Source organism: Misgurnus anguillicaudatus, chromosome 3, assembly GCF_027580225.2.
Source record: "Misgurnus anguillicaudatus chromosome 3, ASM2758022v2, whole genome shotgun sequence".
Taxonomy (NCBI): Eukaryota; Metazoa; Chordata; class Actinopteri; order Cypriniformes; family Cobitidae; genus Misgurnus; species Misgurnus anguillicaudatus.
The window spans coordinates 7,121,079-7,226,412 of NC_073339.2; the positions used below are offsets into that span (position 1 = coordinate 7,121,079).

At 37.7% G+C, this 105,334-nt stretch overlaps 7 protein-coding genes and 1 long non-coding RNA gene across 11 annotated transcripts; 5 read left to right on the top strand and 3 right to left on the bottom strand.

Moving 5' to 3' along the window:
• Positions 1-10,828: 10,828 nt before the first annotated feature.
• Positions 10,829-13,037, top strand: LOC129445488 (uncharacterized). Its single transcript, XM_055206691.2, has 5 exons — positions 10,829-10,929; positions 11,668-11,844; positions 11,976-12,671; positions 12,825-12,885; positions 12,980-13,037. Exons 2-5 carry the CDS (start codon positions 11,679-11,681, stop codon positions 13,020-13,022), a joined length of 966 nt encoding a protein of 321 aa, XP_055062666.2. The 5' UTR covers positions 10,829-10,929; positions 11,668-11,678; the 3' UTR covers positions 13,023-13,037.
• A 2,167-nt stretch (positions 13,038-15,204) lies between these two features.
• commd1 (copper metabolism (Murr1) domain containing 1) lies at positions 15,205-23,524 on the top strand. The gene is made up of 3 exons (XM_055204360.2): positions 15,205-15,422; positions 16,314-16,595; positions 22,561-23,524. The coding sequence occupies exons 1-3, from the start codon at positions 15,249-15,251 to the stop codon at positions 22,666-22,668; spliced, it is 564 nt and encodes a 187-aa protein (XP_055060335.1). The 5' UTR covers positions 15,205-15,248; the 3' UTR covers positions 22,669-23,524.
• LOC129444026 (uncharacterized) lies at positions 18,283-40,101 on the bottom strand. The gene is made up of 3 exons (XR_008644269.2): positions 39,920-40,101; positions 27,856-27,925; positions 18,283-19,930 (listed from the first exon to the last, which is right to left on the bottom strand). It is a non-coding gene; the product is annotated as an uncharacterized lncRNA (long non-coding RNA).
• b3gnt2a (UDP-GlcNAc:betaGal beta-1,3-N-acetylglucosaminyltransferase 2a) lies at positions 26,070-33,107 on the top strand. Of its 2 annotated transcripts, none has more exons than XM_055204359.2 (2): positions 26,070-26,360; positions 30,552-33,107. In XM_055204359.2, the coding sequence occupies exon 2, from the start codon at positions 30,572-30,574 to the stop codon at positions 31,787-31,789; it is 1,218 nt and encodes a 405-aa protein (XP_055060334.2). In that variant the 5' UTR covers positions 26,070-26,360; positions 30,552-30,571; the 3' UTR covers positions 31,790-33,107. The 2 variants fall into 2 exon arrangements, with proteins under 2 accessions (XP_055060334.2, XP_055060333.2); XM_055204358.2 differs by lacking the exon at positions 26,070-26,360 and adding an exon at positions 28,055-28,363.
• On the top strand, positions 34,685-39,677 carry LOC129444023 (uncharacterized). The gene is made up of 10 exons (XM_055204357.2): positions 34,685-34,903; positions 34,995-35,025; positions 35,445-35,861; positions 35,944-36,606; positions 36,756-36,815; positions 36,887-36,975; positions 37,057-37,115; positions 38,482-38,642; positions 38,726-38,878; positions 38,997-39,677. The coding sequence occupies exons 1-10, from the start codon at positions 34,793-34,795 to the stop codon at positions 39,356-39,358; spliced, it is 2,106 nt and encodes a 701-aa protein (XP_055060332.2). The 5' UTR covers positions 34,685-34,792; the 3' UTR covers positions 39,359-39,677.
• Positions 40,102-40,138: 37 nt separating the features above from the next.
• Positions 40,139-47,401, top strand: elmod2 (ELMO/CED-12 domain containing 2). Of its 3 annotated transcripts, none has more exons than XM_055204362.2 (9): positions 40,139-40,257; positions 40,789-40,936; positions 42,712-42,740; positions 42,888-42,985; positions 43,165-43,294; positions 43,433-43,566; positions 43,651-43,719; positions 43,900-44,033; positions 46,526-47,401. In XM_055204362.2, exons 1-9 carry the CDS (start codon positions 40,216-40,218, stop codon positions 46,681-46,683), a joined length of 942 nt encoding a protein of 313 aa, XP_055060337.2. In that variant the 5' UTR covers positions 40,139-40,215; the 3' UTR covers positions 46,684-47,401. The 3 variants fall into 3 exon arrangements, with proteins under 3 accessions (XP_055060337.2, XP_055060339.2, XP_073716527.1); XM_055204364.2 differs by lacking the exon at positions 40,139-40,257 and adding an exon at positions 40,345-40,368; XM_073860426.1 differs by lacking the exon at positions 40,139-40,257 and adding an exon at positions 40,455-40,479.
• Positions 47,402-48,649: 1,248 nt separating this feature from the next.
• ucp1 (uncoupling protein 1) lies at positions 48,650-54,716 on the bottom strand. Its single transcript, XM_055204365.2, has 7 exons — positions 54,560-54,716; positions 54,009-54,142; positions 52,536-52,743; positions 52,135-52,332; positions 51,473-51,574; positions 50,385-50,565; positions 48,650-49,244 (listed from the first exon to the last, which is right to left on the bottom strand). Exons 2-7 carry the CDS (start codon positions 54,132-54,134, stop codon positions 49,130-49,132), a joined length of 930 nt encoding a protein of 309 aa, XP_055060340.1. The 5' UTR covers positions 54,135-54,142; positions 54,560-54,716; the 3' UTR covers positions 48,650-49,129.
• A 4,615-nt stretch (positions 54,717-59,331) lies between these two features.
• On the bottom strand, positions 59,332-92,604 carry tbc1d9 (TBC1 domain family, member 9 (with GRAM domain)). The gene is made up of 21 exons (XM_055204366.2): positions 91,812-92,604; positions 84,257-84,367; positions 81,271-81,389; positions 80,908-81,136; positions 75,845-76,106; positions 75,556-75,763; positions 75,111-75,317; positions 74,714-74,887; positions 73,518-73,668; positions 72,002-72,216; positions 71,719-71,836; positions 71,318-71,603; positions 68,395-68,524; positions 68,203-68,301; positions 68,032-68,100; positions 67,676-67,916; positions 66,846-66,911; positions 66,325-66,411; positions 64,945-65,013; positions 61,972-62,072; positions 59,332-61,488 (listed from the first exon to the last, which is right to left on the bottom strand). The coding sequence occupies exons 1-21, from the start codon at positions 91,933-91,935 to the stop codon at positions 60,769-60,771; spliced, it is 3,786 nt and encodes a 1,261-aa protein (XP_055060341.2). The 5' UTR covers positions 91,936-92,604; the 3' UTR covers positions 59,332-60,768.
• Positions 92,605-105,334: the final 12,730 nt, after the last annotated feature.

Consider the following 105,334-nt stretch of genomic DNA (forward strand, 5'->3'; position numbering starts at 1 on the left):
ACTTACTGTTCAAAACAACATAAAGATGAAACTAAGCTAACAGAATCAGACAATAAATAAAAAACAACAACATAATGATTATAGATATATAGCATTTGTTGTTTTCTTACACATTTGACCTGCGTATATTGTTATGCAGGGGTCCAGTGAAGAATGGCCGGGTCAGGTGTTGCCTTAAACTTGCATGAGTTTAAAGAAACACAAGACACCAAAACACATCAACAAACACACATGCAAGTGCAACAGCTCAGTCCTCATCTTTAAACTCATCAATAACTCAAAATAATTCAAATCCATTCATGCATGTTTGGATCGTGTTTCTGTCTGATCATAGTTTACTGTGTGCAGTATTAGATGGTCTGTGTATTTGTTTGATGTATTTCGTTTTTTTCTCTGTCTGTCCAGTGCTCGGCGTCAGGGTCGAGACGTACAAGGACTGTATCCAGGTCAGCTTGCGAGAGTTCACACCTTCAGCTCACAGATGTACAGGTGAACAAAAGTGACACACACATTCACTTAACTATACACTATCAGAATTTTTTTAAAAAAAAATGGGGTCCCTGGTTAGTACCCTTACGGTACATTCACACAGGCCGTAAGCGTTAACGCTTCCCATTCACTTTTAATGGGTGACGTCATGTGTTGTCGAACTGAATTGTGGGTCCGTCAGCATATAACTTAGGCAGAGCCAGCCAATTAGGTTTATGGAAGACCGGAGCATGTGTTGCTGCCACTGTGATTGGTTGTTGGCCACGCTTCAGAAAAGCCTTTTGTCAAGCGTTAACGCTTTCGCCCTGTGTGAATGTACCGTTATAAAAATGACAACACTGTACCTAATAGAGTTCATAATAGCTACCTCATGTGTGCATTTTAGTACATCAAAGGTAGATATTGTTACCAAATGTACTGTATTGCTGTACATAAATGGTACATATCAGGACCTTTTCAAAGCGTACTGCCCCATTTTTAGGACTCAACAACATTTTTATAGCATTTTTATCAGTCAGTTCTCAATCTGTTTAGGGCTCTGTGGTTAACTCAGTGGACACAAGGGGCGCACTTAAGCACAGAGGTCGATATAATATACAGTATGTATAATAATAAATGTTTTTAACCAATCACATGTGCTCAAGTGCACAAAGGTGATGCTTTATGGACTGAGCATTGTAGGGTTTAAATCTACGTCATATTAAATAATAATACGAAAACATCTGTTCTTTCTGTCTTAGGTCGACACAAAGGTTTTTTGAGTCTAGTGCATCGAGTGCAGTTATTAGAGAAGTTTTGATATTCTTGCCCTGAAGGCTTCTGTTCAATCGGGCCGCTGGCCCCAGATCATTATAAAAGCCAGACAGCACTAGACCCCACACTTTTAAAATAAAGGCGATCATATTTGGGTTCCTGAGATAAGCACTCTGTCAAATGTATCTACAAGAACCATTTATTTCTTACTTTTTATAAAATAGACTTTATCTATTAAATATAATGATTATAAAGAAGTGTTTTGAATGACTGGCACAAAGCATAAAGGATCTGTTTTATTGAGGCCAGCTCAGTGTTTATGTTTATGTTTATGTTTATGTTTATTTTTTTTATTATAAATCACTACTAGAACAACAGAGCATTGACCAAAGTGCTGTACAATAATAAAATACTTAATTAAACGAAAACAGCAAATTATAATAAAAGAATAAAATGATGTACATCAAAACATTTACATGCAGACATTTAAAACAATACAAGCAAAAGAGGTGAGAGCTGTGCAGTAAAAGTAAACTTCAAAAGTAGTCGACAGATGCCGGTGGTCGTGGCCTTTAGCTTCCTTGTTAAACTCTCATACCAGACCAGAGGGGTTCGAATCTCGATTTTCTATACATATTTTATTTTAACAGTTAAAAGAATTAGCTTGATATATCAGCAATAAGCATGTGGTTCATAATTTATTTTCATATTTAAAAAACATCTCCCCTTTAATTTTTTCACAAATTGTGCAAATAGGTGAAAAAAAGTTTTGAAACTCTGAAAACTGAGGTTTGAAAGGACGAAACTTATTACATTACATTAGCACTACTTTGCAGACAATTTTTTCAGAGCTAAGTTTACAACACCCACTTTGCGGAGATACGCCCACAAAGTGTCACGACAGGGTAGGAGTGACAGGACGCAAACGCAAGGTTCCAAATAAATAACATTTAATAATAAAAACACGAGGGCTGACATGGTGACGACAGAAACTCAGGAACATTACAAAGGAAACAGACAGGGTATCAATGACAATAATCCGGCGACAGGTGTGAAACAGACAGCAGTATAAATACACAACACTTAAGGAACAGGTGTGATGAGGAATCATTCCGTATATTGTCCAGGTGACGTAATCGGAGACACAAACAAAACATGACACGGACTAGCCGTGACATAACCCTCCCCTCTACGAGTGGCTACCAGACACTCACATAAAACACAACAAAAACAAATCCTGGTAGCGAGAGTCCAAGGGAGGGGTGGAGGGCTTGGGGACCCTGGCGAAGCCGGCAGCCGCCGGGATGAGACCAACAGGACAGTTGGCCGGACTGCGCCAGGAGAACCGGAGCGATCGCTCCGAGAACCGAGGCAGACGAATTACCCCCCTCCTGGGAATCGCCGACGATCAGATGCCCCCGAGTCATCTCCCATCCCCTCACAGAAACGGAGACCCTCGCTCGGTAGCCACCCCGGGGAAATGATCGGGCGTGGTCCGTTCCGGATCCCCCTGCGAGCAGGATGGTGGTCCTCTGAGGGACCGTCGACGACGACTCAACCGTTGGGGGACCGCCTGGGCCGATCCTCCTCCCGCAGGCGCGAGCAATCGCTCACGGTGGTCCCCAAGAGACACTACTCCCCCTCGACGAAACTCCTGGGGGAGCCGCCCTCCGTGAACCTGCTGCGTCCAGTTTGGCAGGATTATTCTGTCACGACAGGGTAGGAGTGACAGGACGCAAACGCAAGGTTCCAAATAAATAACATTTAATAATAAAAACACGAGGGCTGACATGGTGACGACAGAAACTCAGGAACATTACACAGGAAACAGACAGGGTATCAATGACAATAATCCGGCGACAGGTGTGAAACAGACAGCAGTATAAATACACAACACTTAAGGAACAGGTGTGATGAGGAATCAGTCCGTAAATTGTCCAGGTGACGTAATCGGAGACACAAACAAAACATGACACGGACTAGCCGTGACACAAAGTTGCGAGCTTGCGACTCACGTGATTTGTTGCAGCGTTGTCACGCAGCTCTGCTCTGAAACTCTGAAACTCAGACTGAGCAAAAATGAAGCCTCGCAACCTCACAACTTAAAAAAAAGCGTGGAAGGAGGGCCTTCTGCTCTTGGCCAATGCTTTGCTGTCTGCTGACGTACAGTCCAATCACAAGTCGTATTTACTGGAAAGGTGGAATTGACCGACTTCTCCGCCAATGACGAAAGCGCACAGGATACGCAAACAGGATGCACGGCTCTCTGGCCACAAATCGGTCAATTAATGCCACTAAACAAACCAATAAACCCATTTTCTTCAATTTCTTTATTAAATAATTGTAAGATACTGGAGACAATAAAGACAGCCGGTGTAACTGCTTGACAACTGATTTACTGAAAACTGCACAACAGCTCAGCGGTTGCTGATGAGAACACCAAAACAACATTACAGACAATGTAACAGCGCACCCTAGCGGCAACACAATATATTACATCTCCCCTTCTTCAGCTTATTTGTGAAGGCACTGAGGACAGATAGCAGACTAAACAACTGAAAGTTTCTAAACTCAAATTAAAAAAATAGAATATTAAAGACATTAAACAAAGGCACCACGGTTGACATTATTCTCTAATTATTCAAGAACAATTTGAGATTATTACCACCTATCGACTACTATTAACAAACTGTTAGCACTATTGAATTATTGAACTAATGGCTAATTTTACTCCAAACAGGTAGCAGCTACAAATCCAGTCTTTCAGGGGGCTTAACAACTCTGCCGTGCTTAGTTACATAGGGCTGACAGGGCTGAGGTTGACCCACATCCAGGGGCACCTCAGCAGGAGATGCTGAAGTCCCGACCAGAGGAGGAATCAGTTCGTCTTGTTCTACAAGAGCATCAGGCAACTCCTCCCAAGGCTCATTTTGCATGATGTGACGGGACTGATTTGCTCTTGCAGTGCTTTTACGAAGGTGCTGACAGTTCCGGCGGAACTCCATGCCACCAGAGTTGACGATGTAAGACCTGGGTGTGCTGCTATGACGCTGGATGACAACTGCTGGAGACCATTTGACATGGCCGGGATAGGGCTGCATTCTGACTTCTTTGCCTGGAACCAGCGCGGGCCGAGTGCGCATCGTCCTGCCTTTGTCATAGTAGTACTTTTGCGAATCTTTGGACCTATTAAGCAGGTGTCTGATTTTCAAAGAATCGTAGGCCTTTGGGATAAGCAGTTGTTGAGCTGTAGGGAGTTTGTTTCTGGGCCTTCTGCCCATGAGCAGCTGCGCTGGGGACAACTCTACAGTCTCTAGGGGGGTTGTTCTGTAGTCCAACAATGCCAAATGTCCTCCAGTGGTTTGTGGTCATTATACACAGTGACTGATTTTCCAAAGATATAGTGGTGAAATTTTGTGCATGCATGGACGATAGAAAGCATCTCCTTTTCTGTTTGTGCATAGCGGGTTTCTGCGTCAGTCAGAGACCTGGAGGAGAATGCAACGGGGTGATTGTCTTGCAAAAGCACCGCACCTAATCCACTGCTGCTTGCATCACAGAAAATTCCCACTGGTTCTGATGGGTCAAAATATTTCAGTACGGGGGGGTGAGAACACAGTTCTTTGAGCCTTGCAAAGGCCCTTTTCTGAGCTGGTTGCCACGCAAACTCCACATTACTTTTCAGGAGCTGACGCAGTGGTGCATCTTTTTCGCTGAGATTTGGTATAAATTTTGACAAATAAGTCACAAATCCCAAGAAACGGCAAACCCCTTCCTTGTCAGCCGGTTCTGGCATGCCCCTGACTGCTTGGACCTTGGCTGGGTCAGGCTTCAGACCATCTGCGGTGAGTAAATGGCCAATGTATGGGACTTGGCTCTGCCTAATGTGCCACTTGTTGAAATTAAGCTTTAAGTTGTAGCTTGTTGCTCTCTCTATGACTTTGCGAAGGATTTCATCGTGCATCTTCACAGTGGGGGCCGCAATCAAGATGTCATCCATAATGGCCACTGCTCCCACAATGCCCTCTAGCATGCCATCCATGATCCGCTGATAAATCTCTGGAGCACATTTTATCCCAAATGGTAGCCTCAGCCACCTAAACCTACCAATGGGTGTGTTGAAGGTTGTAAGGAATGACGATTCTTCATCTAACTCAATCTGGAGGAAACCCGACTTGGCGTCAAGGACTGAGAATATACGTGCTCCAGGCACAGATGACACAACTTCTTCAACAGTGGGCATGGGGTAATGTTCTCTTTTAATTACCTTATTTAGATCGCTGGGGTCTATGCAAATTCTTAACTTGTCACCCCGAAAGACTGCCACCATTGAACTGACCCACTCCGTGGGCTGCTCGGCCTTTTTTATGTAGCCATTTTCTTCCATTTCGTACAGTTTTTTTACAATCTGTTCCTTGAGTGCAGCTGGCTGTCTGCGCACAGGGTGGACAACCCCTTTTGGATTGGGCTCTATTTTGATTGTGTACTTCCCTGGTAAAGTCCCTGTGGTGCGTATTAGCTCAGGAAAGTCACGAAGGCTTTGAGGAACAATATCTTGCTCGAGATTGCCCTCCACAGGCGAGTCGGCCTCAGCTTCTTCAGTGTTTTGTACAAAATTCAGCCTTGCTATCAAACCTAAAGCTTCAGCCGTGGCCCCACTGAGCACACTTTCCTGTGCAATATCCACACTTTCGAACTCTGCATCAGTGGCACACTGTTTATATTGCACTGACAAATCTACGGCAGCGACTGGCTTAAGCTTATGATTGGAGTAGGAGTGCAACAGCTTGTTAGAACGCTTTAATTCACCAGTGTGCACAAGTTGCTGATAGCTGTCAAGAGTCAGAGTGTTACACTTGGCTCAGTATCTATCTTGAACTGGACCTTCTGTGAAAGTATCATCAGATGTACGGACCATTTGTCCACAGGTAAAGCAGCTGCTGGAAGCACAACATCTGTTAGGCTGATGTTCAATATTTCATAGTCAGATATGGCTAGGAACTATACTCTCATTTCGGCGTAATAATCAAGGACTTTAAACACGGCTCAGAATCAAAGACTGACACTTTTCTGCATTTGCCTGCAAAGGTAGTAATTATGTTGCCATAATTATGTTAGCTTAAGAAAGCCAACAAACTGTTGTTTGTCTTAAATATATTTGATTATGTTGACTTAAGAAATTCAACAAACTTAATTAAAAAATTTTTACATTTTATTATGTTGGCTCATAAAAGCCAACAAACTATTGTTTGTCTTAATGTATTTTTATTCTGTTGTCTTAAGAAAGTCAACAAACTGTTGCTTGATAAACTTTTTTATTATGTTTGCTTAAGAAAGTCAACAAACTTAATATAATAATAATATAATATAATAAATAAAAGTTGATCCAGCTTTTCACTATTTACAGTGGATGAGACATTTTAAAGAAGCCATACCGCATAAATGCACATTTTCTGCATGTCATTATAGTGCACTGGATCAAACAAGCCTCCTTTACATTACATTATTATAAAAATGATGGATGTTCTAAAAATAACCCTAACCTAACCCTAAAAGTTGTTAAAAATTATGGCTATTACCACACCCTATATGAGGCTTACACTGTGTAAAAATTTGAATCAACTTTAAAAAATTACTTCAATTGGTGAAAGTGAAAAATTTAAGTTGAAAGTGTTTAAATAGCAATTGAAGTATTTTTTTTTTAAGTTTAACCAACTTTTACTTTTTACAGTGCAATTACTGTTTGTCTTTTAATAGTAAATAAATGAAATTATAAATAATATAACAATATTTAAACATAATCATTTTAAAACATAAATATGAAACAAATACATTTTCTTCAACGACGACAACACAGTTTATTGCATTGTTTGGTAGTCATGGTAATAAATAAACAGGTTAAGTGAGTTGATGATGTTCTGAGATCATGACGTCTATGTCTTTACTTATGTATATAAACCCCTCGCTTGTCTGTTCAACACACAGCAGACGCTGGAAACAATCAGCAAATCCAAGCAAGAGAGAAGACTTTAGATCTATATCAACTGGTAAAGTCACTTTTCATCTCTTGTACCTCATGTAAAATGCTTGCATTTCATAAACATGTTTTAATGTTGTGTCATGACAAAAATTTAAAAAGAGCTTGTTAATGACCACCGAAATTTCTTGTATGTGTGAACTATGAGTTTTCTGGATTGATTTATTGTGTTTCCTCTACTGATCTCATATCAGAGAGAGATGGAGAGAGTTCACTCAATAAAGATGTTGGCAATTTTGGCTCTGGTTCTGCTGGGGTCGAGTGTGAATAAAGGATGGGTTCTGGATAAATGTCAACTGAACGCTCAGATGGAAGAAGTTTATGGATCAGATGCAGCTGAAAAGACGATCGATGGTGTGCCTGGAGTTACAGTCGGGGACGTTGTTGCCAAACGTAAGTGTCTGCTGCAGAACTGTATACTGGTATAAATGTGAGTGAAGCTTCCCAGTCCAAATGTCTTTCTGTCTTTCTTTCAGTTTGGAGTGACCTGAATGATCACTAAACTAAAAGCACAACAGATTCCCAACAGATAGATGTTTACACTATTTAAGAACCACAGGAAAAAAAGAAAAAGAAAGATATATAATCTCTCTGGCATTGTAAATTTTGTCTTTCACAGCTCTGACTGATGATGACCTCGGCGATGACATTCGCTGTCTGAAGATCGTAAAGAAGTTTGCGAGCATTCTGTAAGCTTGAGCAAATGCTCTTCTTTACACCTGCAAAAGAATGCTTTCATTTTGACCAACACGTGTTTATACTGCAACTTTGTTTCTCAATTTGAAGTCACTTTGAATAATAGATGTGTATGAAGTTTTGTTGTGTCACTGCATCATCAGCTGGGCTTTTTCATAAAACCAATCGCAGACTGTCTAGAGAAATGCTAAGAAAAAGATTTGTTTCTCTGGACTCCAATACTATAATAATACTATATTGTTTACAGCATAAAAGATGCTCCAAATCCTCCTATTATAGGGTAAGTGAACAATGAAAATATCACCATTATAAATCTATTAATATTTATTGAAATATTAAAATACAAATATAGATGAAATGGTTCAATCTTAAAAAGCTTTGAGTTCAATCTTCCTTGCGCTCGTCTGTGTACAGTCTTAAAAATATTCAAACTTTTTAGTTTATTTTGAAGACTGTATTTTAAGTCAGATGAATGTTTTTTCTATTTAATCTGTAAATGTGGTAAATGAGATATTGACTTTTGTTTTGTGTCCTGTAGGATGCACTTCTTGCAAAGGAATAAGTGTAGCACAGTGGTTGCCTCGGATTACTTTGCTGACTGGCAGTGACTGCCCCTAAACTGTTCAGCGCCCTAAAATAGATGTTACAAATCTGACATTTATGCGCAATAAACTCAGCATATAAATCAGCTCTTATAGGCTTGTTCAGTTCTTTCATTTTTCTGTTTTGTATGCTGCGGGTGCTCTGATAATGACCACAAGTAAGTCACTTGGGATAAAATGCTTAACTGTAAATCTAAATGCGTTGCACTAACATGTACAATAATGTCTAAGTGTGTAAATGTTTGGAGGTGCAGTGTGTGGATTTTGGCGGCATCTAGTGGTGGGGTTGCGAGTTGCGGCCAGCGGCTTAGTCCACTGCTCACCCCTCACTATTAAAACATGTCCGTCATCGGACGGGCATGTCATCGTCTGAGACAACTTGGTGAAAAAATGTGTCCGTTGAGGGCTTCTGTGGAGGGGTGGCGGCGCAGGGTGGCGACTTCCATGTAGGGGGACCCTCAGTGTATGAAGATAAAAAGGTCTCGTTCTAAGTTAATGAACACATAACGGTTCATTATGAAGGGTCTTTGTACACCCCTGATAATATGGTTTTGTATATAGTTTTGCATTTCTGTCAAGAGAACAATCTAAAAATTACACACTGCACCTTTAAGTATCTTTTGACAGAAACGCAATATGGTTTACATAGCTGTGTTTTCAGTGCTGTATGAAGACCATACATAATGAACCGTATTGTTTTTATTACCTTACAATACATCGCTGATCCCCTTGCATGGAGGTCGCCATTTTGCGCCGCCATGTTTCTACAGTAGTCCTAAACGGATAAATCGCTCACAGAGCGCATTTCATCGCTGTGTTGTCTCGGACGATGACATGTTTGTCCTGTGGCGTCTCCAATAGCTTTATGTGTTTTTCGAGGGGTGAGCTGTGGACTGAGCTGTTGGTTGCGGTTCCAGATGTCATCGGTAGATGCCGCTGGAATCTACACACTGCACCTTTAATGTGGCAGAACATCAATAAAGGAATATAAAGAGTATATCAGATGTTCCTGTTTTTTTTAAGTCATATTTTAAAAGATTCACATTTCATGCTGTCACAGCATGAATTTACAGGTTTTTTCAGTATTAAAACTAATTATTACACACATATTGAAGGTTACATGCGACCCTGTCAGTGATATTCATCCTACATAATGTAAAGAACATTTAATGAAAATATAACCTTGATATCTTATATTGACTGAGTAATATTGAGTAAAATGGTTGTGTTGACTTTATCACATGTTTGAAAACAACAGGTCAACGCAACCATTTGCATAAATTTGTGTGTCCTTTGAATAAACCCTAACGCCCTTTCACAATGACAAAGAGAATTTTAAGACCGAAATGGTAAAAACGTTCACATGCTAAAGTTCGACAAAGCTTTTAATAATACATTTTTTTACAGTATATTTATTTAAAATGTCATAAACGTGTTTTCTGATATGTTATGATAAACATAACTAGCTATCTAAAACCATTTTGCGTATGAAACATATTCTGACCGAAACCACTGCTGGTTTCTAGAAAACTATTCAAATGACTGTGTTGCGCAAAAATCACTTATATAATGAACCATATATGTACCGCATATGATGTAAAGCATGCAAATTTGTGTTTAAAACACATCTAATAGTCGTCCAAACACAGCCCAGACGTCTAGGGTTATACAAAACATGATTTGGGCTGTCATTGAAATACAAAAATAAAATGATTGTCAATAAAAAACACCTTTTACTCACTGTTGACTTTGCTTACATGATGAAACATCATACATCTCACAAGTAATTTTAGCAAAAACGACATCTAACCAAATTTAAGTTTGTTTTGGTCATAGCCGGACTATATCGGGTTTATAGTTAACCTAGATGACAGCTATGGCTTGCTGGGTACAAAAGTAGCATTACAGGGAATTGATAAGATCTCCTCAGAACTATTATGACTGCAAATCCATCTAAAGAAAAGATCCCTAGCAGTACACGAAAAATGACCTAAATACATCTATTTGAATTGGAAATAGTTTGTTATTGTGCTTCATGTTTGTTTCTGCATGCGTCTCTTCTCAAAAATATCACCATTCAAGCCCAAACAGAGCTTAAAGCACATGCAACAATGTTATTGTTATTTTTAGTTAAGACATTATCACACTTGCAACTAAAGAATTTTAAAGAAAAAACTTTGAAAAAACAAAATGTCAAGAGTTTGATGAATTTTCAGTCTATTCAAATAATGACATCATACGCCTTTGATGTTGGGCTGGACCAGTAGCACAGGCGGAAGTGACTCTTATAAGACAGGTCACAGTATAGAGGAACACAGACTCTAGACAAGCATCTTCTGGACAGAACCTCTGGTATGACAACTTTTCATTCTTTACACTATTTGATCTGATGTTTTGCACTGCGAGTGTTCAGTACAGTCCTTATTTGTATTATATCTATATTTTTTGTATTTTATATTTAGTTATTTATGTGAGAAATTATTTTTTTTTTTTATTTGTGGTAAATTTGTTTTTCTTTTCGATTTACTATCTTATTATTATTGTTTTACTCTGGGAAACTGGTTTTATTAACGCATTTAGCAAATGCTTTCATTCAAAAAGACTTGCAGTGCATTCAAGCTATTCTTTTTAATCAACATGTGTGTTTCCTGGGATCGAACCCCTGACCTTTAGTGCTGCTCATGCAAATCTCTACTAGTTGAGCTATAGGAACACGTCAGAGCTGATTTGTAATTGTTGGTCTATGCACTCCTGCAGAATTTGGCTATTACATCACGGCAAGGATCATGTTAGTTTGCATGCTATGTGCATTCTCGTTCACTTGAGCTGAATGTTTTCCATGTAATAAAAGTAAATGGGGACTGTTCCGCCTAAAGTCTTATTTCATGTTCCCACACTCTCAGAAATAAAGGTACAAAAGTTGTCACTGGGGCAGTGCCTTTCCCAAAAGTACACCTTTGTTCCAACAAGGTGCATGCAGAAGTACATATTGGTACTTCAAAGATACATTGTGGTACCTTCAAGGTACCTCATTAGGTGACCTTCTTCAGACCTTTTCAATGAGTCCTGCTGCTTGTGTTTGATCTACAGCTATCAGAGAAATGGAGAGAGTTCATTCGCTAAAGATGTTGGCAGTTTTGGCTCTGGTTCTGCTGGTGTCCAGTGTGAATGGACGCATTATGACTAAATGTGAGCTGAAGGCTCAGCTGGATGCTGCTCAAATTTATGTGCCAGACAATATGATCTTGGAAAATCTCATCGCCAGTCGTAAGCAACACTTTGCCCATTCCCATTTTTTTCTCTCTGTCTTCAAAAATTATACTGCAATGTTAAATGTCACATGAGAAGCAGATGAAAGGTTGATAGCCTGTCGATAAACATTTCATTCGTTCTTTCAGTTGTCTGCAGGGCAAATGGCTCAGCCTTCAACACCAAATTTGTCAAATTCGTCACCGACAACCATGATGGTCAAATTCCCCTTCAAGGTTCACCCCCACCTAGGCCTCAAGATGCACCTGTGCTTCGAGGTTCCCCTAAAGATGCACCTGTGCCTCAAGGTTTCCCTCAAGATGCACCTGTGCTTCGAGGTTCCCCTAAAGATGCACCTGTGCCTCAAGGTTTCCCTCAAGATGCACCTGTGCCTCGAGGTTCCCCTAAAGATGCACCTGTGCCTCGAGGTTCCCCTAAAGATGCACCTGTGCCTCGAGGTTCCCCTAAAGATGCACCTGTGCCTCAAGGTTCTCAAGGTGCACCACCAAATGGGCCTCAAAAGTCCGATCAAGCTCCACCTCCACCTGTGCTTAAAAGTTTCCCTCAAGGTACACCTGTGCCTCAAGGTTTACCTCAAGGTGCACCTGTGCCTCAAGGTTTACCTCAAGGTGCACCTGTGCCTCAAAGTCCACCTTCACCTGGGCCTAAAAGTTCACCTCATGATCCTAAAGGCCCCCGAAAACATAAGAGATTCGCCCGTCAGGAAAGAGACATACTGCCTCCTGCTGTCTGGCACCAGTTTGGACTGTTTCAGCTGAGTGACACTGTGGCCTGTAATTCTGGCGTTTTGTCATCTCTCAACATCTGCAAAATGAACTGCAGCGGTGAGTTTGATTTTAAGATTCCAGATATGATATTTCAATTATTTTATCGATAACTTACAGATCATTCAGCATTACTAAAATTACACCTTTATGGCTCTTCTTTTAACACCATCAGTTATATAAATGTTTAAAATGTCTTTTTCTGTCTGGAAGCTTTGATTGAAGATGACATCACGAATGACATAATTTGCATGAATACCCTGATGCAACAAGTGTAAGTACAAAGTAACACATTGCACGCTCTGAAAAAAAAACACTTACATGAACACACAGAAGTATACTGTATTAATTGCTTTTGTTCTTAACAGGAAACCCGTGGGGCAAGTCAACCCTCCTGCGCCAATAAAGTAAGTGTACATATACAGTACATATATACAGGGGACATGATCAGCTTGAGTATATACATATGTGTCTATGTATTTTGAAATAATACACTCCAAATTAATTTTTTTTTAATGATTTTTTTGTGTTACAGAATGGAGGACCTGCTGGGGAAGGAGTGTGAACATGTTGATGCATCTCATTACTTTTCTGACTGTGTTTAAAACATTGAATTTCCCCCCAGTTGACCCTAGAGTTACAACCCCTCCATTTTAAACTTTTATTTAGAGTCAAAATATCTGCATGCTGTCCTACATTATTTCCCAGGAAGGATGTTTGTCAGCTTCATGGTTACTGTCACTTTAAAAGCTCAACAGTCGAATGATTTTAATGACTTTTATTGAACGGTAATTGGGTCATTATAATGGTGGTGGGAGCCTAAATAGACCGAATAGAGGGCCTATATGCTTTAGGCACTTGAATATATTACTGCAATACTGTAAAAATTTAGTGAGATGAGGGGTTATCTACACGTCTGTCTATACTAATATAATAAATAATACATATGTAAGGAAACTGCCTCTGTGTCATTAACCACACATTATTCTGATGTTGAGCGTTTGTATACTTCATAAAATTATAAATACCGCCAATACCGAAAATTCTAATGCTTTCCATTAAAATACCAATAGGAACCATTAGCTTTTTTATCATTAAAACCACTACACTGTAGTGTGTTTTGGGCCATATTCCATTAGAACCAATACAATTCCCAATAAAACCAATAGAATTTATGTAATGGTTTTATTGTTTTTTTCCAGCAGGGCAGAATGTGCGTAGGTATGCAAAACTCATAGTTTGGTAATAAAAACCCAATGATTAGAATGAAAATTTTCTGGTCCTGCACCTTCCACAGAATATACATTTATATATAAATATATTTAGACCACTTTACTTTCTGATTAGGCTACTATCAAAATGTGTACTTTAAACCAGCATACCAAAAGTGTTTCTGAAAAAAAAAAAACTTAAGCTGTGTCTGAAACCGTTCCCTCGTTCACTCATTCACTATTCCCTATATGGGGAATGACAGTTGAGTCCATTAAAAGGGGAAGAAGCAAATGAAAATGAGTGAGCGATTTCGGACACTGACGCAAATATCATGCGTCAGAGAGCTGTCGCAGAGATTCATCAAAAACACCTGTGTGGCATTGATTGTGCTGTGAAATGGTAAAGTTTACTTTACTGTTTTTCACATTTGTCATGTTTATTGTATAAGTTGAGAATAAAGAGAACAAAACAACTGCTTATAATATTTATTTACTGCTGTCTATTTATTGTTTAATAAAAATGTGTATTCGATTTTAAATAAAAGATAACGCGATTATTTTTCATTTGTTTATTTTCAAAAAGTAGAAAATAACTGACAACAAGAAAATGTTTGGTCTTTACTGTCAGTAACCTTCAGCTGATTCAAGTTACGCGTTCGTCTCCCGTTGCATCATGGGAAATATGAGTGAACGAGTGTACATCGAATGTACCCTCAAAATCAGAGTGCATTGTGGGTAAAAAGTAGTAAATGAATGTAGGGAATGAAGTTGTTCACTCAGGTTTCGGACACCACTACAAAATGGCCGACACCAGATATAGTGCACTATATAGTGGATAGGGAGCGGTTTCAGACACAGCTTTAGATTTTAAAGTCGCCATGAAACGGAAGTAGCGATTGCCTTATTTTCCCCGTGGTGACGTATATCCGAATGAAACGGCTTTTGAGATGAAATAAGGCAGGGCTGGATTTGAATTTGTCCATCGAGATCTGATTGGATCGTTTGAAGTTGGGTCGTGTTGCTAATTGCTAATCGCTGCGATCCTCTCCCGGACCCCGCCCACCTGCCATACTTTTGACCGGAAGTGAAGAGAGATCGTTTTGAGGAGGGGAGGAGATTTACATTTTTGATTAAAGATTATGAGCACACACGAATTTAAAAAAAATAATGAAGCTCACAGATAAGTCATTTGTTAATAATCCCACAATATTAAATATATATATATATAGTTTTTCATTTCAATTTCATTGCGACTTTAAATATGCACATGTACACATTCTGTCCAATTTAGATCAAAAAGTAATAGTTAAGAGTTAACATTTTCACTAAAATAAAATATCTAATTTGATTTCATGGGGACTTTAAAGAAGACCGGAAGTGAATGACTTCGTAACGCGGATCACATGACCGCCTGTCAACATCCAAGATGGCGGACGCGGATAGTCAGAGATGTGTGAGCGCGTTATTAAACGGAATCACACAAAGGTTTTATCACGGCAACTTAGATATCACAGAGGAATTACTTAAAAATGAGCTTTATCCAGATATGAGCCACGAGGAGTTTCATGCTTTACACGAGAAGATGAGAGCCGCTTTAAAGGTACTGTTGTTCAATTCTAGGTGCAATTCAATGCTTTGCAACACACACTCGCTGTCTATTAAAGATTTAAGATAACTGTTTGCAGATAGACTCGGTATTATATTAATATATGTGATTTTGACAGCAGTTAAGTCTTTTTAGTAAATAAAGGCAGAAGGCGACAGTGTCAGCTTCTTCCACGAGATGGCAGCAGTTTTCTTGGGTTAAAAATGTCATGCTACCTTCACAGTACCGTATTTAAATATGAAGTATGCATAAGGTACATGCACAATATAATACATACATGTGCAGCATACATTGCATTATATTACATTACATACTGTGTGCTGTAAATCAACTGTTTTCCACAATTCAATGTATTTATAAGTAAAAAAATATCACGCAGGTATAATTTCAATGGTGTAGAAAGTGTGTTCCATACTTAAGTCCAAGCAATGTCACCTGTTTAAATATACCTGAAATAAAAGTAAAAAGCCTGGTTTAAAACCAAAACTATAAATTCAACTTTGAATATTTTAATGTTTGCAAATAAAACTTAATAACATAGTAAGTGGTTCTTGTGCAGGGTAGAAGTATTGATTCAGCTAAAAAAAAGCAAAGTAAAATTTGCAATAAATTTAAATTTACCTTTTAATTCAAATTCAAAATGCATTATTTTAAGCACATTTTTCATGGTTTATTGCCAACAGATATTGAAGTGTCACATGTAATTCACATGAAGTTGAGTAGTTACATTGAAGTAGGAGTAGTTAAGTGAAAATGCACATTAAGCAGTGTGTTGCAAAGTCTTTCTTTATTGCATTATAAAGTTTAGTTTGTTTATAATACACCTCTTTGACCACCATCCTAAATCCATTTTTCTCTTTCTCCATCTTTCTTTCTGTTCTTCAGTCCATCGCGTCTGCAGATATGGACCAGGCCCAGCTGGAAGCGTTTCTCACAGCGCAGACACGCAAGCAGGGCGGCTTGAGTCCGGAGCAGGCGGCCGCTCTGTCCCGGTTCTGGAAGGCCCACCGCACACGCGTCCGAGAGAGTCTGCTGGCTCAGAGCCGCTGGGAGCCCGGCCTGAGGGGTCTGAAGTGGAGGGTCGACCTTCACACTTCCTCCAGCAGGGGGCAGCTGTCCAACAGCCCAGTGGCTCTGGTGGAGTTAGAGCTGGGTCGAACTGGTGAGGTGAGATACACTGGTTTGCTTTTATGTCCCAGGAGTGTATATGTATATTTATTAGTCCACCACCCAATGTAAGGTTTGTGCCACAGCTGCCTGAAACTACCAGTATTGGTGATTACCAAAATCCTTTTTTTATGTTTATATGAATAACAGTATTTTCACCTTAACCTAAGGTTGTGTATGACATTTACATTTAGGCATTTAGCAGACGCTTTTATCCAAAGTGACTTACAAGGATAAGGACACAATCAAGCAATTTGTTATAGGGAGACAATAATACAAGAAGTGCTTATACCAAGTTACAAGTTTTACTATTTTGAAACGGTACTTGTTGAGAGAAGAAAGAAAGTTACTTAAGTTGTGTGTGTACATGTGTAATTTTATGTCACAGTAACGGTATGTTTCATCGTATATATGTTTTTCAGAAACAAATTTGCAGAAAATGCAATAACAAAAGTCTTGATAGCAAGGCCAGGTCTACAGGGGACATTACCCCCCCCCCCCAGATTTTCATTTTCACCTCCAAAATGTCCAGCCAATAATAAAAATAGAGTGCCTCTTTACACAAATAGCGTCCCATGTTGGCAAATGCAATTTATATTAGTCCCCGCCCACTAATGTCTGTAATAAATTTTACATTGAATGTTATGGCTGCCCACCCAAAATTCATGAATGCCCCCCCTCAGTCCAGCAAGCCTAGTACCGGGCCTGCTTGATAGACAGAATCTTGTTTTTAAATCAATCATTTAATTTGTAGGCTATTGAAGATATAGTATGCATTGTATTTTAAAGAGCACCTGTTGTCCAAAACACGTTTTTAAATTTCCTTTGGTGTGTAAGTGTGTATTAGTTCATGTTAACGATATGCAAAAGCTACAAACCTCAAAGTAAACGATGACACGAGTTATCATCTCCAACGTAAATCTCTTTTCTTGGACTTCGACAAACACACAGATTTTAGGCAGCAGTTTTTTTCCTGGGATTGGTGATGTAGTAAAGATCGACATTATCGTAATTCCTCCCGCTTCGAACTCCCAGCCTGTAAGTTAACTCCTGTCCGAGTTAACCGAATCTTTCAAACATGGTTAGGAGCGTCACAGTTCCAGCTGACATCAGAGGTATATAGACCAATCACAACGTACACATTAGCTGGCCAATCAGGGACACCGAGCTTTCAAATCCTTGCATTTCAGGAAGAAAGTGAAATCTGGAGCTACAAAAATGTACGATATATGGAAAATAATAAGTTTTTATCCATAAACCACGCAAACGCATTGTAATATGTCAAATACATAAAATAATGTTGTTTTTAGCAATGAAATAGGTGCTCTTTAATTAACAGCGTTATGTGCAGTGCAGGAAGTGCTTTCTTTATTTGGTTTCCCGGACAGGGATTAGACTAGTCCTAGACTAAACATTTTTTAAGAGCTGTCCAATCTGAAAACAACTTGCACTGACATATCTTAAAATAAATAAGTACTCTTTGTTTTGCCTCAAAATGCACACAAATAAGGTTTTTAGTAAGGCTTGTTTGTTAAAACTAGTCATATTTCCTAATTAAAGGCCTAGTCCTGGCTTAAGATAATCCATGTCCGGGAAACCGCCCCATAATGATTTTTCAGAAATTACTCTTTCATTTGCTATGGGTAGATTATTTTTTGTTTCTCCGTCACACTCAGTTTAACATGCGGGAGTGCCGAGATAACCAAATCACGTTTTAGTCGCAAAAAACATTGAAAACATGGAAAATTAACATTTCGCAATAGTTTTTTAGTCGAAATTTAAAAAATACTACTAAAGTTTTGCGCAAATCTTTAATGGAAACGCAGCTATTGTGACCCAATTAAAATAATCTCACAGGATGAGTTCTGATGCATTTCCACCTCTTTTGATTGCAAGGATATAATATACTAGGGCTGCACAATTGATCAGGATGACACAATTGCAGGTAAAGTAATTACATAATCATAAAATCCATAACGACACTAGCTGTCCATTTGTGTTCATTTCTGTGCATTTCGGCAGTATGTTTAAGCACCAAATACTGCGATGATTCCGAGATTCTAAATTGAGAAGTTGACGTGTCCTTTAGACATTCGTTTCGGATTTTTATTAACAACATAACTCCCATAATTATTTGTGATTTACATTATATTATTTAATTCTGGATGTTTTGAATTTACCATGCAGATGCCTCACACAAAGTTATAAATATAAAACTTTTCAAAACTTTAATGTAAAGTCTATTGATCGGCAAGAATAATCGCAATTACAATATCAATACAATCGATATCATTATAATCGGCAATTATGATTTTTGTCATAATCGTGCAGCCCTAATCTGCCCAGATCTTTAAAATGTAGGCAAAATAAAATGGGAAAAATTGTGGGGAAAATGCTTTTATCTGCTGATACAGAGTACAGACTATAGGCTGATACATCTGTGCATCACTAAAAAAGATTACATCAAAAATCATATAAATATGAACATTTTGAAACAATTGTTATAATATTTGATCAGCTTCATTGCCATGATATCTACTCATTAAGTATGCTTAAACATTTCTGAATCTCCGTTGTTATTTTAGGTTTTTATTAGTGCTGCACAATTAATCGCATCGCGATCGCAATCGCAATGTCAGCCTGTGCGATTAAATGACAGCATTTTCCTTGCTGTTTAAAAAAGAAAGAAAAACTAACAAAAAAGGCAGTGCACGTGTGGCATGCACGTGTGTGGTGTGCGTCGTCACTTATACCAGAGCGAAGATGGATGCAGAGGAGGTTGACAGTGATCTGGTAGCTAAAAAAAAACTCTAGGATTACTGACACTGAGCAGTTGCTACATCACGTGGCAATACGAAAACATTTCTAGTTTTACAAATACACATTTTTGCATTCTCACTAAACTGTGTGTGGATTTTCCTTAAAACCCATCAAGTTGACTCATGATACCATTTAGTATAATCACAATCGCACATCGCAATATTAGCATCAATAACCGCAATGGGAAAAATTACCCAAATCGTGCAGCCCTAGTTTTTATAGGGGATTTAAAGAGTATAACTGTACACACCTAAAATATGAAGTGACATGTTAAAAAAATGAAGTCACACCCATTCTGAATGATTCCTCGTATGTTGGCAGAAGTTAGAACATGTTGGATCTTTTGTATAATTTGACGTTTGTATGCATAGTAAAGTGTGTGTCATTTTAGGTTTCAAACCAGAAGTCACTTTATCATTCTTTATTTGTTGAATTAATTAACAGCAGGTGCAGCAACAAAACCACAGCCACGGTGTGACCAAAGACATTATTTTCCATCCCCATATGACTTTATTCTGTGAAACACAAAAGGAAATAGTAGGGTAAATGTCAGGCCCCATTTACTTTCATTGTATGGATAGAAAGGCAGGCATCAATTTTTCCACCTGTTTTAGACAAAAACAAACAAAGTTATACAGGGAAGGAGGAATGATATGATGCTTTTGTGTAAATTACCTCTGTTAAAGGTTCATACGACGATAAAAAATAGTTATGGATAAACAAAACTATAACTGGATTTCAGGAAAAGTGATTTATACACGATATGACCTATTTGAAACCCATCAACACTTTTTAGAAATGCATGAGGTTTTTAATGAGGCTCTGGGGCTCGTCTTTATTTCTTGTGATCGGTCGAAGTTCCAGGAAGTAGAAAGCCATTAGTGATATAAGCCTTCATTACCCTGCTTATTCATCTATTATTTCGCTTCGTTCATTTTTAAATTGCAATGTCAATTAAATGACCTCAATTGGTGCGATAGTCAAGATTTTTCTCCGGTTTCTTTTCTTTATGCACATTTACGTGTGTAATAGGAGCCTGCTTGCAGTTGTCTCGCTCATCTGTCAGCCTGTGTTTGCCCATCTGAGTGCTTTAATTGTTCTCTATCATTTGTGCTGTGTGCAGAGAGATGCATTACGCTGCGTGATTCATGCTGCTCGGAGAGTAGAGGGCCGCGATTCGATCACAAATCATTTCAAATGAACAACAGTATAACTTTGTGTGGTACTTACACAATAAAACTTAAAATGATGTTAAAGGTTCTGCAGTATATTGGGTCAGGTTTTGTCAATGTTGTAGAGACCAAATGCACCAAACATATGAAATCGCCTATTGTACATTGTGCTGATAAGGACAGCTGCTTAAAAAAATACGCAGAATTGAAAATGTACAAATTCAGAAAGATTTCTAAGAGTTTGAGTTTATGACAGTACAAAATTGTGGCACGTGACATTTAGTCTTACTTTCTAAGAATGCTGCTAGAATGGTCAACAGCCAGTAGTGATGATGTCATAAATATCCACTGGCTGTCTGATGATGTCATAATGGTCTATCTGTTTCTGCCAGCTCTTATTCTTTTAGCTTCTTTTTCACTTTTGAATTCATTACACAATAATGCTTTGTAAAATGGTTAAATGCGTATAGTTACCAATTATTTAAGTTTATTTCTAAAGCGCTTTTCACAGTTTTGCATTGTTGCTTTACACTTAGTTAAAACTATAAAGACATAAGGAAAAATTCAAAATGAAGCAAGTATGAGGGTCAATGACATGCCATGCATATTTTTGTGTCAAGGGGATTATTTACTATAAAAAGAATTTGATACATTTTATTAGAGCTGTCATGATTAGGAAATTTGGTTGACGGTTAATTGACAAATAAATTGTGGTGGTTATGACAATTAATTGCGTTTTAGTGCTTTGAGGATTATGACAATTATTTGTCTGTTTTATTGCTTTAACATCTTATTCTCATACATTTTTTGTTTGTTCATGACATAAGTTTCACACATTGTTGTGATTATTTAAAAATTCAATATTTTGCAAGGTTTACCTGGCAGTAAATATTAACATAACACATATTTAAAAGTAATCTGATACTGTCTCAATTATACAGGCGCTGCAGCTCCCCCTTGTGTTTTTAGAGAGATGTGCAATCATTGCAGTGATCTGAAATCATCACGATGAGGTCAAACAATCGCAATGACACGAATATTTAATCATTGTGACAGCCCAAACATTTATGACACTTTATTCTATAAAACCTACACTGTACATTAAAAAAAGTTAAATCAACTTGAATTTACAATTCATTTTAACTTTCTTGACTAGTAAATAGTTGCTAATAATTAAGTTAAATTACCTTAAGTTATTTCAACTTTATTTTTATAATTTATAGCAACTCATCACTAGTCAAAAAAGTTTAAATTAATTATAATTTCAAGTTCAAGTTGAACATTTAAGTCCAACTAGTAGTTCATAAATAAATACTCATTTTTGTTTTGGTAACTCAAACTGGTAAAATGGCAGGAGGGGCAACTGTCCGTACACATAGCAGTTTAATACAGCTGTTAAAAATTACATTTGCATTATTTTATGTTCAAAACTTTCCTAAAAACAAATATCACGAATATAAGTAGTTGTTGGAAAGTAAGGATAATTGAAAAAGTTTGTCCAACAATTTAAATGTTATCAAATGTCATGATACAACAGCAATTATTGGCCTTTTATTAACAAGTATAAAAGTAAACATGATATCAAATTACAGTGAACCCAATGTGGTCTTTATGGTTAAATGAAAGTTTGTAGATTTCTCTCAAAAATTGAATAAAATAGCTACTTTATGTCATTGGTAGGCTGGTACACTTTCAGTGTCATGTGGAACAACCAATGTAAAACTAGAAAAAAATTTTTTTTTATCAAACACATTTTTAATTGTATTTATGCATTTGATAACACAGGCAAACGCTTAAAGCAGCATCCAAGTAGAAGTCTGTTAAATGTAAATTCATTGCAGAGGTCAGGTGGTACAATCATTAAGCTAAATCATTTTAAAAAGCAAATCATTTATCTAATAATTTTAGTTTGAATAAAAGCAAGCTATGGTTGTCTATAATTGTTAAATATCTGTCTTTCATTTCTACTTCAGAACTCTGAGTTTGTTTGTTTGGAGTTTGATGAGCAGAAGGTCAATCTGGTTCTGAAGAAGATGGCAGAACTTCAGGAGAGCATCAATAGCATTGTGCACCAGAGCTAGAGCCGTGCGTGCGTGCGTGTGTGCGTGCGTGTGTGTGTGAATGTTTGTTATGAAAGCTGTATTGTCATAAACATTATAATCATCACAAATAATCATATCTTTATTATCAAAGATTTGTCATTATACTTATACTAACACAACAACTGTTATTAGATTAATTTTTAAAGCATTGATTGTTCTTGCTCCCACTGGACTTTAATTACACAGATGGGTTATAGTGACGTAATAAACCACACACAGCAGCATGAATAATGCACATTAATGGGTTTGTCCAGAGTCTTCATGTTTCACAAACATTTCTTGTATCCAAGCAGACCTTAAAACCCACACTTATATCATCATTCAAAATGTGACTACTCTGTAAATAGTCTGTAAATATTAAAATGTATAAAATACAGTTTGATCCATCAAAATTGTTTTGGAGTGTTTTTAGTTAGTCAGCTAATATTGACCTTACTGGCACAAACTGATGTAAGGCCCTCTCTTACAAATAATGTATGGCAATCGATTTCACATATCGGAGGTAATATTTATTATATGATTATACTAAAGGTTGAGTGTTTATTTCCAGGAACACAGAGATACTTTCATTGCTTCATTTATATAGGATATCTTCCTTTATCAGTCTTTGTCCATTAACAGACCTGACCGAGAATAACCCCAGATCGTCCGTCTTAAAGTGCCCAAATAAAATCAACTCCGAAAGGACAGAATAAATAAGTTGTCTTCTGCTCATACGATAAGAAAAGGAATAAAGCAATGCTGCAGATTTGTTTTTATTAAAGTATATTTCCATATAATGAATTTTCGTATGTTTCTGGTTTTGTTGTGTATATAAATATTTATGTTTATTGTATTGTATTGTTTTGTGTTGGCTATCATGTTTAGTGTGTGTCATTGTTTTGAGCGGCACTAATGACTAGTGAATTGTAAAACCACCCGTCCTGTTTAATATTTAAGTTTAACCCATGGCCTGAGATGTGTCACGGATCTCACAGGTGTGAATTTCTGGATGTGATCCTTTATGTGTGTTAATCGTAGACAAACATCCTTCACGCTCTTCAAACAGATGGTCCACATGCTATAGATGATACATTTGAAACAGCGCAAATCTAATGTAAACTTGACGCAACTCATGGTCACATGAAAATAATGAGTCATTTGTTCATTATACTGGCCGGCCGTATAGAGCCAACATAATTGGTGCTACTTCATGTGCTGGTTTTATTGATGGTATAGTATTCATCTTAATACAATACAAGGCATTTCTTTCTTAGTAAAACCAAACATAGAGCACATTATTGTAAAAAATAATCAACAAACTGGCTAAATATGTATACCAAAAAGATATCTAAAATAAAAAATACAAGGTGATTGCATTTCCATGATATCGAACAACAATGCTCATGCTTATTAAAGCTCAAGGCAATACCAAAAGTAAATGTAGTTGGATAATAAATGTATTAAATGTGACATACAGTACAGTGTGTTTAAGCTATAAATTTTTCTTTATCGGTACATGTGTTCGCTCCAACCTTTGCCTTGCTAATACTTAATACAATACAGTAATTTTAGTAAAATACAGTTGTCTCCAACCCTCACTGTAAAATATTTGCTGTAGTTATGCAGCTGTTTGCCGGTAACTTACTGTAGATTTTAAAATGTATGTTATTTACTGGCAACAGTTTGTTCAAAGTTAAATGAACATTAAACATTAACAAGTCTTTGTTAAACAAGTTTGTTAAACATTAAGTCATTGTAAAATATTTGCTGTAGTTATGCATCTGTTTGCCGGTAACTTACTGTAGATTAAAATTTATGTTATTTACTGGCAACAGTTTGTTCAAAGTTAAATGAACATTAAACATTAGCAAGTCTTTGTAAAACAAGTTTGTTAAACATTAACAAGTCACTGTAAAATATTTGCAGTAGTTATGCATCTGTTGGCCGGTAACTTACTGTAGATTAAAATTTATGTTATTTACTGGCAACAGTTTGTTCAAAGTTAAATGAACATTAAACATTAACAAGTCTTTGTTAAACAAGTTTGTTAAACATTAAGTCACTGTAAAATATTTGCTGTAGTTATGCATCTGTTTGCTGGTAACTTACTGTAGATTAAAATGTATGTTATTTACTGGCAACAGTTTGTTCAAAGTTAAATGAACATTAAACATTAGCAAGTCTTTGTAAAACAAGTTTGTTAAACATTAAGTCACTGTAAAATATTTGCTGTAGTTATGCATCTGTTGGCCGGTAACTTACTGTAGATTAAAATTTATGTTATTTACTGGCAACAGTTTGTTCAAAGTTAAATGAACATTAAACATAAACAAGTCTTTGTCTTTACAGATTACAACTACAATATAACAGCCTCATGCAATGCATTCTGGGAACCATAAATCCTCATTAAAACCACCTTCTGTTTTTTCTTCCAGATTTTGGTTCCCACAATGCTTTGCACGAGGCTGTTTAGTTTTGTTAAAGGGATAGTTCACTTTAAAATGAAAATTCTGTGATCATTTACTCATCCTCATGTTGTTCTAAACCTGTATGAATTTTTTTCTGATGAACACAAAAAATATATTTTGAGAAATGATGGTAAACACACAGCAGTAAGTGACTTCCATAGTAGGAAAAATATTTTGGAAGTATTGTGATAAATGACTAAGAAAATATTTAGATAAATGTTGGTAAGCATACAGTTGACAGTACCCATTAAATTCCATCATATTTTTTATTCCTACTATGGAAGTCAATGGTCACTATCTGCTGTGTGTTTCTCATTATCATCTTTTGTGTTCATCAGAAAAAAGAAGTTCACACAGGTTTACAACAACATGAGGATGAGTAAATGATGACAGAATTTTCATTTTAAAGTGAACTATCCCTTTAAGTCTTGTTAATGTTTAACGTTCATTTAACAAACTGTTGCCAGTAAATAACATAAATTTATATCTACAGTAAGTTGCTGGCAAACAGCTGCCACTGTAATTTCTACAGTATTCTTTTACAGTGCTGTCCATTGACAACTGTCCTGCATATTTTCAACCCTAATAAACACACCTGCATCTAATTTTTAGGTAGCACTGAACAACTTGATTAGCAGGTTCAGGTGTGTTAGATTGGGGTTGTAACTGAAATCTGCAAGAAATGTGCTCTCCATGAACAGGGTCTGGATTCTTCGAAATTATCAAATGTATTGTGTGTAATTTTAAACGGTATTGTATTTAGTCAGTAAATGGTTAATAAATGGTAACATTAGTTAGAATAGAGTTTATATAATAAAATTTCCCCGCTATCTTTTTATCTAGGTATCCATCGATAAACACTTAATTAAATACACATCAAAATGCTAAGACTTATTGGTTCGTACAAAATTAACCCCTTTTTTTTTTTTTGCTTTATTCGTAGTATAACGGTAGCGCAGTCTTATATGCTTGAAAAGTAAATGATGTTACTTGTATTGAGACAACGTGGTGAGGTTTTCAGGAGTCGTGAGGGAGGCGCAGGCGCTGTACGGTAGGAGTGACTGAAGTGAATTATCACGAGCTCATAGGCAGGGAGAGATTTACTCAAAACGGCGTTTGACATGTTTGATCAAACAATTAAACGATTACTACAGTTTCTGGATTAAGAGTAAACGATGAAGATGGATCTTTGAACAGCACGACGTCTTTTCTGTCTTAAAGGTGAGCATACACGTGCACGCAGGTACATTCATTCACACACGAGATCACTGCTGTATAACGTTAGACGGGGTTTAGGTGAAACTTCTGTTATAGGCTACACATTATTAATTTAAAGGCACATATAAATAGTTTTTCTATTTTTGTATTTGTCACACATATCAATAGTTTTTCTATTTTTGTATTCGTCACACTGATACAATAATTAACCATGGTTTTACTACGGTTAAAAAAAATGTAGTTACTGTAGTAAAACCATGGTGTTGCTAATCGAGGCACTATACTGTAAACCATGGTTACTAACAGTTACACCTTTATCAGAAAAAAACATGGTTAATTATCGTACGTGACGCGAGCGACGAAAACTGTCGTAAACAGGTAACGTTGGTAGGTCTTGATCGAAGTAAGTTAACTTAATTATTATTTTTTTAAATAATGATTAAAGGTTACTTTAGTAGGCTATTTACTATAGTAAACTGTAATACAATTTCTATATACTATAATCTTTTTTACCTTACCAATAGTACATAATTCACTATAAATACATACACTATACACTACAGTTTATTATAGTAAACACTAAATAATAGTACAGTACTTTATCATGTGGATAGTAATTAAAACATTTCAATTTTTATATTTTATGCTTATTTCTTCGGTCTTGTGGTCCTATCCATTCTGTCATAACTGTAACACATGTACGTCATTTAATTCATACTTGATAGTTGTGTTAGTTGGATAATGTTTAGTTGACTAAGATAAGATTAACTCATAACTCAAGCATAGTCTATCAGAGTCTGTTATCCTTTAATAAGGTTATTAAAAAATAAACGGGGGTCAGATAAAGTGAACAGTGTATGATCAAAGATGTGTAATGATCGAAATTAAAGGGATGAAATAAATTTCTGTCATCATTTACTCACCCTCATATTGTTACAAACCCATACACATTTCTATTTTCTGACGAACACAAAGGGAGATATTTTAAAGAATGTTTGTAACCAAACCGATCATGAGCCCCATTCACTTCTAGAGTAGGAAAAATAATACTGTGGAGGTGAATGGGGCTCATGAACTTTCCTCAGAGTGTCTTCCTTCGTGTTCATCAGAATTATTTTTGTAATACGGGTTTGTAGCTACATGAGGGTAAGTAAATGATGACACAATGTTAATTCTTGGGTGAACTATACCTTTAACTTCATCCAATATTTGACTGTACATGTGTGTTTGATATTATTGTAATGCATACTGTATATTGTTGACAGAAACATTATGTGACCTGGATGTCAGATCAACATAAACGTTTTTATAAACGCAGATGAGTCACATAACAAGATTGTATAATTGAAACGGTAAACAGTTGCACATAGCTTACTGCTGTGAATCTGAAATGAAAGGCCAAATTCCCAGATTTTTTTAAAGGACCACCATAGTACGATGCTCTCCAATATTTAGATTAGTGTTCACCAGTTTCCCAAAATTCAAAATATGTACTCACAGCATTGAACTTTATCTCTGGGGTCTCTTCAGACCTTCACACCGACCCATCTCTGTCCCCAGATCAACCCCTGTGCAAATCAGAAGGACATTGATAAAAACTGCTTCACACGTGTGGAGGTCAGGGGTGATTAAAGTCAAAAATACACAGAAAATGTTATATTGCCCAACAATGAAAGGGTCTCTCGGTGTCTGGAGGAGTCTGACGCTGCACGTCTATAATTGTTGTCATGTGGAACACATGATCATTGTATGAGAGAATGAAAGCATGTGACACACATTTAGAAAACCGAGCTAGACGAGATCAACTCTGAAGGTAAAAATACTTGAGAGATTGCTAGGATGACTGTGTAGTCCAGAGAGAGATTTAGGTTATGAAACACTGGCCGATATGCAGCAGGTTCCTCCCTCGCTGTTCAATTTCGATCGCAGGAGGAGAAACGCCGGATATCTCCGATCAGACTTGGGCATGGAGCTCGCCCTCGATTTTCCCTGCAGATGTCCTCGCTGTGAGTCATGGTCCAACTGCTACTTTAATGGGCTTTTTATTATTTACGTGAGCCTTATGAAAAATGTCTGGGTCACATTTACCCCCCAGCTATTACTGTAATGCATCCTAATGTTTCACTTTTAAGGTTTATTATTCTCGGTGGTGATTCTGGTTAGATGATTAATATTGTAATGCATACCACTTTTGTACCAAAACATTACCATGATGTACCATAAAATGAAAATAGTACTTTATTTATTTGTATACATTATGGTAATGAGAAAGCCTAGGAGAGTCTAAAAAATTGGGTCTAAATAATGAGTTATTGCTTTGTCACTGCGTGGTACGACTAGGTTCGACATGACCCGGCTTGGCTTGTTCAGTGCAGTTTGGTATCGCTTCACAGTAGGTGGGATTATAGACTTAAGTCGCGTCACACTTGACTTTGAGCATGCGAGTATTTGTCGGACGTTGTTGCAGGGAGTAGGCGGGGAGCAGCTCATCAATATAATCATTGTCTTTGTCGCAGTGACATAACGGTTTGTACTGGTCACAACGCATCATGTTATATGAATTCGCGAGACTTGAACTTTGCTACGCAGCGATTGTCGCACAAGCTTGCGTTTCCGGTCTGACTCATTCGCTTGCGTATGAATGGAAGTCAATGTAACGAAAAGTCTAGTTTGACCGGGCCTTTATCGTTATAGTTGTGCCGCTTCTACTGCCATAATGTCATCGTAAACGTGACTAGGGCTGCATAACGATTAATCGCAACTAATCGTTAGCAGAATAAAAGTTTTTGTTTACATCATATGTGTGTATAATAATTCTGTGTATATATAAATACACGCACATGCATGTACACTGAAAAAAATGATTCATTGAATTTAATCAATTTTTTAAGGTAAGTGGTTGCAAACAATTTATTTAAGCTACATTTAAACAAAAGTTTTATTTTATTTTACGTTACTAATCTTATTTGTTTAAATGTAGCTTAAATAAATTGATTGCAACCACTTACCTTAAAAAAATTGATTAAATTCAATGAATCATTTTTTCAGTGTATAAGGAACGTTTGCATGTGTATACATTTTTATATATAATTAATATATAAATCTAAAATGTATAAATACTTAATATATAAATATAGTTTTGTCTTAACATACCATACATGTATAATTTTATGTATAATTATTATACACAGTACACACACATTATGTAAAAAAAAGTTTATTCTGTAAACGATTAGTTGCGATTAATCATTATGCAGCCCTAAATGCCCCACAAACAAACAACACAGAAGCAATAAAGCATATCAATTGTGTTCTTGATTATCAGCATGTGGATGTTTTTCACTGCTAAAAATAGTTTGGGAACTCGTACAACAAAGAACAGATGACGACATCACTTTGCTCGACGTCGCACGAGGGTAAGCTAATCTTGCATTTAGCAATGATGCTGGAAGTGACGATTCTCTCTGACCAGGCGCAGCTTTCCAAGTATACTCCCCGCGGCTACATGCGGATGGCGACGTTCGACACTATACGTAATACAAATGATTTCTTATTTAAATTATTACTCTACCAGGCCGTCAGGGCAGCACTGATTTGGCGACATTTACAGTAAAACATTAGGAAAGGTGAAGAAAGGTAACCGATCCACCATTGCAAACACAGTTTAGAACAAACAAGAAGACAACAAAGAACAGGAATCAAACATTATGGTAATGAACATGCTCCACAACTTTCTGTTCTTGAAAAAAGTAAAAATTAAAGAAGAAAAACGATAGTGTGTGTGCAAACGCTGTCTATTTCTTTTGTATAATTGTTTGAAGTGGAGTGTCCTGCCTAAATATTTTCACGCGCATGCGCCGTTGTACGCGGACTATAAGCGCACTGTCGGCACAGTCTCAAATTTTGGGCTACACGCGGACGACCGCGGACCCTCCTGATGACGTCATGGGGACAGCGCGCATGTGCGGACCTCCCTAGTATACCTTCGGCTTTAGTGAACTTCAGTGTATACACGTCACGTTTTAGTTGGTACGGCTCACTTGGAATCTCAACCAAGATGGTACTAAAAAGTACCAGGTACTATACTCATTGGAAATCCCCCACAAAAGTGAGCCGTGTCGAGCCGTACCATGCATTGGAAAAGCATCATTAAAAAGCACCCATATTGAACAGTTTCTCTTTTTGTGTTTGCAGGCGGTAAGCGCATCTTCAAGATGCACAGCAACTGGAAGACGACGAAGCTGCTTGGGGTTATGATCATAGCCAACTTCCTCATCTACTTTCTGGTGGAAGTGGCCCGAAACCACGGTCACAACGACCACAATGACCACAGCAACCACAGGCAGCGAAAAAACACACGCAAAGAGTTCTGGCAAAAGCCAGGGGCCACGACAGCAATCTGGAACCGTCAGCAGCAACGTCTGGATGACATCTACTTCCTGCCCCTTACCAACGGCAGCGAGTCCGTCCACAACTTTCCTGGAATCCCTAATTGGATGAATACGAGTCACGTGGGTTCCTGCCAGCCAGATACTACAGTGATCACACAAATAAAAGACTTTAATTTACTTCCGCAGCGCTTTAAAGACTTCCTGCTTTACATGGGCTGCAGGTCGTTCCCGCTGATAACGAAAGCACCCAACGTGTGTTCAAAAGCGCCTTTCCTCTTGCTCGCCATCAAGTCCATCGCACCACATTTCGATCGACGGCAGGCCATCAGAGAGTCGTGGGGTCGTGCGGGTCTTCTTGACAACCGGCGCATCGCCACAGTGTTCCTACTTGGGAACACCTCCGCAACGGACCACTTTCCCGATTTGTCGGACATGGTCAGGCACGAGGCCGCATTGCACGGCGACGTGCTGCAGTGGGATTATCGCGACTCTTTCTTTAATCTCACTTTGAAGGAAGTGCTTTTTCTGGAATGGTTTGCCACCAATTGCTCCTCCGCCCAGTTCGTCTTCAAAGGCGACGATGACGTTTTTGTTAACACACGCCACCTGCTGAACTACCTGGGTAATTTAACAGCATCCAGCACAAAAGACCTATTCATTGGAGATGTGATCACCAATGCTGGACCTCACCGGGACAAAAAGCTCAAGTATTATATTCCCGAGAGCGTGTTTGTGGGGGTTTACCCTCCGTATGCTGGTGGGGGAGGTTACCTGTACTCACGTAATCTAGGGTTGCGATTAAGAGCTATCTCTCAATTGGTCACATTGTTCCCGATCGATGACGTGTACACTGGGATGTGTCTGAGGAGACTAGGTTTGGTCCCAGAGAAACACGGTGGCTTTAAGACTTTTGGCATTGAGGAGAAAAACAAAGACAACATATGTGCTCATAAAAGTTTAATGCTGGTGCATCCCAGGAGCCCACAGGAGATGATTAACATCTGGTTTGGGATAAATGACCCTAAAACACAATGCGAGTGAGAGACCTTAATGAAGACAAACTAAATATTTTTTTTTACAAAAATAAGACCGGTATTAAAAGGGAGTAAACGGGTCAATTTTAATTTCATGTTTACCTGAAAGTCTCGACTTTGTAAATAACTTTATTTAAAGGTCATTCAGTCTTGGCCTTGCATCACAAACACAACACACTGTGATAGATTGCCGATAAAGGTTTTTATGCATTCATGCAGAGATGTTTGCCGTCATTTCTACAGTATTTATGTGTGTAAAGTCTTAGGCCACCATTAGATTTGTTGTTTTTGCAATGGTATATCAATCATAAATGTGACCCTAGATCACAAAACCAGTCATAATGTTAATCTGAATGGTTTGTTAGGATAGGACAAATCCATCAAATCTGGAATCTGTGGGTGCAAAAAAAATTCTATATTGAGAAAATCGCCTTTTTAAAGTTGTCCAAATGAAGTAGCAACACATTACTATTAATAAATACATTTTTTATATATATTTATTGTAGGAAATATATTCATTGAACATGATCTGCACTTAATATCTTAATGTTTTTGGGCATAAAAGAAAAATCTATCATTTTGAGCCAAACAGGTTATTGTTGGCTATTGCTACAAATGTACCCATGCAACTTATGACTGGTTTTGTGGTACAACCAGAAAATACAGGAAATTTGTATACAGGATAAAAATAATATCACAAAATTATAAGCTGAAGTGTCAGGTGTTTAGTGTGAGCCTCTCTTAAACTTGAGCAATTAAACTTGAAGGGGCCATGGCATGAAGGTGTTGGCATTGCCACTTTGTAGGTTTGAGCAAAAATGTGTCGTTTTGGCGTGTTTTTTAAAATGCAAATGAGCGGATGAAATGCAAACACTGATCACAATGATGGTGGTTTGTTGTTATTCAAACTCAATTGTGCTGTCAAGTCGTCCTTTTCTCTATCTTTCTCTCTGCACTAAATGGCAGTGCAGTGGTTGGATAGTGCAGATTAAGGGGGCGGTATTATTCTAATAAGATATCCTTATGACATCATAATGAAAGCCAAATTTCAATGACCTATTTTTGCTCACATCTACAAGGTGGCAATGCTGACATTTTCATGCCATGGCCCCTTTTTAATGAAATACTGATTTATTATTCAAATCTAATGACTTATGTGATTCAGTCTCTTTGAAGGATGTGCTTAGTGCCAAGAGAGGTCACACTAAATATTGACTTTTGCCTGAAGGAGCTATTTTGTTATGAAAATTGTGGTGCTTTTTACATTTTGTGTACATTTTTGTTGTATTTTTTGTTTGCTTCTTAATAAATGGAGTGAAAAATAAGTGGAGGATCATTGAACCTGTTAAAACAACAACGCTAGAGGTACCCCAAGATTTGGAAAAATGTGAGTCAAATATACTGTTTGACTTCTACGGTAAACACCTCACACAACTCCTATTAAAACAATTATGATAAAAGCTGTTATCTCTAGGGCTGTCACGGTTATGAAATTTGGCTGACGGTAAATTAATAAATCTAATAAATTGTGACTATTATGATGATTAATTGCCTGTTTTAGGGCTTTGACATTTAATTCTCATAATTTTTTTCTTTATGAAATTATTTTCACACATTGTTGTGATTATTTAAATTAAATATTTTGCAAGGTTTACCTGGCAGTAAATATTAATACACATAACACACATTTAAAAGTAATCTAATACTGTCCCGTTTATACATGCGCTGCAGCCCCTCTTGTGTTTTTAGAGAGATTTGCAATCATTGCGGTGATCTGAAATCATCGCGATGAGGTCAAACAATCGCAATGAGATGATTATTTAATCATTGTGACAGCCCTAGCTATCCCAGCTCGTGCAAGAAGAGTCTGTTGTGAACTTTGTGCTATTGGTAATAGGGCATAAGAAACACACACACACACACAATCATATAAAGTTCAAAGTTTGTATAACCATTTTAACTCCATGTGGAGAGAGGATAAGATGTGAAGTTTGACCCCTAAAGAAGGAAGTGCCACTGTAACCTGCTTATCATCAGGCTATAAATAACTGGAGGATTTAAAAAAAAAAACTACTGATAGACTGCTGTATTTCACAACTGGCAGGTTATGATGCCAGAAACAAAAACAAAGGAATTTTATGATTAACCCTTTTCAATGAGTTATGAATTAGGACTTTAAAATAAAATCTAGCTGTTACAAAAATAATAATCAATTGTATATACATTGTTATTTGTAGCAATATTACACCGCTGACAAATCAACAAACCTCCAGAAGATATGTTTGCTGCTACTAAAACTAATGTTTTTCTACTTTTTGAAAACGAGTGCTTTTCATTAAAGTTGTATGCACCATTTTACATTAATTTTGTTTTTAAAAAATTGTTTATTATATTTTAAAATACTTTTCTAAAATTTAAATACATAAGTTTACATCTTTAATAAACAGCAATGTAATGAATATTCAAGAAACAGCGACATCTATCGGATAAACAGAGACTCGTGCGGTATCATTAGGCCTGTTCGACTTTATGCGACGCCGCAAAAACGACAGGCGGATGACGTCAGAGTACCGCGAGAGTGATTCGAGAAACCATACGGAGAAGTTTAATTTCGACTCGCTCTTGCGGTACATTGACGTCATCCGCCTGTCAGTTCTTCTAGCGCCCCAGGAAGTCGAACACACTTATTGCTGCCTTCCACACAAGACGGATTTTAGGACATATTTCACCTCAACCCCTGAAATAACGCCCCTGTCAACATTGGGATTTGGAAATAAGTTGTCTGGAACGCAGCATTCGACTTCATGAGGCACTGAACAAACCGATTGGCGTATGACATCAAAGTAAAAATCAAAGTTGACGTCTGGTATCATACGCCGACCGAATTGCGCAGCGCTACAAGAAGTGAAACGCGCATGCGCAAAAGGTAAACTTGCTCTATTGATTACAGATATAGTACAGGTGATGTTGGATCCTTCTTCCGTTTTTCTGTAAAAACAAGCGTCTGATAATGATTCATAAAGTGTGCGATTATAAATCTGATATGCCGCGGTGGCATTTGTTGTGTAAATGTGGCCTTCTGATATTAATCTATTTGACACTTTTGTCGACTGGTGCGGAGGTGAGTAAGTTAAACTGATCAATTAAAGAAATGAGCTATTGATAATAAATCTATTGGCTTATGTGTCACTTTTACTCTCTGTTCTTGGCAGATAAACAGAAATGGGGGCCAAAAATCTGCAGGTAAACAGCTGTCAGTCCATACATAATATGATCAATTATCAAATTGTAAAGCTTATGTAAAACGATGAACTATCATAATTGTGCTTCATGTTTTAAGTCAAAATGTATCGCTCAATTGAGTCAAATTATTAGTATATTAATGCAAAAGGGCTTAATTGTACAATGATGTTTTATTTTATCATAATATATATTGATAAATAAAATATTTCTAGGACAAAAATAAATGTCATGCATGAAAGTAAGGGAATTTAGAAAAAGCTACTCAAAAAAGCTTAATGGTACAATAATGCATGAATATAAGGAAATATATTTTTTAAATGATTTATATATCAACATATAGCTTGTCACAGCAGTAGATGCCATGCCAATGTCCCACGTTCAGATTAGAAAGCTTTCTTTCTTGAATCCGTTTTCATCAGGTGGAGGAGGAAGAGAGCGATACGCATTCTTTGCTCTTTGGAGCTGTCATCAGGTTCTCCGGGGTGATAGCGGTACGTTCTTCTCCCCTGACTACCTGTGCTCCAACCCTCCTGTCTGGTGCAACTGGACCATTCAGACGCAGCCTGGGAAACGTTTGGAGGTGTATCTGGAGGACTTGAGCCCCCCGCAGGCCTGTCACCTGAAGAGCGATCAGATCCACCTGGACGAGTTTCCTTCGGCTGCCGGTGATCAGAGGATACTGGAAAGATGTTGGAGAAAGGCCCGATACACATCGGTATCCAACACCGTCCAGGTGGTGCTCCTCATTGATGGGAACCAACCCGTCCCATACAGGGGGTTCTCTGGACACTTCAAAGCCTTCGGACCACTGGATTCTCCTGAGCCCATGTATGAAGGTGAGCAGTTTTTGAGTCTTTCTTTATCTAAGTGGTTAAATCAGTAGTAGTTGTGTGAGCCCGCTTGTGTTTCTCCTGACAGAAATACCCTTTAATGTGATGGAGGAGGCATTAGGTGGTGAACCTGTAACGTATGCGGTTACGAATGCTACACTGGGTTTGAGAGGTGTCGAAGCAGATCTCAAACTGTCAGGCGTGAATGTGCAAACCACATCCAAACCTCTGATACCTCTGTCCACTTCAATGGTCAATAAAGTTTCTTTTGAGAATAGGGAATCATGGGAAAAAAGTCCCGAGTCGCCTAATTCCACCAATTCATCTCCTCACATTCTCGCCTCTGGTTACCATAGTAACGTCGCATTCACCGACGATGAGTATTACGACTACAGTTCCGTTGCAGTTCCGGGAGAGCAGGAGTCGCCGGCAGGTGGATCTTCTCGGATTTACTCCGAATACCAGCCTGCTTACAGAAATATCACAGAGATCTCCCTCAGCCCACACGCCGCACAGGAAGCCACCAATTCAGTCGCTCGGTCCCCTTCAGCCATGCGCAGGAATGCGGACGCGCACGCCCGTGAAACTGAACCAGCCAGAGTCAAAGTGACATCAGATGCTGGGAAAGTTCGCTGGGTGAGAGTGGGACATCAAGATGATGTTGCCATGGAGACGAGAGGAACGGAAAGCAGCATCACGCCACCTGGCTTTATTGATCCCAGACAACCCAAACTACAGCGCAGATCTAAAGGTGCAGTATGATAGCTGATAATCTTCTATTGCACAGATTATTAAATATTTTGGGTAAATCCCACTGTTAAATTCACATTTAATCGCAAAATCAAATAACTTTAGTATTCTGTCCTGAGATTCTCACATTGTTGTGTTTTTATAACATAGAGAAAGCTCACAACCGGCAGACTGTGAGAAATGCCACCAGCAATGTTCATTTACCTGGAGGTGAGAAAGTGCTTGTTCAAATTACATAACATTATACATTTGTGATGATGTAACATTGTCTGTCCAATCAGAGCTCTTGTTTGAGGTGGCTGTGGAGGTCAGTCTGGATTCTGTTCACCTTGAAAAAGCGTCTTCCCTCAGATCTCCTCTAGAGGTCATGGTAAGGCTTAATAAAACATTTCCTTCACAGAAATCCTGTGTTGTATGCCAAGCAATCTTTTAGCCTTAAATGCATTCACAGATAACAGAAGAGGTTGGACATCCGGCCCTAAAGGGTCTAGATTTGAAGAGATTCAAGAGGTGAGTTTTAAAGGTCCCATATTACGCAAAATCCACTTTTACAAGGTGTATGGACATAAATATGTGTCGCCAGTGTGTGAACATAACAATCTTACAATGAAAAAAATTCATCCATTCCTCATTTTTTAATCCCCATAAAACCAGAGCAGTCTTATTAGACATGCAGTTTTGATTCTCTTGTTAATGTGATGTCACACTGATAAAGCCCCACCCATAGCTGACTGGTTAATTTTACCCAAAAGCTTTTCTAAATGTGTTTGTTAGCACATTGTAGCACTACTGTGGCTAAAGATACTATTGACTCAGACTGTTTTTTAACGGAAAGCCGCTGCTCATTTGCATTTAAAGGTACAGACATGAAAACGGCACTTTTTCGCTCCCTCCCGAATAGGGGCATTTTTAACATGCTATAATGCTGCGTTTATACCAGCCACGGTGAAGGCGTCAAGCGTGAGTGATTTCAATGTTAAGTCAATGTGAAGACGCGTTGACGCACTTCTGGTGGTCTCTCGGTGCGGATGAGGCGTTTGGCGCAGTAGACGCAATTCCGCCTCATTCACGCGTCTAGTTCGCGTGAATTGAGGGAATGGCGCAGTATGCGCGGTACACCGAATGGTGCTTTTTTTTGCATTTTGTGTTTGATGCGAATTTGCGGCTGATGTCCGAGTTGAAAAATTTGAACTTTGGCGGATTTGCGCACCGCGTTAACCAATCGGTAGCCTGCTTGCCCCGCCCGGAGTCACTCATTCAACCTGAAGGAACGCTTGATATTGTCCGTAAGCAGTCACCCGGAGCTATACGACACAAGTTCGAATTTCAATAGAGACAAGAATAAAAAGGACCTCGCTTGGAAGAGTGTCACTGAGGACATCGGGCAACCTGGTAAGTTGTAAAACGCATTTCACTTTTTAGTTACGTGACGTTTATCGACCCGCGCCATTTATTTCCCCCCTATAGTAAGGTGACTAAATACAACCGGTAACTCTCTTGATAAATGCACAATCCACATCAGCCATTCTGCAAACAGACAACCGCATAGCACTTGCTCCTCCCACAAGAAGCGGATTTTGCCTCTGATGCGCGTCAAATGCTTGCTTTTTTCACTCTAGATGCGCAAATGCACTCAAACTGTTCAAGCAGCAAACTAGGCGTGGTAGACGCGATTTTGACGCCTGAAACGCGGTTGGTGTAAACGCAGCATAACACGTGATCTGCGAGGTATGTTGAGCCGAAACATTAAACACATTCTAGGCACACCTAAGACTTATATTACATCTTGTAAAAATGGGCATAATATGTGCCCTTTAAATAAAGCAGCTTCTGTACGGTCGCTCAGGTTGTGATATGTGAATCGATTCATTTCTAGATTGAGTTTGGGAGTTTTGTTCATCATTTGGGTGGAGTTTCAGAAGACTGATGCAGGACTGCACACAGATCTTCAGTTCAGTCTGCAGGGAATAAAGGGCAAGACTGTTAAATCCCAAACCAGCAAAATCCAGGGCATTATAGCTTCAGTCTCTACCGAAGGTACATCACAGACGCATTTCCCAATCATGCACTTCAAGTCACACAATTTGACTTTTGTGCAATGTGTGTCTGTGTTTGAATAGACATCAATGAGTGTGAGACACAGATGGTGGTGTGTAATGCACACGCGGAGTGTGTGAATCAGTTTGGATCATACACCTGTCACTGTCTCCATGGTTACCACGAGGCTCATCGCGGGCCGGACGGGACCGTTTGTGTCGAGTCTGTTGATTCCGGTAAGAGAAGTGGGGTGTTCACAAGTTTACATAAGCTTATACAATTTAGTGCAATAGAAAACAAGACACTTACAAGCCTAAACCATGTTAGCCTTTACGATTTTTCTCATCTTCCTAGATTGTAACCCGTCAGCATCTCCCAAGATCCTCAAGGGCATTTACGCCATCTGCAGTCTGCTCATTTTGCTCATCTTGTTGTTGCTGGTGGTAGCCGCTTTTCTTTACCGTCGATATTACAGAGGTATTTTCCTGCCACGCTGCCAGAAAACCAGCGTCAGCAGCACTAACGACGAAGACAATAATAATACAGAAAGTGATGGTGGTGGTGGCGTTGACCCCAGACTTCCCCCTCCACCCCCACCTATGAGACTGTCTAAAGATGGGCTGCGCTCCTTGGATCTGCCATTATTACGATTCAGCCCTCTAGCACCACCTGATGGATTTCGGAGTAAACATTACACGGAGAAACACCAGTTTTGATGGTTGCACATTGTTACTTTCTTGTATGAAAGTATTTAGTTGCACTTAAATGCGTCACTTTTCACAAAGTATGTGACTGGTCTTGCTTGTGTGTTTGTTGGTTACAGGTTTATATCGGTTTCTGCATTTCCATAATTGTGTTTTAGTGCTTTAGGGTTTGAAATATATACAATTTTGGTAAAGGTTGGCTCCCTGTAAATATTTGGCTTATTTTTTTAATGTATTTTTTTGTTATTGACTGGTCACAGAATTATCACACTTAAAACTTTTCTGTATGTTTTGATTTTATGAAATATACATTTGGTTTTGAGACACTGAACTGAGTTGACTGTGACATAAAAACATTTAAGAAATACTCAAAGGAAAATCCAGAAATCTGGAGTTTTAAAATGTTATTAAAATGTGTTACGTGGGCAAGTAATGACGTAACACAGAAACATCAAGTTTTGCTTTAAATAAGTAACAGCTGCATTCATTAAAGTGGGTTTAAATAAAAACTAGATTTCTAGAATAACAAAATGTACAAGAAAATGGATGAAAGCAATAGTTTCAGAATCTTACTTTGGCCGTTTCTGAATCAGAAAGCTGCAGCCTCCGGAGGTCGCATTTCTAGGCTGCATACGTCAGTATTTCACTGCGATATTATTTCAAAATATTGACAACTATAAAGTTGACTAACAGCCTTAGTTAATCGCAAATTGTTGTAATTTGCTTAATATTTGCGAATGGAATGCTCCGTTGTCTTAAATGAACCAGACTTGATGACTTGTGAATTTGCATCGCGACCTACGCAGTGGCCTTCATCTCTGAAAGACTCGCACCCCTGTGATGTCATTGCTTTACAAGCGGTACTGCGCATGCGCGGCGAGCGTAATCGTTTCCGGGGGAACAGGCTGCTGGTAAGTGATTCATACAGTTTTTCTGCTCTATGAAATCGTTAGTAGGTCGTATTACATAAAAACTCGGAAAACAGCAAGTCAAATCGAAGTTGTTGTAAAAGAATATAAACGGTATTAGCGTCACGTGATTTGCGTGATACGTGGCGTTCACGCGTATTATTTTGCAGTCTCGTGCAACCTGTTGTGTTGTGCATCACGTTCGACTTCTGTTTCACTACATTTGTATTATCATCTCATTTATTATTATCATCATCATTTTATGTATGATTTAATTTTAAACTGTGAAAAAGACGAATCCTTTGCATGCAACTCATTGTGTAGAGAAGGATTATTTCTGGTTACTAAGTGATAAACAATTGTTTATGTCTAGCACTAGATGCAATAGTAACTTCATGCATGCATGCTTGCTTTACTAACCCTTATGTTTATTTAATGTTTTATTAAATGCGTAGAAAATGTCTAACTTGTGTTTGTAGTACCCTGTTGCATTTGTGTGTGTGTGTGAAACTCACAGATGTGTTTGTATTTCAGAAGATGTTTGGGTATATCTGGCAGTGTTTCTATTCCTCCTGTCTGCGTTTTTGGATGAAATGGCTTCTTCGTCTCGTGACAGGAACATGCGAGCTGCAGCGGATCTGTGCACAATGCAAAGCCGGAGCACTCAGGACATCACAGATAGGTACCTACGATATACTGATTGACCGTTCAATATTTTAGATCTGTTTACACAGTAACAAGTCATACATTTTTAAACACTACTTTTTATGTATATTCTTCCGTTTTATAGAATACAGTAAATTCATCCAAACTGTGGAATAACACACATGTAACTATTTCTTGCGTCAAATTATCATTCTCGAGGTTGCCCCTTAACCTACCGTCACTGTCCCACAGGTGGGACGTTTGACAATACGTTAAGAAATTATTGTTTTAACCAGGACTAATCTCAACAAACCTATTTTCCGTTGAAAAGCTATATAGATTTTCATATTTCATCACCATTTTACATAAAAATAATGATATAGCAGGGCTCTAGACTAACTTTTTTCACTAGGAGCACAGTGGCCCCCAACTGAAAATTTTAGGGGCGCAACCAGAAAATTTAGGGGCACACATCGTAAATCAACATGCTAACCAAATATTCACATTTCTGCTAATTTTCACAGTATTAATAATAAATACTTTAATGATAGATGGCGAAAGTACAATGTGCTGTTTCAAATTCATTATCACATCACAAAAAAAGATCAAATTTACTGGTCACACATGTGCGACTGGATGTAAAATTCAGTGGCACACTCTGAAATTTTGGTGGCAAAATGCCCCCATTTGGTGGCAGTCTGGAGCCCTGTATAGTACGAGTAATTTTCTAAAATGTCAACGATAGGCCCAAGGTGTTTTTACATATGTATTATTAGATATATTATAAACCTGAATTAATCTTGACAAACTATATATCATACGAAAACTCTAAGAATGTAGTTTTCATATTTATATTTTAAGACCATTTGATGATAAAAATTTACTAGTGACAGTTAACAAAACGACTGTCACTAGTAAATTATTATAAATTCATAATTATAATATCCTATTTCAAATCTTCAAAAATCTTGACAACCTATATATCATTAAAAAGTTCTCTAAGTGTGTAGTTTTCATATTTCAAACCTTTTATCATTAATAATGCTGCAATGACAGTAATTTATTAATTTGTGAGTATGCAGCAAACCGTTGACACCTAGTGGCCTTTTTGGTAAAACCACTAAAATTGTAACAAAAACCTAATTGTTTCTGATTTTAACTTGAAATTCAGTATCAGAACTAGTTTTATGAGATTTATGGCTAGTTTGAGATTTATGGCTTTATTTTTTAAGCATTTTGGGAGTGAACATTTTCATTTTTAAGGGTTTAACCTCCTAAGATCCGAGCTTTGGTTTGTCTTTTTTCAGATTTCTTCCAGCTATTTGGGATTAGGAAGAACCAATAAATATATTAACCAAATATTTTTCTTTGAACATGAAGCAGTGTAATTGTCCACATTTGTGTACAACAGGTTCCATTTACACAGAATTAAGTGTTATGGTGCAAACAACAAAAAAATGGCAGGTCTTAGGAGGTTAAATATAAAATATATACTTTATTGCATTATTTTTATTTTTTTAAATAAACTTAAACTCCTATTTTCAAATTTAATATTCACAACTCCATACACTTTAGTGTCTTCTTTAAAAAAAGAACCAAGATTTTGCTTGTAGACCAAGGAATGCCAGAGTTAAATTAATTTGAAGGTGCACATCACCTTTCCACCCCGACACTCAAAAAAGGGAGTTGTTAAGATTGTTAAATTGTTAAGATGCATTTCAAATAATATTGAAGGAGTAATCATCTATCTATGCTCAGTTTGAATCTGTCACATGTATCAGTTTTCAATCCTATCGTTGTTTGTCTTTGCAGAATACTCTCTGAAGTCCTCCAAAAGCAAGGTATGGGATAATGCGGACACTTAAGCACTTTATTATCTCAGTATTAGCAAATATTTGCACAAACCAGTGTCTTTACCCAGTGTAATTGATCCAATCCATAAACTTCACTTTGCTCTGTGCAAACATTTGTTTTGGATTTGTGTGCAGATATTGCGATCGGCTTTATCTGTGAAGGAGGAAGATTTGGAAGACCAAGTGGCTCAAATAATTCGCGAAAAGAGGATCAAAGTACAGAAAGATCCTACGTGAGCATCTTTTAAAACTTTCTGTTGTAAGGAGAGACAAAACATTGTGTTCACATTTGAAATCGAAGATGGAGTGCAATGCATTGTGGGATACAGTCTTGTGTGCTTTGTGCACAATATATACTGCATAAATATGTATCAGCCTCTTGTTATAGAAATCCTGTATTTGTCTTTTAAAGATTTAAGATGAATCTTCAGCAATGCTTACTACAAATAACTGGATATAATGAACTGTTTGAGACAGTTGAAGAACTACGCAAAGAGGTGTTTGACTCGGAAAATGAGGAACATGAGAGGATGCTTCTCAAGGTAAATTTAACATTGTATAAATTGTACGATGCACTCACAGCAGCATAGCAGGATTTTTACAACTTTTTTGAAGCTCAATGCAGATTTTAATGTCAGTGGTTTTAATTTTGGTTGGCCTTTCTGTTTGTTTTGGGTCAGTTGTGGGACTTGTTAATGCCCGCGGTCAAGCTGGAATCGAGAATAACTAAACAGTGGTGCCGAATTGGCTTTCAAGGCGATGACCCGAAGACAGATTTCAGAGGGATGGGCATGCTCGGCCTCGCAAACCTTGTGTAGGTGAAACTTCTGTGTTGTGCAAAATTTGAAGTTCACATTACTTTCCTGATTTAGGTTAATGTGTGGCTTTGTTTGTCCAGTTTTTTTAGTGAAAAATACACAGATGCATCCCGCAAGGTTCTGTCACATTCAAATCACCCCAAACTCGGGTAGGTCCACATTAGTTCTAGCTGGGTGTGATCATGTATCTGTATGTACCATGCAGCGCAGATCTGTCAATTGGTAGAGATTGTTATTTTATGCAAGATTACAATTATACTAATTTTAGCATATAATGATGGTGAAATGTTAAACAGTAAGTAACAGTGTGTGTTGTTGTGTTATTGCAGGTACTCGTATGCCATAGTGGGCATCAATCTAACCGAAATGGCGTACAGCTTAATGAACAGTGGAGCTTTAAAATCTCATTTCTATAATACAGTATCTGGAAAACCCCAAATGCAACACTTCCATCAGTTCTACTGTAAGTCTGCACAATATTTATTCATTTATACTGTGGTTTCTTTTACATGCTTTTCAATCTTTATATGGACAGAATATGTTTAAATTTTCAATAAATGCAATATGTCTTGTTTTGTCCATCTGTGCTGTAATCAATTTAAAGGTGCAATGTGTAAAACTTATCGGCGAGGTTGCAAATTTTAGCAAATGTCTCAGTCCACCGCTGACTAGTGAGAAACAAAGCTTTTCGAAGATTCAAATGAATTAAAACCTATTTCTTTGTGAAATCCTTCTGGTCAAAATGTGTAAAGGGAAAGAGATCTAAGACTTAACATAATGACAGCTTCTACAAACAATTGGAAATATGTTCACAACAGTGTAATACTTTCAGTGTAATTTATTAAATCATTAAATGTCATTAAATATTAGTATTATTGTGGTATGTCAGGTGATAACAATATTGTTTTCCAAATTCTCAAAATGTTCCCAAACAGTCTGCTTGTTTTTTTGGTGTCACTCATTATACAAAAAACTTTAAATGCCAAATGATCAGCAAACACAAGACACATTTAATTTTATTAACATTCATAATAAAACTATCCCAAAACTAGTAAAGGATAGTAGACACTGATTCATGAATTCATTTTTTGATCAAAACCCTTCTATTGGTGAACCATCACAGTTTCAAAACGTTTTAAAACAGTTATGACGACATAAAGCCTTGTTTGCTAAAATCATGTGCCTTTGCCAGTTTGAAACACTCTCCGAACCAATGATTCGAAACAGAAGATTCGTAAAGGTTTCAAAGCCTCACGAAGCATTGTTTCGATAGTGACCATCACTACCGCTCACCCCTTTCTTTTGAAGCACATAGAGAAGATACGGTGTCCGACACAGGACAAACATGTCGTCATCTAAAATAGGATAGAGTAGCAAGTCAAACAGTGTTGAAACCCAGTTTGTCCGTTTAGGGCTACTGTAGAGAATGTGGTGCACAAAATGGCGACTTCGATGTAAAGGGACCTGTGGTGTACCGTATGTAGATAGAAATGGCTAATACTAAGATAATAAAAATATGGTTAATTATGTAATGTCTTTATAAACCACTCAAAACGTCCATGAGATCCCTGTCAAAATTTACATGCTGCACCTTTAATGGACATTTAGTTTTTGCCACTTTTGATTAGATGTCAGTTGCATACACATGAGTGATTTTCACGAAATCCAGATTTAGAAGGTGTCCAGCATTAGAATTTTTAAAGCCATGCTTTTAAGCCATTGAAGCCATTTTTTTTTTGCACATATAAGATTAAAGTCTAAAATTACTGTAACCATTATTTTTAGAGGATTTAAAAAAAATAGTTCCTATAGAATTATTTACATTTTTTAGATTATCATTATCAAAAATTATCATTAACGCAACATTATATTACATTAAATATATGCATTTACAAACTCGTGTTTCTGTAATGAGAACTAAAAAGTTGTCTAGGTACTATGACAAACACAATTTCAACTTTTATCTGGAAAGAAAAAAAGAACTGCTTACCTGGTAGCCATCTTGAGTGTCACAGTCAATTATGTCCCTTCTAACAATTTTTTGTTGTTGTTGAAAATGTTCATTTCTTGAGGGCTTAAACAATGACTGAAAATTGTTGCGGAGGATGAGAAAATTGGTCTTGGACACATTTATATTCCTTATTATTGTCTCTACATTTACCAATGATCACCAAATACCACATGTTTCTTTACTGTAAATGTTTATAACATGCACTGAAGCTTTTTATTTTTTTAGATTTTTTAATATTTCCATGTCAAAATCCAGTCATGGACACATAGCGGTAATGAAAATTTCCCCCTTAAATGTGGAAAAAACAACAAAATTTGTTTGTATGATGTCATTTAAAATCATGTGCAAAATAGTACATGAAGAGATGTTTGTAACTTTATGCTTCTTGTTTTGATAGCATTTAATTTTTTATCAAAATGTTTCATGACACACCTCATAAGTGTAATTTTGCGAGAATCACCCAGATGTTAAAATAGCATTTGGTTCATTTTCTCAATTAATTCGAAAGTGAAGTGATTTTATTTTCCTTAAAGGCACCTGCATAGAAATATAAATATTATACAAACATTATATACATTAACACATCACAAAGTGAGGTACAGAGCATTGGTTTCAATTTCTGCATTTTTCATAATTTACAAAAAATATGTAATTTACATGAAAGAAATGCCTTGAAATTAAGGCTGGCGAACGTGATGCCATTCAGAGTTTCAGCATCCTGTAGTGTTGGCTATTCAACTTCCATATCTGAATATTAAGAAGTTGAAATGATCTCCTCCAGTTTTCATCTTTGTTCTGGAGAGGTTTTAAAGTCTTTGAGTTGAAAATATAGATTTTGTGTTTTGATTTTATTTTCCTTAAAGGCACCTGCCATACATTGTTTGCATGGTTAATTTCACATTAATTCTCATTACTGTAATTTTTCTATTTGTTTTTTCTGCTAGGTTACCTGGCGTATGAGTTTGATAAGTTCTGGTTGGAAGAGGAACCAGAGAGCATCATGGAGTTCAATCGCTACAGGGAAAAGTTTCACGACAAGGTCAAAGAGCAACTCCAGGCACCAGAGGTCACGCTTTCCCTGACTTTGGACCCTCGGAAATAACAACTGCATTCCAGCACCACAGCAAACAAAGGAGTGACTTTATTCTCTAGCCGTTAAATGAAAATTTTCACTTTCAAGGATATCCATAATTGTTTTTAGCAAGGAAATGTACAATGTGCATGGAGAAAATACAGCAAAAAGTACACATCAGTCGGGTTTAGCTTTAGCTAATTGGTTAGCTATATTTACATGGTCAGGGTAAAGACTTAAACTGTTAAGTATTGCTTATAACACTATTGTGCATTAAAAGTAATATAATCGATCTCCAATTAATCCAATCGTAATTCATGTTTTGGTTGTGTTCCGTTAATTCCCGTTTCTTTGTAACAGTTACCCATCTCAGGAAGTTGACGTTTCTGTTCATAATCGAAAATAATATTAGTAAGGTTTTTTTTGCAAAATCTTTTGTGTGCAGTGCATTCAGACTATTTTGCATGTTTGTGTTAAAGTTGTAACACCATCACCCATCTGTATATTTCTTAAAATGTGGCCTATAGCAGGAAAAAGAGTATTTAAATATCTAATCAGTTTTGTTATCTGTTCTGTGAATATTGTTACCTCGACTCAATTCCAAAGTACAAGAATTTGTAATGCACAAAGCCTTTATGTAACATTGTGTCGTGTTATTTAAAACCTTTGTATTTCTAATGACCCATTGATTTTATAGTGTTGGTTTCTTACCAGATGTTAAAAAATAAAAATAGTGAGTGACTGTTAATACATGTTCAATTTTCATTACAAGTTTGGATGAAGGGGCAGTAAGAGTTAATTAAAGCTGCAAGCAGCGATGGAAGGGCCCTCGCACGCATGTGCACCGCTACCCTATGGCATTAGTAAAGTAGTGAACCAGGGGGATATAAATTAAAATGGGTAAATATAGGTGGATATTTAAAGGAAAATTGATGTACCACAACGCCTGTGTGCAGTAGGTGGCGCTATGACTGTACCTGATTATTGTTATATTGATGTGTTCAGGCCGGGACCCTTAACAAACGTGTGAAGTCTGGGCCAGATCGAATAATGTATGCCTGAATTACAACAGCTTCCTGTTTCATGGCGAAACAATACACTTAGCCAGGCTGCCACAGACACGCCCTTCAACGAAAAGTCAAGATCTTCACTATTTATCATCGCAAAGGGCTTAAGATTAGTCTGACCAAATATGATGATGATTTTATTAAATCTCTAAGAGCAGTAAATCACAGCATAAAACATGGCATTTCCTGCTACCTGTAGGTGGCGCTATGACTGAAGCTGAATATTGGCATTGAAATGTGTTCAGGCCAAAACTCTTATCAAACGTGTGAAGTGTGTGGCAGATTGGACATTGTATGCCTTAGTTATAACAACTTCCTGTTTCATGGCGAAAAAGCTGAACTTTGTCAGGCCGCCACGGACACACCCTCCAACGAAAAGTCAAAAGCTCCGCAATTTAACATCACAAAGGCCTTTAGATGAGATTGACCAAATATGATGACGATCTGATAAAATCTCTAGGAGGAGTTCGTTAAAGTACGAAGGCTGGAAATTACAAAATTTGCACAGAAATCACAGCGAAAAATCAAAATGGCCGACTTCCTGTGGAGTTTAGAGCTTAGCTCCAAGAGACTTTTTTGTAGGTCTTGGGGTGATACATGATCCTACCAAATTTCGTATCTGTACGTTTTTCGTAGTGGGGGGGCTGTTCTTTTGAAATTTTGCAGGTGGCGCTATTGAGCCATTTTTACATGCCCACTTCTGGCGCCTATGCCACATGTAAATTTTCGCCACTTCTGACGTGTGTGCAAAATTTCATGAGTTTTCGAGTATGTTTAGGCCCTCAAAAATCCGATTCACTTTGGAGAAGAAACGGAATAATAATAATAATAATAATAAACGGAGCAAAAACAATAGGGTCCTCACACTAGTGTGCTCGGGCCCTAAAAATGAATGTGATTTTAAAATATAGAAAGATGCAGTCACAATATCGTACATACACATTTTAATTTTCCACCTTCACTATAAAGACGGCAATCCAGTTTATAGCTGTGTATGCATATCTTGAGGTTATCAATACTGAGGCTGTCTCACTTTTGGCCCATTACAGGAATATGGTCAGGGTATAACAAATACATGTTATGGTAAAAAGTATTTATGACTAGAAATATAAATATTATACAAACATTATATACATTAACACATCACAAAGTGAGGTACAGAGCATTGGTTTCAATTTCTGCATTTTTCATAATTTACAAAAAATATGTAATTTACATGAAAGAAATGCCTTGAAATTAAGGCTGGCGAACGTGATGCCATTCAGAGTTTCAGCATCCTGTAGTGTTGGCTATTCAACTTCCATATCTGAATATTAAGAAGTTGAAATGATCTCCTCCAGTTTTCATCTTTGTTCTGGAGAGGTTTTAAAGTCTTTGAGTTGAAAATATAGATTTTGTGTTTTGATCGTCTATGTGGCCTCTTCTAGTCTGCTCCTGGACATCATCATGGCTCTCTTGAGCTGCTCGAAAGACACAAACATCACCACATTCCAAGAGCCCAACCTCAGGAAAGATGGGACAAACCTAAAAAACAAAACAATATTTTTTGTTTTAAATTACATTTTAGTTTTAACTGCAAAAATGCACACATGCTGCTGCAGGCCTATTGTCAAAACAAATGGTTAAAAAGCTGTGACTGGGGCTTTAAAAGGTCCTTTTAGGACCAATATGTACCTTTGAGGTGCTAATATAGGTACTAATATCTTTACTAATAATCTTGTGAAATCTCGCCTGATGAGCGCTGTTTTTATCTTACTCTGACCCCCAAATCTAACCCCAACATTTTACAGGATTAAGGCCATAGCTGTATCCTATCTAGCCAGAACTGCTGTTGTCATCCTATACCCCCTATATCTAACATCCTTTAAGATTTGGCTGTAGCTGTATCCCATCTAGCCAGAACCGGTCATAGGCACCGATTTCTTTTTCCACTGGTGTGTGCTCGGCAACATAGGTTGCTTAGCAACAGCAGACGCTACGGGAGAGCCCAAGCGCTTTGGAAAGGATGAAGGCGGCGCGGTCGTATTTTACACGCGAAATTTCAAGTGATTCAGCTTATTCATTAAAAGCATTGTAGATATTACAACTTGCGAGATCCACCAATCAGAGAGGCAGTCGAATTTTAAAAGCATTCTTGATTAAAATGAATTGAGCATATCTCGAGCCCCGGAGCACCTACGGGACACTGGGTCATGTCTTTTTATAGACCAATGGCTTTTAGTATAATTAAATATTTTTAGGATGTTTTAGCCATTTGAATTATGGGAAATAATTCAGCTGAAAATAAAAACGGAAACCTTTATATGCATTGCGGGACATTTAATTCTCTATATACGTCAAACTGGGTAAACACACACACTCCGGAGTGATTTTCCAAAAATAGGATATTTCCTTAAAATTATATGCATATTTATATCAATTTGAATACTATTAAGTATATTAGTAAGAATAAAATTAATAACTTGTAGCCTTTCTTTTTTTTCGTTTTCCTCCATGTTGAACCATGCCCTCAGAATAATGTGTTTCCGACTGTATAGATTTAGTATCAGCTTAGAGCAGATAATATACAATACATTCCTAACATTCTTGCAATAACATTTTACAATTCAACACTAACTAGCTTTAAACATGAGTGACTGTTAAAGTGATTTTGTGATCTCTTACCCCTTGTAAAAAGCAGTGGGACCCTCTTTGGTCATCATAGTCCATGCGCAGTTGATGGAGCTTTTGTATTGACCAGGAGGAGAGTTCATGTATCGAGTCTTCACGACATCCACCGGGGACGCGATCACTGTGGTGATGAAACCGGCTCCAAACGCAGACGTGAAGTGGCAGGGCAGGTTATCTGTTACACCAGAAAACAGATTACTGAGATCATATGGGGAATTTGCACACAATGGTACTAATACTAATCACAAAATTAAGTGTGTTTCCATCAAGTTGTTTGAGCGATTTATGGTAGTATTGGTAACCTAGTAACCAAACAGTTAATAAAACAGGGCACGCTTAGAAAATGGAGACAGGACTGCATTTAGTCACAATGTGGCAAGTTATAAATTGACTAGCAGTGCAGCCAAACTGAATGCTGTGCATAGAAGAAATGCAGAATTTTTGATGCAGGCACTAGCAGCAAAGGCATTTACGACGACGTCAAGCCCCATATATGGTAAAGACCCCATATATGGTAGACACCTCGTGGTTTGACTTATGCGAGTGTAAAAACTTTTTTGCGAATTAAGGGATTTTTATTCGAAATTTGGGGTTCCCATCACTCGTTTCTGATGCGATACTTCAAAATGTGCATAAAATCAAGGTAATGGAAACCCAGCTAATGACTATTAAATTACTTTGGCTGGGTTTTTCCAGACTAGGTCACAAATATTTGAGTTAGATATTCACAAATTCACACAGCTAGTAACTGTCACCTGTCATCACGTTTGGCAATTTCTTTACACCTTTGCTCCTATTTTACAGCCCATTGTACTGTACATATGTGCTGAAAACTACACATTTTGTTTGTTGATTCAAAGTATGACCCAAGCACCAATACTTTCTTATCAAGTGAAAAGAGTTGTAAAACATCAAAGAGGTTTGGACCAGTTCATTCCAACACCGTTCACAACAGTTACGCTCAGTACAGCAGTAAACCAGGCGTGTTTGAACGTTTGACCAATCAGAAATCACAAAAGTCGAGTATGTTCATTGTCTGATGTTGCATTCAGCAGAAAAGATTTCAAGTGTACTGAACATACCTGACATCAGTTTGTGTCCAAGAATGGCTTCCTTGATCAGGTCATAAGAAACAAGTTCTGTACAGTTGACCAGGGCGTTTCTTGTGATGTTGGGCAGAGTTCCTGTACAGAGGAGATGGATTGAATATGATGATTTATGGTAGAAATATTCATGGTAGTCAGCGGTACTAAATGTGACCCTGTCTGTAAAATCCAGGCTTAAGTCTTGAGATTAGGATATGAGAAATTAGGAGCATCAAAGTTTGATTTCAATCATGACCTTCAATAAAAACTCAATCAATTACAAAGGTCTTCTTATGTGAAAACATATTTGTCTCGGTTTCTGCTAAAAAATAGATTTACAAGGTGGGGTTGTTAGCCCTGCTCTTAACCCTCAACCTGGAGGACCAGGTGTTGTCCTTAGTCTGGCCCTTCACCTTAAACCAATCTGGCAGGAGGGGATGATCTAGGTCCCCGCCGACATTGGGCACAAAAGCCCTTCCACCACAGCAAGGTGACAATACAATGGAAAGAATAACTAGTTTTTAATAATTAAAGATATCAAGGTTATAAGTTATTTATGTAGGATGATTTTATATAGAAAACAGTAAATAACTATAAAAATGACTTCAGCTGAGTTTTGACAGGCGTGGGGTCACATATTTCCAAGATGTAATACACACCTTTCCACAATCCTCGGAGACCCTCTAGCTGAAATATTTGTCTGTAAGCCTGCATGGTGCCATTGTAACGCCGTCCCACACCCTGCAGGTTCATCTGGGCTTGGAAACGCACCTTCACAACGTCTGTGGGCTGCGCCACAGACACAGCCATGGCACCTGTGGTGCAGCCCGCTAAGATCCTTATGCCCACATTGGGGTTGTAAGGTAGAAATTAATACAGTGAATTCATTGTTGAAAGAGACATCCCATAACCGTATTGTGAAGTTCATAACATAGTTTTTTACAAAATAAAGATACAAAATTTGGTATGTTTATTTCTGAGAGTGATTGTGTCACACGTTTCTCATAATTTCCTTAAAAAATTGGATGTATCCAATAAACCAAATACAATCATAACTCACTGTCTTTGCCCCTTGTGTAGAAGCCCTTGACGCTGTCATAAAGGCCGATTCGTATGGATGCAAAAGCCATCTGTCTCTGGAGTCCTGCTATTAATCCGTTGTACAGCGAGCGCGGCCCCTCTGTTCTTACCATGGTGCTGATGGTCCCAAACACACCCCTGTACCTGATGCCTTTAGCCGCTCCTGTCGTGGCTTTCTCTCCCTGGATCTAGGAGCAGGAACATTTAAAAATTGTGATTGGAAAAGATGAGCAAGAGAGGAAAGCTGCAGGTTCTGAAAACAGATGCCATAGCTTAAACTTCTCAAGATGATTTGGTACTTTAAAGAACTTCTAAATATACCTACACTGTACTGCACTTAAATGAGATTTACAAGTCATTTCAACTTTGATTTTTTATCTTGACTTATGATGAGTTGCTGTAACTTATAAAATAAAGTTGAACAAGCTTAAGTTATTATAACTTTATTTTATAAGTTACAGCAATTTATCACTGATCGGGAGGAAAAGTCAAAGTTGAAATGACTCGGAAATTCAAGTTGATTATACTTAAAAATGTAAGTGCCAAACATTTTTTTACAGTGTACACTGTATATATTTACTGGTTTTGCAAGTCAATTCAACCTACTATATTTAAGTTTTTCCATGTGATAAGTGGACATAAGTTGAACTGTTTAACTTAAGTTTTTTAAAGTAACATAATGTTGATTCAATTTTATTTACAGTGTACAATCAGTATGAAGTGTTTAAATAAACCTATGCTGGGTTGTTTAAACCATGGATGCACTAGCAGAATTTTTTTTTTTAAAATTGGTACCCAGGCAGTCAATAAGTTGATACCTTCTCAAAAAGTACACTTTTGCACCAAAAAACTTAAGATTAGAAACTCAAAGATACGTATTGGTAACAAATGTGTACGTATCTGTACTTATGGCACATACAGTATTAGGAACTTTATTAAGGGTACTGCCCAGATGACAGCTGGTGTTGATCATGAATGGACATTTAGGGTTAAGTCTAGATTCATTCAAACCAACAATTCGTTTTGTTCACATTTTACCTAACCATGGGTTTAAAAAAACATTCCTAGTCCTGGAGGGCTACTGTCCTGTAAAGTTTAGCTCCAACCCTTTATCAATTGCGCCTGAAAATCCTAATCAAAGGCTGCAGGATTACTTGGAAATGACTTTTAGGTGTGTTTGATTAGGAATTAAGCTAAACTTTGCAGGACAGTGGCCCTCCAGGACCAGGAATGCCCACCCCTGGTTTAGAATGTCGGTTTGCAACATAAAACTCAAAAAGTTTAATGTGCACCAAAGAATGCACTAATATTGCACATGTAAAGTGTCCAAAATGAATGTTCATAAAAATATCTAAAAATTACCCAATTTATTTAAATAAAATCTATTATGTCTATTTTGGATAATGTGCAATCTATTGATCAGTTAAAGCAGATGACGATGTGAAGTATGTACCTGCAGGCGAACTTTAGCTGTGTCCAGAGGAAAAGTGACTAAATCAGCGATGCAGGCAGCTGTTCCTGCGCTCAAAACTTTAACTCCAAGAGGAGGTGGTACATCAGATGGCTTTAAACCCACCATACTGACACCTGTAGTACCAGAGACAGAAAGAGAGGGAGAGTTCAAGAAACAGTCAAATACTATACATTTTATGTATTATAATACATGAAATATAATAAAATAATTACATTACTGTAAAACTATTTGAATCTTGGAAGAAGGTATTGGGTCAGTGTTACATTTGCATTACAAATAATATTTATTAAATGCTAAATGGCTAATGAAAGACTTTAACATACATTTACACCAAAAGAAGGTCAAAAGATTTAAGTTGTTTCAGACTGTTTAGTCTGATATACAATATGCACATTATAAATAACTAAGTCATTCAAATAATACATTTAAATACAATGTTTTTGTGTGCACAATATTTTACACAGAATAATTTCACAGTTACGCATATTGAATTCAGATTACAAATAATAGAGTCACACAGATTTACTGACCTGTGGTTGGATTTCTCTGTCTGATGGTATGACAGGGCTCTAAGAGTGAAACCTCAAGTTGTTGCAAGAGCAGCTGTCATCCCATCTTTCTTTATATATCAGATACCGCTTTCTTTTTTTTACATCCATTTGCGCAGGGAGGTGTTTCTTTGGGACAGATTACTGAGCAACACAAAGTCCACCCTCTAACAGAGAGCCAATGTCCAAAACATCCCACATCCAGATAAACAACACAACACGTCTTTCCAAGCTATCCAAAATGGTAATGTTAACACATTAACACGTGTAATATCAATATTTTACGTTACCTTGCAAAGGTCAACAAATGATCTTTACTTATGTTTTACAACAAAACAGCTATGTACTCTATATGCAAAATAGTGGCTAACGTTTTGAGTTTGCAAGATAAAACCTTTTAAATTTGATACATTCTAATGTTTATGAGAGTCAACATTGTGAATATTTTGGTGTGAGTAGCAGAGCTGAATGAATGCAGATCCATTCAAAGAGGCTGAGCAGATCTTAGCCAATGACGGTTGAGTCTAAAAGGTGATTGGCTTCTGGCAGGGTGGTTACAGTATGAGCCAAATGACAAACATGAGAAAACATGCCAGATTTGAGCTCTTTCCAGGATTTGATCCGAACGTGCGTAATTTTCTCAGAACTGGAGGCCAATTACTCTTTCTTTGTAGGACTATCAAATCTGAAGTGATGGAGAGTTTCTGCTGTGTACAAGTACATATTAAAGTTTATGCTTACTACCTGGTGAAGTTCAAATTGTAGATGTCGGCAGGTACAGGGGGGGTAACAATTGTAAAGCAAGTTGATTACAATACAAATAGAATGCATTAAGCCTTTAAAATAAATGACACATTTCTTTAGATAAATCGTGTTCTTTAAATTACAGCAACTTGTTTGCTTCATCTCATTGCAATCAAAATAAGGGAAGCTTTCTAATGTGAGTCAGTCATTGAAAGATATAAAGGAGGAGCAGGAGAGATGTTTGTGACTAAAGGTCATGAAAGACTGATAAGAGGCCTGTGCAGTTTTTCAACTTGTGCAAGACCCCTTAAACAAAACCACCGGCTTCAACTGGACCATTATCTTTGTGAATGCATCTGCTGACTGTATTGCAACAGATCATTTACCAGGTAAAGATTAAGATCAGATGGTGAAAGCGAGGTTATGACCAAGGCTTAGTTCACACTGAAGCTAATTACAATTTGTGATCCAGTGCAGTTGTTCTGATAGCACAGTCGACATCCGATATCATTGCATAATCACGATTCCCACGTTTTTCATGTACCGCTTGTTTGCAATCATGCACATGGACATATTTGGGATTTTATTTATTAGCATTGTATGTTTTTTACAACAGCTACAAAACATCATCAGAATTTTTTATTGATGTCCTCGAAAAACATCAAACCTCATTAAAATAATGTGAAGAAAATGAAAAAAGTGACAATGACATTAACTGAATGTTCTCGGCATGCATTGATCAAATACTTTTGCTTCAAATCTGTTTTATCCCGGACTCAGGCCATTCATAAATACTGGTTTATCAGGAAAGAGTCTGATAAAAAATGCTAAATTACAAGAAAACATGTCAGACGCACTTAGCAGGCTTTGTATCTGAGCTCTTCAATTGTTTAATAAATAAAATTTGACAACCAGAGATAGATTGTAATTAAATATATTAGATTTATAAGTAAATTATGAAGTTTTCCAGCATTTTTTAATGATTATTTAAGCCAATAAAATATCTTAAAATATAATATATCAAAATAAACAGTTTTTAATGTCTTAAAAATGTTTTAAAGTCCCCATGAAACGGAAGTATCAATTGCCTAATTTTCCCCGTGGTGACGTGTATCCGAGTAAAACCGGCCTCTGAAATGAAATGAGGCAGGGCTGGATTTGAATTTGTCCATCGAGATCTGATTGGATCATTTGAAGTTGGATCGTGTTGCTAATTGCTAATCGCAACGATATTCTCCCGGACCCCGCCCACCGGAAGTAAAGAGAGATCGTTTTTAGGAGGGGAGGAGATTTGCATTTTTTATTAAAGATTATGAGGGCACATGCATTTTTAAAAATTAATGAAGCTCACAGATAAATCATTTGTAAAAAATACCACAATATTACAAAACAAATTACAGTTATTTATTTTACTTTTCATTGCGACTTTAAGTATACTATACGCATAGCAGTGGCGGCTCGTGACTGCTCTTCTGAGGGGCGAAAATTCAAAATATGTGTTCAAAGTGTCATGTGTGTAGCTCGTGTTTTCAAAATATGTATTTGTTGCGTCATGTGAACCATGTGCATCATGTGTTTTGTCAAATAGGGGCCTGCTGCACACGCGTCAAAACAGTTCATGGTAGAAGAGACACTCACATTCACAAAATACACGCAAGACACTTTAACAGTAAACTCTGATTTCGCATGAGATTATGCGAGCGTCTGGCAAACGCGAGCATCTCTTTTATCGTAAACCCTTTAGATGCTCTGCAGCAGGCACTTATTTTGACAAGACACGTGATGCACACAAGATCGCTCGCCGCGCCGAACACATCTTTTGAAATTACGAACCACACACATGACGGGCTACATACATGTTGCGACGAACTTCGCATCGTGCGCCCTAGAAAAAAGAAGTCACCGGCCGCCACTGATGCATACTATAGTTTATGACCTGTCAGTTTCAATAGATTACCTCTGGTTAGTACAAGATTAACTGTTATATAATTTAACATTTGCGGATATGTTGAGTGTGCAGTATTAAAGTAGACTTTGCTTTCATTTGTTAATTCATAAGCGGCAAATGAACACGGACGTTCTGTTTGTGTGTCTAATCTATGGCATAACACTTGGATTGAGTACAAAAGATACAAGGCTCAAGATAACAGAACAATACTTGATATATAGATAACCAGAACAGATAAGCAGCAAACTATTAAGTCATTAATGATGAGAAAGTGCTTTGGCACATACTGTACTATTCTAAGCAACTAAATTATTTAAGAAAAAATAATTTCTTGGCCAGCGGATTTTGATTGGAAGCCTCGCAATGACGTACAGTACACGCCTGAGACAGCGTGGTGTCACCATTAATGAAACTCCCAGAATGCCACGTGCTGGGCTGATCAGAGATCAAAGGGTCTGATTGGACGGCTCGCCCCACACCCCCTACGTCATTTTTGGTCAGGAGGAGGGAACATGTCGTTAATTCAGTTACTGTATGACACACTGATTCATTGAACCTGTCGACTCTGTTAGGGACAAACAGCAGTGTTGTAATGCATTTATGCCTCATCATGTAAACAATAAGAGGTTCAGTGCTTTACGGGCCTCTAGCGGTCGACTGAGTTAACAGCTCAGTTCATCATGACCAAGCAGAAATATCCTCTCGCTTCAGGGGTCTGGGTGAAAAACATCATCTGCTTCATATTAATACAGACATACATTGACTTTGAAAACACTTCACAGTAAGTTTGTAATTGTTAACATTAGTTAATGCATAGTTAAACTGAACTAACAATGAAAAATACATCAACAGCATTTATCAATCTTAGTTCATGTTAATGTCAGCATTTACTATATATTTTAAAATCAAAAGTTAACTGTTAACATTAGTTAATGCACAATAAACTAACATGAATAACTAAATTAGGATTAACTAACATAAACAGATGCTGAAAATCTATATTGCTCACTGTTAGTTAATTTTAGTTAATGCATTGCCATTTACTAATAGTAACAAATATAAATTGTTAAACTGATGTTAAACTCTTGACTTACTTTAGATTGTATATATCTAAAGTAATAAAGTAAGATTGTATATATAAGAAACACTTTTCAGAGACAGGAGACCCATTACTTTTTAACACATTAATGCACAAATCCCATGTTGTTTTGAGTGAAAATTAGTATGGTATATATTATTATAAAATAGTGCTGGGCATAGATTAATCGCGATTAATCGCATACAAAATAAAAGCCATTCGTAACATAACATACAAGTGTGTTCTGTGTGTAATTATTATGTATATATATATATATATAAGTACACATTTACATGTGTATATATATATTTATTTATATTTTATAAAAAAAAATCAAAATATATATACATAAAACATTTCTGAAATGTATACATGTATGTGTGTGTTTAAGTATTCATAATAATTACACACAGCACACACACATATATTATGCAAAAAGAAACTTATTTTGTATACGATTATTGCGATTAATCTTTGCCCAGCACTATTATAAAGTTAACATAAAAGAAACGTTACACAAGGCTGTACCACATCTTGATTATTTGGGGTACTAAAACATTCAGGGCTATATTTATGTAACCTATACTAAAAAAAAATCAGATGTCCCCCTTAATGTCTATGGTTATGGCCCTGACGTAACATAAAAAAGTCTGTGTATGCATTTATTTACTTTAACAGAAGAAAGGAAACAAATATTTCTCTTTATAATTAGGTCTGTCAAATGATTAATCGCGATTAATCGCATACAAAATAAAAGTTTGTTTTTGCGTAATATATATCTGTGCACTGTGTGTAAATGTTTTTTATATATAAATACACACAGATGCATGTATGCATTTAATAAAAAATAGTATATATATATATATATAACTTTGATATATTTTATATTATATATCAAGAAAAATAAATTTACATAAATACATTTTTTCTCTAATTCATACATGTATGTGTGTATTTAAAAATTACACACAACACACACAAATATATTATGCAAACACAAACTTTTATTTTGAATGCAATGAATCTTTTTACAGCCCTATTTATAATATATTAATATACCTATCTTTAATACAAGTTTATCAATAATTACTAATACATATTCAGGTAACTAAAAACGTCTATTAACATTTTTTTCCTACATTTTAAAAATCTTATTTTTACCCCATTCATGAAACGTATAAAAAAACACTTGTACTGTATAAAACAAAAAAGAGAGTTTTTGCAAACACTACCAGGAGAATTCCTTTATACTTTTAATTACCTGAAGTGACTTAAATCATTAACAGGTCGGTTTTAACCATTCACATTTTAACATTAATGTAAAAACAGCAGCATAAAGTAAAAAAGCGATTTAAAATTGAAAATAACAACAACATAGAAGCTGACAAGAAGGTGGACCGACATGCCACATGCCTCTTACGGTGAATACACACTAAATTAAAAACTGTACAGTCACTGTCTGGAGTATATATACTTGATACTACTATATAAATAGTGAATGCCCAAAAGATATTTAGCAGCTGGATGGCATTGTCTCTCAGCTGATTAATATCTCATACTTAAGTGTTGTTAGGATACGTAAAATGGGGTATTTAAAGAGATTGATCCTTTCTGTCTCCACAAGGGGGCGATCAAGGACCCTCGACTCTCCCTGTAAAGCTTACATTACTCGAAGACTACTTAGATGGTTGTAGGACTCTGGTATGTTTTACTTATTCAGGACTAGTCAGCTATTCTAAACACGATTACTATGATAAACAGCTTAACTGTATTAGATACAATCAGTAACCATGTCTATATATAAAGTACACCAAGCGCATTGTAGTATGCAACAGGACGACGAATCCTCTAAGACTTTTGGACAGGTCCATTGTTCTGTTTTGTCCTTTGATCTGTTTTATTACGAGCTTATATAAACACAAAAACTTTAATGTTTTATGTGGAAATCCATCGGAGTAAACAGGTGGGATTCGATCCGGCCAGTGTAGTTAAAGGGACAGTTCATCCAAAAATGAAAATATTGTTATCGTTTACTCACCCTTGTGTCATCTAAAACCTGTACGATTTTCCTGCATTGACCACAAAATGACAAAATCCTGGCTGTGATTTTCTATACAATGAAAGTGGATGGAGCCCAAAGCTGTCGAGGCTGAAAAATGACATTAAAGCACCATAAAAGTAGCCCATGTGACTTGTGATCTATTTAAAGCACACACAATAGGGTTTTGTGAGATAAGACTGAAATTACTTTCTAAAAATCTTTCCCTCCATCACAGTACAATGGTCACCATTCACTTTCATTGTACGGTGAGCAAATAATGACAGGACCATTTCTGGCTAAACCATTCCTTGAAAGTAGACGATTCCTTGATGAGTCAAGATAAAGTTTAGAGCGGAAATGAGAAGTTTGTTTTAAATAAGTCAGCCAGATAGCGAGATCTCATAGTCACTGATGGACACATTCGGGTGTCCCACCTTCCGTACATTTTTTGCGTTAGTTATCCGTGCGTCGATCTCCACCGGTTTCTCAAAGTACTGCACCAGGGCTTGTTCGGTCAAAACAGAAGCCAGGAATTGTTCGAAAGTAATGGTCCAGTCTTTATCGATACTGGTGCTATGAGGCAGACCCCCTCTCCCATGATGTCCCGCACCCGCTTGGGGTCCGCCGTTACGTATGAGCACCGTGTCCCCGGCGATGTCATCGCAAGGAAGCTTGTCGTCCATCTCGTTTGACCCGGCGCTCAGAAAGGAGTACGAGGAGACAGACGTCTCGTCGTCAGAGATGGGCATGGCGGAGGACGTGGCTGTGTCTTTTGGTGAGGAATCTTTTAGCTTAACGTCCTCCAAGGGACCTGTGATGCAGGAGTTGATTTCGGCGTCGCCCGAGCCCCCCGGTGGACAGACGCAAGGCTTGCGGCGATCTCTCTGCCGCTTGCTTCCGCAAACTGGGACCTGGTCGTCATCTTCGTCGTCGCCGTCTTCCTCGTCGTCCATGCTAGCCGGGGCGCAGAAGAGTTTTCCCACCTCACCCATCTCCAGCAGTAAGCTGGTTACCGTTGCGGTGGCGTGGTACAGCTCCTGTTCGTTCGGATCTTCACTGAACATGTTGTATAAAGTCTTACACAGCTCGATAAACTGACTCTGAGTAGAAAGAAAGAGTTTGCAATGTTTACAATGTTCTTTATCTTTACAGAGAATAATAAAATAATGAATCATAATTAGAGATGCACCATTATATCGGCCAATAATCGGTATTGGTCGATAAAAGCAATTTTTCAAACTATCATCTAATATTTAAAAAACAGCCGATAGTCATGGCATTAAAAGAAAGCAGTAAAATGCAACGATTTTGATAAAAAAGGTAAAGAAACATCAGTAGTGTATTGTTCAATAAAGTTAATGCAAGTTAAAATAACAACCAAACTATCGGTATTGGCAGATTTAAAACTGAATAATCAGCTATGGGTTTTGGAGATTTAATTATTTTTTAATATCGGTGCATCTCTAATCTTAACCAACAAACAATTCATATATATTTTGTCGTGTTCAAAACTACTTTTCTCACATCTGAGCATCCTATAAAAGTTACAGTCATAAAGTAATGCAAATTTTAGTTTAGAGTACCTGGTTGAGTTTAGGAAGATCCTTCATGTTCTCGAGTTTGGATTTGGTCTCCTGGTTCCACAGGCGCAGGTAAATACGGTAATCTGGAGTGTGTTTCTTAACTACATCAAAGAAAGACAATTAGTTAAACACTGAACATTTAAATCAATGCATTCAATTCAACAAAGCAGTTAAATAAAAATTTTGTTTTTTATATAGTTTAATCATGCTTTTTATTCTTTAGGACAAATGATCACAAATGCATTGCTAGATTATTATTACATATCAATTATGAAAAAATATGTGTTAAAAACAGAGGAAAATAGGATGTGGTTTATCACACATACCACCTTCTGTCTGACGTTGGTGAAATTTTTGCTATCCATTCTGTGTTAAACACGTGACATTCAGAGCTTATATTTTATTTTGTCGCAGTCCTAATGGCGTTTTCCATTGCATAGTACCCCACGGTCTGGTTTTTGGGTCAAGTCGGGTGAGGTCATGTCACTTTGGCTTGGTTAGCTTTTCCATCGAGTTTAGTAACACTTCGCAGTGGGAGGGATTATAGGCGTGTTGTTATATGTGCACTGCCAACAGCTGTGACATCATACAAGTGAGAGCGTCGTTGTACATTCCCATACATTCATTTATTTCTCAGTCCGCCATAAAATTAAAATTGACCACCACGAATAAATGTTTGCACATCGCCTTTATCACTACCTCTGTCTCACATGACAGTTTATGTATGAACACCCGTGGAGTCAGTCGACGGTGCTCCGCTAAGCCTCATTGAAGTTGAATTTAAGCATATATGCGGACGTGCACGTCGCGAATGTGCCGCCACAAACTGCAAGTCTGGAAAAAACTGGTATGGTGTCCCTGATTCTCAAACCGTGGATGTTTTTCATTGCAAAAAGGGAGTTTGGAAACGTATAGCAGAGCACAGATGACAACATGTTTACTCAAGACAGCGCAAGCTAGCACGAAGGTAAAGCTAATCTTTTACATTATAGCGATGACGCTGGTAGTGACAATTCTCTCAGACCAATCAGTGATCTGCAGTGTTTTCGCATCAAGTTTTGGTATCAGCTCGAGTCGCTTGAAACCCCAACCGAGGTGGTACAAAAAAGTATTGGGTACTACGTACTGCACCCAAAGGAAAATCTTCCAAAAGTAAGCTGACCTGACTCAAACTAAACCAAACCAAACTGTGGGTTCTATGCAATGGAAAAGCGCTGTAATTTGTCACTTATTTAAGACAGTAAAGCAGCATTCAGTGAATACAAAATGTATACGCTCTTTGGCGCATCCTGCAGCTGGTGGCGCCCTAGGTCAGTGGTTCCCAACCTTTTTAGCCCTAAGTACCCCCACAGCCCTATCAGTAATGCTCAAGTACCCCTTTATCGAAACTAAACCAAAGTTGTGTTTTAAAGACAAATAATTAGTAATATTAATTAATTAATTAATTTTAAACATTAAAGTAAAAAGCACTGACTGATGAAGCATGTTTATTTCAACAAACCACTATCATTGCGATCAGTATTTGCATTTTATCAGCTTGCATTTAAAAGACACACCCAAAAACAGTGTTTTTGCCTACAAAATGGCAATTTTGACATGCTATAATTAATTATCTGAAGGGTGTTTTGAGATAAAACTTCACATACAGACTTTGGGAACGCCAAAGACTTAATTTACATCTTTAAAAAATTTCATCATATGACCCCTTTAAGGGCCAGATTTACTAACGGCTTGCGCAAACCATCATTTTGGCGTTAAATAACGACTGAACTTACTAAAGACACGCAGTAGATATTTAGCTCTGAAAAGGTGTTATTTTTGCGACCTTATTATGCATTTGTGGAAGTTTTCCTTTTAGAAGCAACATTAATGCGAGGAGAGTATTACATTTTGCCAGAGAAACATACTTTAAAAATATATATAGTTTGCCAAGCCATGCTATGTTTAATTTGCTGGAGAAAAGAGGAGGAGAAGTCACGAGGAGAAGTCAAATCAGGTATTTCAAAACTTATTTTACCCTTCATCTTTCGTCCTCCGGTTCTTAGTGTACTTTTACTTAGCTGGAATTTCACACTCCGCATTTTCATTGCGATGTCCTGCCGAAGTCTCTTATTTGCGTCCCTAATTTGCGCTGCTCTTATATTGCAATGGTCATTATAGAAATGTGCTTATGTCATTATTTTGCCTGTGTATTATATTTGCGCCTTTGTAGTAAATCACACGCAAATTTTCCACTCCGGCGCTTATTTGGAATTGAGCTCTCGTCCTTTTTAGTAAATGCCCTAAATTTACTAAAATCTCAATTTAAGTTACTGATAATTAAAGTGTGCAAATAATTGAAATTATTCTGTTCTAATAAACAAAATGTGTTAAGACATTCTCAATAAATACAAAAGACATCATACGGGACAAAATATGCTAGCCAAAAATAATACAAACTTTTTTTGCATAATTTGAAAATGCAATGGCAGCGGGAATGAATATTATAACATTATTTATAGTTAATAAACTTTGTGTCTTTAGAAACTATTCAGGTTCATTGAAAATAGTCAGATCGTTCTTGAGTTGGACATCGCTATTGCGTTTTGGATCATGCAGCGCATTTACTCTTCTTGACTGCAAATTATATTAATGATAAGATTAAAATTACAAAGTTGTCCTTTTTACAATGCTTTCATAACAAAAATCAATCTTAGGTAAATGACTGGACAAACTAAAGACATTTTTATTAAAAGTAAATGAGATCAAAGCAAAATGTAAATCTTTTCGCGTACCCCCTGGAAACTCTTCACGTACCCCCTGGGGTACGCGTACCCCCGGTTGGGAATCACTGCCCTAGGTGACCGCCTAATCTGCCTATGCCTAGAAGCAGCCCTCCAAATAATGATAAAAAATATATCCTGTAATGCACTGTAAGTCGCTTTAGACAAAAGCGTCTGCCAAAGGCAAAATGCAAATGTAACTCATTTTAACCTTGTACAGTCTTAAAAGAGACCCTGACGAAACCATCGTCCTTCTCAGTTCTGTTCTTGGGGTCGAGCCCTGCGAAGGGGAAATAAAAGATGTAGATCAGTAATTAGTAATCACAAGACTCAAGCACAACTCCAGACACACAGGATAAACAAACATCATGCAGATGAAATAGGCCTTTAAAATTGACAAAAGTTCAAATTTCATGCACATTTGGTCTTTCTAGAAATGAACAGTGGGATGCTGTGTCGGACGCCCTACAAGCTGCTCATCATTAAAGGAATAGTCTACTAATTTTAAATATTAAAATATGTTACTACCTTAACTAAGAATTGTTGATACATCCCTCTATCATCTGTGTGTGTGCACGTAAGCGCTAGAGCCCGCTGCGACGCTTTGATAGCATTTAGCTTAGCCCCATTCATTCAATGGTACCATTTAGAGACAAAGTCAGAAGTGACCAAACCTATTAACATTTTTCCTATTTAAGACGAGTAGTTATACGAGCAAGTTTGGTGGTACAAAACAAAACACAGCGCCCTTCCAAGCGGATCCAAAAGAGGAACTATACCCCATGGCGTAACAGCACCTTTGGGAGTACCCCGACCCGGCGCAGTAACACCCTCCCTCTCCCATTATGAGAGTGAGAAGGGGAGCGGACTTTTCAGGCGAGTTGAAGTACTCCCAAAAGCGCCACCACGCCACAAAATATAGTTCCTCTTTCAAATCCGCTTAGAAAAGCGCTATGTTTTATTTTGTACCACCAAACTTGCTCGTATAACTACTCGTCTTAAATAGGAAAAACGTTGATGTGTTTGGTCACTTCTAACTTTATCTCTAAATGGTACCATTGAATGAATGGGGCTAAGCTAAATGCTATCGAAGCGTCGCAGCGCGCTCCGGCGCTTGCGTGCGCGCGCGCGGATGATGGAGGGATGATTCAACGGTTCTTGGTTGGGGTGATAACATATTTTGATGTCAAAGGTGAGTAGACTATTCCTTTAAAAGTATACAAATGCAGACCTTCCGCGAGGAAAACACGTTTAGATAAGACATTCAAACGTCACAAACACACTATTTAGCTTAATCGTATCGTATACTGTATGTTATTAAAAGACATATATTTTACATTTTTGTGTTATATTAATCTGTACTAATCAGCATCTGGGTTATTGTGTGTAATTAGTTTTGAGCAGTTGTTATCTGGAAACAACAAACCTGCAAATGTTGCGACTGGCCAATCAGAATCAAGCATTTCGTGTAATAAGCTAAAATAAACTATGATAAGAAACACCTGTTCACCATTTTAATGCACAGCACCTGTAGATACAGAGCAATGAAATGAAGCAGAATAACAGTGGATTATGAATTATGGATCAGTACCGGCGGATGTCTCTGGAGTGATGTCTTCAAAGAAATACTGCATTGCTTCACAGGCCGAATCAGGTTCCTCTTGTTCATGATTCATATCTGAGGAGGAAACCATAAATATCTATATAAATATCTCTTAAAACAAAATTCAGTTTTAAATCTCACTAAATGAATCTTGTGTCACATTTCACCCCAACATCAACACATAAAAACAATTTCATAGCAATTTCCATTTGATTTACATTATAATATTAGAATCTGAAAAGAAAATAATTTTATGACAATGTCAAATTATTTTTAAGTAAAATGTGGCATTCATTCATAATGCACTGCAGTTCATAATAACAATGTGAGACATTAAAAAACATCCATATTTATTTTTGCTTCTGCTTTTTATCCATACTGTCTCTTAAAAAAGGGAAGCAAGTACTGTTAAAGGTTCCCGTTTCTTTTAATAAACCGAGTTGAACTGCAATATTTACAAGAATGAACTTCATGTCCGAGTGTTACAGGCTTCATTTATTGTCACTAACCTGGAAGTACATGCAACTTGTACAAAAACTTGAGTTTCTCCGTCAGGTCACTGTGACACAGGATGCCTACGACACACAGCATTGCTTTGTTAATTCGATCATTTTAAATGCACAACAAATCTAATACTATATTTATTTTTGGTCATTTTAACTCCTTATCATTAAAACATTTATTTCATGAAGTTTACTTATTATGCTTTCCATAGTGCATCATGTCCATTTTCAACCCTCTCATTTCCCTTAAAATTAAACAATTTATTTTTGTTAAGAAACGTCCCCTTTGTATTTTAAAACCCAATTACTTAAGCATGCATGATGAAAAGTCAGATTTTCCACTGCTATAAGTGCTATAATTGCTTCTATCAAAAACACGAAAAAGGAAACCCAGTAACTTAATTTTGGTCAACTAGTTTCTACAAACATGTGAAAAAATAGTTAATTCAGATTTCGTCTGTTTTGTGACGTAGGTAGCAAGTATTACAATAAAACCCCCTTAATCTGCACTATCCAACCACAGCACTGCCATTAAGTGCAGAGAGAAAAAATACTAACAGCACAGTTGAGTTTCAATTTTAACAAACCACCATTATGGTGATCAGTGTTTGCTTTTCATCAGCTTATTTGAATTTTAAAGGACATACCCAAAACAACACATTTTTGCTCGCACCTCCAAAGTGGCATGTTATAACATGTTATTTAACATGTTAATAAATTATCTGTGGGGTTTTGAGCTAAAGCTTCACATACGCACTTTGGGGACACCAAAGACTTATTTTACATCTTAAAAAAATTCTCATAATATGACCCCTTTAAACACCATCCAAACTTACTCAAGCCACAGATGAACTCGCGGAAGTTTATGAGCGCGTCTGCGTTTTGATCCAGCAGACGGAAGAATCGCAGGGCCAGGTCGTCCGCGTGAGAGCCGCACGCCCAGGGGAAAAGCAGCACGAACAGACCCTTAAACTGCTCCAGGTCAATGCGGTACTGTTCCAAATACGGCAGACTCGGGTCGTGACGGCTCATGGGGTTACTGGTGCTGCCCCAGTAACAACTTGTCAGATGCTCAGCCTAATGGAAACAAATGCATGGATCGGCCTTGAGACTTCAGTATTAAGTTAATGGATGCGTGGTGTGTTAATAATGCATGAGGATCATGACCCCACAGACTTATTTTAAGCCTTACTTTGAACAGCGTGTAGAGCTCCTCTAGTTCATCGATGCTAAAGGCCGTCTCTGTCACTATGGTCCGCACCTGGAAAAAAAGAAAAAAAAAAGAAAATCATTCAATCGCTACCTGACATCGACGTGGTGTCTTATAACATATGCAACATATTTTAATGGAGAAGATCATTACCACATTGCGTTTGGTGTTGTCTTCAATAGCCTGGATGACTTTAAGCCTCTGTTTGAATCGCATCTGCTCGATAACATCTGCCCTTATAGAGCCAAACTTCTGTAGGTGACAGAATGAAGACGGCAGTTTAATATTACACCACTTATGAATTTGTAAGTCAGGTTGAAAGCAGACATAAATGATGACAAACTCCTCATAAGAAGTGCGGACCAGTTTGAAGATGTCCACATCTGGATGCGGTTCACCGTTATCAGTCAGCAGAGAGTGCAGGTGAGGGATCGGAGGAAGTGTGCTGTCCTTATTGGTCACGCTGTCCAGATACCTACCACACAAACACCCAAACTTAAATTAACCTTAAATACCATTAAAGTGAATGTAAACCGATATATGTCATCTTCTTTATACTGTATACTCACATTTTTATATGCTTACTAGGTAGAATGCTAAATAATATACCACATAACCTACTATGCTGCACACTACATACTAACTGTACTGTATTTAAAATGCTATATACTAAAATACTCAATATTCAATATACTACATATACTGTACTCAACATGCAATATACTACATATATTCAATATGCAATATATCATATATTCGGCACAAAAGATGCAATAAACTACATACACGTTATACTACACAGACTCAGCATGCAATATACTGTATGTATATACATAAAATTCAATATACTACATATACTGTACTACATATATTCAATATGCAATATACCATATATATTGTAATAAAGATGCAATAAACTACTTACAAGCTATACAAAATGCATATATATATGCACTGGTCATGTAGTATATATACTACATATATTGTACTCAAAATGTTACATATCACATATATTCAATATGCAATATGCCATATATACTGTAATAAAGATGCAATAAACTTCATACACGTTATACTACATAGACTCAGTATGCAATATACTGTATATATAAATAAAATTCAATACACTACATATACTGTACTCAAAATTTTAAATACTACATATATTTAATATGTAATATAGCATATTGTAATAAAGATGCAATAAACTACTTACAAACTATACAAAATACACTATACTACATAAACTCAGTATGCAATATAGTGTATAAATAAATGCAATGGTCATGAAGTATATATACTACATATATTGTACTCAAAATGTTACATACTGCGTATATTCAATATGCAATATACCATATATACCGTAATAAAGATGCAATAAACTACATACACGTTATACTACATAGACACAGTATGATATATACTGTATATATAAATACAATTCAACATACTTCATATACTGTACTCAAAATGTTACATACCACATATATTCAATATGCAATATACCATAATAAAGATCCAATAAACAAGCTATACAAAATACACTACATAGTAGGGCTGACCCCGAATAGTCGAAGATTCGATGCATCGATAGGAAAAGCCTGATTCGACTACCAATCTCAAAGTCGAATCGTCGCAGATGTGTTATGAAATGAGGATCATTCAATTTTGGCCGTATATGGGTGCACACATTATCTGATTTTACATATAACAGCTTTCTCACAATATATTAATATACAGCATATTATTATAATTCTGCAAATAATATGTGAAGTAACAGTTGTCAATAAATATTTTTAAAATGCATTAATAAATCCAACATCCCCTGTGACCGGGCTACACGGAGGTTTCTTCGTTAATAAACCATTGCCTCTTTGTTTCACATTTAAAAGACAAAGCTGGCAATTATATTATGGCTATACTTTTCTATTCTTTTAATAATTTATTTTATTTTATTTATGAATCACTCTGGGTTATCTGATTTAGCTATTTGGCTTGTGTTTTGTTTCTGTGCACTTTAGGCATTTTGCATATTTGTTCTGCACTTTGTTACTTCTGACCTTATTTTATTCAAAAAATTTATCTATTATAAACATAAATTCTGATCTAATTTAAGTCTGTAAATTTTGGATAGCTTTTTGTTGTATCGATGTTGCGCTATTGCGTGCTGGCCATGCTTGCGCATGTAATTTAGCCAAACGAGCTAGGTGTTCTGCGTCTCATATTTAGGAGTTCATCAAACTAAACATTAAAAAACGGATGTTTTTCGACGGGTATAGTTTTTAAAATGTATTTATCATACATTTTGGTTATCTTGTCAAAAGTTAAACTACAAAACAGGTAAGCCGTTTTTTAAAATTTAGGTGATGAAACGGAAACTATCTGCATCTTTTTTTTGGTCATGACTGCTTTGACGCGCTATATCTCCAAATTAAATAAAAACACTGAATTGTAGCCGGGGTTTCCCAGGCAGAATCACCTTTGTTATTTTTTTTAGGTTTAGTTATCAAAATGTATTTTTGTGTGATGTTCTGTAGATCGTGGCTTTAAAATGTTATGAGGAATAAATAAACAAATGTTGCCTTACATTTTACCTTAAAAAAATAAATATATAAATCCATCGTCAGTTTTGTCTTTGTTCATCACTTGAAAGACAGTTTTGGTCACTTTAACAGAAAGTTGTTTATGTGTGCTGCTTGTGAAAGAAAATAAAAGTTACCAATTTGTACCTGGCCCCCTCCCAACCCATGCACACAAACATAGATGATTCGACTATCGGTCGACTATGGAAAGATTCGACAATTCTGATTCGAATATGTAAATCCTTAGTCGAGGACACCACTACTACATAGACTCAGTATGCAATATGCTGTATATATAATGCAATGGTCATGTAGTATACTACATATACTGTACTCAAAATGTTACATACCACATATATTCAATATGCAACATAGCATATATACTGTAATAAAGATGTGATAAACTATTTACAAACTATACAAAATACACTGTACTACATAGACTCAGTATGCAATATACTGTATCTACTGTACTCAAAATATAAACTACATATAGTGTGTTGAAAATGCAATAAACTAAAATACTCTATATGCAATAAACTACATATAACTCAATCTGCAATGCAATATACTACATATATTGCACTCAAAACGCAATACACCACATATATGCAGTAGACTTAATATGCAATATACTACACACTGCAGGACACAACATAAACCTACTTTAGAGTTCCTCATACCTGCCCAAGATGGTCATGGCTTCTCCATCATCTTTGCAGGCCAGCAGCTGATGGATGTTGGCATCCAGCACCGATAGCGCGAGCTGGAAGATGACTTTGATGCCCTCATAGAAGAAGCAGTCCACCACCACGACGGCACTTTCAAACGGCATGACGGAGAGGAAGAGCGTGAGGAACCACGAGAGCGAGATGGTGGAGATGACGGCCAGCGCCTGCATGCAGTCGTACAGCTGAGGGACGTGCACGTGAGCGAGCTCTTCAAACACACCCTGATCCACCAGAGCACCTGTTCACAAACACACACAATATCACTGTATGCACCTTATGACCTTTTTGATGCTAACTATGGACCTATACATCCGCTGTATGGTCTGCTAAACAGAGAATAACGTGGAGCTCACCTACAACTCTGGTGTTATAGTAATCTGGTAGCATTCTTTCACATAAGGCCACCAGAAGCCAGAAGGCCTCTTCCTCTTTAGCATACAGCAGAAGTACAGAAGTCACGATGTTCATGGCCTGTGGAAAATTATGAGTTTCAAGTTTTAAAGGGACAATTCATCACGAAATGCAAAAAAAACAACATTTTTCCATTTGGGTTGTTTGCGTGTGTGGAGGGTGACATAATATTGATCTTTAAATAAAGAGTCCCTTTAACCCTGCATATTTAGTGTGCACTCATACCTGGCAGTAGCCAATATTGGGGTTACGAAAAGCGTACGCTGTCAGTACTCGACGCAAGGCGGCGATACCCATCTCGTTCTGAAAGGCCGGATGCTCCGGAAGAGACCGATGCAAATCTCTCTCGATTTCCTCTGTGGCCAGATTATATTTCCCCATCGACTTCTCCACCAGATCTTCGTAATAACCAGGATGAGTAGCCATTTCATTAATCGCCCCTGCGCACACCAATATTGGCACATTAAGTCAACAGCCAATCAGATAACACTGCATACAAATTCAACAACTTTTACGTTCATGCATTTTGCAGATTATCCAAAGCAACACAGAACATTCAACACATTTTTTTCTCAGTATTTGTGTTCCCTGGAAATCGAACCCATGACTTTTGTGTGTCGAATGCAATGCTTTACCAATTGAGCCACAGGAAAATGTGCACTGATGTACACCTCGCACCTAAATACCAGCATACCAGTTTAAAGCAAAAGGCGAATTTAAACCAAGGACATCGCGTCTTTTCCGACCTTTAGTGGCCCAACCTAACTTTTTGCCAACAGGTGACACTATTTGCACTTATAATTAAAAATATAACCATTAGAAAAAAAACCAGAAAATATTACGACTTTTATATCATCACCCATCATCAGACTGCTACATTATGCACGACCACAAAAGCAGATATGTGCAGTCATGTTTATAGTTTGTGTAGTCTTATTGTGGCCTGTAAAGGTTTCAATACGCTTTACTTTACAAAACATCTAAATAACAGGAAACAGTTGTGAACGACAAACAGGTATGTGCAGTTAACCACGAGATCACCACATAAGAAAAGTAGGCTAACAGGTATGTGTGTGTAAAAGTGAATGCAGAGAAATGTAGCATATTTAAAACTGTCCAGATTTTTGTTGAATATCTTATCCCAATCTGTAGTGCTGAAGTACAAAGATTATTATAGAAAAGTAAAATGTTATGTTATGTACAGGATAACGTGCAGGTTGTTATCGCAGAAATAAGCCCAGACAGTGTGATCAGGTCTTGTGTTACACTAAAGGGGCTTATTTTGTGATAACAACCTGCTGCCTGTACATGATCCCGCTTATTACACGGCTAGTTACTTCATAAGTAATGTAAGGAACATTAAATATTGATTTGAAATATTTTATTTGCTAATTTTAATGATCGCAGACCTTCCGCATAGAAAATTTGCTTATTTTTGTTTTTAAAGGGGCAATAAGTAGGATTTACCCCCATCTAGTGGTGAAAAAGACATATTTACATTTAATTTTTGTGTAATATTAAACTTTACCTGTTAAAATAATTTGCAGTATCCCGGTTATTACATGTTATTAGTTTTGAGCGTACTTTGTTACCTAGGAATAACAAACCTGCAAATGTCGCGACTGGCTAATCAGAATCAAGCATTCCAATGAGCCATGTAATAATATAATTTATGACAATATTTAGATCACGTCCCACCAATTAAAAAACGAGCTGGTATAAGGGATGTTTTGCGACTTACCGGAAAACAGGAGCCAGAGTTCTCCTCTCATGTTCTCCGGGATACCCTGCATCACCAGGTCTTTGGTCTTCTCTGTACGGTACATGCACACTCCCTGACCGTACTCCGTAAAGTGATTCTTCCAAGCCTGCTCCTTCAGAAACTCTTTAGCCTAAAGACATTAAACACCACATCAACCATGTGAGATGTACAGGAGTCATACTGGGAAGCTAAAACTTCATTATGGTTTTATTTTGAAATAATAAATACGGTTTAGATCAGATCTTGATAACAGCATCCAATAAAAAATTTAAATACATGCGTCTCTGCAGGACATGCACGTATTTACAATTATTCTCATACGCTCATATTGAACACAGCATACATTAAGTGGTTTTAAAGCGGTTGACGGTAAGCAGATGTTAAGTTTAGTAACTTGAGTTTCACTTCCTGTTTGTGTCTTTTTAGCTACAAACAATCAGAAATCAAAACAACTATGAAAGGTATTTCAACTTCAAACTGTGAAAGAATGAGTCACCGTTGAAGATTTTAGAAGATAACACATGTAATAAATAAATAACACCTGCGATTGCCCATGATGAATAAATGCGATAAGATACTGTAAACAGTCATCCAGATCTACAGTGATTAGGAGTGTGACGAGATCTCGTGCAACAAGTTCTCTCTTCTTTTATCTTTTGTTAGTTATAATTTATAATTTGTTACATTTCTCCTCATCTTTTCTCTTTTCTTAACCTGGGCACTTTGATGGCTCTTTTCTTATCTGTTTAAAATGTGTTGCATTACAACTACCGCTCTACCTTCCTATGTGGTGTCTCCATTAGATGCTGTGACTAACCCCACCGCAGCTCGATCTTCTCCGAGTAACAGCTGAGCATCCACCCGGAAGTAACAAATCTTCTCTGGACAAACGCTACAAAGTCCCGACCAGATTAACTGATCGCATGGTGACAATGGTATGATTGACGCGAGGTTCAGTTGAGGAATTAAAATCCGATCACGCATTCCGTTATCCTCGACATCACGGACCGCGCGGTTCACGGCTGCGTAGCAACGGGTGACGCGACCCACGCCACGGAGCGCAACTTCCGTTTAAAAATCTTGTCTCGTCTCGTGAACTCAATCTCGTGTCTCTTCTTGTCTCGTGGATTAAGTGTTACACCCCTAACAGTGATGGTGCATTTTTGTGCGTTTACCAGTTTTGGGTTGAATTCCTCCGGTGATCGCCGGCGATACATGGTCATCAGCGCTTGTGTTGCCGTGGGAACTCGGTTATCATTGAGATTAAACTGCCTCTCGCTCTCTCCCTCTGATCCGAGAGCCCTGCGCTGAGGACTACATGACAGAATGCTGCTCTGCTGAGAGTACAACTACAAAAAGAACACAAATCAGTACAGAATTGGTATAGTAAAGCATAGCATAGTATTTGTTTTAGTAAAACATGATTAGTGTGACATAATATTGCATAGTTTAATATAGTAATGTGCAGTATAGAATTTAGGGTTGTTACCACAAATTATTAAAAAAATGGAAGTGCGTGTATGTCTGTATACAGTATATCACGTATTATCAAACAAACAACATTCAGCCCACCTCGTCGTCTGAGCTACTGAGGCTGCCTGCGATTTCCCGCTCAAAGTAGATTTTTGAAGTGGTCTGCTGCAGGAAGTCAGAGATCCTCTGCACCAGAAAGTCTCGATCTTTGAGGTTGGCAAAGAGGAAAGTCATTTTGTTTTTGGTGCTGATTGACAAAGGGCTCGGGAGGACATTGGAACTATCAGCTTTCTCAACAATGGTCACCTGTTAAAGAAAAAGGGAAACTCTTCAAAACAACTGTGAATGGAGCTCTTTGTTTGATGAATGGTGGGGCAAACTATACTACGTCATGACAACTATCTGAATAAATTTTAGCATGGTCATGTAAGTAGTTTTTGGCAGAACTACATCTGAGCAAAGTATCCCATAAACAGAACTAGGCAGGTGGAGCTGGGGATGGAGGTGGGTGATTTGACAGCTCAAGATCTGTGAAGTGACAAACCTCTCTAAGTGGGATAATCAGACTGCAGACGGTCTCCTCTTTACTTGTGAAGCAGATATAATTAGTAGAGACAAACATCTGTCCGAGTATGTGCATCTTGTTGAAGGGTGTCCACAGCGTACAGTCGGTGTGACCGTCTAGCTTCTCGTCTTTAGGAAGGCGGAAAAGCGCCCGGTATCGCTCGCTTTTAGCCCTGGCATCCAAATCCCTGAACACATCACATGGCAGGACATTCAATTTCTAAATCTCAAAAAAAGCTCTTTAAATCAACTGATTTATCAGCACAGACCTTTTTAGAGCCGACACTTTCTTGGGTGACTTTTTCTTCAGTTTGGGCAGAGAGCGGTCCTGTTCGAAGCCCTTGTTGTCCAGCAGCTGACGCATGGCTATGTTAGCCAACTGCTCCATGAGTTTGAAAGTCTCATTGATGTTCAGGAACACAGAGAAGACGTGCTCGCTGCTGCGCGTGCTGACTCGCACCATGTCGGGGAGCAGAAGTGTGGCGTTTTTCTCCAGCTGTGTGATGTCGGCCCAGCGGATCACCAGCTTGACTAAAGGAACCAATTGCAAACACAGATTCATATCAAGATTCATTTGTGTTTAGATACAAACACAGATTCATATCACGAGTCATATAGTTTGTGTTCATATACAAATACAGATTTATTTAGAGATTTATTTGTGTTATATATAAACACAGATTCATTAAAAAGATTCAAATGTTTTGTGTTCATTAACAAAAACAGATTCATTTTGAGATTAATTTGTGTTCATATACAAACAGAGATTCATACCGAAATTCATTTAAGTTTATATACAAACACAGATTTAAATTGAGATTCATTTGTGTTTGTTTACAAATACAGATTCATATTAAGATTCATTTTAAATTTCTGTTTATATACAACACAGATTGATATTGAGATTTGTTTGTGTTTATTTACAAACACATTCATTTTGAGATTCGTTTGAGTTTATATACAAACACAGATTTATATTAAGATTCATATGTTCTATGTTCATATACAAACACAGATTCATATCAAAATTTATTTGTATTTATATACAAACATAAATTCATATAAAGATTCAAATGTTTTGTGTTCATATACAAACACAGATTCATATGGAGATTCATTTGTGTTTATATACAATCACAGAGTCATATGGAGATTCATTTGTGTTTATATACAAATACAGATTCATATAAAGATTCATATTAAATTTGTGTTCATATACAACACAGATTCATATCAAGATTCATATAGTTTGTGTTCATATACAAACACAGATTCATATCAAGATTCATTTGCTTTGTGTTCATATACAAACACAGATTCATATCAAGATTCATATGTTTGTGTTCATATACAAACACAGATTCATATCAAGATTCATATGTTTGTGTTCATATACAAACACAGATTCATATCAAGATTCATATAGTTTGTGTTCATATACAAACACAGATTCATATCAAGATTTATATGTTTTGTGTTCATATACAAACACAGATTCATATCAAGATTCATATGGTTTGTGTTCATATACAAACACAGATTCATATCAAGATTCATATAGTTTGTGTTCATATACAAACACAGATTCATATCAAGATTCATATGTTTGTGTTCATATACAAACACAGATTCATATCAAGATTTATGTGTTTTGTGTTCATTTAAAAACACAGATTTATATCAAGATTCATATAGTTTGTGTTCATATACAAACACAGATTCATATCAAGATTCATATGGTTTGTGTTCATATACAAACACAGATTCATATCAAGATTCATATAGTTTGTGTTCATATACAAACACAGATTCATATAGTTGGTGTTCATATACAAACACAGATTCATATCAAGATTCATATGTTTTGTGTTCATATACAAACACAGATTCATATCAAGATTCATATGTTTTGTGTTCATATACAAACACAGATTCATATCAAGATTCATATGGTTTGTGTTCATATACAAACACAGATTCATATCAAGATTCATATAGTTTGTGTTCATATACAAACACAGATTCATATAGTTGGTGTTCATATACAAACATAAATTCATATAAAGATTCAAATGATTTGTGTTCATATACAAACACAGATTCATATCAAGATTCATGTGTTTTGTGTTCATATACAAACACAGATACATATCAAGATTCATGTGTTTTGTGTTCATTTACAAACACAGATTCATATCCAGATTTATATGTTTTGTGTTCATATACAAACACAGATTCATATCCAGATTCATATGGTTTGTGTTCAGATACAAATCAGATTCATATCAAGATTCATATGGTTTGTGTTCATATACAAACACAGATTCATATCAAGATTCATATAGTTTGTGTTCATATACAAACACAGATTCATATCAAGATTCATATGTTTGTGTTCATATACAAACACAGATTCATATCAAGATTTATGTGTTTTGTGTTCATTTAAAAACACAGATTTATATCAAGATTCATATAGTTTGTGTTCATATACAAACACAGATTCATATCAAGATTCATATGGTTTGTGTTCATATACAAACACAGATTTATATCAAGATTCATATAGTTTGTGTTCATATACAAACACAGATTCATATCAAGATTCATATGGTTTGTGTTCATATACAAACACAGATTCATATCAAGATTCATATAGTTTGTGTTCATATACAAACACAGATTCATATAGTTGGTGTTCATATACAAACACAGATTCATATCAAGATTCATATGTTTTGTGTTCATATACAAACACAGATTCATATCAAGATTCATATGTTTTGTGTTCATATACAAACACAGATTCATATCAAGATTCATATGGTTTGTGTTCATATACAAACACAGATTCATATCAAGATTCATATAGTTTGTGTTCATATACAAACACAGATTCATATAGTTGGTGTTCATATACAAACACAGATTCATATCAAGATTCATATGTTTTGTGTTCATATACAAACACAGATTCATATCAAGATTCATATGTTTTGTGTTCATATACAAACACAGATTCATATCAAGATTCATATGTTTTGTGTTCATATACAAACACAGATTCATATCCAGATTTATATGTTTTGTGTTCATATACAAACATAGATTCATATCCAGATTCATATGGTTTGTGTTCAGATACAAACACAGATTTATATCAAGATTCATATAGTTTGTGTTCATATACAAACACAGATTCATATCAAGATTCATATGGTTTGTGTTCATATACAAACACAGATTCATATCAAGATTCATATAGTTTGTGTTCATATACAAACACAGATTCATATAGTTGGTGTTCATATACAAACACAGATTCATATCAAGATTCATATGTTTTGTGTTCATATACAAACACAGATTCATATCAAGATTCATATGTTTTGTGTTCATATACAAACACAGATTCATATCAAGATTCATATGGTTTGTGTTCATATACAAACACAGATTCATATCAAGATTCATATAGTTTGTGTTCATATACAAACACAGATTCATATAGTTGGTGTTCATATACAAACACAGATTCATATCAAGATTCATATGTTTTGTGTTCATATACAAACACAGATTCATATCAAGATTCATATGTTTTGTGTTCATATACAAACACAGATTCATATCAAGATTCATATGTTTTGTGTTCATATACAAACACAGATTCATATCAAGATTCATATGTTTTGTGTTCATATACAAACACAGATTCATATCCAGATTTATATGTTTTGTGTTCATATACAAACACAGATTCATATCCAGATTCATATGGTTTGTGTTCAGATACAAACACAGATTTATATCAAGATTCATATAGTTTGTGTTCATATACAAACACAGATTCATATCAAGATTCATATGGTTTGTGTTCATATACAAACACAGATTCATATCAAGATTCATATAGTTTGTGTTCATATACAAACACAGATTCATATAGTTGGTGTTCATATACAAACACAGATTCATATCAAGATTCATATGTTTTGTGTTCATATACAAACACAGATTCATATCAAGATTCATATGTTTTGTGTTCATATACAAACACAGATTCATATCAAGATTCATATGGTTTGTGTTCATATACAAACACAGATTCATATCAAGATTCATATAGTTTGTGTTCATATACAAACACAGATTCATATAGTTGGTGTTCATATACAAACACAGATTCATATCAAGATTCATATGTTTTGTGTTCATATACAAACACAGATTCATATCAAGATTCATATGTTTTGTGTTCATATACAAACACAGATTCATATCAAGATTCATATGTTTTGTGTTCATATACAAACACAGATTCATATCCAGATTTATATGTTTTGTGTTCATATACAAACACAGATTCATATCCAGATTCATATGGTTTGTGTTCAGATACAAACACAGATTTATATCAAGATTCATATAGTTTGTGTTCATATACAAACACAGATTCATATCAAGATTCATATGGTTTGTGTTCATATACAAACACAGATTCATATCAAGATTCATATAGTTTGTGTTCATATACAAACACAGATTCATATAGTTTGTGTTCATATACAAAGACAGATTCATATCAAGATTCATATGTTTTGTGTTCATATACAAACACAGATTAAAATAAAGATTCATATGTTTTGTTTTCATAAACAAACACAGATTCATATCAAGATTCATATGGTTTGTGTTCATATACAAACACAGATTCATATCAAGATTCATATAGTTTGTGTTCATATACAAACACAGATTCATATAGTTGGTGTTCATATACAAACACAGATTCATATCAAGATTCATATGTTTTGTGTTCATATACAAACACAGATTCATATCAAGATTCATATGTTTTGTGTTCATATACAAACACAGATTCATATCAAGATTCATATGTTTTGTGTTCATATACAAACACAGATTCATATCCAGATTTATATGTTTTGTGTTCATATACAAACACAGATTCATATCCAGATTCATATGGTTTGTGTTCAGATACAAATCAGATTCATATCAAGATTCATATGGTTTGTGTTCATATACAAACACAGATTCATATCAAGACTCATATGGTTTGTGTTCAGAAACAAATCAGATTTATATCGAGATTCATTTCTGATGAAAAAAAATACAGATTCATATAAAGATTCACACTAGATGATAAAACTGAAAATATAAAATGAAAAGTTATATTGGTTGACCACTGGAAGAGATGCAATTTATCACATTGTACCTAGTTATGATGTAGCTTTAAGCAATTTAAACAACATTACATCCAACAGAGTTCATCACACACATGTTATAAGAGCTGAGATCTCCTCACCCTCTTTTCCCAGCAGATAAGAGTAAAAGCAGAGGTGGTTGATGCTCAGATACAGCCAGCCCTGACGTGGCACCTTCCCTTTCCAGTAGCTACAGGAGTAATAGTTCACCAGCTTCTCCTCCTCGGGCATACAGAAGAGCTTACGAAACTTAGCGATGGCTTCCTTGAACTTGTCCGTGTCGTCGTCTTCTTTGATGTCGTGGCTTTTGCTGTATTCAGCTATGATGCCCTGAATAGAAAGACACAGACGGACCGATATAGAGAGAGAATACGACTCTGTTCTCCTAAAACGCTGCCATATAAGATATCCCAAAATGCAATGCAAGCACTTAAAGAACAGAGATTGATGCTGATCTGTCTCACCTGAATTTTGCCCTTAACAAAAGTAGTGATGTCATTTTCATTCTCAAATATAGAGAGCGTTTGCAGGAGGTTCTGCTCCAACCACTCCCAGTTCTCCGTGATCTCCTTACGAGAGCTCCCTACAGATAAATAAAGAGTTCAACTCCAAATCAAACAACACAAATCCACATATTTAATATCATACATTTCAGAACTGCTTCCAGATTTGTCGTTCAGATCACATCATTTAATTAAATCTGCATTAACTCGGCTCTCTTCAGGCAATGAATCAAATACAGTACTGGCAAGATAAATGATTCATTATAACCCGTCTGCGACAAGATTAAAGTACTCGCCGTATTAAGACTCTAAAATCAGCTAATGATTGCAGCTATAGCTTCTGTATAGCTCAGTGGTAGAGGATTGCGTTAGCAGCGCAAAAAGTCATGGGTTCACATATACTGAAAAAAAATGTATACCTTGTAATGCACTGTAAGTCACTTTGGATAAAAGAATCTGCCAAATGCGTTAATTTAATTTTTTAAAATATGAATATAATATACATATTTTTAACATAAAAAATAAAATAAGAAAAAACCTATGATAATTTTATGTATGCCTACATTTCAGATAGCTGCTTTAAAATATACAAAGCACCAAAACAAAAGAGATGCTTTGTAGAGAACGTGCACACAAGTCTCTTTTGTTGCTTGTCTTTAACACCAAATGGCTTACAGCTATCAAAGTAAGGGCTTGTGAAATCTGTTTCTTAGCTAATCGAGTTTGGAGGGAACTGCATTTGCTTCGGAGCACTCTCTGCTCCTTTGGGAGGCAGGAGATCTCTTTCATCCATCAGACATCATGCTTCAGACTGTATTCGCTATAGTGTACTGCCGTGTAACCAGTGCTATTCTTGCAGCATGTATACTCTGCACAGTCTACTGCAGTTTACTGTATTAAAAAAAATACAGTAAATACATACAGCAAAATGCTGTATTCTGCTAAGCGGTGGTGTATCTTTTCCAGTTTAATGAGCAAATCAGCGAGTCACTCTCCTTTTTGAATCGCTATTTGTTTGTAATAGCAAATGTTGAGATATGTATGTAATTTTACAAATACAAAAGACGAAAAGTTTAATCAAATCTGTAATGTTCACCAAGCTTATGCGTATTGACACGACACTTGGTACTTGCATTTACAACACCACCTAGTGGTCAGAATTTTTTTACATGCCTATAACTTTGGCAGCGATTGACATATTTTATTGGAGTGGATTCTTAAGAGTCCTGAATTGTTGCCGAGTCCAACGATACCAAACATACCAGGTTTACCTTACGCTTAGTCCAGCGCTGCGAAATAGCGCTTAAAAAACAATCGCGAATATCTCCACAAGCATAATTCAGATTGACTCGAAACCACTTTTATCACATATAAGTGATGCGCGGGTCAGTATGTAGTAACTGTTTAATATAGTTAATTGGCATCTTTACTTCAAACGACCCGACCGACCGCGAACCGAATATCATAAAAAATATTTTTGGATGCCTCGTAACCGAGGGTGACCGCAGGCACCCGCTCATTTTGGATCAACCCGCGATTCACTGTCACATATACATCCAGCTTCTGGACTACATACTAAAGACGTAATTACGAAAATTCCCGGAGAAGATTAGGAGAGTTTATTCTTTAGAGTCCTAAATCATTGCCGAGTCCAACGACACCAAACATACCAGGTTTGCCTTACACTAAGTCAGTGATTAACGTATTTTCATGGGAGTTGATTCTTTAGAGTCCTGAATTGTTGCCGATTCCAACGATACCAAACATACCAGGTTTATCTTACGCTGCGAAATAAAGCCCTTAAAAAACAATCCCGAATATCTCCACAGGCATTATTCCGAGTGACTCGAAACCACTTTTATCACATATCAGTGATGCGCAGGTCAACGTGTAAACAACCCGACCGACATTTTCACCTAACCCGGCAGCAACTCGGACTGCAAAAAAAAAATATTGTACCCGACTCGCTCCCTGGCCAGGATTTTTTAAAAGTAGTAACTGTTCAAAATAGTTAATTGGCATCTTTATTTCAAACAACCCGACCGACCTCGATCCGAATAGCATTTAAAATATTTTTGGTTACCGCAGGCACCCGCTCATTTCGCATCAACCCCCGCATCACTGTCACATACACATCTAGCTTTTGGACTACATACTAATGACAAAACGGCAAAAATTCCCAGAGAAGATTTAGAAAAAATTAGGAGAGTCGATTCTGTAGAGTCCTAAATCGTTGCCGAGTCCAAAGACACCAAACATACCAGTTTAGCCTTACGCTAAGGCTGGCACTGCGAAATAGCGCTTAAAAAACAATCGCGAATATCTCCACGAGCATTATTCCGATCTACTCGAAACCACTTTTTTCACATATAAATCTAGCTTCTGGACAACATACTAATGACGAAACGACAAAATTCTTAGAGAAAATAAAAAAATAGGAAACTAAACTATTATTTTCAGTTGATCTAAATTTACTATTTATGTGTACGCAGAAGGCATTTCATTTTTTCACGGATATATGTTAAATCTTGTTATTTGTACTGAAGAAATATGAAATTATTCATAACAAATAAAAATCACAAACAACTGGAGTTAAAACAGTTAAACTAAAATCATAAAATGTTTCGCTTTGAAATTCTGATTGGTTGAGCCATATTTGGACGCTGTTGTAAATGTGCCATTAAACACACACCAATGACAGTGAATCACTGTTGGACAGTGACATAAACTCTGCTTAAAGGGTGAACGATCTGTGCTGAACTTTCAAAGCCAAGACAGTAAGTGAACTCAAGCAACGTTTGAAAGAAAAGTGCACATTGATTTCTGACTTCCCATTCCACTTTAGATGCACTAGGCCATGAGGTAATGCCGCCGGGGAGAAGGCGGAATACTGCAAGGGAATATTCCAGAATGGGAGGCGGCGGGTGGTAAGAAGGCAGTATGTTACCGTGGGCGATGGTCCAGTAAACCAGTGAATCGGGCGTCTGGTAGAGGATCCTGTACGGAGCCACACGGGCACTGGAGTCCAACACGACATCGAGCGTTCCAACAAGAAGACCTGTGGGAAAACAGTGAATATTAGGCAATGGATTATGATGACATGATGCCGATTATGAAAGCAGCGGCTTAAAATAGCATTAGTTCAGGAATCCCACACCTATTGATCCAATATTTTGAAAATATTGACTTTCCAATATTTTCCAGTCATTTAGAAACATGATAAAGATGTTAATTTAATTGAGGTTGATTACAAGAGCAATTTTTTGGTAGCTCAGCGTTAGCTGTGTAAAAGATTGTGAGTTTAATCACAGGAAACACACACACAGTACTGAAATAAAATGTATACCTTGTAATAGTCTTTGGATAAAAGCATCTGCCAAATGCATAAATCTAATTTGTAATTGCTACCAAAATACTTTAAAAGTCCCTATGTAGGCGATAATTTTATCACTTAAAACTGAGCATCATAATATCATATGTGTGACAGTCATTTCTTCATGCTTTATAACAGCTTAAATGCAACTCTATAGCCTTTTCTCATTTAGTATATGAAGAGTTTCGTTGCAAAACGAGATAACCACCATTTTTTTAATTGTTCAGAAATCTTGTTTTTTGGTTGCGCATTCCAATTAATTTCAATTAATAAAAACTGCAGTTGGTTTGTTTTGATTTAAACCTTCATAACTTAAAAAATACAGCTAAGTAGCACCATAAAACAAAATAATAACATGACAACATAATAATAAACATGTTTTGACAAAAATCTCATTTTGCAACGAAACTCTTCATATGCAGATCTATGAATATGCAAATTAGTCCCCGCCTCCACTCTTTCACACCACCTTGGAACATAGAGATATAGATGTTACATTCGGCAGTTTTTAAGACATATAACTGCTAAGTTCGGTTTCACACAATGCAAACGTGTACTGCACGGGTTTTTTTTTTTTTGCACTAATGTTAACAGTTAAAAGCATTCACAGAAACTGAGTCTATGCAGCATCCATACATAATATCTATGACTCAAACTAATGATTCGTGCATTCAACTACTATGCTGATGTGATTGGTTACATGTTTGTGACGTAGGAAACCAAGGCGAGCAGGGAAATTTAACAGATTACCAACACATAAAACAGGAACAACGGGAGCGAGTCATTAAGATATGGATAAATCTGGGCATGTTCATTATTGCACACTTCCCTAGTACTGGTGTACCTAATCGACACTCGAGACTGGTAGTGTCACAATAACATAGAAATAAAATTTACAATAAATTTGTGTTTTTATTATCACAATAAAAACATAAGCCTAACATTTATATCCAGTAAGGATTTACTGTTAATTGCAACAAGCTAACAAAATCTAAATAAACTATTTGTTCATATTGCATTTTTTATAAAATAAGTTTTTTGGTAAAATGTATGTAAATTAGGTATAAATGAACAAAATTTAATTCATAAAAATGGCTTAATTATTCGTTCCCATCTACTCAGAAACAATATTAATTTTGGTAAATTGAAGTTGAAAAAGGAGTAAACATTTGAAGAGTTTGGTTCCAAAACGCAATAAATGCCATTTTTGAAAAAAATGAGTTACTGCCAGAATCAGTATTATATCAGGTCAGTATTAAAAAGTAAATGTGTATATAGTATTAAAAACTGTATAAAAATGTAAACTGATGTGTTAAGTTTTTAGGGTTTTTTCAAGAAATTAGTCTTTTTACTTCATTCTGCTTAAAAACGCTCAAGATGTGTTTAGTGCCAAGAGAGGTCACAGTAAACAAAGACGATGCCTAAAGAAGACATTTAGTCCTGAAAATATTATTTTTTGTACGCATTTTCTGGATTTTCTGTTTGCATCTTAATAAAATAGATTGAAAAATAAATATGGATGGACATTAAAACTTCTGGTGGTGGTGGCCTAAGACTTTTGCACAGTACTGTATATATCTAGATATTTATCAAATACTGACAAATATAAAAAGTATTGAATTGGCCAAAACTATTTTTTTTAACCTGAAGCTTTGAAACATCTAGATGAGGAACTTTAGCATTGCCTCAGGGGGGAGACTGAGGAATTGTTAGTATCTGACACGCCAAATTAAAACATCTGCAAAACCTACCGATCAACATGTTTCTCCCTCTGGCATCACATTTTATCTATCTTCAGATCTGCACCACTGAGTAAGTAAGCTTACATGCCCAGAATAAGTGGATAACTATCAAAAATCTCCTTATTATTAGAAACCTGTTTTCATGCGTTGCCATGCAAATCAGTAAACCGGCTATGCAGAAAACTGCGTTTACAGGGGATTTGTCAGGTTTCTCAGTGACGTCACCTCCTAAAGTACATAAAGTTGTTCAAAAAAGCAGACAGCAAAAATGTCTTAAGCTAAACTGTTGTATCTCTTCTCATGTCTGCAGAACCTGTTATTGTAACATTGATTTTAATGTTAAAGGTGCAGTGTGTAATTTTTAGAAGGATCTTTTGACAGATAATGCAAAATAATATACAAAACTATATTATCAGGGGTGCATAAAGACCTTACATAATGAACCGTTATGTGTTTATTGCCTTAGAACAAGACCTTTTTATCTACATACACTGAGGGTCCCCTTACATGGAAGTCACCATTTTGTGCTACCATTTTTTTTACAGAAGCCCTTAAAGCGTAACTAAACCACTGGTCAGAGCCTGACTCCACCCACTGGCAATATTTGAAAAATGCAAGAAAAATGGGCAGATCCCAACAGAGATAGAGGGGACGAACTAAGGTCGTACCAAGTGTGTGGTGAGATCGTAACAAGGGCGTGGTAAGCTTGAACCTGCTTACGTCACGAGTCATTTTTTGGACCCAACATCCAATAGGAAAATTAAACTGCAGTAGCCACCGTTCAACCTGAAGAGGGCAGCACTCAGACGTTTTTACACCATATATTGTAGTATTGAAACACTTTATATCCAAATATCCAAAAACTTACTAAAATCAATGAACAGCACTAATAAACCATCATTCTTACAGACCAGTAACTAAAAAAAGTTGGATTAGGGTTTAGTTACTCTTTAAAGGACAATTTTTTGCTAAGTTGTCTCAGACGATGACATGTTTGTCCATCTCTATGTGTTTCAAAAGCGAGGGGTGAGCCGTGGACTAAGCCGTTGGTTGCAATTCGCAACCTCACCGCTAGATGCCGCTAAAATTTACATACTGCACCTTTAACTTAAATTTTTGCCAACCGAACGCAGACTGTTATGCGTTACTACATGCCTACTTCCGCTTGTGACGTTTTTCTTTCTAACATGGAGACAAAGCTGCAGTTAAGGTGTTTACAGTTTATTACGCATAATCGGCAGTCTTATGCCGATTTTGCTTAATAAACTGAAAACGTGTGGGGTCATCCTAACGCATAAAACAGATTTCTTTTTTCGGATAAAACCGCTTAAGCAAAAAACGATCGACGCAGGTAGTTTTTTGCTCATTACCCCGATTTCGTGTTGCATGTAAACACCTTAACCAGCTTTCTCGCAGTTTTGTTCATAAGCGCAAAGTAACACATAAAAGTTTGTGTTCGACTCAAACAGTTGGCAAAGAAACTGGGAAAATAAAAGTTCATGTTACATTAACAGATTCTGCAGACATAAGAAAATATACAATACTATAGCTTTAGACAGATTTCCCATTGACTTTTTTAACGATTATAGGTGGTGACGTCACTGCCTAAATGTGACAAACATCATGTAAAGCTGTTTTCTGCATAGCAGGTTTATGGATTTGCATGTAAACGCAGGAAAACCGGTCTTATCTATAATAAGCAGATTTTCGATAGTTCTGCTTATTCTGTGCATGTAAACACACTCACTGGGACAGTACCATTCAAAAACTCCATACAGATATGTACCTTTAACGTCCCAGTATGAGGTACTAATATGCACCCTTTTTGAAGAGGTACTGCCCCAGTTACATTTTTTGTACCATTCTGGGACCGATACAGCTTTGCCAAGTCATGCTAAATGAATTGTAACGTACCGAAGCATGATAAGTTGAGCTTTTTGTAGTCATTACTTTTGCACTATGACAAAGGTTTGCGTTGTGCTGCAATGATTTTCCCACACTTAAATGTGTGGTTGAGAACAGGGATCTTCTAGTCTTCCTCTTTTCTGCAAGGGTGAGATTACACCGCCTCTGAAACACATGACTTTCAGTTTTGCTCGGATGAGCAATGGTTTCCTTGGTTGCAGAGACAAGAGAGCAGAGATCTGAGAGTACAGTAAACGTCACGTGATCTGTTCAGACTCATCTCTTTGTGCCTCTAAGTAAACTTGAATTGCATTATGGGATACAATATTGCACACAGCATGCTGCGTAATGCACACATGTAGCGGGTTATACAAGTATGATACATGCCGGTCTCCAGCATATGTATGAATACAAGTTTAAAGGTCACCTTTTATGCAAAATCCACTTTTACAAGGTGTTTGGACATAAATGTTTGTTGGCAACGTGTGAACACAACCACCCTACGATGATAAAAAACCATCTGCTCCTTGTTTTTTAACCCCCATTAAACCAAAGCAGTCTCATTAGACATGCCGTTTTAATTCTCTTATCAATGTGAGGTCACATTGATAAAGCCCCGCCCACTTACAGTCTTGCACTACCATAGTTTCCACCCTAAGCAAGTTGTACTCCGTCCACAAGATACTATTGTCTCAGACTGTATTAATCAGATCTATTTGAAGTGAAACAGCGCTCACTGTCTGTTTGTAAGGAAGTGAGACGCTGTAGCTTATTTGCAATTAAAGGTACAGACATTAAAACAGATATAACTCCCAAATAAGGGCATTTTGGACATGTTATAATAAATGATCTGTGGCGTATTTTGAGCTAAAACTTCACAGACACATTCTGGGCACATCTGACACTTAATACATCTTGTAAAAAGGCCATAATAGGTGCCCTTAATCTTATTATTATTTGAAACTATGATGTGATTCTGAGATTTTGTTGGGCAGTCGAGGTGTTGTGGGAGGATTATTTGCTTGTCTTCTCTAAATATAGACTGTAGATGCTCTCAATTGGATTCTTTGGTAGATCATCTCTCTGACAAAAACACATAGTCAAAATCAATATCCTTTTAAACAGCAACAACCTGATACTACACAGTGCCGAATAGCAAAAAATAGCTTTTTGCCAGGGCACAAACATAATGTTTGGCCTCTTGTAACCAACCTGGGCACTAGATCTTTAGATCATTAAATATTTTGCTGACTATCTTGTTGTAAAACATTTTTAGAGAAGTATGACTATGTAAATTAAAGAAAAAACAAGAACTTTATTTCGAAGTCACTGTTCGTTATCGCTTTTTTACAGTGTATACTTACAGTACCAGTTAGAGAAATCAATGTGAAATAAATGTATGAAATCAAACTTTAAAGCTCCTCATCTCATCATTAGATTAAAAATTTGGTTTTACAAACAGGGTCACATATAACAGCCAAGAAAGATACAAAAGTTTAGTAAAAATATTTCTAAGAAATTTAGTCGGTTTCCCTCAGGGGTTTCGTCTGAATGCGGACTACCCAAGATTTGTCTGGGCCGTGCCAGGGCGACCAACTCTCAATGGCAACTGGCACACATCTCACACACTTATGTAACAATGACATCATCTTTCTCAGTTGTGTAGTCTTTGTGTCTGTCTTCCCTCGATGACAGACACAAAGGGAATTGACACACGGTTACAGGCAACGTTTCGACTCTTAGAATTATATCTCAGTAATAAAGGACCTGTTCACTTTAAAGCTCAACATGAAACAGCAAACACTCGACAATTAGAGATAAGGAGGTTGAGCGCTGCCCACCTATAAATACAGGTCAGGTCAGGTGAGGAATTTGTCAACACATTTACAACCCCAGCTTTGCTTTCACTGACCTGTAGCAAGGCTTTTGGTTTAATATATATATATATTATTAATAATGTTAACAACATAGAAATTGGTTTGGTCACTGATATATCTGACTTTTAAAGGAGAACACCACCGTTTTTCAACATTCCACCAGTTCTTCCCTCAACTTAGACGAACAATACATACCTCTCTTTTTTTCAATCCGTGCACTTAATTTTTGTACAGATTGTATTGAATGTGTTAGCATTTAGCCTAGCCCCATTCATTCCTTAGGATCCAAACAGGGATGAATTTAAAAGCCACCAAACACTTCCATGTTTTCCCTATTTAAAGACTGTTACATGAGTAAGTGTTGTGGCACAAAATAAAACATGGCGATTTTCTAAGCGGATGAAAAATGAGAACTATATTGCATGGCGGAAGATCACTTAGTTTGCACTTTGCAGCACTTCGACCTTGGGCGCAGTAACATCATCACTCCTGACTTCGGAAGTTTAAGCAAGAAGGGGATTGATGAAAATGTATTAATTCATCTAAGTTGAGGGAAGAACATAGTAAAATATTGAAAAACGGTGGTGTTTTCCTTTAATAAATTATTAGAAACACATTTGCCCATTAAAGAGTGATTAGTGCATCTATCCTTCCTATTGTACCCATGCTACCGACTGTATCTATTAGTGCTGTCTCACAATTAGTTGCGACTAATCGTTTGCAGAATAAAAGTTTTTGTTTACATAATATACGTGTGTGTACATGTGTATAATAATTATGTATATATAAATACACAAACATACATGCATAATTTTAAGAAAAAAATATACTTTATATAATAAATATTTATATTTATATATAATATAAAAATTTTATATAAATATAAACATGTATATACATATGCAATTATTTCTAGATAATTATTATACACAGTACACCCACATATGTTATGTAAACAAAAACTTTTATTCTGCAAATGATTAGTCGCGACTAATCGTGAGGCACCTACTTTATCTATCCTACCTATTTTATCTATCTACTCAATCTATAATATCTATCTATCTATCTATCTATCTATCTACAGTATCTATCTACAGTATCTATCTACAGTATCTATCTACAGTATCTATCTATCTACAGTATCTATCTATCTACAGTATCTATCTATCTACAGTATCTATCTATCTACAGTATCTATCTATCTATCTATCTATCTATCTATCTATCTATCTATCTATCTATCTATCTATCTTGTCAAAGAAGCAAAAAGTCAAATACTGATCATTTTTAAATCCTAAACATGCATCTTTCAATGTAACGTTTCACTCAAATAACGCTTAAAATTGAACAAATTAGTTTAACGGATGCATTCAGTAATCCAATCCATCTTTTCATATCAACCCAACCATCTTCTCCACGCCGAGGTAATAGCGCACAGGTGCGTCTCAACTTACGCAAACGTAAGCAATAACGTAACACCTCCATACCCGACTCAATTTGCTTTTAACAGACACTTTCATAAAACATTTGCATGCCAAACAGCTCTGCAGAAACCACTTCTGTCATTAAATAACAAACACTTTATTGAATAAGTGACTGCATTACCTGCGAGTCCGCCTCCTCCGTCGCCATGGCCCTTGCGCTTCTGCAGGATGAAATAAGGATTCGCTCTCTCAGTCATCCACAAAGCGCTGGCCAACAACACCTCCTCGGGGTTGATCCACATCATTAACACGATCTCCTTACGATGACATCAAAATAATAAATACAGTATATATGCGGTCCAGTATGCAGTCAATGTCCTAAACCTTAAACCTTATCCAAGCGTCAAATCGCGCACCATTTAAAGAGAAACCACGCGTTTCAGAAACCGGGTGGCTGTTTATTGCACGATTACAGGTGATCAGCTACCTAGTGTATCGATATACTTTGAAATATGCGCGTGCTATACCAGAATACTATATATATATATAATCTTACAACGAGCGCGCGCACGTCACATCACACAAACAGCATCATACATCCACACCGTCCAGAAAGGACAACGACCGCTAACGATGGCAATTGAAACTTATTAAATGCAGAAGCGGTATATTCCAATGTTTCATGATGACGATGATGATGAACGTATCTCGGTGGTTAAATCGCCTCAGTCTTTGTTATTCGCCTCCGTGTCAGGTGCGCCTGGACACTCCGCCCTCTCGCGACTTCATTCATGTTATTGCAAAATAAACTGATGTGTAAATGCACACACCGTTTGCGTTTAGTACGGTAACGACACGACAAACGCTTCCCATCAAACAAAACAAACAATGCATGACATTCTGCCCTGATTCAACGACGCGCGACTCTCTAGCGCCACTGCGGTACGGCAGCGCGCGGGCCGGTGTGCGTCATCGTCATGGGCGGAATTGCTGTGACGACACAACGGTGAGAGGAAAATACATTCGATAATAAACAGAAATTTCTTGGGGTTTTTTATTTTTAATTTTGATCTTTAGTAAAGTTTATCACAAACGTTTTTATATTTATAACGTAAGTGAAGTATAGAAATAATTAAATAAATTAATATTAAATGCACTCTAAGAATGTGTCCATTTTTTTACACTTTTTTCTGTTATGCTATTTAACACATTAAGTGCCATTTTGTGTTGACAATACAAGACAACACAAAATGTGTTGTTCTAATAATAACACAGAGATTTGTCTAGTTAGGGACAAACTAACTTTTAAGACCGTTTTAAGCGTGTGGACACATAGCCTATCTTAAACATAATGAAGTATATTTTTATTATATTTTTATTCAAATTTAATATTTAATATATCTCACCCTACCTGTTAAAGTCATTTTTTGTGATTTCCTGTTTTCTACATAAAATCATCCTAGATAATGTACAGAACATTCTTTAAAAATATAACCTTGATATCTTTAATATTGACTGAGATCATGTCAAAGATTGAAGTCAAACTTTGATGCTTGCAATCTCAGATTAGGAGACTTTTGCCTGGATTTCACAAATGGAGTCACATACTGTATGTTTCATTCAGATTAAATAGCCTAGCTCAAATTGAATCCCCATGTACAGTTTTCACAAAGAGAATTGACACATGAAAGGCAAAATAAATATATAAAAACCCATGTGGTTTACAAGTAAGACAAGTAAATATAAAAACAGAGGCAGTGTGGAGGAGGTGTTTCCCCATCGATATGGTTAGATGCATGGTGTTAGACCAGTCGTGTATGAAAGATTGATTTTTTATTTTTCCACGTGGTTAACCGCTGGGTGTTTTCAGGTTTAACACCCTAGCTCATGATGTGATGAGTGGGAGAAGGTAAAGCTTAGTAGGCTGAAACAACAACACATAATAAAAGTTTATTTACAGGAAACAAAACAAACATTATAGAGCACTTCTCTACCGCCGGGGGTGAAAGTTTGATGGAGACGGAGCCATTTATTCACACAAACCACATGAAGAAAACAATACGCTTCTGTTAGCGGAGGCGTAACTCAACTGAAGTGACTCATAACTGTGACTGATAATTTACATTCAGTTTGAACTTTGACAAAAAATCCGGAGCTTCTAGCAATGTTTTTATTATGCTCATCATAAGCTGCAGGCCTACTGAGGGCCTCACACACCATTTTAAGTTTGCTAAATGGCACCAGTGGCGGCCCGTGACTTCTTTTTTCAAGGGCGCTCGATGCAAAGTTCATCACAACATGTATAGCCCGTCATGTGTGTGGTTATTTCAAAATATGTGCCTGCTGCAGACGCGTCTATAGGGTTAATGATAAAAGAGACACTTGCGTTTGCCAGATACTTTTTGTGAACGTGAGCGTCTCTTTTATCATAAATGGTTTTGATGCGTGTGCAGAAGGCACTTATTTTGACAAAACACGTGATGCACATGGTTTACATGATGCAAGCAACAAACGTATATTTTGAAAACATCGAAATACTCTGTGTCACAGCTGAACAATCAGAAACAAGTATTCCAGAAAATATATAACTGATGTCAATGCATGTAAAGAGAAATGACATCACGTCTTTTCATGTAAAATGGGATATTTTTGACAATTCTGACAAATGTCACAATTCTCATTATATGTCATAACAAAATTCTCCTTTCATGAGTGAAGTACCTTGATTCTTTCAGACTTAATGAGTAATTTCTCAGTAACCCTTTATTCTCACTTCATACACAGTATTTGGGACTTTTGCACACTACAGTAAATGTGGAAGTAACTTTACTTTGGATAAAAATACACATGCGGTGTTAAAAGGCTTCATATACAGAAATCATGCTGTACACTAGATACAAATTTAACATTGTATTACTTCAGTTCAATTTTTAAACTCATTTTACTTTAGTAATGTTTAAAAACGCACATAAAAGTGAATGGACCAAAGTGGATCAGCTATCCTAGTACTAGTCTCAGCCTCAGACGTCACGCCCACAAACTGTTGGCTGAACGTCTGATGTTTTTCGTACACTTTTCTGGAAACCCTGTGAGAATGTTAAAGTCGGCTTTGATTGGTTGAAAAAAAACGGATTTCCAGGAGACGCGAGTGTCGCGATTAGTTTCGGTCCCTGGAAAACAAAGCTCTGACGTGCCATTGAGGAAGAGAGTGTTCACGTGGATAATAATGAGCAGTTAAACATTGGATTCTTAAAAATATGCAAAGTTCGCGGCATCGACTCTCTAAAAGACGTCCAAGAGTATTGCTTGAGGCAGTTAGTGGAGTCAAAAAGTTCAGTTCTCCTGAATTGCTTGTATGTGTTAAAAAGTGGAGAGATATGCTTCAAACAGACGTTTAACGGGAGCGTCTCATTGGTGTGGCTGTTGATGAAGTGCACAACGTTGTCCTATGGTGAGTAACGTAGGTTACGCATGTAACCATGGATCTGTGAGACCGAGGGATGACCGTCACTACGGTCTAAAAAGGAATGATCACCTTCGTTCTGCCTATCACCGAGACCATATGTCAACAAAGTCATGTCCATGACCTCCGGAAGCAGAACGACCCGCGTCTATAAATAGCAGAGAATGCTCCCGGTTCAGTCTCCTACCTTGAGCGCCTCAGAATGGTCCGAGCGACAAGGATAGTGACGGTCATCCCTCGGTCTCACAGATCCATGGTTACATGCGTAACCTACGATCTGTTTCGACCTCACTCTGACCGTCACTACGGTCTAAAAAGGGATGACACATACCAACAGAGTCGCGAGGAACCCAGGATCAATTAGAACCTCGCTCAGTCACAGACATGAGGGCAGCGTCGCCGACCGGAGCTGGTCGAGTCACATCCACCCGGTAAAATCTTGTAAAAGTGCATGGCGTAGACCACGAAGCCGCTGCACAGATGTCGCTTGCTGCCACACCCTTGAGGGCAGCCCAAGATGTAGCCATACCCCTAGTAGAATGAGCCCTTGTACCTGTTGGAACTGGTATCCCCTGAGCCTTATAGGCATGGGAAATAACCTCCACCAGCCAATGAGATAACCTCTGTTTGGAAAGCGGCAGTCCCTGCCTTGTCGCCCCATAACAGACAAACAGTTGAGAGTGCGTTCTTCTTAAAGCCTGTGTACGGATCAGATAGGCTTTCAAGGCCCTGACTGGACACAATGTGCTAAGCTTGTCATGCTCTGCCTGTGAGGCAGCGGAAGGCTGGAATTGGGCCAGCTCCAACACCTTGTTCATGGACTGCTGATCAAGCACTTTTGGCAGGAAAGCTGGATTCGGCCAGAGTGACACGCCAGTGCCCCCTGCCTGCCACCTCAAACAGTCATCACTAACGGAGAGAGCACACAGCTCCCCGACTCGTTTGGTTGAACAGAGAGCCAAGAGAAATGCTGTCTTAAGAGACAAAGACCGTAGATCTGCGTCTGCAATAGGCTCATAAGGACCTTCAGTGAGAGATGTCAGAACTGTAGGCAGGTCCCAGCTTGGTGCCCGCAAAGTGCGACCTGGACGTAACCGGCGGGCTCCCCTTAAGAACCGGCTAATCAGAGGGTGCCTACCCAGGGATGTGTTATCTGCCCCCTGGTGAAAAGCTGAAATGGCCGAAGCATAGACCTTAATCGTACTGGCTGCTTTGCCCAGATCAAAATGGGACTGCAAGAAGCATAATACTTGTGGCACGGGACAAACCGTTGGCTCGATGCCCAAGCCAAAACACCACTCCGAAAAGATCCTCCATCTGAGTGCGTAGCCAGCTCTGGTAGATGGGGCCCTGGCATTATTAAGTGTCTCCTGTACAGCCTTATCTAGCTGTCCATCGATGGGCTCTGCAGGGGCCAAACCCATAGACGCAGGGCTCCCGGGTTCGGATGCCAAATCCGCCCGTCTGCTAGCGTCAGGAGATCTGCTCTGCACGGCAACTGCCATGGCTGACCCTGCAGCATCCGGAGGAGTTCTGGGACCCATGGCCTCGCCGGCCACCGTGGCGCGACCAACAGGACTGAGTGTTGGCCCTCTCTGATCCGTCGGAGAACCTGAGCTATGAGAGGGAGTGGAGGAAAAGCGTATAACAAGCCTGTTGGCCAGTCTTGCGACAGAGCATCCAGGCCCGAACTGCCCTCCTGCCCCATAAGGGAGTACCATTCTGGGCAGTGTGTTGTCTCCGCTGAAGCAAAGAGGTCCATCTGGGCCACACCGTAACGCATCAAGATCTGAACAACTACGTCGGTGTTCAACCTCCACTCTCCCGGGAGTGGCCCTGTCCTGGAGAGAATGTCGGCCGCTCTGTTCTCCACACCTGGGATGTGCACTGCCCTCAGTGAGGAAAATCGAGGCCATACCCATATCAGCAACTCCTCTGCCACCTGGAGGCATCGCTGGGACCTCGTGCCTCCCTGGTGATTGATATGATACACTGCCGAAGTGCTGTCTGTCCTCACCAGAACATGTTGGCCTTGCAACTCTGGCAGGAATTTCTGAAGAGCAAGATGAATGGCCTTCAACTCGAGGACATTTATGTGCTCCTTCATCCACAGCGGCTGCCATGTGCCCCTCACTGCCCTTCCTTCCCAGACAGCCCCCCAGCCTGTCAGGGACGCGTCCGTGGAGATGACCTGCCTCCTGTGGGGAAGGCCCCCCAGTGGGACACCTTGTAAAATGAACTCCCGGTTGCTCCAAGGGCGTAGGGCTTTGATGAAGGTTTGAGATATACGCAGTTTCCTCTGCCTGTCGTCTCTGGGGTGAAGATGGAAAGCATTGAACCAGCACTGCAGGGGGCGTGCCCTCAGCAGGCCCAGAGGAATCACTGCTGCTGCTGCGGCCACCAAGCCCAGTAGCTTTGAACTCTGTGAGCTGTGACAAGGCTGCCCAAGTGGAACTGCTTCGTCATGTTGATCAAGCTGTCTGCTCTTTGTGAAGTGAGAGATGCAGTCATGCTTACCGAGTCCAGAAAGATGCCGAGGAACTCTGTCTGTTGGCGGGGTTGCAGGTTGCTCTTTCTGTGGTTGACCGTGAAGCCTAGCATTTGAATGTGGGCCAGAACTGTGCTCGTGTCTCGTACTACCTGCTCCTGAGAGGGGGCGCACATGAGCCAATCGTCCAGGTAGGGCAAGATCTTCAACCCTCGAGCCTGGAGGGGGGACAGCACAGCTGACACCACGCGAGTAAAGACCCTTGGGGCCAGAGAAAGACCAAAGGGAAGGACCTGAAACTGGAATACCCTGCCTTGAAAGGCAAAGCGCAGGAAGGGCCGGTGTTCTGGACAGATTGGGACGTGGAAGTAGGCGTCTTTCAGATCCAGGGACGTGAACCACTCCCCCTGCTGGATAGACTGCATCACCACCCTTGTGTGGACCATTTTGAAGGGTAGCACCTTGAGATATCGGTTCAAGGGCCTGAGGTCGAGAACAGGCCGATGACCGCCGTCTTTTTTTGGAACAATAAAGTATTTGGAGTAAAACCCAGTGAGCTGTGCGCTGGGCGGTACTTCTGAGATGGCCCCTTTCAGAAGTAACTCCTGGACCTCTTTGACGAGGACGGACATTAAAACAGGGTCTTTTACGGACGTTATCTTGATCCCTGAAAACGTTGGGGGTCGCCGCCGAAATTGTAATCGGTAGCCGCGAGCCACCGTAGCCACGACCCAAGGGTCTGGCACAATGCCTTCCCAGGAGGTCCGTGACAGCTGGGAAGGACAATCGACGGGCGACCCGGAACTCCTATGCAGGACCGCCACCGCGGCCTGCACCCCTGCCTGTGCCCCGCTGTGGTCCTCGTCGTCCCTTAATTCTGGAATTTGAGGCTGTACGTCGGTCAGGTGCACGAAATCGCCAGTCCCGTGCCTCTGGGTTGTCACCTGCTGATGGAGGCCGGGTAGGCTGCCGCAGCCTATACCTACTGACAGGTGGGCGGCCGGCAGTTGAAGCAGACCTAGAGCAAACCCTCTGGACAGCTTCCCTAGATGCTGCAGTCCGTTCAATCCGATCAAGCACCTCCTGGAATCCAGGGTAAAAGACGTGTCCTGGTACCACAGGGAGGTTGAGTAGCTCCTGTCTGATGGCATCTGGCAGGGAGGTTTGTGCCAGCCAAACTTGTCTGCGACACAGCACTGCAGAGGCCATCGCATCCCCCACGTCACGTGTCAGCTGGGAGTGGGAAGACAGAGCCGCGTCGACCAGGGCCCTGGACTCATGATCGTCTGGGCCCAGTGTCTTCCGTAGAGCCGCCAGGGTGATGGCTAGAGCGTTACCCATACGGGCCGCTCGAGCTGATGCGTTGAAGGAATTAGTGACCAGACGGTCCGTCTTGGCACACTCCTTGCGAGGGCACCGTGGATCGGAGGATACACGGGAAAACCCCAGAGACGTCAATGCAGCCATAGGCGACTCAACTGGTGGCATGTTCCCCAGTCCAGTTTCAACCGGATAACTAGCATTTGCCAGCTGGCGACAACCTGCATTAAACTGGGGCCGTTTCGAATTTGTACCCCATGATGACCTCAGCATTGCAGTATAGTCATCTGCTACAGGTATAGAAGGCCGTGGTTCAGGTCGGGAGATGCCCTCCCAAACACCTCCAGCGGGAGCCGGGGCAGATGTAGGCCCCTGAAGGCCCAAAACCTTGGCAGCGCTCAGCACCCGTGACATCAGGGAACTGACAGGGGCCTCTCCTGGCTCCGTGGAGCCGTCAGCTGGCTCAGCAGAGCTGGAACATAGCTCCCCTTCGAGGTCGTCGCCACCTGTGGTGTCGTCCACCACTGTGTGTGAAGCGCATAGGGATAACACATCTACATTGTCTTGATGTTCCTCCTCGCCGAAGCTCTCGGGCCTGGCTGAGAGGGGATCCTCATGTAATAAGTCCTGTTGGTTACCTTCTAACTTGTCCAACCTCCGTGACAGAGCCTGGAGAGCCGCCAGGATCTCGAGTGACCCCGTGTTGCTGCTTTCTGCCACCGCAGCTGAGGCAGGGGGCTTAACAGATTTGGGTGGCTCAACCTGGGTAACTCCATGGGGAAAATCCCGCTGTCGATCACGCGAACGTGAACGCTTGCGCTTGTGTTTATGCCCATGCCTACTGGAGAGGGACGGCTGGTCAGGGGAGCGCCGCTTCCCGCTCCCTTCCTCACGCACATGGCCGCGCACCTGGCTGGCCCGGCGCCGTCGCTCGTCCCTGGAGAGATCGCAGGCTGCACTACAGGGATTGTCCACGTCTTCCAGCACGTGGGCAGCTCCAAGGCATGTGGGGCACTCCCTGTGCCCATCCCTGGAACTCATGGAGGCGTTGCAGATCCTGCAGTAGTGGGAAGCCATTGCAGCAACACAGAATCCCAATATAATGCGTGGAGTCCTCCTCCAGCAATCCGCCAAGGTAATACGGTGGGCCGCACCAGCGCACGAATGCACTTAGCGGTCGCACACTAGCCCCACCAGCTGCAAACAGGGGTATAGGGTGTGTCAGAGGGGAGTATTGCAGGAAAAAGTGTGATTGTAGCCGCCACTCAAGGCGAAAAAAAGCACCTAAGAGCAGAAAAGCACAACACACAGTATTATGATGGCCCGCACCGGCGCACGAATGCACTTAGCAGGCACACACTAACCCCTTACCAGCTGTGAACAGGGGTATAGGGTGTGGGGAAATACTGCCACAGCCCGCACCAGCACGTAAACGCACCTAACAGACTGAAATAGTGAACAGAAAACAAAATAATAACAGGGCTGTTTATAATGTACTGGAAAAAACAGCCCCCAACCAAATAATTCAACAAAAAATAGCACTAGCAGCAGACACAATATACCAGCTGAAAACAGCAGTAAATACAAACACAGGTAAAATGGCGGCCCACACCAGCGCGCGAACGCACTTAGTGGGCTCGCACAAAGCCCACGGCTGCGAACAGCAGTAGAGGCACACGGATAAACAACTTAAATTACCCAGAAATCTAGTGCATATAAGTTTAAATGAAAGGTATATACCTAAAAATAATAAGTCAATACACAAACCACAACAATTCTCGGGGGCACAAGGCACCCGCACCGTTTAGGTAGCGAATTAGTGGAATGCAACAAGAAAACAGTCAGGAATTTCTTACCTGAATACGTATTCTCTTACTCACGGTCTCGTATGGGGCGATCGGGGTGGGGGACTGAACCGGGAGCATTCTCTGCTATTTATAGACGCGGGTCGTTCTGCTTCCGGAGGTCATGGACATGACTTTGTTGACATATGGTCTCGGTGATAGGCAGAACGAAGGTGATCATTCCTTTTTAGACCGTAGTGACGGTCAGAGTGAGGTCGAAACAGATTGTTGTTTATTTAGATGCTATTCGGTTGCGGCTGGTTATTTCAATAACTGATTGTTGCCAGCCGGCTCGTTATTGTGGGGAGTCCGAAACGTGACGCTAGATGAAACAAACTGTGATTGGTTGTTTGACATGTCGGTCAAACAGCTCGTGGGCGGGATTTGTCCAGAAAATGCAGCGAAAAACACCAGACCTTCAGTATTGAAGGTCTGGCTACGCGAGACTATCCTAGTACTAAATCGATAGTAGTTGAGCATGTCTATGCTACAGATACGGTTTGGTAGGGTTCTGAAAAAAAAAGATTCATTTAATTTACTCAATTTTTAATGAATAATTGAATGAATAATTTTTTTCAGTGCAGTGGTTCCCAAACTTTTTTTTCCGCAAACCACTTAGGTAAGGAATAATTGACGTCATGCCGTTGGATTATTAAAAAGTAATGCACACCGAGGTTATTTTCAAATAATATAAAGGACTGGAGTCAATTATTCAGCTTTTACCACAATTACCACAGTTATTTTAAGATATACCACGGGGCTGTTGAATGCTTTATTCTGATTGGTTGAGAAATGTTCCATAGATAATGTTTCCATAAACACACACCTAACCTATCAAATGTCTTTAAATCACCACCAGGATAATGTCTGTGATAACAGCGGTATAATTTTGAATTATTTGTAAATAATACACACACACGTGACGCTTTACATCGTGCCACATTACCACGTTGGGTGTGCATTAATTTTAAATAATTCAACGATCCATCGTCAATTATTCCTAACACATTTGACAGGTTAGGTGTATTTATTGAAAAATCTCAGAACACACCAAACATTTTTTTATAGAAATATCCAGAAAAAATAAATTTAGAAATACAAAAAGTAAAGAGTAGTTTATATTTTCATTGTCATTGTATGAATTAAATGTAAGTTGCAATCCTAAAATACCTGATATCAAAACCATTGCCATTAATAGGACAAAACCCACAGTTTCCTGACCCACAGTTTGAAAATCCCTGAAATGATACATGGTGATGGAAACCATGAAAAGTCATATCAGGATCCACAATAAGACACATACTGTAAGAGAAGTAAATAGGGTAGATATTAAAATAGCTATGCAACTGATTTGTCAGCTGACATAGCCACGAGAAAGCACAACATGTTTAGTATCATCTGTCATTATAGGGAAAATCAGTCATAATGAAATATTTACAGATTTTTTCCAATTTCCCATGGGTGAAAGACCTCATCTAAAACCTAGAGATTAGGGGTTGTTCAAAAGGGTTTCTTTATTACTCTTGACTTTTCCCATTCATGTCTGTTTACCACAACAACATGAAACATTAGTAAGAATGAAACTCTAAAATCTGTACTTTCTCTATTAGATGACTCATAAAAAAACTAAATATTACTGTTTAAAGGGTCCGTTAAAGGTTAACTGAGACCGAGTGCTTGTTACAGTAAGTTTTCAGCTAGTTAATATTAAACAAGAAGACCTGATGTTTTAGGACGTAGCTAAATGAAAAACCCCTTTTACACCAGACAAAAATGAGATTTAGTCAAAATGACAACAAACTAAACCCATTAATTTACATGCTAAACAAGAATGAAGCTTTTCATTTTAATATTTGCGTACTGAACTATTTGTGGCATTTAACAGATCCTAACGATGATAAAATATCATTATGAATGCTATTAGGGAAACTAATTATAAAATAATATTAAAAAATCGTGCATTTACACAAAGCTGAAAAGCTTTAGATATTACATAACTGTATAAAATTTGTTAAAACGGTGATTTATCTTTATTGAAAGATTTTACTACACCTAGTAAATATGTGGAAGAGATCATCCAAATTATTTTAATGGCATCCACTAGGGGACAGTGTAGCATTAAATACATTATACTGTAGAAACGACTTGGTTTTGACATTCAATTTAACCTACTTTTTAAAGCTTTGACTTGTACGTTGACATAACTTATAACTTATAAGTTGAAATTGTTTAACTTAATTTGTTAAGTTAAAGTAATATAAAATATATGTTGAATTGACATATCGTTCACAGTGTAAGAATATTGGGGTTTTTTGAACAATTTATTTTAAAAATCAATAATTTCATGTGACTTAAGTTTTAAGAAACACATTTTTGCATTTAAAAGCAATATATGACAACACTTGGTGGCTGTCTTGTAGGGTTCAGGATATCTACTGATGTATCAGGAGCCACATGCATAATAACTTTTAAACCACATGCAAAAAGCATTATCAACATTCACCACAAAACGTTGATGAATGATCAATCCGATTTTCATTCAGTTAAACAAGAGATCTAATCTGATGTCAGAAACATACCTAACCACAGTCTAATCCAATGTGATGTTTTCTCTTAGAGAGCGTGAGTATGGCGTGGTAGGATCTAACTGAAGGCTATAATAAGGAATGGGTCAGAAATTGAGGCCATGCTTTTGGGTTAGCACAGCCTGTGCACAGAGATTCTCAGGGTATTACAAATGAAAGCCTACCTGTAAACTATAAGAGTGAGGTGCTTATGTAATGGTTGTCAAGAACGTTTGCCCCAAATTGAAAATTCTGTTATCATTTACTCACCTTGTTTTTGTAAACCTGTATGACTTCTCTAGTCCATACAACTTACAAACTGACTTGTTTGGCATGTTTTCTTAATGTGCTGTGTGTCGTCCTGTTTTCCTTCTACAAGGTTAATACATTCAGCTAGGGTACAAGGTGATAATAGGTCCAGTGCCCAGCCATAAATTGGTAAGCCAGAATCGAATAGGTGTGCCGGCGCACCATGGAAATATTGTGTCAGACATGGTGGGTTCTATTGACTAAGCGTTATCATTGCTCTTATCAGTTCCTGCACCAGATGTCAACTGAATGACATTTGGAAATGAAGATCTATACACTTTGCGTTGCTTAGAAACGCTGCTGCACCGTGCAATTGAGCATTGCTGCTAAAGTTAAACAGCCATTGAATCATAAAATTGAAGGTTGTAATTTCTGTGCCCCAAACAGAATTGCAAAAATAGTAATGTTTGTACATTTTTCGAAATGTATGTTTTGTTTTTGTATTCTGGGCTTCATACAGTATATATGGGTCATGTCCCTCCTATAAATTAATAGCGCACCTCTGTTTAATAATCCCACACTCTCAGAAAAAAAGTTACAAAAGTTGTACTTTTTTTGTCATTGGGACGGTTCCTTTTTTAAAAGGTCCTAATATGTACCATTTATGTACAGATACTATGTACCTTCAAGGTACCAGGGTGTACATTAGAGGTACCAACATGTACCTTTTAGGTGTACTTTTTAAAAAGGTATTGCCCTAGTGACAACTGTTTCACCTTTGTGTACCATGAAAGTGCATAAAATAAACCCTTAAAATCCAGATATTTATTTATGACATACAGAGTTGCATATACAACTAGTGAAATGTAAATCAGGGACCTTGGTCTAAATTGGGTTTTGGACTTCCTCTTGTGAAAGTGAGCCAGGTCACCTCCAAGGTACAGGAGTACCACAAGGTTACGTCTTAAGTCCTCTCCTATATTCTCTTTACACATATGACTGTGTGTCTTTTAATTGCTAAGGCAATTTACAAACTAAATGTAATGCTTTAGGAGTATGCACTGTTTCAAATCACTCAAAGTGTAAGTAATAGTAAAGATTCTTGCTGTACCCCTCTTATACAGGGGCAATAAAAAACAATAGTATCACCTTTAACACACGCTTTTAGCTGAATCAATGCAATTGTATCCAGATTGGTTGTGCAAAAATACACATTTACAATTACACATAATGAATAAGGCTGTTTTGAGTTAATGAATAGCATTATTTGGACAATAACTATATTTGTTTGCTTTAGGAATAGATGGACTGGAACAAATGTTTACAGATCACATATTTAGTGCACAACAGATTAACCTTGACAAATGTTTATAGGCAAAAGGTAAAAGGTAAACCTACTGTACACAAGGTATTGGTTATTTTTGTATACTCCCCTCTTGGCTGATTCATAACACTTAAAAACGTACACAAAAGTGATTTGTTAAAATATATTTCAAAATGAAAGCAAAATGAGCACTCTGTATTTCATTTTTTGTACTGCATTTTATTTGTATATCTACTTTGTGAATATTTTTAAATTGTACTCCTACACAAAACAGCAATACTGTGAAGAAAAAACACAATAATAACTCACAATTAAACTTACAGTGTCCACCCTTCATAAATTTCAAAAGGGGACACAAACATTTCCCCTGTCTAGATTATCAAAACAGATTGTGCTTCCTCTGGAGTGAGATAAAGTGCTGTGGTGTGTTGTTATATCCAAGAATAATTGAT

What these genes read in the sequence shown, in the direction of transcription:
- b3gnt2a (XM_055204358.2), top strand. Translation starts at nt 28,246, where the DNA reads ATGCAGCAGGTTCCTCCCTCGCTGTTCAATTTCGATCGCAGGAGGAGA. An exon ending in TCCCTGCAGATGTCCTCGCT is followed by an intron (nt 28,364 to 30,551) that starts GTGAGTCATGGT and finishes TTGTGTTTGCAG; the next exon opens with GCGGTAAGCGCATCTTCAAG.
- tbc1d9 (XM_055204366.2), bottom strand. Translation starts at nt 91,935, where the DNA reads ATGATGTGGATCAACCCCGAGGAGGTGTTGTTGGCCAGCGCTTTGTGG. An exon ending in AGCTCTACACGCTGTTCAAA is followed by an intron (nt 67,917 to 68,031) that starts GTAAGGCTTAAA and finishes TGTTTCCATTAG; the next exon opens with GCTGAGCATCTGACAAGTTG. An exon ending in CAAGTTGCATGTACTTCCAG is followed by an intron (nt 66,412 to 66,845) that starts GTTAGTGACAAT and finishes TTTCCTCCTCAG; the next exon opens with ATATGAATCATGAACAAGAG.
- elmod2 (XM_055204362.2), top strand. Translation starts at nt 40,216, where the DNA reads ATGCGCGGCGAGCGTAATCGTTTCCGGGGGAACAGGCTGCTG. An exon ending in CTCGGCCTCGCAAACCTTGT is followed by an intron (nt 43,567 to 43,650) that starts GTAGGTGAAACT and finishes TTGTTTGTCCAG; the next exon opens with TTTTTTTAGTGAAAAATACA. An exon ending in ACACTTCCATCAGTTCTACT is followed by an intron (nt 44,034 to 46,525) that starts GTAAGTCTGCAC and finishes TTTTTCTGCTAG; the next exon opens with GTTACCTGGCGTATGAGTTT.
- LOC129444023 (XM_055204357.2), top strand. Translation starts at nt 34,793, where the DNA reads ATGATTCATAAAGTGTGCGATTATAAATCTGATATGCCGCGGTGGCAT. An exon ending in TGGGGGCCAAAAATCTGCAG is followed by an intron (nt 35,026 to 35,444) that starts GTAAACAGCTGT and finishes CGTTTTCATCAG; the next exon opens with GTGGAGGAGGAAGAGAGCGA. An exon ending in TGTCGAGTCTGTTGATTCCG is followed by an intron (nt 38,879 to 38,996) that starts GTAAGAGAAGTG and finishes TCATCTTCCTAG; the next exon opens with ATTGTAACCCGTCAGCATCT.
- ucp1 (XM_055204365.2), bottom strand. Translation starts at nt 54,134, where the DNA reads ATGGTGGGTTTAAAGCCATCTGATGTACCACCTCCTCTTGGAGTTAAA. An exon ending in TCTCCGAGGATTGTGGAAAG is followed by an intron (nt 51,575 to 52,134) that starts GTGTGTATTACA and finishes TCCTCTGTACAG; the next exon opens with GAACTCTGCCCAACATCACA. An exon ending in CCCACTGCTTTTTACAAGGG is followed by an intron (nt 49,245 to 50,384) that starts GTAAGAGATCAC and finishes TTTGTTTTTTAG; the next exon opens with GTTTGTCCCATCTTTCCTGA.
- commd1 (XM_055204360.2), top strand. Translation starts at nt 15,249, where the DNA reads ATGGCGGACGCGGATAGTCAGAGATGTGTGAGCGCGTTATTAAACGGA. An exon ending in AGATGAGAGCCGCTTTAAAG is followed by an intron (nt 15,423 to 16,313) that starts GTACTGTTGTTC and finishes TCTGTTCTTCAG; the next exon opens with TCCATCGCGTCTGCAGATAT. An exon ending in AGCTGGGTCGAACTGGTGAG is followed by an intron (nt 16,596 to 22,560) that starts GTGAGATACACT and finishes TTTCTACTTCAG; the next exon opens with AACTCTGAGTTTGTTTGTTT.
- LOC129445488 (XM_055206691.2), top strand. Translation starts at nt 11,679, where the DNA reads ATGGAGAGAGTTCATTCGCTAAAGATGTTGGCAGTTTTGGCTCTGGTT. An exon ending in GGAAAATCTCATCGCCAGTC is followed by an intron (nt 11,845 to 11,975) that starts GTAAGCAACACT and finishes TCGTTCTTTCAG; the next exon opens with TTGTCTGCAGGGCAAATGGC. An exon ending in CTGCAAAATGAACTGCAGCG is followed by an intron (nt 12,672 to 12,824) that starts GTGAGTTTGATT and finishes TCTGTCTGGAAG; the next exon opens with CTTTGATTGAAGATGACATC.